Source organism: Bos javanicus, chromosome 25 (assembly GCF_032452875.1).
Source record: "Bos javanicus breed banteng chromosome 25, ARS-OSU_banteng_1.0, whole genome shotgun sequence".
Taxonomy (NCBI): Eukaryota; Metazoa; Chordata; class Mammalia; order Artiodactyla; family Bovidae; genus Bos; species Bos javanicus.
The window spans coordinates 32,715,722-32,845,852 of NC_083892.1; the positions used below are offsets into that span (position 1 = coordinate 32,715,722).

Genomic DNA, 130,131 nt, shown 5'->3' on the forward strand with positions numbered 1-130,131 from the left:
AGCACACTCCAGGGGAGTGTGTGCAAGCCTTCCGTGCCCACCCTGAGTGAGTGTGACAGAACAGTGGAGGGTGGGCAGACTAAGACCCGAGTTCAAATCCTGGTGAAAGGGACCCCATCTCTGCTGAGAATGGGGAGAAGGGGATATGGGATGCAGGGGTGAGGGAGGAACAGCTTGCTGGGAGAGGATGGGCTGTTGTTCAGTCGCTCAGTCGTGTCCGACTCTTTGGGACGCCATGGACGGCAGCACGCCAGGCTTCCTTGTCCTTCACCGCCTCTCAGGATTTGCTCAAACTCATGCCCATTGAGTCGATGATGCCAAAGCCTGCGGTGCTTGGCCAGGGAGACACGGGGTTCCGGGAGCTCAGAGGTTATAGGGCTGGTTCAAGGTCACAGAGCAAGTGGTCTTAGACCCCGGAAATTTGACTGCAGGTTCAGGTGGGCAGGTCACTTTGTGGCCCAGACTCTCAGATTCCAAGAGGGAGAGATGGTGGCCAAGGCCATCGGCGCCAGGAGCACTCTGAGAGCCACGGGTTGACGTTTGGCAGGGGGTGTTATCTTGGAAGCTTGGGGTCCATTTCTTTCCTCTGCTCTGGAAGAGTTGCTCGGCAGGTCCCCTCTAGACACTGCTGCTCCCCCGTCACCCCGAGGTCACCAACCCTGGGTGTGACCAGCCTTGCCAGTCCTTGCTCTGGTCATTTCCACTTACACAGCTGGGATCCTCCTGCATAGAAGGGTGCACGGCTCAGCGATGGGAAAGAACTGTCCCACACAATACAGGTGAACCTTCCAGGCACAATGTGGGGATTGAGAAGCGGACAAAATGCCCCTCCTGCAGGATGCCATTGACCCCAAGCTCCAAACCTGCCCAGGCCAGTCAGTGGGGTTGGAAGCCAGGGTGACCTCCAGGGGCAGGGGCGGGGGCCGGCAGTGAGCGGAGTTGAGCCAGAGGTGGCAAGTGATTCGCTCTGTTGATAAGGACGCCAGTTCCACAAGTGCGCTCACTTCCTAAAATTAGCCCGGCCCTAGGCATGTAGAGTTTCGTGCACAGCCCTTCTCTGTGGGTGCCTTTTACCGCAACAGAAAGTTGGAAGCAAGAATAGACTGAGTGGGGTCCCATGATAATGGCAGTCCTCCCTTAAACCCACAGCACATGGGACTTGGCTTACAGCTGAGTGATGGTCCTTTAATCATTCACTAAATGCCCCCTCCCTGAGGGATGCTCAACTTGTCTCTGGTCTTCCCCGTCTCACGTGGTGCTGCCTTGCGGTCCCCGCACCGAGGTCAGACTCTCAATGCTGCTCACCTGGGAAGGGCAAAGGAAGTGGCAGGGGGGCTGGCTGCAAGCGGTACCCTCTCCCGGGCGCCAGTCCAGGTCATGGCCCGCCACTGACTTCCTTTCTTCTCAGAAGTCTTTCCACTCTTGCATAACCGCCCAGCCAGACTGCCCTGTCCTGCAGACACCAGGCACGACCCAGCGGCCTGAGCCGTCAGCTGCCACCTCTCCACTTCCCTTCTGCGGTCTCCCCAAACCCTGAACCTCGCCTTGTGCCTCACCATACCCAGGGCAGAGAGGAGGGTACGAAGTGCTAAGAACTCATGTTTACCTTGTAGGACTTCCCTAAGCAGGCTGTCAGGATAAGATAGGATTTATTTTAATGCATGGGTGAAACAAGGGACCAAATGATTAATTTTTTTAAAATGAGCAAAACTAGAAAGAAAAAAAAGATAAAACATACAAAATGAGCAAAATTAGACATCATTAATAAAAGTTTGGTTTTTTTGGGGGGGGATACAAACAAGTATTTTAGAACTTTCAAATTGTGATATTATAGAACACTGCAGAAAAAAATGAAATTGAACTAAACAAGATTTTAGCTAGCATTATGCAGATTCATGGGGTTGCAGAGAGTCGGACACGACTGAGCGACTGAACTGAACTGATGCAGCAGATCTTGTTATACATCCCCCAGGCATTAGAATACCAGAGCGCAAAGAATCCCCAGAACGGATAGATAGTTAGGGAGTTTGGGATGGACACGTACACACGGCTATATTTAGAATGGATAATCAACAAGGACCTACTGGAGAGCACAGGAAACTCTCCTCAGCCTGGATGGGAGGGGAGTCTAGGGGAGAACGGATACTTGTGTATGTATGGCTGAAGCCCTCTGCTGTCCACCTGAAACTATCACAACATTAATGTTAACCAGCTATACTCCCTCTGATATAAAAGGTTTTTTAAGTTAAAAAAATTAAGTGATTATTGATAGGTACGTAAAAAAAATAATAATACCAGAGTCCCTAGAATCTCCCCCACCCACTTCCCATCAAGGGCGAACAAAGAACTTAGCCGGGGTTAGGAGTGCCTTACATTTATGATCTCCTCTCATCTCATCTGCACAGTGAGACTTTTGGGAAGACACTGTGATTCCCCCACTTGATAGATGGGAAGACAGGTGCAGAGAGGTTAAACGGGCTGTCACCTCTGCAGAGCAAAAGGCTGGGTCTTGAACCTAGGCAGTCTGGACCCACGCTCTTAACCATCGGTCCTGTGAATGAATGAATGATATTGGGTGGTTCACGAGGGAGGAGCCAGACTTCGACCTCCCTGAAGAGGGAGGTTCTCACGACAGGCCTGACGGGAGGGGAGGCAGGGCTTCCAGGTCTGGCCCAAAGACCTTGGCCTCGCTCCGGATGCTGCCTTCCCCGGATGGACGGGGCTGGGCAGTCCTCAACCAGGAAATCCCCAAGGCTGGGCCACGGGCACGGGTTTAGCCTGAGAGCCTGAGGCCCAGGCAGTGCCCTCTGGGGTCTCCTGTTGGGCTTCCCAAGATGCGAGCACAGCAGCCCTTACCACGCGACAGTTTTCAGAGGCCAAGTTAAGACTCCTGCCAGGCCTGTGACGAAGGCCTCCCGGGTCAGCCCACAGGCCCAGGTCTCACCTGGTGCCAGGAGGTGCAGGAGGAGTCCCGGAGCCGCTGGTTGAGGGCTTCCCTGGCCTTGAGGGTGGCTGCATGGGGTAGAGGCTTTGAAGGGCAAGCAGGTGCCTCAACGTGGACATGCACGCCACTAACCACCCGTTCCCAAGGGACCTCGAGTCTTCCTTTCTCAGCAGATCAGACCAGGGACGGGCTCTGGCTGGGTTGGGGTGGGCCTTGTGGCATCATCAGAAGAGAACCAGGAGCCTGTACTCAGCAGTGGAGCTAGGACACAGCTGGTCCACACATCCTGCGAATTCCTTCTCCCCTGGGCCTGATGACACGGTCCTTGGCCTAGGGACACAGGAGTGAGCACCCCGGACACCACAAGACTCAGCCTGAGCCTTTGGTCTGCAGGAGGCCATGCACACACCAACTGCTAGCTGTGGGCACAGTGGCCTGGAGCCCAACCCACACTGACCTATGCATACAGGTTTGGGTGCCCTTGGTAAGCTCCAAGCCTTTTTTTCATCTGTACCTACTGTAGAATATTTAGGGAGGTCCAAGGCAGTTTCTTGCTGTTTAAGCTGGGCCTGGAATGAGGGAAATGTCCGGTGAATGAGAGCCGGCACTGCAGGCTGCTGGGGCAAACGGTGCCGGGCTCAGACCCAGGGCAGGCAGCCTGTGTTCTCTGCTGGAGCTGTCACTGGTGAGCTGGGTGGCTGCGTGTGGGGCAGCCCCCAGTCTAGCCCTAGGAGAGCTCAGCCTTGGCTACGCCCAGGGCCGTGGGGGCTTTCCCAGGCCAGGTTGGGGAGGATGGTAGACAGGAGCCTGAGTTCCAGGGGTGGGGCCGGGGATGTCCCTTCTGTACTGTAGCGTCTGGCGGACGTCCTGATACCAAGTGGGTGCTTAGCCAAAATCAAAGGGACTCTACCATCTGGTCCCACTCCAAAGCCAGGTCTTCCCTGGTGGCTCGGATGGTAAAGAATCCCCCTGCAATGCAGGAGACATGGGTTCAATCTCTGGGTTGGGAAGATCCCCTGGTGGAGGGAACGGCTTACCCATGGCCAGAATTCCAGGCTTGAGAATTCCATGGGTGGAGGAGCCTGGCGGGCTGCAGTCTACAGGGTCACAAGGAGTCAGACACGACGGAGCGACTTTCACTCACTTCACTACCATCTGGTCCTGCTCCAGAGCCGGGAGCCCTGGGGCCTGCCTGCGCCCTGCCTGCTCCCACCCCACTTCCTCACTGGGGCCAGATGCGTCATGTGGCCAGTCATTTGAAGCTCTTCAACCATCAAGGCTAAATCCAGCTGCGTGCTACCGCCACAGGGGGTTTTGCGGTGAGCTCTTCTGAACTTGAAGCTAATTTCAGTAATGAGAAAAATCCCACCTCCTAAATCAGGAGGGGTTGCCATTGTCTCCCCGACTCCGCCCAGAGACTGTGTGAAGGCAGCTGGGAGCATGGCATCAGTCCAGGCCTTGGCCATGGACTCGGCACCTCTGCCCCATCTGAGGGGGTACGGGGCAGTGCAGACACACAAGCCCGGGGTGAGGTGCTGGTCTCTTGCAGACAGCGGGTGTCTGGCGGTGGCCCGGCTTGCATCAGGCACCGGGGGCAGCGAAGCCACTCCCCTCGATGGAAAGCTCCTCTCTTGCTGGCCAACACTTGCTATGGCTTTTTGACCTGCGCCACAGGGTGGGTGCCTGCTCTGACGTAGCCTTTCTGCAAACCTGCACCTGCTGACTTTCATTAAGGATTTTTCCTTGAGGTTCTAGACTGGTCGTTATAAAGGAGAGGACAGTTTGTCTAAATCACAGATGATGCAAATCTATAGATTCTTTTGGGATTTATCTGAAATCTTCCCTAGAGCCTTGGAGGTGGCTGTCTCTCTTGCTGCCTCTGGCTGGGGTTGAGTGGGGACAGTTCTCACTCGGTCCCCCCAGGCACTGACCAGCACATGGTCTTCGTTAAGGATCACAATCGCTTTCCAGGTGAGGAACAATGGGCATCAGCAGGCACCTGAGATCCTGCGGGAAGCCAATGCTACAGAAGGCCCACCAGCCACCTACTCTGGCTTGAGAAACCTGGCAGGAAACACTGTTACACATAACGGGTGTTGTATCATAGCATGTTTTCAGTGTTACCTTTCCTGACAACTTCCTCAAAATAAAACCACAAGGGAAGCGGGGTTGAAGGGTGGGATGGGGCAGGAGGGAGCTGACACGCAAAATCTTTGATCGGAGTTCGGAGCTGGGAAGACAAGCAGCTTTGCTGTTTTTCACTCAGTTCACAGGGATTTGAAGCCAGGGCGCTGCAGCAGCCAGGCTTACCCCGTGATGTGTCAACCGGCCACCATAACCTGAGGGACTTGGGACTTCAACAACCTGCTTTCATTATCTGCCCTTTCAGCCAAAGCTGGCAGTCACGAGGTGAAGTTAGCCACCCCTCAATACACGCGGGAGTAAAAGAACCCAAACTGCAGGGGCTGGAGAGCAGCTCCATGGGGGTGTCTGGTTAGACCTGCACAGCCCCACCTGTGCTCATCCAACTGGACTCAGGGCTGGGCAGAACCGGGACCCAAGCAGAACAAGGGGCCAGAGGTCACCTCAGTTCCCCACACCCTGTCCCCTTGTCTGTATCACAGGGAAACAGGCATCCGTGGAGAACACTTCTTTCAAAATACACACACTTGGCTTCTTCCACTTAGGAAGGAAGGTGTCCAGAGGTGCGCTGTGGTGTGTGACAATTACGGTTCACTAATGGTTAAACCAACCACAGCTTGAGCTTATTCAGAATGGGGCTTGAGGTCTGGACACTGGAAGGTCTGGTCTCTCAATCTTCCTTTCCAATGGACCGTTTTGGTCCCTGGTGGGGAGAAAAACAAAACAAAACAAAACGGTAGAAATGTTGCTGGAAGCATGCTCAGAGAGATGACCTACTTCCAAGTAGGACTGGCTGCCTGCTGTAGTAGACAGCTCTGTCCTGGGCACACTGGGCACTCTGCAGTCCATGCCGGGCACACCGGAGCCCAGTCCACGCTGCAATCTCAGACCTAAGATTGTGGCCATGGCTGGATTCTTGGTCTACCTCTTCTCTCAAGTCCCAAGGTGACCTGGGCACACGATACGAATGCACTTCAGGTATCACAGACGATTTAGACCAATGAAACAAGAAAACGTCTTAGGATGTGCTAACTGCTCAACAGGGAAAGCTTACGTGCACTGCACAGTCCGAGTGGTGGGTAAATGTGAAGATTTCTCTTGGAGGTGCCAGTGGCCCCGCCTGCAGAGGCTCTGCTGCCCGCCCCAGGGCAGAAGCTGACCCAGAAACAGAGCTCAGCTCTCCCTGCCACCCAAGGCCCAGAGCTGGGCAAGAGGCTGTAAGCAGTTGGCCTGATTTCACCATCAGGGTCTAACTGATAACGATCCTGCAATGGTACATGCTTCTTTGGTTTTACTGTTGGAAATTTACTCAAGATCACAGCTATCCAGAAGCATGGCTTGGAGCTGGTCACAAAGCCTATGTCCCTGGTCATTCTGCTATATTTCCTGATAAAATAATGTTGAACCATCAGCCATCACAGGATCAGGATATTGTTTCAGAAACACAGGGTGCATTAGAATTACTGATGGGACCTATGTGAACTGTAGCTCGTGTTTCAGTCTGGTCCTCCAGGAAAGACCTTGGTGGGAGAGTTTTACACCCCTCACCCTCTGAAGAATCACGCTCTTTTGTCAACTGTCTCATTTATGAAGGCAAAACATATTCGCTAACACGTGCAGCGGAAAGCTTGCTCCTTAGACAGTTCCTGGGCTCCACATGAGCAAGGCAGGGTGACCCCAGACATTTTAAAACAAGCCTGTGGTGCTGAAACTAGGGCTCATCTGACCACTGCAGTTAAGAAGGCAATTTGCTAAGGCAGTCACCTTGCCAGGAGAGGCTGTACTGACAGACCCCCAACTGTGGGTAAGCAGAGTAAACAGGGGTGTGTGAAAACCTCTGGGAGACACAGTGAGTTAATAAAATGACTTCTTCCACCTCCATGCTCTTCTGCTCACAGACACAGCTTCAACTGCGATTCAATATTTCTTAAAGGAACCTATAAGCTGTTCAGAGGCAGGATGGGACCAGACCGTGTCTTTATACCTAAGTTAGCAGGAGGATGCCACACTGATTCTGAGCTGTAGTCCACAACGCAGAGACTCGTACGCTCATTTTTAGCTGTAAAAAACCTAAAAAATCCCCAAACATACGTGTATGCATAGATACAGAATTTTCATACTGGAGATATATATACTTATACTGAGCAGGAAAGTCCATCTCCTTCCAAGTCTGTGCTCCTGCAAAATTTCGGTTGAACGGTTATGTGTCCAAGTGTAACTCCTTTTAAAAAGCAGCCTTTGGAGGACTATGAACTCCCAGGGACTGGGACGGGAAGTGTGGGTGCTGGCAGCCAGACGGGGCACACCCGAAAGGAACCCCAGGGCCTACTAGAGCAGCTGACTCCCCCAGGTGGTCGGCTGCCAAGTTTGTCAACAAATTGGTTTGGCTTTCCCTGAGGTCACACAGATAAGGGTCACGGAGAGGCAGAAGGTGATGTGGAGAAACAGAAAGGACCTGGAGCCAGAGTTTCATGTGGGAGGGGCTCACACACGGGCTCCATCCTGGGGGGGATTGACCTCAAACATCGCATGCAGTTGGCAGGTCACGGACAAACAGGTGGGGGCTCCAGCCCCAGCACAGACCAGAGGCACAGCGGTCTCAGACTCAGCCCCGCAGGGGTGTCCTGACGAGGCACGGAGCCTCTGGACAGTGGCGACCTGACCTCACCTCATAATCCGCCTACCGCCGAGCCGCCCCAGGTTTCCCGACAGTCATGAAAACACCTTAGAAAGAAATGATTAGTGTGTGAAAGGCATGGATGGATTTTATTTATTACCCTATATCTACAATTTAATTTGAGGTAAAATATAAGCAACACATAAAAATGCCTATTTCTGCTACCATGTAATATAATTCTCCATTGTGAATATTGTGATAAAGCTAATGAAAACTCTATGCCATCACATACTCTAGCTCTTCGTATAGCTGGTATTTTACATCTCTTACTGTTGGTGAAATCTCAACACATGTAAGATTCTCCTACAGATGGCGCAGAATGTCAGAGGGTGCCTGGTCAGCTGACGGATCCCTCGCTGCCCACACTGGGGCCTCAGTGTCACCGGTTCAACCGCAGAGTAAAGAAGGCAACGAAACCCCCCTCCCCAAGTTCTGAGCCGAGCTGGGGTGGTGTTCCACAGAATTCCACACCACGACTGGGCTCACAGCAGTGAGGCTCTAACGTCACTCAGCTCGCCCCAACACTCAGACCTGACCTCAAACTTCTGGTTCGCCATGCATTTTATTTGGATGAAAAGTAAATGTGGATGGAAGAGGGTCTCTGTATTCCATCTATAAGCCACACGCTGAGATTACCGACCTCTTACTGGCTGTTAGCTGGTCCTGATGGTTGTGTTTTCATGATGATAAAAAACATATGAACCATGATAGAGAGCTTAGGAAAAGGTTTAGTCAAATATACAGATACTAACTGTTCACTCAGTCATTAAGGAGAGCCGTGAACAAAAGGGTCATTTAAATGATTTTCTCCAATAGAAAAACTAAAGAGCTGAACTATATCACAGGGGTTTTCTTCACTGCCGAAGCTGAGATGTTCCAGTAGGAGATATCTTCGCTTGATTGGAAAACAAACACCGTCGCTGAAGGCTCTGCTGAACATGTAAAACATCTGATGAGCTCCACCCCTGTCATTTCCCTGTCGTTTTCCAGCACTGCTGTAAAATCCTTATAATACATTCCCAAGGAAACCAGCCATTCCAAATCTACAGTCACTCTGCTCTTTAATTCAATTCACAGAACTGCTGAAAAAGTAGACATTTCTATCTAAAAGTAGAAAAAAAGGTTTGTATAGAAGGTATTTCTGTTATACAAGTATATTACACAGCCTGGGGCAGTAACAGGTCCAAAAAGCTCTTCTCACCCACTGATACTTTAAGCTAAAACAGGAGAGAAAACAGACAAGCAAGAAAACAGGTTAATCTGATTATAGGAATTTATGATTTTCACTAATACCACAACTTAATTACCATTTCAGTCTAGGGACTGGAGGTACATGGCCCATTCCATGACCAAAAAAGTCTCCGTATAAAAAAACCATAGGGTCAGCTACAGGTGGGAGATAACTGTACCCTCTAACTATCATGAAAACAGTCAATGCTGGGGCTGAGTGAGGTTCAGCCCGACATGAACACCAAGTCTCACTAACTCCTGGTCTAGGAACGCCCCTCCTGGAAAGGTTTAAGATGTTTAGAATGACTGGATCAGGCCAAATCATACCAAGATACACCATGGATTGTGTGGCTCAGCCAGACTGCAAATACTGTTACAGTGACTAGGGGAGAGTCAGGCTGGTGACACCGACTCACAGGGCATCCAACGGCAAGGCCAAGAATTAACCTACAGATCAGAAACAAAACACTTTCCATGGGAGGCAAAGCGCTTTAACATCTCTGCCTGATAGACATGCGTTGATCCAAGGAAACTCTCCGTGCTCGAGCCCGCTAGCTCAGACCACCCAGGATGCTTACACGTGGTCCTCACGTGCCCCGAAGGTGGGCCACCGTTTACGGCTGAAGCAGGGAAAGCACTTCAGCTTACGGATATGCAGGGAGGCTCTCCCAGACACTACATGGTGTCCTGGACACAGAAGCTGATTTACCCTGGGAGGGAAGAGTTCTACCACGTAGGGTCTGGTTCTTGCTTGATTTGGGAGTTTCCATCAGTCTCCTTTATTTCTATCAAGAAAAACAAAAGGGAACCGATTAACTATGCTACGAAGGCAGATCTGCTGGATTATACAGCTACTCATACCAAACTATTCATTACAACTCGATAGGATACTAAAAATGGTAGCAACTAGAGACTCTTCTCTAGCAGCCAACTTCTAAATTTTGTTACTTAGATTTTCAAAGTCACAAACGCCTTATTAATTATGCATGTAAAGGCCCCACACCAGCTGGATCTAGGTTACACAGCCATCATTCAACAATTTCAGAATTCATTAAGAGTCATTTGGGAAGATGGAAGAAAAGAACCTGTAAGTCATCTCTAAATACAATGCTTCTGGGCATAAACGACAAACCCACTTGACCCAGAAACCAAGGAACAAAATCACCACGTGGTTCCAGGTAAAGAGCTTCTAAACCACAGTTAATTCTTTGTCTTTGGCACTTCAGTTTTTGACAACCAGGCTACCCTTTTTACCTTCGGTTGCAGGAACCTCCAACTGGGTTGGCTCAGCTGATTCTGAAGAGAAACACACGAAGACTTTATTAAAACACTGATCAAAAGTCGACTTCGGTTACGTAAAAAGCCTAGAGGGAGGAAGCTCTCTAGACATACACAAAGCTCCCATCTAGGATCAAACAACAGCTACAAATTTGGGGAATTAAAAACACGGTTACTCAACTGGACTGTCAAAAATCTGCTTTCCTGAAACCTGCTATCTTACACAATCAATAACAATCTTAACACAGATCCAGCAGGAAAGCAGGAGGTTCTCTATGTCTTTTCCCCTCCCTTCTGCGGGATCCCTTTAATGAGTCTTTCATTGCTTTCAGTGAAGCACACAGCAGGCCTCAACAAACACTTGCTTCTAAGGAATCTTTAAAACTACAACACATGCATTTTCAGCCAACAGTCTGGCTTACAGCAACCATTAGAAATGAAGGGCACAAGGCACCAAGTTAAAAGACAACCTTCTCGTCACACAACCACACTCAACACCACTGGTCTCAGTGCCTGAGCTTGAGCTTGACATGGGAAGGCGGAGCCAACGGCATGCGGTCCAGTTCTCAGTGAGGACCTACATGTGAGCCCACCTAGGCTTTCAGACTAAGGAGTCAAAGGAACCGAGTCTGCATGTGCTCGAGTGTGTGCATACATGTGGACATGTGTGCTGTGGAATTAACGTTCCTTAGAGTTAGGTACACATTAGCACGGGAGGCCACACAATCGATGTGATCTGGTTTACTGTGTAAGCAGGAATATTTCCATGTTTCACCCTGCTTAATTTACCTTGGATCACTGGGCCTTCTGACTCATTCTGATCAACCAACTCTGAAAAGAAAGCAGATTCATTTAAGTAATAATGATACACTGCTGCATTTGAAAAGCATTTTTGCATACATTCTCTACTCTGATGCTCTGACTCTGCTATAAGAGACGCTGTTTTCCTTATGAGAAGGAGGGAACAAAGATGAAAAGTTGCGGTAGGTCCCATTCAAGTAACTAACTCATAGTAATTACCATAAAATTCTGTAAATTATTACACAGAAGGAAAAGAACAACACTGAACACTTTACACATACAGTAAAGGGGTAAGGAGCCGTAAGATACAATGTCTTTTGAAATTAAAAGTTACATAGAAGAGAGATGAATTGCAATCAAAAAAGTTTTCCAAACAACAAGACAAAACAAAACCCCCACACCTTATCATGGGGTTGGTCATTTAAAGATCTCTGGTATTAATTAAAGCTGAATGCCGAAGATGACTGAAAAATCTACAAAGCAAGATTTCCTTTCATTCATTATTGACATCCCCAAATACTGACACACTTGGCCAAGATAGAGAGTATAATACAACAGAATCTACTGAAAAAGAACTAGTGGGCTTGGGGGAACAAGCAAATAAATACATTTTAGGATAAAATGAAAGTCAAAACTGGGAGGCAGAAGAGACGAGACCAAATCCGTGACGCTACGGGCAAGGCAGCCAAAGAGCATCGACAGCGTGAAGCCCAGCGGGGCAGCGGGGACAGGCACAACAGCCGCGTGACTCAGCTCAGGCGGGGAGCCAACGCCTCCCAGGGCTCAGCTGCGCAGCGGTCCCTGAAAACTCCCGGACACTTTCCCAACAAGTGTAGAACAGAGCGCTCAATGCAGATGGATGTTAAAGAGCTGAGAGGGTACCGGCTGGAAAAATGACGGAAATGCTAATGGTGTATCAATTAAGGAAAACTGTCACTTTGGAAAATTTTTAACAAGAAAGGTAATAGAAGAACATAAACCATATTAGCATAATTGTTTCACACAAAAAAAACCAACAACAACACACACACACACAAAACCTGTTTAAAATGACAGGAATATCAGGGACTGGAAGAAGACTTACACTTGTTTGTGCAAGATTATCTGAGAGCCCAGTGACTGCCAGACACAACGCCTCAATATTAACAGAAGCCGCTAAATCATGTTAGAAGACTTGCTTTTTCTAGCCCGGTAATCAGAAAATAATAGTAATGGTAAAAACAGGAATAAATATAGATTGTGCTTACTGAACACACACTATAGATCAGGAGTCGACAAACCTCATCACAAAGAGGCAATGAGTAAATATTTTAGGCTTTGCAGGTTGCTCTGCTGTAATTTCCGAATCTGACATAAGCGAATGGGTGCAGCAGCGCTGTGTTACCACTTTCTATTCACACAGTGAGGAGCCCGCCAGTCACTGCGTCAGAGGCTTACACACAACGTGTCCTTTAAATGCTCTAAAACTGCCCAAATGGGTGCACGTATCATTACTATTTGATTACATGAGTAAGTAAACAGATTTTCAAAAGTAAGCAACTTGCCCAATATCACGTCCACAAGTGACCGGTGCTTTATACTGAGGGCTAAAACAACGACTGAATGATTACTGCTGGATTACGTCTGTAAGTGTACACGCAGACCTGCATAAGCCCACCCATCCCCGTTTCTCAAATCCCAGAAGAGAAAAAAAAAAAAAGACATCCAGAAATACTCACGGTTATTAATCACAAGTCCTGGAAATGGTCTGAAGAGAGAAACAGATGGTACAAGTGTTTTTTTTACTCTATGAGAATTTACATGTATATTTTTATTCAACTAACATTTAGCCCATGTTACTTATGTGCTAAAAACACAAAAGCTGTCCACTATCATTTAATCTTCTACTTTTAAACCTACAGACAGATAAGTAACAATTAGGGCACATTATTAGAAAATGCTACACCAAAGATAGCGGGGGCGGGGGTGGGGGGGGGGCGAATAGGAACAACGTAAAGGGAAAGAGAGTAATTTTAGTAAAATGAGAAAAGGCTTTGGGAAAGTAACATATTAGCTATTTCTGAGTGTCGGTCCTAAGCAGACAGTGGGAGTTGGACAATGAATGGGTATATTTAACCACAGCTAAGTTCTGGGGAGGTGGAAGAGTGAAGGGGAAGGAGAGGGAGGGACGAACAGGCAGAGTAGCATGGAGACATACACACGACCACGTGTGAGCTAGACAACAAGTGGGAATTTGATGACTCAGGGAACTCAGGGGCTCTGGGACAACCTAGAGGGGTGGGATGGGGGGGCACGTGGGAGGGGACACAGGTATACCTATGGCAGATTCATGTTGACGTATGGCAGAAACCAACACCATACTGTAAAGCAACTATTCTTCAACTAAAAACGAATACATTGAAACAAAAACCAACAACCACGACTGTTTTCCACACACACACACACACAAATAAATAATGGGAAATCAGAGTAATTTTAGTGAAATGAGAAGAAGCTTTGGGAGGATAAGACATTAACTATTTCTGAGTGTTGGTCCTAAGCAGACAGTAGGAACTTGAAGTTTGGGGGAGGTGGAAGAGAAGCGTGAAGGGCCCTGGGCACTTCTACCTGGGTGACGGCAAAGGGGACGTGTGTAGCACTTACTGTGACAAGCACATCAATGACTGGAATCCTCACAGTGCTGTGAGTGTGCAATGTGGCAACCATGCCTACTCTGTGGGTAAGCAGCTCACACTCTCAAAGGGAACAACTACCATCTCACTGCACAGACAAGGAGACAGAAGCGGCTTAGCACTGGATCCTTGTCTGACCTGAAGCCTGGGATGAGAGGCCGCAGGCAGGGGCTGGCAACATTTTCCTGTACAGGGCCAAACATAAATACTTCCAGACCACACTGTCTCTGTCCCAGCTACTTAATTTTATCACTGCAATATGAAGGCAGCCACAGACAATGTGTAAACAAGCAGGAGTGACTGGGTTTTAACAACACATAAAAATAAAAACGTGGCGGGCTGGAGCTGGCCCACAGGTCACGGTGTGCTAACAACACCTTGCCTTAAAAACCAGAGAATGAAGAGTCAGCACAAGGACGGAAGAATCTCACAGTAACTAAAGGACTGTATTAGTTCATGTCATCGCACAGTAAACTTACTACAGAGGATCACATTTTGGAAGATGACTTGGCCTCAGTGATCTGCAGGTTCATTCTTATGACCAAGCAAGTCACTCTCACGTACCTAATGACTGTGAATTTAATGAACTCAGCAGAATCTAAGATCCTTCTCATGGAGCTGATTTCCAGATAGCTGGGGGCTTTGAATGACACTCCGGGGGGCATGCCATCAACCACCACACAGCCAGGGTTAATTGTGATTTTCCTGTAAGGAACCTTCACGGGGAAACCCATCCCAATGGCTTCACCTATAGTGAGACAAATGGCATAAAAGCAGAGAGTCCACCTTAGTGAGGGTTTACAGACGCACAGATGACAACTACTTGAGCATAATTCAGTTTTAAGATCTAACTGAGTCAAAGTTTTCCTGGCTTATTGCAAGCTGTACTATGCAAATGCCTGCATCCATGCTCAGTCATGTCTGACTCTTTGCAACCCTATGGACTGTAAGAGTCACCAGGCTCCTCTGTTCACGGGATTTCCCAGACAAGAATATTGAAGTGGGCGGCCATTTCCACCTCCAGGGGATTTTCCCAACCCAGAGATGGAACCTGCGTTTCCTGATTGGCAGGCAGATGCTGAGACACCTGGAAAGCCATACACAAACGTAAAACTTACCAAATTTTCGACTGAAGAGGTCATTAACTTGCTCTCTTAGCTGTCGAGCTTTTTCAACTTTTGATAGTCTTTCATTATCATCGTCTAAAAAGGTTAAGAGAAAGCTGTAACTTAACAATGCCATTTTAATACCAGATACATTTTTAGGTGCTTTATGTAATTTTATGTTTGGGGAATGTTTTTTTAAAAAATCGATCAAGATTGAAATGATTTAACCAAACAATTTAATAATAGCATTAAACTGAAAATGCAACATCATTCCAGTTATAAAGAGTTTTGCTTGCCGTTTCACACAAATTTTTTAAACACACTAGGCATCTGAGTAGCGTACAGGTTTTAGCTCATGTTGAATCTAGTAATTGCCAAGCACTGTTTATAGATATAAACAGACATGGTGATGTATTTGGTTAATAATTTCTGCAGGGGTTAGGGGAACAACAGACAATGTACAGTATATTCAATCTCCATGAAGCCCTAACAAGCTATAATTAAGGCAGAGAGATCATACCTGGAATTGTCACCTGAATGATGTTAAGGTCTTCAACACCTGATGCAGTAGTATTAACACTGGGTGATGAATTGATTTTTCCTGAAAATGGAAACCTCAGATTAAAACATATACAAAATGTAATTAAATCTTCCCTAATGCTACAATACAGACTTTAAGACCACATTTTAAGGCAACTTTGCTCCTCATGACGTGTTTTCTTGTTCTGTGACGCTGGGCTTCCTGAAAGGCGTTTTTCATTTTTTGTCTTCCTCATGCTGTTTTGTGGCGCATCAGACATGTAGAGATCCTTAAGTTATTAAAAACTTAAAAATCGTAAACTAGACACACCCCAACTTTGAATGCACTTTCCAGGTTTTATTTCAACAGCTACTCTCGCAATAATTTTTAAAACTACTGCTGCAAAGTAAGTGTCTGAGAAAGTGTTTTCTGTAGCAAAATGCTTACTTGGAGGGCTCTTAGATGAGGAGGTGCTCTCCTTAATTGCAGTCTCAAACATTTCTGGCCTAAAAACAAGAGAAAAAGCACGTGTGTTAGTATTCCAATAGGAAAACATTAAAAATTAAACAAGTAAGATACTGAAAAAGCTAGGAACTTTCTATACATACACATTCTTAGCAGGAGCAGAAATAACATGGATATCTAAAGGAACACACACAAAAAGACGAACTATAATTGTGATTTTAACATCCACCAAGCCCTCTTTAGTTTAAATAGCTTCTTTCTATGGTTTCAATATATCCTGGAAAGATGCAACGCTAGGCTTAAGAAGCAAACACAAGAGTCCTGCATGCAGGTAGCATGGAAATATAAAGACAGGCTGTGAAAAGTCAAGCACCAAGACTCTGTCTCTCTTGGGTCTTCCCTGGAGGTACTGGTTAAGACTTCAATAACAGGCTTCCAATAAAGGAACGTAGGTTTGACCCATGGCTGAGGAACTAAGATCCCACATGCCTCATGGCAAGGCCAAAAAGTAAAAGTTAAACAGTCTGTCTCTCTGAGGAAGCAGAGGCAGGGTCTTAGCCTCTAGAGACCTGGCTCAAAGTACAGAGGGTGGCCATTAATAAATAAAAAAACCCTAAAATTCCTTTCAACTAATTTTGAACAATTGCTGGACACTGACACATATTTTATTAACTCCAGTTACTTTCATCTCCTTCAGCTGTGCTGGCATAATTCACAGATCCCAAGCAAACAGAAGAGAGATTTAAACTATTCTGTAAACTGGAGAAATAAAAAGGCTTTAGAACACTGAACCTCCACTTAAGATTCCAGCCGTATCAACCAGTAAAAATATGACTATAAGGAGACTTGCAAAATCAAGTTGTTATCCCTCTGGTAACTCACAGCCCTCCTTCCCTCTTTTGACCACTTACAAAAATTTTTAAATATATATAGAAGTATAAAGCGGAGAAGGCAATGGCACCCCACTCCAGTACTCTTGCCTGGAAATCCCCATGGATGGAGGAGCCTGGTGGGCTGCAGTCCATGGGGTCGCTAAGTCAGACACGACTGAGCAACTTCACTTTCACTTTTCACTTCCATGCATTGGAGAAAGAAATGGCAACCCACTCCAGTGTTCTTGCCTGGAGAATCCCAGGGACGGGGGAGCCTGGTGGGCTCCGTCTATGGGGTCACACACAGTCAGACACGACTGAAGTGACTTAGCAGCAGCAGCAGAAGAAGTATAAAGAGCTTCTCTGAGTCTAGGGCCCCAAAGCTGAATCCACATACCATCTCCCAGAGTCAAACTGTACCAACTCAGGGGGCAAGCTCGTTTCATCTTATTTCCTTACTTTTTAATGATGAACTTAATTTTGGCTTTGTTTCTGAGTATCTTCTCCAGCCTTGGAATGCCAAAAGTAGACGGTCGTCGGAATGGCACACCCTCGGGTAAGCCTTCCACATAAAAGTCTTCTGGGAAAGACTCAAATAATGCGAACGGCACTTTCACAGCTTGTTTAAGGCCAAGAGCTTCACCTAAAAAAGCAAAACACACTTATCGTTTCTCATATACATAATTTTTTGAAAAATTAAACCTTAAAAAAAAAAGCATTCAAACTACATTTTGCAGCTACTCAAACTATTCTTTAAAAAAAATCACATGAATTTTAATTTTAGGAAAATGTCAATTTCTTGAAGAAATGTGGGAAAAACGATCAAATTCATGCCTACAAACCCACACACATCTGATGATAATATTTAAATGTTGAACATTTTTACATTGATCACATTTTTCTGTTTTATAAAAAAGCTACCTCATATTTTAATAACAATAATACTTCAAAATAAACTTACCACATTTTTCATTGAAAAGATTTTCAACTTTCTGTTTTAGGTCTGTGATTTTGGCATTCCAGGCCTCTGCATGAAAAAAAAAAACGCAGAAAAAAATTTTAGTAATAGTTACTAGTATACATCCAAGGTTAGGAACTTCTTCATCTTCTTTTATTGTGCATCTTTACTCAGCGGAAAATAAAAAATACATAGGTTTTCAACACAGTCATGTCTTGGTAACTATTCTAATCCTAATGCATTATTTAACTGTTTTATAACATTACTGGGATTCCCTGGTAACGATAAAGGAACTGGGGTTCCCTGGACAGACGATAAAGAGTCTGTCTGCAATGTTGGAGACCTGGGAAGGTCCATGGATGGAGGAGCCTGGTGGGCTACCGTCCATGGGGTTGCAAATAGTCGGACACAACTGAGCAACTAATTTAACTTATTATATTACTAATATGTCAGCTACAAATTAACAAAATAAACAAAGAACAAAATACACCCTCCCCAAACAATTATAGTATCTACTCTGTGCCAGATACAGCTCTACCCTTTAGATGATCTGTATTTATCATCTTACAAATCACCCTATGGAACCGGAAATAATGTTATCTCCATCTACAGACAAGGAAACGGCACAGAGAGGGTAAGCAGCTTGCTCAAGGTCATGGAATCATAAATACTAGTGCCAGATTTGAACTCAATCTGGCTCTGTAGTCTTCACCTCTAACTGTTAATATATACTAATTCACCAAATTAAAAAGCAGTGCAACTAGTAAAATACAGTATTTTACTAATTCCTTTTATTTGAAGTAATGAAATCAAGAAAAATGAAGTATATATTTACCAAAGGAAAACTCTCTCCCTCGAGGCTTGAAGGGAACATTAGAACCATTCGTCTGGGTAGGGGTTCGAACGGCTGAGGTTTGAGGATTGCTATTATTAGGGCCTAAAGAAGGATAAAAAATAAACAAACAAACAAAAAATAGTCAGCACACACAATCAATCACCTGCTAGTGAATTCTGTACAACCTGCTCTTGAAGGCCAACTTGTGCTGGAAAAGTTGAGTCCAATGAGGACATAAGCTGTCTGCAAAGCAAAAGGCCACTTCCGTGAGTTCTACAGACCTCTGTCCGTTTTTCTATTTCCGTCCCTACAACGAGGCATTTTCCCCCAGAACACATCTAGCTTTCTGGCTGATATGAGGAACTTTCAGTTCACTTCATGATTCATCACACCATTTTTAAGCCACTGGTCACTTATGTTTGCCTTTAGGTTTTTCTTTCAGCCTCTGAACACAAACACAACTTGAGATACAAGCATATCCTCTACACTATGAAGCTCTCCTTTGGATTCTCTAGCTATTTTTTACATATCTTTTCTTTGAATTCTAAGAAATACACAGAAACAATGCTATGGGTTCTGAGTTGTTTTCCACTAAAAGCCTGACTATGGCCTCAGAATTCAATAAAATATGAAGACTCAACATTCTAATCTTTAATTACTTCAAGCCACTGAATAAAAACCAAAACTTTCTTAAATGGCACAGTGATAAAAGCAAGGTATTTCTGGAGAAGCTGGATCTCTTCTCCCCATCACCCTGAAGGCAGGTCAAAGAGCTTTTCATTAACCCACCACTGCCCTTGTACATGAATACTCAGAGTGGCATTACTCATAAACAGCCAAAAAGTGGTACAACCCAGATGTCCATCAGGTGATGAATAAATAAACAAAATGCAGTCCACATCCACACAATGGAACATTACTCAGCAGTAAAAAGGAACGGACACTCATTAGGAAGGGTATTATCTAGAAGCAGAAAGTAACACGTAGTGGCGAGGCTGAGGAGAAATCTCATCTTCTACTTGAAACTGTTGATTAAAAACATTTAGAACTCTAGACTTACCACAGGTTAGCCTTCCACACCTAAAACAAGTTTTGTGAAGGCCCATTTTCCTAAAAATGTCAACACTAGAGTGAAGAAGCAACAGCTGTAATCAGTGAACTGGACAGTAGACAGAAACGGGCCACAGAGCAACCTCACCTTCCACAGTGACCTCAATTTCAGGAACTTTCGAATTACTCCCGGGGCTTCGTGGTCTTTTCGGGGACTGCAAAGCTGTAAAGTGAGCAGATACCATTTCTTTTGGATATTGTAAAAAATCCATAAGGAATACTCTATAAAAGCAGAGTACTGAAATTCAGTTTGGCTCTTTTCAAAGAAACCTGAAGAGTCAAACTGATGGTATAATACTCCATATGAGTCTCAACAAAGCTGTGGACACATGAGTGAAGGATGACTGCAATATGAAACTGCCAATGAAATGTTTACTTTTGGGGGGGTGGGGCAGGCATTAAATGAAAGATCTTAAAAAGCTCAAAAACAAATCAAAAGCCACCTGCCCCCCCCGCAAATTTCTGCCACACCGAAGTATAATAAAGGTATACATAATCTCTTACCTTTAGTGTTTATTTTACTAGCCATTCCAGGAGGCAAGTAGGAAATAACTAGTTCAGGTCTAGAGAGAAAACCAAGAAACGTTAGTGGCCAGTATAATACTGGTCTTCATAGCTAGTAAAACTTGTGATGACCAATTTTTTTTTAAATGAAAGTGACCACAAAATAACTCGTAAGGCAAAAATAATCTCTATCATTGTGGACCAAAAAAAATCACTTTTCCTTCCCATAACTAGCTGCTAAAAGATTTTAGGAAGAGTAAATGACTTCATGATAGCTCAGTTGGTAAAGAATCTGCCTGCAACGCAGGAGACCCCAGTTTGATTCCTGGGTTGGGAAGATCCCCTGGAGAAGGGAAAGGTGACCCACTCCAGTATTCTTGGGCTTCCCTTGTGGCTCAGCTGGTAAGGAATCCACCTGCAATGCAGGAGATCTGGGTTCAATCCCTGGGTTGGGAAGATCCCCTGGAGAAGGGAAAGGCTACCCACTCCAGTATTCTGGCCTGGAGAATTCCACAGACTGTACAGTCCATGGGGTGGCAAAAGGTCGGAGCGACTGAGCGACTTTCACTTTCATGAAAATGAGAACTAACAGGAGTTTAGTTTCTTCAGCTCCTGAAATTCTGGAGACATATAAACGAGAAACTTAATTGTTGAAATTCAGTTGCCCATAAGTTTAACCAGGAATAAACAGAGCACATTAAAAATCAGCACTTTCTTTCTTTCTTCAAGTATGTATGGATAAGATACTTATAGCATCTCTCAGCAAATGTCAGCACCACCACTGTGGGGCAAGTACAACTCTCCTTGTACTGATGAAGAAAATCAAGGGGAAAAATAAAAATCAAGTGCAGGTTAAAGAACAGCAGCAACGGACAAGGTGAGGCCCCAGGCTCATGCTACACCTTCTGTCATGGACCTCAAAGGCTTAGCCGTAACCCCAAGTTAAGAAGATTTTCAACAGAAATACAACTTAATTGCCTAAATTCCAGAAAGGATTGCAATGGCAAAGAGAACTTACTTTTTAACAACAAACTTGATTTTATTACTTCCACGGACAATCCTTTCCAGTCTTGGAATTCCAAACCAGGTAGGGCTTCGAAAGGGAATTCCTTCTGGCAAGCCTTCTACATAGAGGAACTCGGGGTTTGATTCAAACACCGGGTATGGTACTTTTACTGCTTCTGTGAGTCCAAGAGCTTGAGCTGAAAGTGTAAGAGAACAGAACTTACAAAAGGTAAAACTTTATAGACAATCTTTTACTTCTGTCTGACAGCAGTTTCTTTTTATGCTTTTATTATGTGTATTTTTAAACTGTGATACAATGAACATATAACAGTATGTTAGCTTCCAGTGTATGGCATAATGACTTGCTATTTGCATATATTCTCCAAGTGATCAGCACAGGAAGTGTAGCTGACATCTGTGCATGCTCAAATACACTGGGCCAAAGTCCCCAACACTCTAGCAACTTCCACTTAACATTGTAGGTATCTTACTTAGTACACTGGGGAAACTGAAGAACAAGCCTAAAAAATAAAAGGAACATCTTAACACTTCAAAGGACAGGACAATTAACTATCCCACAGGACAAACAAAATTATCTCTGTGCTCTGGGAGGAAATGAACTACAGCCATATGGCAAGTACCTAGCCCTTGAACCCAGCATCTTGTTTAAAAGATAAGAGGGAATCCTTGGTGGTGCAGAGGCTGGGACTGTGCGCTTTCACTGCTGAGGGCCTGGGTCTGATCTGGTCAAGGAACTAGGACCCCACATGCCGAAGGTAAGAGGTGCGCAAGAAGATGCACTTGAGCAGACTGGTCAAGGGTACTCAAGGTTCCTGATCCAGGACACAAACGCTAATATCAGATATTAAAACCATGGCGGCAATGTCCCGGGAGTACTGGCATCACTCTACTCCTTCCTTCCTTCTCCATGAGACATACCCAATCAACTGAAACACTTGCTGAGCCTTGTCAGAATCCTCAAGACAGCATTCCAGGAAACCATTGTCAACAAATCTACGTTGAAACAGATGATCAAACCCATGTGTCACATGGTGTCAGCCAGGTTACAAGTACAGACAGTGGGACTGAGGTCCCTCCCGAGACCTCCCACACTCTCCCGCTCTGATACACAAGAAATCGGGAGTCCAGGGGACAGAAGGTAACTTGCTCAGTTGAAGCAGCCATGTCAGAGCAGAAAGAAAGTCAAACCTAGTTTCTGAGATCTTCCCTCTTTAGGTCCTGAACTGCTAAAATGTTCATTCCGAACACTGCCTTTCCTTAACATTTTAAAACTAAGACTATGTTTTACTTACCAAATTTCAAATTAAAAATCTCTTCCACTTGCTTCCGTAGCTTGGTAATTCTGACATTCCAATCTTCTTTGACTAGAAAGCAAAAATCAATCTGATTAACCATGTCCCTTATGGGTGCTAACACAATCAGACTGGATGCTATTCTCTCCAGTGATGCCATTTTTTAAAACCTGAGATACAATCAGCATATTACACTGTAACAGTGTCAGCTGTATATCCAGGGACACTCTTCATACAACTTTGCTTAAGAGCAAAAACTTTTGTTCATAAGGAAAAGAGTGATTTCCTGCACTTGTCAAGAAGTTCAGGAAGACAGAATTCCAACTTAAGTGCACAATGTAGATAAAGAAGAACTTATTCAGAAGCATTTAGAATGAATAGTTTTTAAACACTCCTCCTTGGAGGTACATCGAAGAACCCTCTCAGGAGTAGGAGGACCACCTGTGTAAGGACCCAGGCCTCCAGTACCAGGTTCAACTAGAGGAGCTTCAATTGTATTCGCTTTTCTAAACAGGCATTCCTTTTTTATTGAACACATATATGCCTACAGATTTACACAAAGGAAAACTTCACTCATCACAGCAAGAAATGAATGACAGTGTGATTAGAGAGGTGTCACTGAGCACTATTCACATCTGTAATCTGGTTTATTTCCTTACCCTTTATTTGTAAGACAACCATATCCCTTTAAATACAACATAAAAATAAAGAAAAATAAGCTATTAGAAAAGATAGGTAGGGTTATCACTTGGACAGATTATCGGAGCTTGTTTGGTGGAGGTGAGGATGCAGAGGATAGAGGTGATCTTGGGGACCGTGGAGGATGCTTGGAGGTGTTGGATGAGGAAGGAGGGTGAGAGAGAGTAATTTAGAGAAAAGGGCAGAGAGCGCATGAATAGTCCCACAGCCATGTCTGTGGGTGAGGTGGCAGGAAACGTTCTGAGGCTCAAGGTTGGGAGCCTCAGAAACTCCTTCTTTTCCTTTACTTTTACCAAGAAAGTACTTTAAAACCTTTTCTTTAAAAGAAAACCTAGCATCTCAAGGGTTTAATATGGTAACTCAGCCATTCAACTAGACAAAGTCAGTCTGGTATAAAGCAAATCGGAATACTCCTACCCAATCGGCAGTCTCCCTTCTCTAGGGTCAAGGGCATCTGCCAACTTGGCGCTCCCCTTCTGCCTCACCCTGCACTTCCTTCTCTGGTATTTCTATGCCAATACAAACAGATTTCTGCACCATTCCACCCAAGCACCAACTACCTTCTCTTTCTTCCCCTGCAAAGCTCAATTACCTGGCTAGTGCCACAGCTTTCGCACACGAGACCTCTCTCTTTCCCCAGACTGAGAACCAAGTGCCCTTAGGTGCCCTTCAGCATACAGCTGTCACCTATGAGTCAGGCAGGCGTCTCTGATGGCAACGACTGACACAACACTTCTGTCAGTTACTCAAGGACCTGAATTAGCCTGGCAAGACTAACACCCAGGGCACTGGCAGACCAAATACCGTTTTGTAGGAATGAAGAAGGACAAGCTTTGATTCTTTCCAAGGTCTACGAATGGCCGAAGGCCAAGTTCTGTTAATGACTGAGAGAATGGAGTGTCTTCAGATACAAGGCCTGTAACTGTCTATGCCAGAGAACAGCAGATCAAGTACTGCTGAAACTATCACTTAATCCTCAGAGTAACTTCTATGGTGCCTACAGATTGTTCCAATGATACAAGTTGAACATCCTCAGTTCACAGTCACTACGAGAAACGCTCCTAATAAAATCAGTCATCACAATGATCACAAGCTTGAACTTGAGGTCTGTCTTGAGAAATGAAGACTCACACGCAGACTTCCTTCACATTCAGACTAATGATGCCACAGCTCTACCTTTGGGAATGTTTTTGTTTGAATTACGTTGCTCAGTAAAGTCTCTGTCACATCCAGTCTCCAATCTGCCACCAATATCTTGTTTCTTTGCCTAAGCCAAATGCATTCTGAAGAACTTGCTGGACTGATGAAGCTGCATTCAACCTGAGAAATTAAGCATTACCTCTTCTCCCTGGCAGAATTCTGGGCACAGGATGGTCTGTTTCCCTAGTATAGTTTTTTTTCAAATACGTCTCATGCCGTGATGAACACAAAAAGATTATACCATCTGTTGAGCATACTGATGACTTTCACCAGCTGCACCCAGGTACCTAAAACTCAAGAATCAGTACTCTAGTACAGACAAATAACCCACTTTGGACAGCAGTTCACCTTAGCATTAGGAGAATGATTAACTGCAAAGACAAAAGAAAGAAAAAAAAGGAATGGGAAAAGATTTAACAACAAAAATTCAGAAGAACCCATTATTGGTTCTTAGCAACAGAAGTTCCTAAGGGTACAGAACCTAATATGCAGACCTACACGTTATGGTCATTTTATCTGACATTATGGAATGGAAAATAAAAACATCAGAAAGAAAGAAAAGCACAGTTATATACCTCAGATAAAGAAAATAAAACCATTCTGCTAACTGAGACTGAGACTTTTCAAGCTCTTTTCTGTTGGGCAGGGTCAGCACAGCTGCTGCAATCACAGTATCTGTCATTTTAAAACCAAGGGCCTCGTGAAAAGATGAAGGTCTAAATCTCGTGGTCTGGCCCGTCAGCCACGTGTGGGCAGCTGTGCACTTGAAATGTGGCCACCTGAACTGGGAGGTGCTGGAAGCACACAATACACACCGGAGATTCAAACAAAGGGTGTAAATAAATGAAACGAAAAAGGTCAACTAACGCACCAGGTACAAACTTTACATGACATACATGGCTTGCATTTGTGACACGCTGTATTTCTACTGAACACCACAGGTCTAAATTCAAAGCTCAAGTTTGTTCCAAACTGGTATGTTCATCTTGATAAAACAAGGAGTGCCTGTGTTGATCTTCCAAGAAACATTTTTTTGAGTGGAAAGGAGAAAAGAGCAATTCTATGGCATTAAAAGTTTAATGAAAGCTTAGAAACTATCTGATATACCAGCTTTTAAAAAGGATCTCACAACTTTCTTACCTGGTGTATTCGTTCTGGGCTGAGTAACTTCAGTAGTGCTGTGCGTCAGAAGCTCTGGTCTATAAAAATACAATTGGTATCAGGATGAGAGCATTTAAGACCGCCTTTACTTCCCATATGGTTCATTCTACCTTCAACTGCAGTGAATAAAAAATCATCTTGGTGACTAGATTATTTTGAAAATAGCAATTTACAAAGATTCAGGTGGGACCACCTATTCATCCTCAAAGGCATTTTAGGCTAACTTGTGGCAAAACAGCTGTGTCTGGCCCCATCCCAGTTCAACCTCGGGTTTCATCCTTCAGGTGAACTAGAGTAAAATACAGGTAGATGTATTCGGCTTTGTCACCCCGAAGCTTGTCCCAACAAACAGACACAAAAATGCACAACCCCAATTAGCAAGCAAATTCTACCTCAAGGACAATTCTTCTGTATTAAATGGGCCTTCTGATCCCATACTCTGCCCTCAAATTACCCATTCTGCTATCTTCCAAACTCAAGCCAGATTGACCCTTTTAAGATCCAGTTCAAATTGTTTTAAGAGGAATCAGCTTTAAAACCTCTTCAACCCTTCACTGACTGTACAGGACATAGAGCTAGGCTTCCTCCCCAGGGCCGTCTCAGTGTATCATGCCCTCAAGGGCACCACTCCCTTCCACACACACTGTGTGGTTATCTGAATATTCAAGGCCATCTGCCACCTCCCTTCCCTGACCTACTTATGCTATGTCCTTCATTTGAACCCCCTTTCTTGCATCCTCTGTGCACAACTGAACCATCTGCATGCTACCCTGGCCCTCTTTCCCAAAGCTGGCGCTTTTCTGTATTGATCAATGCAGTAAGCCTCCCAAGGACTGAGTTTCTGTTGGATCCAATTTTGTATATCTGGTACCTGGTACTACAGAGACACCTGCTTGAAAACTGAATCTAAATGTAATACCTCAGTTTTAAATATGGGGAGTAAAGTCCAATTGGGAGGGGGGAAAGCCCATTTTTATGAAATTAACTTTTCTTAAAGACAACATTAAATGTTTCTGCCAATTATAATCCTACCTTTTAATAACAAATTTAATTCGATTGCCCACTTGAATAATCTTTTCCAGCCTTGGGATCCCATACCACGAGGGACTTCTAAAAGGAATGTTTTCTGGCAGTCCTTCCACGTAGAGGTCATTAGGGTGTGCTTCAAATTTCTGGTAAGGTACAGCCTTAGCTTCGGTGCTCCCTAAGGCTTCAGCTTTATGAAAGAAAAGCAATTCAGAAGACTGGAGACTAAATTTTCGTTGAAATTATATTAAAAAAAATCCATAATAAAGGACATGTCAATTTTTAAACAAGCATCTTTAAAATGACTTTAACAATCACTAAATACAAAAACAGGAATATAGGAATGCATCTTACTATTCTGTTTCTGAATAGGCGCAGCACTGAAACTTTAAAATGTAAAAATGTAATTACTAATTCAACTTTAAACCACATCCAAACAGAGGTGTAACAAGAAAAGAATCAATTTACAAAATATCGGCATTTGTAGGTGTCCCTTGTATCCTGTGTGTTACATTTAATTATTTTATAATCTGACGGTTGAAAAAAAGAGTGCCTTCTTGAAGAATCTGTATTTCTTTGACTCTCACTTTGACTTTCCTCTCAAATTCAAACGCCTTCTGCCTTAATTCCTTCCTTCATTTCATCAGTACCAAATCTGAACGGTTCTACTATATTATAGGATCCCGACAACATAAGTAAGGAGTGTGTATTTGAAAAACCAAATACAATGTAATTTAGATCAGAGCTGTTTAAAGAAATATTACCTCTGAAAACAAGGTAAAGGCTTTCACACTCACACCTGGGAGTAATATGTATTACAGTTACTCCGCTAAATGTAACAATAAAGGACACAAACTTAATTCTAACAAAACTTCCTGTAAAATAAAAAAGAACCCAATTGTTGGAGCTAAGAAACAGCACAAGTTACAGAAAGGGGGAAGGTCAAGTGCACTAGCGTTCATCTCATCATGAACAAGGTCTGCTCTGTATTAAGTAACCTGTCCTGTCTCCAGAGTCATTCTGCTTAACTTTGCTTAATTTTTTCCTGAGCACTTAATGCTTTCTAATATACTACATATTTACTTGCTGCTTCGCTATGCGTATCACCCTAATCTATAAACGAATCCTTGGGGACGGGGGGAAGCACTCACTATCTTCTGTGGGGCTGAGTTCTCAGCACCAGACACACAGAGGTTCACAGGTGCTGATCTGCAGCATAACTTTCAAGACTTGGGTTTGATATGATCAACAATCTTAAGTTTTCCTCTTTCCTTGTCAGGAGCCTTGAAGAAAGCAACAATTCTGCTGGTGTCTCTCTCTCTCTAAAGTTTAAGTAAAGGCCAGGAGCAGAATTTTGTTGTTTGTAATGTAATAATGTATAAACTCTTATTTATTTTTTAAATTTTTAATTGTAATAATTAATTACAATGCTGCGTTGGTTTCTGCCCTACAGCAACTCAACTCAGCCTTAAGTATAAATATATCCACTCCCTTTGAAGCCTCCTTCCTCCCCTGCCATCTCACACAATCTCTTATCTATTTTCTTAGCTCTGCTACGATGCCAAAGTATTTCCTACTGGCCAATTTTTCTTTCTGTGACTATACTATCACAGCCACAGCTTTCTTCTTCCATGAAGGAAAAGTCAGCTTACTAGCAAGCACCAATGATCTACTAGGATTGGCTGTTTCTTACAGACCAGGTTCGATTTCTAGAACTAAACGTCCTAGAGGCTAAAGTTTAAGCCTGTTCCTGTAGATGCCCGTTATCTATGCCAACTAGTTATGAATTAGGACAATACCATGGTGGCATCTCTAATGATAACGTTCGCAATCTTTCACTAAATGACTTGGAAATATAGTGATTTTTAAAGCGTAGATTCTTCATTGTTCCTTAGCTGATTTCTGACCAGAAGCACACAGAGGTAAATTTTCATTAAGCTACCCAAGTATTCATGCTGGGCAATCAAGGATAATGAGGGGGGAAAACTTAAATCCTGTCTTTTCCTCAAGGCATTAAGAGTCTCAGGGAGCTAAACCATGTAAGTAAAACTGAAGTACACGGATTCTGAAAACAGCAAACAATTAAACGGACTAAGTTTGTAGCTGCCAAGTGAACTGCACCTAAAAGCTGGTTTCCTGGGTCTGTAGAAGCCAGAGCCATACACCACTCTCGGAAACCAGGGGAGGAGCAAGAATCTGCACCCAGGAGACTTCAACTTTTTGTGGTAAAACTCACACGGTTTCTTTCACAAAACTGAGAAAAGCCCTGTGTCCTCGTGATTCTCTGTGGCACTTCTGGGCTTCCTTTGATCTTTGCAGTGTTATAATTCAGTGAGGCCCCAAGTACACTGTATGACTAAAAGGTTCAGTAATTTCTCAGTAGTTTTTAATGACATTGGTCCACTCAATATTTGTTGATCATCTGCTCAGGCACCAAGCACTGTTCTACAAACAGCCAAGACACATGAGATGTGGGCTGTTGTACAAATTGTATTACAGTGGAAGGAAAAAGGCAGCCATTAGTCCTTTAAGAGAAATTAAAGCATGATGACACAGGGTGTGCTTCGTGGTTTACGTCAGATGAGCACCTGTGAAGACCTCTCCAAAGACACGTACACCGAGAGAAAGGGCAGGCACCACACGTCTGCGGGAAGAGCGTTCCAGAAACAAGGGTGCTGACAGGGCAGCGGCCCAAGGAGGGCGTGCCCTGACAAACGTAAAGGACAAGCAGGCGGTCCTTACAGCTGCCACCCAGGTGAGCGAGCAGGAAGGCGGGCCGGCCGGGATCAGGGCTGCGGGACTCACTCACAGCACAGAGGGAAGCCACAGAGCACAGTGACAAGCTCCACTGTAAGTTCTCAGTGAGACTAAAAGCCGCTGCTTTGGGGTGCGGCTTTGACTACAGGGAGACAGCAGTGAGGCACAGAAAGACACCGGTCTGCACTATGTTGTCCCTGTCGAGTCAGCAGGGGGCCTTGTGGAAATGAGGAAATCACTCATGACTGCAGGCCGTTGGCCTGGACGCCCGGGGGAGGGTGGTGGCGCTGGGAGGACGGGGAAAGGGACGGCTGCAGGGGGAGTCAAGGACTCGACTTGGGATGCATGGAGTCGGAGGAGCTGCCAACCAGCTGGGTGAATACACAGGTCCAGTGTTAAGAGTTTTCAGGGCTAGAAACTTGAATGTGAAAGTCACTATTCAATACAGACGATACACCATTTTTAAGGTAGACAGAGTGAGACTAACTGCGGAGAAAGCACAGCCAGAGGGCTCAGGACTGAGCTGAGGAGTAGCGTCCAAAATGTAAAGACTGAACTTAAGGCAAGAGCTGAGGAAGGAATGAAGAGGACAGCCAGTGAGGTGGAAAGAAATGCAGTGTCAGTAACATTTGAAACTTGCCATAAGAATAGTTGAAAATGCTTAAGTAAGAAAGTAACAAAAGCCGTCACAATGATAAACCAAAGCAAAGGACTGTAACTGTTTGGGGATAGGAAGCACAGCAAGCACTGCAGACACTGCCCGCCCTCCAGGACAGGGCGCCTCTGGTGGCCCTCCACACTCCACTGCGGCACACTGCTACAAGGACGCCCTGTCTGCGAACCGCTCCGTGCCGAAAAGCCTGTCCGTAGTATCAGTACTTTAGTCCAGAGGACATGGGGGTTCACCACAATGTTCTCTCCCCTTCCACACAGGTTTAAAACTTTTCACAATATATGTTCAAAAAGCAAACAATAAAAGAGAGCTGGAGATGAGCCATCCATGGTATCTACTTTCTTAAAATTCAAAATTTGGAAAAATTATTCTGTTAATACTTTAGCTAGGGAGGAAATTAGACTTACCAAATTTTTTACAGAAAAGCTGATCTACCATCTTTCGTAACTTAGTGATTCTGGCATACCACTCTTCCTTGACTGTAAGAGTAACATACACAAATTCTTTAGTTTGATGACATTAATAAAACTACTAAATATCATGAAATAAATTATTAAGTAGGCAGTATTGTTTTCCTGTTCTAAAATTATTTCTAAGATTTCATAATGTGTTTATTAAAACAGTGCTGACACTGAATGAAAAGTGTAAAAACTCACAAAACAATGACAAAATGAAAATTTATAATTTAATAGTAATATTACATGGTACTATACCATGTCATCCTTAAAGCTAGAAAGAGAATCCATTTCACTAAAGAACAGCTAGCAGGCAGTTTTGTTACATTTGGGGCTATGATAATGCTGGCAATCCTTTTATTATACCAACTGTAAGTGATAAAATTGTCATTTTATGTCCCCACCCAAAGTCCTCCACTACAGAGCAAAAGCAACTGAGAGAGCAAATCATGACTCTATTTCCTTCAAAACACATTTAACCAACAAGTGATGATGCTCATGGCTTTCTGTGCTAAGACTTTACGTTGTGGGTATCAGGATTGATCATCATTCAACTGATTATCTAGACTAGCATAATAAACGTTGAACACATTACACCAGATAAATTTTTCATCTCAATGGAGAACAGACATCGTCCTTTTATAGTCTACCCAAAAATGTGATGTTTACATTTATTTCTAATGAGTTATTGAGAAGAAAAGATTATTCTCGAGAATCTACAACAATATTCCTTGTATATCATGTTCTGATTTAGCATACAATTTGACATAAGACTGAAGACCTACCTCCTGAAGCTGGTTTATCAAGCTGTAAGTCTTCACGTGTTGAATTCAAAAGTTCATGCCTGAAAGGTGAGAAAAATTACTAAATATTTACCCCATCAATATTCAGCAAAAGTAGTAACTGCTAGCACTTATATAGTAATTGAGTTTTCAAGGCCAGTTTTCAAAAGATAGCCTGGACTCCTGAGCATAATTAAATCCTAAGATATTTAAGACAACTTGGTAACTGCAAGTTGTTTCATAATGGTCTTCATGGAACATATGTCCTCAAACACACACACAAAAAACAGTTAACTTGGCAAATCAAAGGTATTTTACAAAAGCAGAACACCAAAAGAATCAAACTACAAAATTTTAAATGAGATTCTTCAATTTCACTTTACATTCAGGATAACTTACTTTAACTTATCTATAATCTAGTTATAAAAATCCTAAATAAATTTCAAAACTAACTGAACTAAATATATTTCAGAATACACATGCTTTAAAAATTTTCCAAATACATAAACACTCCAACAAATTTGCACAATCTGACTTACGTATCACTATTTTATTGTGATATCCTCAAGTAACAGAGCAGGGGCAGGAGAGTGGGATCACAGAGAAGCATGACAATGTATTAACTGTAATCTCAGAAATGCTGGAAACTAATACAGGATTAAGGTAAGGGAGGAGCTGTGAAATAAAACACTTGCTGAAGTATAGAATCACCCCTTTCAATAAACAAATAGTATATGTGTATCAAGACTAACCACATTTAACATTTGGGGAAAGGGTTACTAAGTATTTTCCAAACGTGGAAGATGGCTTCCAATAAATGAGGATATCAAAAGGACTTGAACAGAATGTGCAAGGCATGAGTACCTTGTGATGAACTTGCACAAAGATTTAAATACCAAATATATAGTTTTATATGCTTTAATATTAACAACAAGCAAAATCTACAAACTAATCAGCATATTTTCCTTAGTTATTAAAAAAAATTGAAACTTCTAACAAATTAAAAAGAAGCACTGTAAGAAAATGACAGTATAAGAGTTCTGAAAACTATATGCTTCTTAATATCTCAGTGTGTGTGTGTGTGTGTGTGTGTGTGTGTGTGTGTGTGTGAGAGAGAGAGAGAGAGAGAGAGGCAGGGAGGAAGGTTGTTTACAATTCCTGCCTAGGACTAGTGTCAGGGTTTTACAATAAGCCCTTTTTGTTTACCATTCAGTTTCATGAGAGACTATGAAATATTTACTTCCTCCTTCTCATTGCCACAGTCCCTCATCTGTTTAAAAAAAGGAAAAAAAAGGCATGGACAGTCAGGTAAAGTGCTGGGCTCTACTGGACACGTGGCGCTGGACTGCCGTTGTCATCATTCAGCCTTCAGAGCGTGTTCCCCACGCCCAGGAGCCTCCAGTTTAATAAGCACTGGAATCACCGGGGGCCCGCAGCACAGACAGGCTGGATCCAGAAGGTCTAGGTAGGATCTGAGATTCGGTGTCCGCAAAGCTCTCGGGTGATGCCAATGCTGGTCTGCGTGGCTGCCTACCACGTGGTCCCGTGTGAGCAGAGTTACACTTGGCAGCACTTGATTAATCATGGAAAATGGAGGCCAAAATCTTTAAACTATCATTTGTTTGAAAGTAGAGTATCTGTTAATAACAAGCTTCTCTGTAGAGGACGACTCGCCTATTAACTGAGGGGTCTCGAGTCTTTTTCATCCTTCATTAAATTCTGTTGTTCCCTTACGTAATAGCAACGCAGAAGAACGTCTGCTTGGTTGTATTCTTTGGTCAAGGTGTTTGTTAATGTCTCCATTTTCCCAACCAGAATAAAGAATATCAACATTTCTGCAAATGACTATCCTGCTGCTGTTCTGACCTTACTATTTATAGCCCAAAGTCAGGAAAAAACTAAATCAGTTATAATATGCACATAACTCAAAAAGATACCCATATTAGAACTTAAGAATCAAAGTCACGTATATAAGTGAACCTCTCCCCACCCCCACTGAAAAGTGAGGACTACAGAATAAACCCATCATGGTGTTCTCATTCCCAGGCCTGCGCCTGACTGAGGAATTTGACACAAACTGAACCAAAGGGAAGTCGGGTTTTCCTGCTCTCACAGGCAGCTAGCGCCTCTCCTCAGTAGATGCGTCTGGCTGCAATTCCTGGAACTGCTGCATCCAGACTCAGAACTAGTCTAAGGAAGCTAGCAGCATAAGGAGGAAGAATCTGGAGAGATGCAGGACAGCCTCACTGTTCTAATCCTCCTATCTCCCAGCTAGGTGAGATAAGAAGCTTACTGACAATATCAGTCCAACCGGAAGGAGGGTTTCTGTTATTTACTGCTGGAGACATCCCAACTGCTACCCAACCTCTTTCATGCTGGAATCTCTGATTTCATACATGTTTGTCTGGCTACAGAACTGAAGGTTCAACTCATTTTCACACAGAACTTGGAAAGAATGACTTAACAGTGCTATATCTGTTACCGCTCAAACCAAGGATATGACATCAGTGTAATTTTCATTCCTTATTGTGACATGGTTTTGTTCTCTGGAACCTAGAACCTTCTGCCTTTATCCTTAGGGCACTGAAACTTTATGAAATGTGACTAGGCATATATCTTTGTTTTCTTCTCATTTATCCTGCTCCACACGTTTTTTTAGGCTTGGAAAATAAATGCTATGCGTTTTTGACACTTTCCTTCTCTTTTCACATTAAGTCAGATGTCACATGCGTTTGAGCAAACTCCAGATCGATAGTGGACAGGGAAACCTGGCAAGCTGTAGTCCACGGGGTCACAAAAAGTTGGACATGACTTAGCGATGCAACAACAAACAGATGTCACTAGATAAGGACTCACTAGTCTTTCTCATGTCTCATGTAAATAATCATCTTTATAAATTATAATACTAACAAATCTTCTAGACTTTTCATTGAAAATTTTAGTTCAGCAATTATATTTAATAATTTCCAAAGACAATTAGTCTCCAGTTGTTCCCATTTACAAATGCATCTAATACTTGCTTCATGTAGCTAAGAGAAAGTTTCCATACATCTACATTTGCTGAATATATTGATAAATATCCTGATAGCTTTTTAAAACTTTTATTGTAATCTTAATAAAATTTTAGTTGGTAGAAAATATGGAAATGTGTTATGTGGTTGCCATTTTTAAATGGAAGCAGATACACTTCCAAATGATACACGTACTTTTGGACAGGTGTTCATATTCCAAAAGCCAACTATGTCAAAACTCACACAGACACACTGAAAAGCAGAAAATAAAACAACAACTTACTTTAAATATAGCCCCTAGTGGCTAGCAGACTTCCCTGGTGGCTCAGACGGTAAAAGTGTCTACCTACAATGCAGGAGACCTGGGTTCGATCCCTGGGTAGGGAAGATCCGCTGGAGAAGGAAATGGCAACCCACTCCAGTATTCTTGCCTGGAAAATCCCATGGACAGAGGAGCTTGGCGGGCTACAGCCCACGGGGTCGCAAAGAGTCAGACACGACTGAGCAACTTCACTTCACTTCAGTGGCTAGTGAGTATTTGTCAACAATATAAAAAGATGCAATAATCAAGGTCAAAGAAAAAGTTTAAGAGTCTTACTTCTTAATCACAAAACGAATCCTTTCCTTTGCAAGTAATATCCTCTCAAGGCGAGGGATTCCATAAGTTGATGGCCTTCTAAAGGGGATTCCTTCTGGAAGTCCTTCTACATAAAGATCTTCCACGTGGGACTGGAAAAGAGGGTACGGGATCGTCACAGGACCTTTGGCTTTTATAGCTTGAGCTTTAAGGGTAAAAAGAGAAAGGAAAAAATTATGAAGTGACAAGGATTCAGCACAGATGGCAGAAAAGCCTAATAATCGAATACACCGATATTACTCTGTAGTTTTTATAACTATTTTAAAATTCCATTTATTATCATGGCATCAAAAGAAAAATAGCACAAAAGAACCGAAAGGAAAAGAACACCAAAGATGTCAGTACTTTACTTAACCCAAACTGCAAGGATATATTAACAATATATTATTTTGAAATAATATAGATAGAGGCAGACCTTCCTTTGAAATTTTAACCACAAATGAATCCAGAAAAATATACCAGTTAATATCAGCTAGTACAAACAGCATATAATGAAGAAGCAATATTTTTTATTTTTTTTATTTATTTTTTTTTCTCGACTGCTCAGCCTCTGTTCTCCCCAATGACTAAGTCATTCCTACCCAAGGACTGGACAAGGATTGTCCAGATTGTTTTCCAGAGCCCTGTCACGGGCTGGCACTGTACCAGCCTCCAGAGATACCCTGGTGAACAGATTAACACTGAGCTCCTACCCTCACATCAAGTACATTCTAACCTCATCTTTCACCAAGTGCATATGGGACAGCCACACCAGGTTATCTGCCATTCTCTGAACAAGTTCAACACTTTTAGTCTTACTGTATATTTCTGAGCTCTTGTTCTGCAGGGTACAATTAGATGGTATGAATACAAAGACAAAAAACACAGTCTTGTCTTCCAGGAGCTCACCATTACACCTTTACTCTTCCCCTTTCTCTACCCAACAAATTCCAGAGAATCTTTGGGCCTGCTTTTCGCCATCACCGCTACACCACTTCTACCCTCCCACAACACTGCCCACACATCTCTTCTATAGCCTCACTCTTTGAAGGGTGGGTAAGTTTCCAGCATCACCTGGAAACTTATAAGATTTGTTAGAAATGAAGAAAGGAAGAAACCATCCCAGACCTACCGAATCGGAACAAAAGCCGTGGATGAATCCTAAACCTGTTTGAGAAACACTGCGCTATAGACCCTTAAGCCCTCCTCAATCTTCTCCACGGAAGTGGTCGTCCAGCCCAAAAGTGATAACTGCTTGCAAAGTGAAGTCGCTCAGTCGTGTCCAACTCCTTGAGACCCCATGGACTGTAGCCCACCAGGCTCCTCCGTCCATGGGATTCTCCAGGCAAGAACACTGGAGTGGCTTGCCATTTCCTTCTCCAGGGGATCTTCCCGACCCAGGGATCGAACCCAGGTTTCCAGCATTGCAGGCAGACACTTTAACCTCTGAGCCACCAGGGAAGCCCAAACTGAGCTTAATTCTCCGTTGGACAGTTTGCCCCCAATATTTTTTAAATATGCTTTTGTAAAAAGGATTTTTTAGTAAGATAACTGAAGCAGAACATTTCTCCGAAATGTAGAAATTATAAGGTTTATGTATCCAAGAGGGCTTCCCTGCTGGTGGTAAAGTGTCTGCCTGCAAAGCAGGAGACCTGGGCTCAACCCCTGGGTCAGGAAGCTCCCCTGGAGAAGGAAACAGCAACCCACTCCAGTACTCTTCTCTGGAAAACTCCATGGATGAAGGAGCCTGGTAGGCTACAGTCCATGGGATGGCAGAGTTGGACATGACTGAGCAACTTCACTGGTTCACTTTCAACTTCACTATGTATCCAAGAGCAAAATAATACAACAGGTGCAAAAAGCCAAAAGGATGGGAAGTGTTACACATCAAATAGAAGGAACAGACGCTGATACTTTTATTAAACTACACAGTCAGTCTGTCTAAATAATGGACATGTAAATGCAGTTGGGTGTTACAAAGTACATACAATGTTCTTAGGTGTGACAATACAACAGATTAAGAGAACACCTTCCTCTCACTGAACTCAGCACTGTTCAGTGACAAGTTTTGAGAGGTGACATGACACGACGGCTTGGACACCAGAGTTTTAAAATGCTTTGCATCAAAGTCTACAACAAATATATAAAAACAAACTCAAATATGCAAGTTGAAAGTTAAAAGGAAGTATGAGTTGACAATTAAATAAAGGAAACTCTTGTAAAGCTTTGCTATAATCTAGAAACAAAATTTCTAAGATTTGGATAGCCACCATCCACGGCCTTCTCAGAGACAGATTAAAAAAGGCAGGCACCACACTGGTAGAATGGGACTTGCTCATGTTAGATGAACAGTCCAATGATAAAAAGCTCGAGAACAAAATGTCACAAGAATTATTGAGTTTAAGACTTACCATACTTTCTTTCAAACAACTCTTCAACTTGTTTACGCAGATCAGTAATTCGAGCATTCCATTTCTCTGAAAATTTAGAGAAAAAGTTAAAACTCAATAATAAATCCCTGTTTGGGGCACTAATATGCTCTTAACATGACCCAACATCTCAAGACCTATTTTCTACATAATATATCCTAATTTGAAACAGTCTATATAATTTTACTGCTTTCGTAAGAACTGGTTTTTTTTTTTTTATGGTACTTATAATTGGTTCAATAAGAGATTGGAGTTAGGGTGTTTAAAGTTTATTTTCAAAACCCTTCTTACTGAGTACTTCTTTTTAAAATCATAAATTCTCTAAAGCAGGTGGGCAGAAAAGACCCATACAATTAAACACTACAAAGTGAGGCAAAAATGAGAGAGAGAGTCACCAAGACTGTGCAGGAAACCTTCCAACACGTGTCGGAGTTGTATGGAAATACGAGTTTGTGCATAGTTGTAACTCCTAATAGCATGCTAAAAACACATGCACACTTAGTATGGGTGTGGTGCGCTGCATGCACGCTCAGCCGTGTCCGACTCTTTGTGACCCATGGACTACAGCCCCCCAGGCTCCTCTGTCCATAGAATTTTCCACAAAAGAACACTGGAGTGGGTAGCCATTTCCTTCTCCAAGAGATCTTCCCCACCCAGGGGCTGAATCCGTATCCCTGGCGTCTCCTGCATTGGCAGGTGGATTCTTTACCACTAGCGCCACCTAGGAAGCCCAGTAATTATGACTAAAGACAAGTTAAAATATATTAAAGTGCTATTTTTTAAAATGTGTACAGCTAACTGTTCTATCTATTCAAAATAAGGATCACAAACCCAATTTGCCACTAATATTTCACTTAGTCCCTTCAAATGGATACACTGTCTCCATTGGGATTTGATTAGATTAGAGGCTAGTAGTTACACAAAGCAAGGAAAACTAATATCAAAATTCTATCTGGGGCTTCCCCTAGTGGCCCATTCGTTGAGAATCCACCTGCCAATGCAGGGGATGTGGCTTTGATCCCTGATCCAGAAACTAAGATCCCATATGCTGCAGGGCAACTGACCCCGTGAGCCACAACTACTGAAGCCCAGACCCCTAGAGTCTGTGCAAGGCAACAAGAGAAGCCCGTGCACTGCAACCAAGCCCACCACAGCCAGAAAATAGAATCAATCTTAAAAAATTATATCTGAAATTAAAAAGTGGTCTAAATCTCAGACAGATAACTGAATTACTAAGTCAGTAACAATGATTTTTAAGCCTGCCATTCTTTTTCTTTTTTTGGTGGCTGTACCATGACTTGCGGGCTCTTAGTTCCCCTGACCAAGGACTATAAACCTGGGCCCAGGCAGTGAAAGTGGTCCTAACTACTGGATCACCAGTGAATTTCCTCAAGCTTACTAGTTCTAATTAACAACGGAGGATACCACACTTAACCGGGATCTTACCGAAGTTGAACTCCCTCACTTTCCGTTTGCCGGCATTCGCAGGTTCTGTGACGGGTGGCTGGGGAGGTTCACTGCTCTTTGGTCTCTTGGCAGGTGGAGGATAGTCATCATCTTGAAAAAGAAAACCATCATCACTGGAGGGACAGGCAAAATGAACGACAGCCACTGCCTGTAAAGATCTCAACACTTGAAAGACGTGGGGGGTTTAAGTATGATTGGAACGTCAGTTGTTAATTTCTGTATTGCCATTTCAGCATCATTTTTTCTCAGTTACATTTCCAGCTTTCCTACTCTTCTGGGAGCTGATCAAGTGAATCATCCTCATTTTCCTTTGTCTTCTTTTTTCAATTTGCTTGAAATTAGTTTGAATTAAGTCATTAGAAATTTCCTTTTCTCCTAACTCCTTTCAGAGGGCTGTCAAGAATTATAGTGTATTTTAAGTCTTTCATGAAAAAGGTTTCAATGGAGACAGCTAAGGAAACCATACAAATATATAAGGAAGGGGGAAGAATATGTAGCTTGAATGGAAAAATATTTAAACTTATACAATATTCAAGCACATAAAGGAGGTTAGATAACTAACTGTACAGATAACTTTCAATAAACAAAACTAAAAGAAATAAGATTACATTATTTGTGAAACAAGCATTGTTGATTCATCCGATACAATACCTATGTATGGAGATCATATACTTAAGCACAGAATATAGACCACCCAAGAAATCTGTAGTAAGCTTTCTTTGTAGCTATCACTACAACTCAACTCTGCTATGATGCTGCAGTATATTTGATGCTAGAATTAAGGACATTGGATCAAGTAAGAAAAGCTGTCACTGTCATATTCTTCTGATCCCTGGAAAATACCAGTTGGCACACGACTAAGATTTCTATTCAAACACCATCTGTAAATTATTGAAAATATCATTTTAAGAAATCTACACTTAAACTTGGAATGAAGAAGAAAATAATTATTGAGTTAAAGGAAACAGCAGTAACAAAGAGATACCATAAGATACAATAAATTACCCTTTTCAGGGTAATTTTCATTCTCATTTTATAGCTAACAAACAGGATCAGAGAATGTTACAGACTTAACTATGTTATGAGATCATGAATATAATTCTTTAAGCTATTAACTAATAGATAAGCTCTCAAAGAATAACATGAAATCCAAATTTAGCATCATACGCCATGTTGCCTGGCACAGCAATGGGTGACTTTTATATACTCTGTATATTAATCAAGGGAATCTACGCATAAGCCTAAAATACTTAAATGTCATTCCTCTCATAGCATCAGAGGACAAGGCACACTGATTCTCCTGTTCACTGACTGTGGGTTCTTCCTTTACAGGCTAATAGGGACTGGTGCCACAAACCCTGTGGATACCAAAATCCACGGATGCTGACGTCACTATAAAACTAGCATATTACTCACATATAACCTATGCACATCCTCCCTTATACTTCATATCATCTCTACATTACTTATAATACCTAAGACAATGTCAGTGCTGGACAGATAGCTCCCTGGCACGTGGCTAATTCAAATTTTGCTTTGTAGAACTTGCTGAAAAATTGTTCCCCAATACTCTTCATCCATGGTTGGTTAAAGCTTGGAGATATGGAGGGCCAAAGAAAATGTCAACAGATTTCTAAAAACCTGAAATCATTTACTGACCATTCAAACCAACAGGAGAAAAAGGTGTTGAGTCACTGGGGCCAGATAAAGTCATATTAGGACTTATTTACATGCCAGTAAATCTGGAAAAGGAAATGGCAACCCACTCCAGTACTCTTTCCTGAAAAATCTCAAGGATGGAGGAGCCTGTAGGCTACAGTCCATGGGGTCACAGAGAGTTGGACACAACTGAGCAACTAAGCACAGCACACGCACTGGCAAATCTTAAAGTGCTACTCTAACGGATACTACTTCAGACAACAGTTACCATATAACAACAGACGACACTATAAAAACTTTCAGTGTTCAATTCCACTGTAGAAAAGCACGTGCAAAACCAGAAAAAAAATCTGTGGAAAAGAACAATTTTGAAATAACGAACTACCAGTAAAATAAAAACTTGACTATGAAGAATTCTGGGCTCATAAGTTAGTACAAGGATTAAAAATAGTCAAAACATTCCATAATAGGTTTGAACCTAATTATTTAATGCCCTACGTAGATGTATTTTGGAAGACATATTAGGTATCTCTAATGTTTGGTTTCTGAAAACAGACAGACAAAATCCTTCTTTTCCAATTTCCAAAGAGATTTTTAGAAGCCAAAGAATATTTTTAGGCTAGTTTGCAAAGGATAAAGTGAAATATACTTATCTGACCTATGAATATTGTCCAAGCATTTTAACTGTTCAGTGTATTTCTTTATGAACGTTAAGCAATGATATTTAAAACAAAACGATTTTCCTTACAGGCTAATATAGCCTAAATATTTCTATAAATTGAAATTTTAAATGATTATTAAATTAGATAAAACGAAAACTGAAAGAATATAAAAAAGAAAATATAGCTTATGATGGTAACAAAATTCATCCCAACTGTAATCTGAGAAGTTTGACACTGAGGTGAAGGGGAAAGGGCAAGAGAGCTTTGCTTTTCTTTAGTGTCCAACAACCACATTTCTTGAATCAGATTAACTTACTTTAATACAAAAGGATTTAATAGTCTAAATATATTTTATAAAAATAACCTCCTTGACCATAACTAGAAAAAAGACAAATCTAGTATTTTTTAACAAGTTAACAAATGATTTAACAAAGACTGTAAAACATTAAAAAGCATTTATCACATTTCTCTCGAGACAATAATGAAGTCAATCTATTAAATGTGAACAGATGAAGTTATTTGTGATAATAAAATACCACAACATAAATTCTATTAAAAGACTAACCCATTTCATATACTTACTACATAATTATAAAGGGTGTTTTAATTTATATGAAATATGGAATTACGTCAAGAAGAGCTATGAACTCAAACACACCTTTTTTTTTTCTCCACTACTGCAGCAAAAAACTGATTCTGGGAAAGTATGAGGAAACGTTACTCTTGACCTCACAATCCATTTCACAAAGGATTAAAATTATTTCTTTGTCGCAGAAATCAGTCTGCCTCTAACAATCAGTTCAGCAGGGAGCACTGTTTTCTAATTATCATGGCGCTTCCACATTATAAACAATCACTTCTTTAAAAAAAAAAAAAAACCACGCATCTCTGGATGCTTCAAATTGAAGCCCAAACTAAAAATGTTTATATCTTCAAAACTAGAAGCTTATAAAATGTATTTCAAGGTATTATAGCATGCAAAAGCTGCAAATGAGTGAGGAATATGGCCTAGCTATGCTGCAATGCTAAAAACAAGCCTCCCACCCCATGAAAAAAGGGCAGAGATAGTCCCCAATTCAAAATTTCTATCAAGAAAAACCTGGTTTTCCTTTTTGCCACATACTACTTACAGATATGCCCATAGAGAACACAGAAATCAGAGCTCAAATGTATTACTGAATTTATCTAATTCTTGATGAATGCATTAATATATAAAAACTTTTTTCTGATACTTATTTTCAACATGATCAAATTGGTAATTTTATCAAATAATCTGACACCTATTCAAACTAAAAGAAATGAAATAAAAATAAATCAGGTACTCTTTCTCTTGAAATTATTTGGAGGTATTAATTACCCTCCACATTTCAAATTAATAAATGGCATTTTTCACCCATGGATCCAGGTCCTAACACCTCCAAAAGTCTAATTTTTATGTAATAATTGGATGTCAACTAAGTGATTTGTTAGCAACTATAAAATTAAAAATAAAATATTCAAATGATAACATACCCAATTATATAGATTCTACAAACTCTCAAGTAACATTTATAAGAATAATTAAACAACAACCAACCAAGACAATTGCTCTGTCTTCAAAATACCCTGAATTCAATCACTCCTTGTTCCTACTGTCACCACGCAATTCTAAAGTATCTCCCTCTGAGTAACTATAATCACTTTGCTTCCATTATGATCTGCTCTCTCAGTCTTTACAGTGGCCCTGTTTCTTCAAAAAGAAAGAATTTATTACTTCCCTGTTCAAAACCCTCCAATGGACTTGCCTATCTTGTTCATTCCAAAATCTTTAACACTTATTCCAGCCGCCAGTACATACAAGGTGTCTGATATTTGTGGACTGATAAATGAACGTTTGAATAGCACAATCCTGAAAGTTATGTGCGACAGTCAAAAATTTCTAAATTTCACACACAAAAAAGGATACCATGAGAGGATGAAATCCAATTACTGAAACCCTAAAGCAGTGTTATCCAAAGAGCAGTCCATGTATATATATGTGGTGTTATGAACTGCATTCCTATGTGTAAATATTTATGTAATTAATTTATTTACCGAAGAAAACTTTAAATTTCAAACAGTTTTACTTAAGAAGACATGAAATTTAAAAAATTGTAAAAAAAGAAGACACGAAACCCTTTTAATCTATTTAAAAGCAATCTGAAGACAAATAATAATAATCAGGGGGCTTTGCCTCAGCCAAATAAACACGTGTGAATGGCTCAAGTTGCGGAAAATGTTTGAAAATGAACTGCATATAAGGAAATCTCTTTTAAAGCACAATACTTTCCATCTTCAGCTCATTCATGACAGCCAGACTTCAAATAATTCTGAGGCAAGATTTTCTCTGCCTTTATCAAAAACATGCCTAAGCCAAAGACCTGACAACAGTCTGATTTTAACCAAAAATGAAGTCATGGTGTTTATGAAATCAAGGCATGCACAGCCATATAACTAAGAGACATTTCCCAAACCGAGGTCACAGAGCTTCCACACGTGCACCACTGACTTCAATAACAAACGGATCACCACAAATGGAAGGGAAGCCTAGCATGCTGCGGTTCATGGGGCTGCGAAGAGTGCAACACGACTGAGAGACTGAGCAACAGCAAATGGAAGAGCAGATCTCAGCTCAGGGGACTGTTTCTTGCAGGATAACGTGTCTGCATCAGTCTCAATCAGACCCTTAATAACAGTCACATAGTGGCAAATAAAGATATCAAGGCTAATGTGGAAAACCTTACAAAACTCACTTGAAGACTAAGTTTCTTTTTTCTTTTCTATAAACTTTTTGGGAAATGCAGGAATATACAATGGGAGAAAACGAAAGTCACCACCACGCAAGCAGGATTGTCTTATTTCAAGAACAAGGATTTTCCTAAAGAAAACTAACATAGTCCTCTAGGTACACTTCTCCTTTTAAAGGTGCCTTGTTCAGGAAAGGAGGCTCCTCCCCACCACCCTGCTACTAAGAGTATTACACTAGAGGTCTTTCTTCAGATCTCAAAGTTACCATTTCAATGCGTGATATATTTTTCTAATATTAGAATGTATCAAAATTTAATTTTCTAACCGTGGATATTTTTCTAGTTTCTACCATCTGTACTTGTCTTTCTAGGAAAAAAAAAAAATACAATATACTTATCAAAAAGATGTGGATGTCAGTTCTCATTTGACCTTCCTTGTTAATATCAAAGACTTAAAATTTACCTTCCATAATGTATGGATAACAATTAATTAGCAATTTAATTAGAGTTGGTATATAGTTTGTTTGTGAGCACACATCCCATGGAAAATGTTACTAGGAAAAGTAATTACTTTACACAGACCTGGTATTTCTCTGGTCTTCTGAACATAAAGCAGCAGCCTCAATAGCAAAATTCTACTAGTTGGAAAATATGGATGATAAATCAACACTCTGGAACTATGTCTTAGTTGAAAAGAAATGGGATTTATCATTCCCTTCAAAGAATGAAAACTGAAAAGACTGACACACGTTTCAGGTTTGTAAGCTATTGATGTCTTAATTATTTTGACATCCCTTTAAAGGTTTACACTATGAAAACCAAGTGTTTATTTTCTAAGCAATTCTAATATAGCCTTTATGGGTTTTAAGGTTTAAGATGAATCAATGTGGTTACTAGTCCTATTTTAAAGGTTTATGCTAATAATTTTATAAAATATTTATTTGGCTGTGCCAGATCTTAGTGCAGCATGTGGGATCTAGTTCCCTGATCTGGGATTCAACTCAGGTCTACCGCATTGGGAATGCTCAGTCTTAGCCACTGGACCAACAGAGGAGTCCCTATGCTCATAATTTTAATCATCATCTACTTTTCTTATCTCTATAGGAAGGAAAAGGTTCTGAGTATTTATAATATCTAGATTTTAACTTATAATTTTAATTTATAATATCTAGATATTATATAATCTAGATTTTCTTCTCATAATTGAGCTTCTAATTTAAAGTCAATTATTGAGGACTTCCCTGGCAGTCCAGGGGTTAAGACTTCACACTTCCTCTGCAGGGGGTCGGGGGGCACTGATTCAATCCCTGATTGGGGAACTAAGATCCGACAAGCTGCCTGGTGTGGCCAATGAATAAATGAATGAATGACTAAATGAATAAATTAAATTATTAAATGCTAGACTAGAAACAATTCAAAACAATTTTAGGTTAGTAAAATTATGCTAATGATAAAATGTGTATATTAAATTAACTGAGATGTTAACATGCAAAATAGGAGAAAATTTCTGATACTGGGCGAAAGCTACCGATCAGCTTATAATTTAGAAGCAATGAAGACAAACGTTTTCACTAGTCTGAAATAGCCAAACACCATAGTAACCAGTGAACACCAGGAGAGGACAGGCTATTATAAACAAAGAAGAAAAGGAGACAGAGATGGCAAACCAAGACAGGTTATGCAGCAGTTAAACAAAATAGTGAAGTACCAGGATGTAAAGTTACGGGAAAAACACTATGGGAAATGTGGTATGTGTGTATTTCACTTGCTCATTATAAAGCTGTACACTGAAAACACCTGTAAATGCATGTGGACACATCTAGCTTATTTTTAGATCTCACAATAAAGTGACATCTACCGCTGAGTACAGGGACACTGGAGCAGGGCGGGGGTTAACAACATTTTTGCTTTAGAAAAGAATCACTTTGAGGAGAAAAAAATTTACAGGAGTCATGTGAGATAAAAAAGAAAAAAATCAGTACACTTAATAACTATGAAATATAAGGCATGCTCCTGTTAATAATTAGCTGAATCTTTAAATAATGCAGGATACACTGGCTCATCTGAATTCATGCACTATCTCCGAAGAAGAAACTAGGTCTGAAGCAACTTTATATACATTAGTTTAGAATATTTTTACAGCTGCTGCTTCAAAAGTTTTGAAGGACACATTATATGTTAGCATTTTAAGGGGAAAACTCGCTTTAGAAATTGAACTATTGATACTTTCTCCTCCACCTCACTAAGGTTGACAACCGGGGTCCCAGGACTAAGTAAGTCTCCTATGTCACAGCTCAGTAATAGGTTATAAATCTATTTCTGTGTGCAGCCGGTCTGGTCATAGTTTTCTCTTTTTAAAAATTCTGTTTCCCAATGGTAGAAAGTACCAGTATATAGCCTGGTCCACCACTCATCTTCACAGCTTAGTTTTGCTGTCTAAAACTCCCAGAGCATTGGGTGTGCTGTGGGATGTGGTTACTTCAGTCACACATACACATATATGCTTCCATTTTTTTTTTTTCCCACAAGTTTCCTTTAAAAATGAATGAAATGCATACTTGGCAATGTGAATGTGACAAATAATTTTTATGACCAGAAGTACACTTTTGGAATCAAGGCTTTTAGATAACTAACCTTCAATAGTCACCTCAACTTCGGGGTCCTCACTTGTTTCTGAAGGGACATGTTGAGTAGAATCTTGAAAAAAATAAAATTCTAAAATGACATTCATTATAAAGCACTTTCTATTATGTTCCAACATTTTACGGATTTGATATTCCAAAAGCAGCCTACCATAAAATTTTACTGTCATTTGAATTCACCTCATACTTGTTAAATGAAAATCTCTGACCCTTTTAAACAGGGAGAAGAGAAAACAAAAAGTAGAAAAACTCTGGAAAACTATTAGACAATACCAAGTTACCTGCATTAAAGGACTCAAACTTTCTAGAGGAGTAAGATTATAATGAAGTTAAAATTGTTTTCCTGCTGTAACTAGAAGGTGCTAGGATATATACAAAGGCTTTATTATGTTAAAAAAAAAAAACAAACTATTTCTCCTCTTCTTTCAGAAATACCAGGAGTGGCTTATATTGTTAAATAAAACCACAAAGTTTTTGCGGTGGGAACCCTCATATCAAAACAGTGACTACTGTGACAAATACAGACAGGACTGTATCATCTAACTAACTTTGCATGTAACATACTTTATAAAATTAAATATTTGTGTTACTACAGAAAACAAATGTACATCAGAATGTTAGTGCTGGAAGCTCAGCTAGAGAGTATCTTTATCAACTCTCCTTTCATTTTGCAAAGGTTGAGAGATTAATTGATTTGCCAAAGATTATGTTCACTTGTTAGTAAAGGAATAAAGACTAGAACCTAACTTCAACTCTATTAACACTGCAATGACAATAAAAATTTCCTCAAAAATAAAGTGATTCAAAGCCTAATATCTAAATCACATTGCCCAATGAACACCAGTATGATTCATCTTGTAAACAGGTTTTATTTCCTTGTTGTAAATACTGCCTATCTAAAACAGGATTTTGTTACAGAGGAAATATCTAATTACCTCCACACAGTAAAAGAAAACAAACCAAAAAAAAATTCACCAACACCATCATCTATTAAAAAAATTCAACAAGAAATTTAAAATATTATTTTAAATGAGCATCTCAGTATTTCTGCAAGAAATGTATTCCATTGAAGTGAAGTGAAGTCGCTTAGTCGTGTCCGACTCTTTGCGACCCCATGGACTGTAGCCTACCAGGCTTCTCCGTCCATGGGATTTTCCAGGCAAGAGTATCGGAGTGGGGTGCCTTTTCCTTCTCCAGGGGATCTTCCCGACCCAGGGATCAAACCCAGGTCTCCCGCATTGCGGGCAGATGCTTTACCCTCTGAGCCACCCGGGAAGCCCATTAGAACACTCCAATTCTAAATCTGAATTTAGAAAGATCAGTCAACTTTCCAGCGACCTTTGGAACTCCCGCCACTCAAAGAGGGTAAAATATCAAATTATGGATTAAAAAAAAAAGGCAAATATAAAGAATAAAAAGGTACAGAATAGACTCCTTTTTTAGTCTTAAAAAAATAAGGCTTGACATGACCAGCTTATATGAGAAACAACAATTCTAAAATAAGATCTAGTTGCCTTACCACTTGCTTTCCTTGGGAGAAACCTATAAAAATTCTTTTGGAACTATCTAAACAGTTTACAAATTAGGAAGCCATTCTGCATGATAACGGTTTAACTCAAGATTCCAATAACTTAAAAAGCTGTGGCTGAATATTCTTTCAATCCTGCAATCAAAGGAAGATGGCGGGTTGACACAGCGGTCCACGGGGTGGCTGTAAGTATAAAAATGAGCAGCCAGACCATTGCTCTTTTAGTAATCTTATGGAGCCGACATTACCCTGATATGAACAGAGCCAGTAATAATTTAAATTTTAAATATTAAAACCATTCTTTCCAAATATGGCATAAGATGACCACGAAAAAATGGGCAACATTTTGCATCATGAAGAATTTTACTTACCACTTAAATTTTAGTCCCCACATATTTTATTATTCAATACAGTAAAAGAGGTTTAACATCTTTAGGGCTAAAAAAAAAAACACCTGTTGGCTAAGAAGGCATACCATAACAATCATTTTATTTCCAAATAAGGTTTTAAGGATAGTATTCCCTGTAGTACAGAACAATATAATATAAACACAGCAAAGTAAAAATTCCCAAATCTAACCTTCTGCTGGTACTTCCATTTCTGTTCCTTCATTGCCCTCTGAAGAATGATGGCTTCCTAAAAAGAAGATAAACCCATATAATAAACCAATAAAGACTGATGCTGGGAGAAGAGAAACTAGGCAACAATGCAAATAAAAACACAAATACAAGCTGATTCTTTTAACTTCTTAGCAGTTAATTCAAACAATATTATCTAATTCAGAAAAACTTGTTAACACTTCTGTATGAAAACTCAAAAGAATTATTTTAAAATGCAAACATATAGAGTAAACCTAAGTAGATGTGGGGATTTAATATTAGATACTAGAACTACACAATATAACTACTGAGAGATATTCGAATTTGAGAACTAGAATAGTTTGTTTCAGAGCGCCAAGCTCATCTGCCATTGATGCACACACAAAAACACACATCAGAGTCAGTTCTGTCTTTGCTCGTAAGACTCTATCAAGTCTAGAAACAAGTTCAGGTTTGGCTGCGAAACGTTTCTTGCTTTCCATTTGTACTACGGTGGAAGCTATGGAAACTAAATCCCCATTATTTAATCAAAGTTGCACTTAAAGGAAATGCAGAAGTTAAAACTTAAGATACTACCTTTAGTCTCAAAAGCATTTTAATTCAGGTAATATAATCTGCCTGCTTCTACACACTGGAACATAAAGCAATGTATCAGGTTAGGCATTCAACAGTGAACAGGCTCATCCTACTGGAGAAACTTTACTCATAAACAGGAAAGAAGTCATCCAAAACCCAAGAGAGCCAATTAGGTTAAGTGCCCAAACTGCCCCAGACTATTGATCCTCCGTCCTTAAATGTCTGAGGTACTAACATCGAGAAGACTGAAAATCACTGCCTTCGTGTAGAAATAAAAATGTATTACCTACAGGGAAGAATAAAGCAAGGGAGCAGGAGGAAACATCAGGTCTATTTTGTCATCCACTGATAACTAATTTAAGAAACTATACTAAAGGCAACCCCCACCCCCAGACACAGGTTTTATACACTTTTATCTTGAGTTTTAAAGAGCATTGACTATAGTTAAAAAAAAAAAAAAGACTGTCATTCAGTACCTAGCACCTTCAAATTTAAAGTACCATGTTAAGACCAAATATTTGGGGTTTTCCATGTCTAATCTTATGGAGCTCTAATTATCTTGGGATTCTTTTCCATTTATTTTATGTTCTGAAAACTCACCTGAGCTCAAAACAATGGGTAAATCTATAAATCTGTAGCCAAGAATTATTCTTTACTTAACTCCTTAAATTATGCTTTCTCAACACACGGCTCCCCTCTCCCCATTAAACATTAACATTTGAATTTATGGAGCGCTGGATTCTTTGACTGTAATGCCAAAGAAAACAAAAGTGTGAGGTCAAAACAAGGAGAGGTAATGGAGAAAGGACCAGTACTTAAAAAGGGAAGGCTGGCTAAGAATAACTCAGGTGATGTTCTTCAGGTCATAACACGGTAAGTAAAGGGTGATTCTGTGTGTACTTTTTGTTCTCTCAAAATGTAAATCAAGCAATTACATTTATATTAAAAGTACAGCTAAAGAAAAGACATCTTGGGACTTTCCTGGCGGTCCAGTGGTTAACACTGTGCTCCCAATGCAGGGGGCGTGTGTTCAATCCCTGGTGGGGGGACTAGGACCCCACATGCTGCATAGAGCAGCCAAAGAAGGAAAAAGAATGAAATCTAATGCACTCAAGCCGGAATAAGCAGAGGTAAAGTAAAGCCATCACAAATAGCCTATGTTCATCAAGGGAGGGAACACTACACAGAAATTCCCCAAAAGACATTCAATCAATAAAATTAGGGATTTACAAATGATATCTTACAATCTTTCTAAACATTAAGTATCAACATGACCTTACTGATATTTACATTACTAACTATACAATATAAGCCTTATTTCTGACTATTCTGATATAAGGTATAAATGTGTACTTTACCTTAAATATGAAAGTGTGTCATGTACCCATTTCGAGATTCATTACTAGATTCACAAAAGGGAAAATTGGTTTTCAAAAATTGTTGCTTGTGAAGTTCATTTATGTTTCAAAAAAAAAAAAAAAAGGCCAATACATTTCCTTTTCCATTTAGAAAAGTAATAATACAGATATAAATACAAAAACACAGTCTGTCCAGTATAAAGAAACATTACATAAGAACATCATGTGGGAAAATGGAAGTGAAAAAGTTATACCTTGCAAAGACTTCGAAAGGGGGAGTTTGTCATCAACATCATCAGTTTCAGAAGGGCCTGCTTTGGGACACAAAGATAACACTTCAAAACGAATCCCAAAAATAGATTTTGGGTCACTTCAGCAAACAAATTTGGGTGAGAGATATGGAATACTACAGCCTTTTCATGGGTTAAAAAAAAGGAAAAAAAAAAAAAAGACTGACGAATGGTGTCAATTTATGGTCTTAGTGAATGGAAAAAGTGTATTCAGATAAAGCCATATACAGACAGTCAAAAGAAATTCTGAAAATGACTAGACACGAACTGAATGGGAATGATACGTCTAAATGGTGGATATGGGCCATGTTCGTGGCAGCAAGCTGGCACTTTCGCTTCATATAGGCAACAAGCACAGATACATCTCACAAGCTGCATTTGATTCTTCCTTGACAAATATTTGTCTTAATGCTTTGCCATACTAAAGAAAAATGCAGAGTCAAATTGTTGTACCTTCCTTAGAATCTCTAAAATCATGCAATTAACCTATCAATAAGCTTGAAACTCCATTGAAATAGAAATATGACAATTATTCATTCAAAAATCCTTTCTCTACAGATCCATAAAAATTTTTAATAACATGGTTTTCCACAATAATTAATATACAATATATTTCGTCTTAATTAAACCTTCACAGAAAGCTATAGATATTGACAACACACTTGCATGTATTATGCTTTCAGTGACAGTAATAGATTTAAAAGAGAACATTGTGTTCTCAACGGCTACTTAACATAAACATGTTCATATCTGAAATGAACACAAACCGCTTCACTTTCTCTGAATATTTTTTGGAAAACATCCTAAGACTTTTAAAAGGCTTTGCAAATGCATGAGGAATTTCATGAAGAGGCACAAAAGTATACATTATAAGTAAAGGATGTAGCATAGAAAATAATTTCACAGAAAACAGAAAAATTATTTATATTTGGAGTCTCAATGAAGAGCAAAATGTTCAATGAGAGACCTGACTTCGAATGCCAGATTCACTGCTTCCTAGTCATGTAACCCAGACTTAAAATATACAGAAAAAATGTACTGTATGATAGCAAAATGTATTGACTTCATAATACTGCTTTAGCTGCTCTTCCACAAGTCTAGCTATATATCAATATTGTTCTGCTCTAAACTATTTTAATAAGGTCCTCTTTAAGCCAAAGTATATTTCTTAGGATTCCCATGGTATAGGATTTCTATTTTAAATAATGTGCTTATTATTGATTTCTAATTAATTACAATATTTTCTGGCAATTTCTTAAGGCTATCCATGAACAACTGTAAAGTTTATTTTTGTAAAAGTTCCATATTTTGTAAATAAACATTTACTGGGTATGGAATTCTGGATATACATGAATTGGCTTATGTTCATCAACTGCAGAGTTCAAATCCTCTACTCTATAAGCATTCATCATTGGTTAAAATCTCCCATATGACTGCATTCACAAATTTATCAACTACATCAAATTGAATCAATTTTTTACTTTGACTTTTGAGGCTACATTTTTAGGTAATAAAAGTTAATGATTATCCTGTCAACTTAGTACTTTATTAGTATATTGACTATACAGTCTTACTCTTTATACTTGTTAATTTTTTCTTTTTTGGCCTCAAATTATTATTAGTAAACTTGGTTTCTTTTGGTTACTATTTGCCCAGCTACCTTCATATATCACTATACTATCAAATTATGTTGTTTAATTTTAGACATGTTTTAATAGCACATGACTTGGACTTTGTCATTAAATGAGTCGCACATGCGCCCTCACCACTTGAGGAGTGTCTACCCGTTTTTGCAGACAAATCACGCTTTCCCAGTGCTCACATCTGAGCCATCTTAGAGGAAGACTGACAGGTACACAGAGATGTGTCCAGGTCTATTTTGGAATTCGAAAAGTTTCGCAGAAAACATGAATGGTTTTAAAGTACAAGAAAGAACAAATGAACTGTAGTATAATCATATATGTAACTACTGCAATGCCAGTATTACATCAGTACTTGGGACTTCCCTGGTAGTCCAGTGGGAATCTGCCCGCCAGTGCAGGGGACCTGGGTTCGATCCCTGGTCTGGGAAGATCCCACATGGCGCGGGGCAACTAAGCCTGTGTGCCACGACTACTGAGCCCTTGTGCCTAGAGCCGGTGGTCCGCAACAAGAGAAACCACAGCAGTGAGAAGCCCGCACCCTGCAGACCGAGCAGCCTGTGCTCGCTGTAACTAGAGAAAGCCTGTGTGCAGCAGTCAAGACCTACTGCTGCCAAAAATAAATAAAGGAAATAAGCCAGTCATAAAAAAGGACAAATACTAAAAAAACAAAACAAAAAAACAAAAAAACCTGTACCTGACAAAAATAGGTAGATCTCATAAACCTGTACTGATACAGGAGAACATACATAAAACACATACAGAGCATGATACCGTTTGTGCCAAAGTTAAAAACTGAGAAAATACATAAATGTTATGTGCCTGGATACACATACAAAGACATTCTGTGGAGCTGTATACTCATTTAAAGTATAAAATCATTATCAGGAGGGGCAAACCTCAATTTCAGTGAAGTGGTTAACTCAGAGAAAAAAACGGGACTAGGAAAGGCCTAAAGAAGGGCATCAGTAACACAGTCAGCATGTTACCTCATGTGAGATTCTGTAAACCTGGGAACATGTACATCATGTTTGTGGGTTTTAAACATTTTTAAAAAGCATTTTAGAATACAGTAGGCCATCTGAATCTGCACTCAGTATCTGCAGATTCAACCAACCACAGATCAAAAATATTTGGAACAGAGAAACTCCAGAAAGTTCCAGAATGCAAAATGTGAACTTCAAGCACGCTGGCAGTTACTAAGATAGCATTTACATTGTGTTAGATATTTCAGTAATATAGAGATGATTTAAATAAAGAATACGGGAGGATGTTTGTAGGTGACATGCAAATACTACACCATTTTATATAAGGGACTTGATCATCTGTGGATTTTGATATTGGAGGGGGTTGGGGGGTGACTCTGGAACCCATTCTCGTGGGTACTGACTGTACAACACAGCAGTTCAAATAAACCATCTGTAAGTACAATCAACAGCATGTCTCACAAATTACATTTTACAGAAGAGGCCTGATATATGCTGATGGATTCTATTTACATAAACTACAAAAACAGACAAAACTAACTTAGGTTGTTACCATTCCGGACACTGGTAACAGGGCTGGAAAGGGGGCTGCCAGGAAAGGAGCCAAGGGAAAAGGCGCCTCCAGCATGCTGACCCCTAATGGGCCTTGAGAACGCATGAGGCCGGAGACAGACAGAGGCAGGTGAAGGTTTCAGTGCTTTTGTGGTGGATAGAACAAGGAGGGAGAAATGCCAGTAAGAATACAGCAGACCTGAACAATCATTTGTTAAGCAACCTTAACAAATCTAAAATAACTGAAATCATACAAAGAATGTTCTCCAACTGTAATGGAAATATAACTAAAAATCAGTAACAGAAAGCTATCTGACAACTGCACAAGTATCTGAAGAGACTACACGTTCCATGTAAACCAAAGGACAATGAGGAAATGACAAGGAAAATTAGAAAATGTTTTTGAACTGAATGAAAAGAACTATTAATACTAATATGTCTAAGTTTATAGGGTGCAGTTAAACTAATGCTGAAGAGGTAACTTTACAGCATTAAGTACTTACATTGGAAATTATCTCAATGATTTACGTTCCCATGTTAAGAAACATAAAACTAAATTAAAGCAACAAAAAAAGACACATAAGAGCAAAAAAAAGAAAAAAAATTACTGAAATGTTGCAAAAGCTAGATGTTTGAGTAAAAAAGAAACAAAAAACAGAAACAGTTCCAGAGCCAGAACCAAGTAAATAGTAACAATGAAAAACATTAAACACTTAGATATAAATCTTATAAAATATGTATAAGATATGTATGGTGAAAACTAAGCACTGATGAATCACAGAAGAGCCAAACAGATAACATCCACATATCATGCTCATGCATCGGAAGACTCAATATTAAGATATTCAACCAAATTTAGTCGATAGATTCAGCATAATCTCCACCAAAATGCCCAAGGGCTTCTATAAACTGTAGTCCTCAAGACAATGCAATTTTGGGAAAGGGTAGAAACAGAAATATCTATGTAACAGGATACGCTTGAGAAAACTGACAATGTAACAGAATATTCTGAGATGTAAAAGTATTACAACAAAAAAACAATAGTCTTTTCAACAAAAGGTGCTGGAAAAACTGGATATCTGTATGTGTAAGTTTGAACTTGGAATTCCACACACTATATAAAAATTAGGTCTAAACCAATCATAGACTTAAATGTAGAACTATAAAAGTGCTTATAAAACACAGAAGAAAATCTCTGTAAACTAAAGATTTTTTTTTTGGATATGGTACTTAAGCACAATTCATACAAGGGAAAAATTCCCCAGTAAGTTGGGCATCATCAAATTAACCTATTTGCAAATCCCATCACAAAGGACTTTTATTCAGAATATACAAAGAACTGCAAAAAATACCAAAACTGCATGGACTGTATCTCTCAGGCTAGATGAAAATCAATAGTCTGGCTCCCACCTTCTTCAACTGCACTTGATCTTTTCAGCAATCTTTTCTTCTACAAATATCAGATTTCCACTCCCATTACTCAAGCATTACCTTAAGTCACTCACACTCCCTATTTTCAAGGGGGAAAAAAATCTTATATAATCCTGTCTAGTAACAGCAAAGCTAAAAAGACAATGCCACAGATACAGAATTTTATTTTTAAAATTAAATATAATGTGCTAAAAAAGATTTTATTAAACAGTGTTTATTAAGTATGTTAGCAAGGTACCAAAAACTGCTCAACGGCTAAATATTTTCCAAAATTTTAACTTTTCGATTAAAAACCTTTAGATTTATCTAAACCTTTTAGCCATGTGATTACTACCATCATGGCAATAAAACAATCAAAACTGACATAAAAATTATGAAATTCACTAGGAGACAACTTAATATATGTACATAGATTTAATATATATGTATACATGATTACAAAGTAGAATAAATTTATCCCTAGCTTTTACAATACTCCAGAACTGATAAAAACTTATTATTTTAAATGAACTAAACCTATTAGAGAAATGTAAATTAAAATCGAAAAGAGGTATCACAAGACACCCAATAAAGTGGCTAAAAATAATGCGGACCATACCAGTGTTAACAAGGACATGGAGCGACAAGAACTACTGCCCCCTGATGGAAATGCCCAACAGTAAAAGCGCAGTGGGACACAGCTTAAATACCCACCACAGGTCTCAGCTATTCCAGTGCCAGGAAAGCTACTCCAGAGAAATGAACGCTATTTCCAAACAAATGTTCATAGCAACTGTATTTTTAACAGCCCCGAACTAGAAACAACCAAATGTCCATCAATAGACAGAAGGATAAACTGTGGTACAGATGAACAATGGAGTAACATTCAGCAACAAGATGGAATTAGCTATCGACATATGCAACAATGTGGATGAATTTCAAAACAATCACACGGAATTTGAAAGTCACAGCTCCCCACCCCAAGAAAACAGTACATACTTTATGATGATTCCATTTATATAAATTTCTTAAAGCTGCAAACTAAAATAAAATGATAGAAAACAAATCAGCCATTGGCTGGGGAGAGCTGTGAATTACAAAGAGGCTCAAGGAAATTTGAGGGTTATGGACACTTCATTATCTTGAGTGCAGTGAAGACTAACGTTTTTGGGTTATGGGTATACATAAAACTAATCAGATCTTATACTTTAAATGTTTAATGTACTTTATGCATCTATGACAATCAAACTTACCATAAACTAGAGATGTTCTTCTAAACTAAAATCCATCAATGCAGAAAAGCAAACTGCATTGTGAAATTATGAGCTTTAATTCCTTCTTGATTATCACTCAAGAAGAGATACAGAATAAAAGGGTAAATACCTAAAACTTAATAATATCTGATCTTTTACAGATTTTTAAAATAATAAAAATAATGTGAAGTTATTTTTGTTCCACAAACAGATATTAAAGGTTTAGAAGACTTTTTATGCCTTGCAAATAACTCTGAAAAGTGAAACTGAATTCTATCTTAAGCCACAACTTTTACTTGTCCTTTTTAAGAATATTAATGATTATTCAACATTGCCCGTGTAGATGGACTTTGAGTGCCCCATTTTGAAATCAATTTTATTCCAGTGAGAAATTACAAGTACACCTGCTAGTCAAGGACCAAAGGACCAATCAATAAAATAATATCTAAGAAATTCAGGCAATTAACAAATTTTAATTATAACCAACAATAATTTCTGGAAAGAAAAACTTTATTAAATAGTACTACCTTGAATGTTATATTGATAGTAATCAGGATCTTCAGATTCTTCCTTCACTGTCACAGCTGCCATTTCCAGAGAAATGCCTATAAAAGCAAATTAAATTATATAATTATACTTTGAGGCATTCAGATTGTATAGGGAAGTCCCCTGTGCTCTGCTATTAATGCAAAATAATGCATTCAATTCATATTTTAAAGGTTTGCAAAAGACAAAAGCTTGCAAGGTATCACGGGGACAAAAATAATCTAAAACCCAACTAAGACAAAGTTTTAACCACCCTACTAACATTCTGGGATTATTATTTAATGCTAAATCTATCTTCCAACAAGTTATCTTTGCAATTAAAGAAAATTAGTCACAGTGCTTTCACTCATAGTCAAAAATGTTTTTATAAATCAATGAAAATCACCTGTAAACATCAATTCTAATGACCCAATATTCCAGAGTAAAGATGGCATACTTTTTAATGATTTTAATAAAGAGACACTGAATTTTTTTTCCCTCCTAACATGTCTCTTTATTAATAAGGGTAACAAATCATACCTTTTAGCCTAACACTTTGCCCACAATGAGGATAAATAATTTGAAGTAGACCTTTGTGGCCAGATATAAATGAGTGTATATTGTACAATTCCATGTAGAGGGAAGTCAAAATTAGAGAAAAGAAGTCTATGTTGTTAAAACTCAAGTAATGCCAATTATACCTCAAGAAAGCTGAAGAAAATTAAAATGCATAAGCCTTAGGTTAAAAAAACACACTCAAGCAAACAGCTGACTTTCAGAAGAGTAATGAGAGGGGAGGAGGAGAGACCCTTCTTGGGGTGTCATTAATATTCTGTATCCCAGTGCGTGTTAGGTCACAGGCATTTTTATTCACTGGCCATATATACACTTATATTTGGCATATATTATACTTCAATTTTATTAAAAGTTTTAAGATTCTTAACAAATTCTTTAGTGAGTTCTTAATAAAAGGTATTTTCCCCACATATTCAAAAACAAAGTGTAAGGCAGAAAAAAATAAACCTATTAAAAAAAAAAACCCTTTATAAATAAACCAATATGTGTACTATTAATCTACAATTAAGATGGTTGAAAAATTCAAAAAATATCATTTTTCTCAAGTCATCAAGTCTATTTTTAGATCCAAACTATTCAGGAGACAAATACATAAATTAAGGGGAGAAGATTTACAAAATGGTGATTTCAGTACAACAAACTAAAAACTAAACCGAGATTTCCTGTGACGTGAAAGAGGGAAAGAAAAAAACTTCTGTGAAACAAACTGTGTAACAAACTCAAATACTTATTCCCAATAAGGAGAATTCAACGCTGCCTTTCTTGCAGACCCCTCTAAAAATAACATACATAAAAATTCTCATTCATTCAGTATCTCCTCTCTCTCTCTCTCTCTCTCACACACACACACACTCACACTTCTTCTAACCCCAACAATTCATTTCAAACACCATTAGATTGCTCTGACCAAGATATGCAGCTGCATCAGGAGTTTCAAAGGCCCAAAGCAGGGTGGCAGAAGGAGACTATTTATTTCTTTGAGGGGCAGTCTCTCAGGCCAGGGAGACTGAGGAAAATGGGGGACAGGCAGTAGTGGTGATAGCCCAGCCAAAGTGTCAAAGGGTCAGTAAGACAAAGAGGTTAGCAATGAAACCTGTGTGAAATGAAATATGCAAACACACTGAACAAGGTTTCCACGGCTCTCAGAAAATTCTCCAGGAAAGGAAGGAAACAAAAAAAAACCTTGGGGTGTCCAAGAGAGGAACTGAAAATATGGGCATGAAAAATCATAGATGGGAATGGATAAACATACGTATGTAAATATAAATACACATGAACAGATACTCCAGCTCTGCCTACTTTGAAGCAATGATATCCCACCTGTGGCAACAACATCTAACACCAACAGATGATTTCTTAGCAAAAGAAAAGAAGGGAGTGAGGGGAAAAGAAGACAGACAAGAAAACACTAGCATTGCAATAAAACAAAAAAGAGAGGCAATAACAAGCGTTGGTCAAGCGATGGAAACCCAAACCCTCACACACTGCTGCTAAGAACATAAAATAACAGTCACTTAAGGAAAACAATTCGTCGGTAGCTTAAAAAGTGAAGCAAAGAACCACAATTCACTCCTCTGAATCTACTAAAAAAAGGTAATGAAGACACATCTCCGCACAGACACACATACAGATTTTAATTCAAAACAATCAAAACTGGCCAAGAACTCAAATGTCCAATAAACGGTAAATGGATAAAGAAGTAGTATATCCCATACAGGGGAACAATGTCCAAGTATGAACTGTTTATATACGCGACACGGTTTTAGAAGATGTGCCTCAAATCATCAACAAGCAGCAGCAGCAGTAATATTAACAAATAATGTCACCTTTTGGAATAAATCTGTTCTACTTCACATCAAAGCAGTAAGTAATGAGTCCAAAAACAAACTTCTAAATTAAGGGAAAGTCTTCTTTACTTACATTTCACAACTGATTCTAAATGCACTGGTACATACCAGAATCCTCTGAGGGTTCTGTTTTTACTTTGACGGGGCCACAGCTGAAAGGAAAAGAAACCCCGATGAAGCTCTACACGATGAGGGCCACTTACACACAGCACTCAAATACCTGGATGTCACAGGATAACCTCACTCGCCTGACCCAGTCACTGCAGAAGTGACTCACTTTAAAATTCACATATTTATTTCCTGCATCAATGACTTGTTAACTGAATTTAGAAATCTAATTCCAATGAACATTTTGGGAGGGAAAGGTAAAATAAAACAACATGGTCTTACTAGAAGGCCTTCCTATTCACAATGTGGTCACCAGACTAATCACACTAGCTTCATTCAGGTTAACCACTGCCATTCATAACTACTAAGTCAAAAAGTGCATTTTCACAGGCCCTCCAAAGGATTCAAATGCAGGCCTTTTTAATATTCTAATACATCAATAACCTAAACACTAAAACTTGCTGAAGTGTGGAGGTTCATTAGTACTAATGAAATATGCTTTACCTTCCACTTGGAGATATCATTGACCTTTCAGCATCTGTAACCATCACACGACCACCTAGGTACAAAAAAAATGTTAAGATTTAGATTTCTCCAACACTAATATGAAATATGACTATGCTTCCAAAGGTCCTAACTATAGAATGAACAGGGGAAAGGGAGTTCACAGCTCAGGGTCATTCATATGAGTATTGCTGTTAGTTTGAAAGAGTGTCCTTCATTCTCCCCTCTAAGGAAGATATTCAGGGATGATAATCATCTAACAGCTTTTAGCCCCTCAACCCTCCACAAACCTCCCATTAATGAGAAAGCTCCTATTTTCATCAGTGAAACAAGTACACCAATATACTATTACTGAATAAGACAATACTGATGTATACAGGAAGTCAGATTTCTGTTAGGAGTAGATCTGGGGACTTCCCAGGTGATTCGACTACAATGGGCACAGGTTGAATCCCTGGTTGGGGAACCAAGATCCAGCATGAGTACATCTGCCTCAGAAGAACTGGACAACAATGACTGCTAACGGGGACAAGGTCCTTCTTAAGGTGATGAGACAGGGTGATAGCTGTGCATCTTGTAGACACACTGCAACCCACTGACTTATATACCACCAAACGGTGAATTCTATGTTTGCAAAAATTAAAGGAAAAAAGAACAAGACTGACTCCATCAAATGCTGACAAAGATGCAGAACAACTACAGTTCACACACTGCTGGTGGGAACATAAACCAAAACCAGCACGCTGAAAGCCACTTCGGCAGTGTCTTAAAAAGGTAAATAACTAGTTACTGTTACAATCTCGCCACTCCCTTTGTCTACCCAGGAGACATGAAAACAACGTCCACATAAAAACTTGCACTCAAATATCATAGTGGCTTTCTTTATAAAAGCCAAGAAATGGAAACCCACACGTGCATGGGCAAGTAAATCAGTAAACAAATTGGGAGTATCTGTACCGTGGATACTAGTCAGTAATAAAAATGTATCTGTTGATACATGAAACGCGGAAAAATCGCAAAGCAAGAAGCCAGACGAACAAAAAAGAGCACGTACTCTAAGATTCCATTTCCATAAAAAAACATAAGAAATCTCTGCTGACAACAACATGAGTGACAGTCTGGGGACAAGGCAGAGAGGAGGAGAGGAATTACGACGGGATGCAAGGAAGCAGGGGTGAGAGAGGTTTCATTATCCTGGTTGCAACGACAGTTTCCACGGCATATACATGTGTCGAAGCTTAGCAAACTGCACATTTTAAATATGTGTGGTTTACTGTATGTCAATCATATCTCAATAAGCCTGTTAAAAGTTTTTACACTGGAAAATGCAATCCCATTATAATTGCAACTTTTCAATTACTTTGAAAGTCGATATGGCAAAAGAGCCGAGCCATACAAAGCCACCCACCTGGACAACTCATTATTATAAATAAATACTCTACAGAAATATTGTTTAACTAACCACTAGGCCTCAATGTTTCAGAACATGTTTCTAGAATCACAGACTTCATAAAATACAAATGGCAAACTACGGCTAATCTGCAATACATCAGGGCAAAAAAATACTGATCAAGAAAAAATGAATGTTAACTTAAACATGAAAACCAAGTCTATACTTTCTCAATCTCAAAAAGGACACATACAAAAACCTACAGATAACTCAACGGTGAAAGCTCGAATGGCTTCCACCTAGTATGGAGAACAAGGTGATGTTTGCTACAGCCACGTCCTACTCAATACTGCACTGAACATCCTTGCCAGAGCAACAAGACTAAGAAATACAAAACATTCAGACTGCGAAGTCAACTGTCTTGATTTACATACAACATGATTCGCTCTGTAGAAAGTCCAGAAATAAACAGGGTCAACTAACCAAACTGCCAGAAAGCCGTTCCATATACCGCATGGACTGTACACTTGAGATGGGTGAACTTTATTTATGGCACGTCAATGACACCCCAATAAAACTTCTAAAAAATTAATCTTTTCATCGTAGTGAGAATAACAGAGGCTATCGACCAGAAAACAATATATGCTTGGGTATCCATATTATCTTGTCCTTTCACGTTTACATCACTTAGAAGTTGCCAATGACAGTGATTATTTTCTTTGACAAGTCTCAAAGGGGTGCTAGTCTTTTAAATACCCCTTTTCCCTTCAAAAGGAATGTCTGGACTTCCCAGAAGGAAGTCCTGTTGAAAACCTGTTCATTTTTCAACGGCCCATCTTAATTCCCTCTTCCTCGTAAACTCCTTCCTGGGCTTCCTCCCTAGAACCTCCACTAACCGTTCCTCCAGTGTGTACGCCGTGCTCCTCCTGTGGTGACTCCACCTTAGACCACCAGCACTGGAAGCCTTTAATGTTCACACATGGCTGTGCATCCCCTCCCCTCCCAATCCTGTGTTCCATCTCTCTGTGCCCGCTCAGTGGACTATGTAAATTAAGTCCCTCATAATTCTGGGGCATGAGGACAGATCCTTACACCCTGCAAACACAAAGCCTTGAATACATCATAAAGCAAGCGGCTGAGCTGAAAACAATAAGTCTCTGGTTTTTCAGCTCAACAGATTTTTCACTGGTTTATATAAACATTGTACCACTCCACTCCAAAATGTCTTACATCATATTCTCAAAGAAAATAAAGGAGACATTCTTACAATGTATTGAATTTTTGACACAACAGGTTTAGTAATTGGTCCTGTTATAATGTAAGCAAAGCAATCACTTACCTAGGTGCTTCTTTGGCTCTAGGAAAGGTCTGCAGTAAAACAGAACGAAATATTACATGTAAACACAAAAAGTTATCAAAAAGCATAAATTTAAATGGTTTCTATAGTAAACAATAATAAAAACATATTAACTTAAGGTGAAGAATTATTCAACTTTATTTGAAAAAGCTATTGAGGACAAGGGAGAAAGTACTTCACCTTTTAATGATAAATGAAATCCCTGCTTTGTTCTCCAAAATCCACTTCAGGGTTGCAAGATCATAGTTTTCAGGGTGTTTGAAGGCTACTCCTTCTGGAAGCCCCTGCACCACCACGGCCGACTGATCTCGGAGCATCTTTTCATATGGAACAGGGACCACTGTTGACTTGCCTAAAGCTTTCCCTGAGGTTAAGAGATAGGGAAAAGGCAGAGAGACAGTAATCATTAAATGGTAAAATTTGAAAAACTTAACCATGATCAGTTATCATGGTTCAATAAATGGCATTAGTAGGTTTTGGGGGGTTTTTTTCGCCATGTTGCTTGCAGAATCTCAGTTTCCCAATCAGGGATTGAATCCAGGCCACGTCAGTGAAAAACCCAAAACCCTAACCACTAGGCCACCAGGGATCTCCCCTGCATTCATGCTTTTCAGTTCAGTTCAGTTCAGTCGCTCAGTCATGTCCAATTCTTTGCAACCCCATGAATCGCAGCACGCCAGGCCTCCCTGTCCATCACCAACTCCCGGAGTTCACTCAAACTCACGTCCATCGAGTCGGTGATGCCATCCAGCCATCTCATCCTCTGTCGACCCCTTCTCCTCCTGCCCCCAATCCCTCCCAGCATCAGAGTCTTTTCCAGTGAGTCAACTCTTCGCATGACATGGCCAAAGTACTGGAGTTTCAGCGTTAGCATCATTCCTTCCAAAGAAATCCCAGGGCTGATCTCCTTCAGAATGGTCTGATTGGATCTCCTTGCAGTCCAAGGGACTCTCAAGTCTTCTCCAACACCACAGTTCAAAAGCATCAATTCTTCGGCGCTCAGCTTTCTTCACAGTCCAACTCTTACATCCATACATGACTACTGGAAAAACCATAGCCTTGACTAGACGGACCTTTGTTGACAAAGTAATATCTCTGCTTTTGAATATGCTATCTAGGTTGGTCATAACTTTCCTTCCAAGGAGTAAGCGTCTTTTAATTTCATGGCTGCAATCACCAATATTTGATTTCAAAACTATTTTCAAATACTAGAGGACCCTATTCCTATGTTAGCAGTGGTCTAAACCTGAAAACGAATTCAAAAAGCCAAAATGGAAAACATATATTGATAAAATACACACATAAAATTCACACAAAAGGAAAGGAGCAATGGCCCACTGTGGTATAATACAATCTTTTCATATACAATTCAGCCTTAGAACGTGGAACCCTGACAAATCCTACTGTTACCATAAAACGCCAAGCAATTTAGGACTAATATTCTCATTGAAAACTTAGATAAACCCTACATTCACAAACGAACGTATCCCCTCGGCTGTCTGTGGGTATCAGACTGGGGACCCACACATGCTGGAAAGTCCAGTCCCCAGAGTTGAGTCTTATCTACAAGTTCACAGCGTAACCTTTATCCTCTCCCTCTTTCCTCTTTCCCTAAAAAGAGCTGTTTATTGCATAACTAGACTAACAAAAGCTGCTTTTTTCCCAGGGACTTGTTGAGATCAGCACACTTGTCAAAAATAAACAGGACTCTTCAGGTCACTATGCTGTGTCACTGCAGGTTCTCTGGTGGGGGATGCGGATAGTGGTGAAGTTAAGCATCTGTAGAAGAGGCAAGGGGCAGACAGGGAATCTCTGCACCCTCCTCTTTAATTTTGCTGTGAACCTAAAACTACATTAAAAAACAAAAAAGAAACCAACTCTAATGGCTAAAGAAAGGTCATTCATAATGTTAACCCAATATCTGGGAATCAACTCATTCAATTGTGAAAGCGTGTTTCGTGATTGTTAAGTCAGTTGCTTAATCTGCCCTTTAGAAAAGTCAACTATATAACATATTTTTTTAGACAATTCAAGTGTATAACCCTACCATAGCAAAAGCAGAAATAGTCCTCAACTGTTTTTCTGAGTGTTTCTATCTCCACAGCATCGACACTCATCCGATTTGCCTGGGCTGTAGATTTCATTTTATGCATCTCTGCAGCCTTTTCTTCTTCTTCAACACCTGTAAAATATTAATGCTATAAAAGGTCCATATCCATTATCTTAATATTTGGTTTTTGCTAAGAATATTTTTTCCAAATGCTAACACTTATGATTTGACAGAAAGGAAAGAGAGGAGGAGGAACTTTAAAAATAAGAACCTAAAAGACAAATGACTTGAATGCAGATTATAAGAAACAGAGATCATCTCTGAAACAAGAGCAGCTATAGGTGACAATTCTACCAAGTAAAAATTAGGTACTAGTAATTTTAAAATGAAAAGATACCTTAGAGTAACTACACATTTAATACGGGAAGATTATCACCACAAAATCTTTCTTGTTGCCAAGTCTAACACAAAAGGCTCTATAGACACTTGACGTGTGGCTACTTAGCACTTGAAATGTACACAGTGCAAATTAAGATGTGTTGTAAATTTACAATATAGCCTGGATTTCAAAGATTTAGTACCAAAAATTGTATGCAAAATACCCCATTAATAATTTTTTTGAAGAAGGAAATGGCAACCCACTCCAGTATTCTTGTCTGGGAAATCCCGTGGAGAGAGGAGCCTGGCAAGAGATTTAGCCTAGCACCTAAATCACCACCCATCCTTCAAGGTACTAGACATTTTTACATTCACCTATTCATTTTAAAATCCTCTAGGAGATAACAAAGTTCATCTTCCTAATGACTTATAGGGTTTCTACAGTGCATAACAAGATTTGTATTAAACAAATTAGTGGTGGGGGAGAAAATCGAATAAAACAGAATTGCTTAGTATGCTTTCTGAAGGACTGAGTGTCTGTTATACAAGAAAATATCATATGATAGTGATAATGACCTTTAATTGAGATTTTTTTTTTTAGAGATTTCATTTGTAAGGGGTCTAATTCTCAGAATGCCACCATCAAAATTGAAGCTCACAGAGAATGTAAAAACAGAAAGCAAATAGGTCTAAGAATATTCTGGCATAAATTATTTTTATTTAATGAAAAATGTAAACCTTTAATGTATCTCTCGGATGACCTAGTGCTGCTCATAGAAGGTGATGGCACTGAAGTTTGATGTGCTGTGCCCCTGGTTCTGGATGTCCCTTGTTAAAACCAGGAAATAAGATGGAAAAATATATCTGGGTGGAAATGTCACTCTGTTGATTTGTGAGCTATAAATATTCACCTTTTAAAAATAATTTAAAAGTATAAACAAATGATTAATATGTAAGTTGATACAGAGGCAAAAAAGCAAAAAAAACAAAAAAACAAAAAAAACCCATGAGCCATCCTGTATTTTGGTTGTTGCTTTAATAAAGAATTTGGACAGGTGAACAAAAAAATAATTTTTATACTGATTATATATGTTGAATGATAATGTTTCAGATGTCAGGTTAAAATATATCCACTAAAACAAATGATGCATTTTCTCCTTACTTTTTATTAGAAAAATTTTAATTTTTCTAATAAATCTAAGTGATTCACATTATTTTATTTCCATAGGATACTGCCTTTCAAAACCCTGGAAAAGAGCTTAGAACTCTCTTCTAAGAATTTCTAAACTGACTCATAAACCCACTGATTTGGTTTCGGAAGACAATTGATCTTATCTGCAGAACAGTTTATAGGAAACGAGTATTAGGTACTTAAGCATTATATACCAAAAGATTATTCTCTGTGGCATCAATGTTTTGGTAATAAAAAAAGTATGAATACTAACAGGCAGGGACTATAATTTGCAACTGAGGACAATTCCCCTAATGCTTAGTTCTAACCACTGAAGAAGCCCATTAGCAAAGCATATAGGGAACAGGGATGTACACACAGCTGCCAGTGGGATTACAGTATTCATGGGACAGATGGCAACTGACACACACATAATCAAAGCAACATTATCAGTACAAATTCAAATACACAAACATAATCAAAGTCTTAAAAACTCTCAAAATGGTAAGAAATAATGAGGGAAAAAATTTAAACAGATTACTACCATGAAGCTTAAAAGATAATGGGTGCGGGGGAGGCAGGTACAGTGGAGGGGAGAGATGTTTTTTAAAAAACGTAATTGAGAATTGAAATTAATGACTTAAGAATGAACTTTTATTCAACCATTATCTGCCTTAATGTGTCACGAATTGGATCTGACTTGATAATGGAAATCTAAGTTTGGATCTTAAAGATAAAAGCTATGGACAGTGCTAGGTTAAACACAGATATGAACACTGTCATTCTGCGGGAGGGTCTAGGTTTTAACACCCTACAGTAAATTTCTCTAATGCGTTTGTTCCAATATCAAATAAACACATTACCGGATGAGCTTCTGACTGGAGGATCACAAATCTCACTGCGAACAGAGGATAACATGACTCCATTGAGGGGTCAGGAAGACCTGTGGAACTTTCTTCATGCTTACTCAAACTTAATGCAGAGGAAAACTTTTTTTTTCCGCAATACATCAAACATCTATCAGAGACAAGACTTTCTTATCTGAATTAAGAAATTTTAATCACTGATATTTCTCTATCTTCTAAGGTGTTTCACTAAGCCAGAGTCAAGCAAGGAGCACAGTACAATAAACAGTGCCTATTTTTCTTAAGCTCTTCAGTACTTCCCCTTATGTTACCATGTCAGTGATTGCCTCTGAGCATTCTGAAATATCACCACGGACTTCAGAAAAGTCTTTTTTGGGTATAAATCTCAATCAGCTTTAGAAGCGAAAACAATGAGTTCTCCATAAACATTTATGGAATATAGAAGATAAAAATACAATACTTACAGTATTTTACAAAATCTTTCTGAAAGTCCTTTCTAGTGTTGACAAAAGCACGTCCTCTCTCGGTTCCAACAACAAACACGTCTGTCTCATACACTGCGATGCACGCTACTTCCGCCTTGGACTTGGCCAGTTCTTTACACTAAAATACACAAATAGTAAATCTTATGTTACACACAGACGTTTAAAAGCACTCTTTCAGCTGGATGAATAAAAAAATCTTATCACATGACCAGCCTTAATGCCTCATCTGGAATAAGGTAAAGTTTCTAGTTTCTGGCCTTAAGTTATCAAATCTAGAAGAGAGTTCCCATTTTTTTTAAAGAGACCACTATTTCTAAATTGTTTACAACCTTGATTTTTAAGGATTCACAGAATTTTTATGAAAAAAGGGCAGAAATCCTTTTTAACGTGTTATAGGTCAAAAACCCAAGGGACAGACTCAGATGTGCACACAGGCTTGCTGGCAAGCACTCCCAGTGACAACCACCTTGTGAGGTGAAGGGCAGCAGGGTTCTGCAGAGCAAGAACGCACAGCTGCTGCAGAGGGCGCTGCAGGCACTCGGGAGCTGGGTCCGGCCTCCCTCAAGGGAAGGGGAGAGCCTGGGCAAGGGAGGCTCTGACACAGAGAAGCCAGCAGTCCTGCAGGGGAGAGGGGCCCAGGAGCCACTCTACAGCTTCCATCACAAATGCCCCCTCCACAAGTATCTCCACTGGAACCCACTCAGAAAGGTACACTTCTACTGAGCACATTCCTAAGAGACTAAATATTCTTTAAAATCTTCACAAAAGAGTATACAGCCTTCCATTTCGTGGATAAACAATAATTCATTTAGTGCAACCTTTATAGAAAATGCTGCTGACTCCAATTATCATTCTGAAACACAACACTGAAAAAATCATCTGGGAACAAAATAGTTATGTGTATCTTGACTGACTTTTTTTTTTTTTTAATTTTATTTTTAAACTTTACATAATTGTATTAGTTTTGCCAAATATCAAAATGAATCCATCACAGGTATACATGTGCTCCCCATCCTGAACCCTCCTCCCTCCTCCCTCCCCATACCATCCCTCTGGGTCGTCCCATTGACTGACTTTCTTAAAAGACAGTCAGAGACATGAAACCACAGTCCAAAAATTCTCAAAGTAAAAACTTTTAAGGTCCTCAAAACATACTGAAAATTGCTTTCTAAGAAGGGTCATCAGTTGACACTCCCATCTGTACTTCTAGAAGGGCTAACTCTCAGTATCCTAGCAAACATTACTGTGCAACTTTCCCAGAACCATTTTTAAAAGTATAAACCATTATTATACTTTAGTATAATCAATAATCCAGGGAACTCCCTGGCATGCCAGTGGTTAGGATGCGGTACTCTCACTGCTAAGGCTCAGGTTCAATTCCTGGCTGGGGACTTATCCCACAAGCCACAAGGCCTGGCAAAAAAAACAAACACAAAACAAAAAACCCCCACTAATCCAATGATTAGCATACAAATCAAAGGGTATTGAAGAATATGGACCTTGAGACAGTTTTCTGTGAATCAGCTTACCTTTCATGCTATGTTAGTGTTTATTGATGCATAAGGGTGCCTCACTAATACTAGGCATAGAAAAGCTTATGGAACTAAATACATATTTACATACATTTTCTCCTGGTTTTTTCATCTTAACATGACTATCTTTAAATTTTTACTCATCTAGAATTTAACTTAACACACGATAAAGACTTTCTTCCCCCAAATAGCCTATGTTCTCAGTATCACTTGTTGAAAACTAAAGCTTCCTCTGGCTGTTTTTGATTTGTACCATTACCACCCTCTAATTTCTTAAATGGGAACTACTTGCATAATATCGCTTTAAAATGGTATCTGGAATAAATCATTTATACCTACTTTCATGATCAGAAAGCTTCTGAGCTGTGATAAAGCCACAGCAGAGAAACTGTGACCTTGAGGTGAGCCAACAATCTTCTCAGCATGACGAACACTGCTGTACTGAGGTTGTATTATATTACATTTCTGTGAGATGGACCCTGGCTGCTCACCTGTAAGGAACTATTATTTACATACCTTGTGATAAATGAGGGTGCATTCTTGCTTCACTATCCATTCTTAGTTGGACAACCCTATCACCAAACGCAGCGTTTATGAAACAGCAAAGCAAGATTCACATACTGTCTAAGGATTTAGATCAAAGAAACCTATAGGCCAAAGGAAGAGGGATGAAGCCAACCTATAACCTACCATACTTCACAGTACACAACTGGGAACAGGACAGACTTTCACTCCTGCTGGTGAGGAGGAAATAAACACTGCCAAAGGTGAGGAAACTGTGAAGACAGCCTGAGGAAGAGACTGGGTCCTACGCAACATTATGTCATCCTACGTAAAGATTAGTATTAAAGAAAATGACTTAATATCAACAGAGTAGATTTAATCTCTAAATTATTTAACATGACAGCCACAAATGTTGACTGATTTTAAGACCAAAAGCGAGAAATAAGTGACATTCAGAGAGAAATAGTATATATGGTCACTAATCACTCTAAAATTGCTTTCTTGAAGGAGATAATTTTTTTAATTCTTATGTAGTAGAAAGAAGGGGGAAAATGCCCTAATGGAAAAATAGGAGATTCCACTAGTATTCTGCTATATATATAATATAAATTATATATATATATATATAATATATATATAAAATATTATATATATATAATACTTAAAGACAGTAAATACACTACCTCCTCCTGCTTAGAATATATAATTTCACTGTGTCAGAAAATACCTAAGTCTAATAGTTTTTAAATCTATGAACTCATACATATTCATAAAAACATGATAAGCAAACTATAGTACTATGATAGTAATATAGGAATGCAACAAAATAATTATTTTGCAATTATGTGTAAATAAGTTTTTTTTTTAATAAAGTTACACTACATATTTGGTAAAGGCCACCGAATTCAGAAAATTGTGAATGCAAAGCACAATATAATAAAGAATAGATGTAAAATAGTGAATATGCTCTTAAGGCCCCAAATTGTGGTAATGTTCTTTACACCAATACAGTAAGACACCAGCAACACACTACAATATACAAACTCACTCAGACTAACTTCAAATATCACACTCAAATTCAAAGTTAAGGCTTGCAAAACAAGGGATTGCCTAAGATATTAGGAGGTAGAAAATTGAAATTAAATGTAAAAAATTACACATTCAGGTAAGTTAACAACATTGTGAAACATGGTATGCAGTAATATTTGATTTGAAAAGCTTAAATCCCATTAACTATTATTCAAGCAAAAAAATCTGTATATACTAAAAAAAAAAAGACAAAGTGTATGTTTTCCAAAAACCAATCAATCAAATTTTCACAAGCCCAATGTTACCCAACTGGAAACTTTACACAAGTGTAGAGCCATCTCACCATGGACTCAAGAGCAGACATGAGGAACGTCACCACCATCCTGCTCTCTGAGGACTCCTCGTCTTCGACAGGCAGGGTAGACACTGCTACTTGGGCCATGATCCCTGGGAAAGAGAAGCATTAAGGAGTGAGTGCTAGAAACTCAGTGTCCTGCTCAACGTATGTTTAGAGCTGGAGGGGTCCTCCATGAGTTGCCTAAGAACGAATGAGAACGAGAAGTCGTGTCCGACTCTTTGGGACCCCATGGACTGTAGCCTACCAGGCTCCTCCATCCATGGGATTTTCCAGGCAAGATCCAGAGGATCTTCCTGATCCCGGGATTGAACCTGGGTCTCTCTCATTGTATGCAGATGCTTTACCATCTGAGCCATAGTTTTCTTGCAATAGAGAAAAAGTAGGAGACTCAAAAACCAAGTATTCTAAGGACTTGCCTGGTGGTCTAGCAGCTAAGACCCCATCTTCCAATGCAGGGGGTGTGGGTTTCACCCCTTCTTGGGGAATTAAGATTCTGCATGCCACAAAATGCAGCCAAAAACTATAATAAAATTTATTTAAAAAAAAATATCTGTATAAGATACAGAACCTATCCCCTAATTTTTCATCTAGTTTTATTTCCATAAAATTAGGTCAGCATCACCTTCCAAAATAAATTTAGATGTCACCCAGAACTAGTTTCCCAGTGACAGAAAGAGGTAGTGCACTTCACAATCCAGGCAGTTTATCACAGTTCAACACACATCACCTCCCTTTCTCCTGAGGGCCCTGATTACAGAAAAGTGGATGAAGCAGACAGGGTGGGGCACGGGATTTCTTTCTTTTGGGCTTCTCTGGTGGCTCAGAGGTTAAAGCGTCTGCCTGCAACGCGGGAGACCTGGGTTCGATCCCTGGGTCGGGAAGATCCCCTGGAGAAGGAAATGGCAACACACTCCAGTATTCTTGCCTGGAGAATCCCATGGGCAGAGGAGCCTGGTGGGCTACAGTCCAAGGGGTCGCAAGGAGTCGGATGCGACTTCATTTTCACTTTTCACTAAGAAGGAAACAGGCTGCAGGACAAATAACGTCTACGATTCCTTTATAACACTTTCTCTCTAGAAAACTTTAGTATCAGCAGAGAGGCTCAGCTGAATTTCAAGCACTATAAAAACCCAACACATAAACCATTCAATAGGAAGTGTTAGCAAGGATGTGGAAAAACAGGAACCCCTGTGCTATCAGGAGTGTAAAATGTGCATCCATTGTGGAAAACAGTTTGGTATTCCTCTAAAAAATTACCCGGAATTACCATGATGCAGCAATTCCACTTCTGGGTATATACTCAAGAGAACTGAAAGCAGGGATGTGAACAGGTATTTGCACACTCATGTTCACAGCAGCATTATTCACAAGAGCCAAAAGGTGGAACCCCAAGGTCCACCATCAGATGAATGAACAAAATATCATACATCCATATAATGGAATGTAATTCAGCCTTAAAAGGTATGAAGTTCTGATATATGCTGTAATCGAGATGAGCCTTAAAAATATTATTATTCTAAGTGAAATAATCCAGACACAAAAGGACAAATGTGTGATCCACTCAAAAGAGATTACCTACCAGACTAAGAGACAGGAAGTAGAATGCTAGTTCCCAGGGACTAGAAAAAGGGAGCACTGAGAAGTTATTATTCAATACATACAGAGTTTAAGTTTGGGACAACGAAAAAGTTCTGGAGATAGATAGTAATGGTGGTCCCACAACACTGAGAATGTAACTAATGCCAGGGGAATTTTAAACCATTAAAATGGTAAATTTTAATATTAATATATATAATAAAAATTTTAAAAGGCAAACATACATCATATAAAGACATTCTAAGAAGCCAAAATCTAAAGCAAATTTTTAAAAATTCTAATAGTAATCGCCAGTCCAGATTTGATGCAGGATACAGGATGCTTGGTGCACTGGGATGACCCAGAGGGATGGTATGGGGAGGGAGGTGGGAGGGGGGTTCAGGATTGGGAATACATGTACACCCATGGCAAATTCATGTTGATGTATGGCAAAACCAATACAATACTGTAAAGTAATTAGCCTCTAATTAAAATAAATAAATTTTTAAAATAAGTACATAAAAATAAACAACAAAAAAATTCTAATACTAAAAGAATTGTTTTCCTATAAATAGCATGCAAATTAGATGCCTATTAAAAAACTATCCCTTTTCAATTCAGTTAATTCTAGGTTTTAGCAAGAGACCAAATAATGAAATGAAATTAATATGAGAGGATAACTGAAAAATTAAGGACCAACAGTAATTCTGTAAAACAAATCAGATCAGATCAGATCAGTCACTCAGTCGTGTCCGACTCTTTGCGACCCCATGAATCATAGCACGCCAGGCCTCCCTGTCCATCACCAACTCCTGGAGTTCACTCAGACTCATGTCCATCGAGTCAGTGATGCCATCCAGCCATCTCATCCTCTGTCGTCCCCTTCTCCTCCTGCCCCCAATCCCTCCCAGCATCAGAGTCTTTTCCAATGAGTCAACTCTTCGCATGAGGTGGCCAAAGTACTGGAGTTTCAGCTTTAGCATCATTCCTTCCAAAGAAATCCCTAATACATATATATAAATTAATTTACTAAAGACACCTGGGTATTTCTTAACTATTGTTGTTATTCAGTTGCTAAGTTGTGTCTGACTCTGTGTGACCCCATGGACTGTAGCCCACCCAGCTCCTCTTTCCGTGGAAGTTTCCAGGCAAGAATACTGGAGTTGGTTGCCATTTCCTTCTCCAGAGGATCTTCCTGACCCAGGGATCAAACACGAGTCTCTCGTGCCTCCTGTATTGGCAGGTGGATTCTTTACCACTGTGCCACCTGGGAAGCCCAAAGTTATATTTAAATTTACTTAAATCAAAATGGACAAGGCATACTGTTTTTCTATAATAACTTTCATTTAGAATATATTAATACTATCATTTCTGAAAGTTCATAGCATTTCTGAATAATCTCACTTTTCCTTTAATTCTCTAGCAAGAGAAAAAAGATGTGTTCTCATGTTGCAATAATTTCTCAAGGTCATATAGTCACCCTCAGAGCCAGAATATAACATTAGAACAATTTCCTGCCTATTGCTGCTTCCTCCTCTCACCTTCAATTGTCACAGATATGCTATGATATCCATCACATTCAAAGTGTGTTAAGAACTGGGAGGATCGCCATCCTAACAGCCTGTGGGGAAGTCACAGGAGACAAGAGCTCCCGCTTCATTAACAGAACTTCTCGGGACCATCTCAGTACTCTTTGATGGGAAGAACCCTGGAGGCAGCGGAGTCCAGTTGGGCTCCATGGGGAAGGCCGATTCTGTCTGGGGCTTTCTGCTCTCTAGAAATGGCTGCATCTGGGTCACTTCCCTGAGAGCCCTTGGTCAACACGGATCGTGGAACTGCGTCCGCTCCTCCGCCCTTTGCGAGAAAGAAACTGTCATCGCACCGCCGCATTAACTGCGACCGCGCGAGGATACACCAGGCCGGGTGGTGACAGGAGCTTCCAGAGCATGAGGCCTGATGGGCGGGCCCTCCCAGAGCCAGGAGCAGGAAAGCCAGGCTGGGGCGCCCCAGACCACCAAGCAGCTCCGAGACCCCGGTGGGCTGCCCTCCGCCGCCTCCTCTCTGATCAAAGACACCCACTCACTCACCTCCCAGGAAGGGTCTTTTCACCTCTCACCCTACATAGTCAGTTTAAAATAAGAGCAAGATAGACAAAAAAGAAATAAACATTTATTAAATATAGCTATCATGTTTTATTAGTCATCTTTTAAATATTCACAACCACCCTGGGAGAAAGGAAGAGTAAGAGCAAATCGGAAGTATCCAGGGAGCCTAGGAAAAAAAGAACGTTGAAGGGTAGAGCACCTCACAAAAAGGAAATAGGCACTCTCTTTCTGGTTTAAACAGGGGTGTGTGCGTGTGTGTGTGTTAAACAGGGAGGCTGTGTTTGCATGTCTCTCTTGTGTGTCTGTGTCTGTGTGTCTAGAAATGAGCAACAACAAAAAATCCCCAGGATATGATCTGTCATATCAAAACTCAGAAGTCTCCCAAATAAAGAGACTATGAAACAAAAAAATTTCAAGTAACTAAAATGGGACAGTGAATTCTCTGGAACAAAAAGGGAAATGACCAAAACGACTGTGTCCTCCTGTAAGAGTAAATACAAAAATGGCGGATGGCTTTTAATCTTTTTAAACACAAAGAAAGAAAAAATGCACTCAAACAATTCAGAATGTGAGCAGTGTGCAGAGTTCAGATTTCCTTTTATTCAGTACGTTTATCATTCACTGGGCATCTGGACTAAGGACTGTCATCCTTTGATTGTGGCAAATTCTCTGCTATTATTTCCTCGGGGCTTCCCTGGTGGCTCAGATGGTAAAGATCTCCTGCAATGCAGGAAACCCAGGTTCAATCCCAGGGTTGGGAAGATCTCCTGGAGAAGGAAATGGCAACCCACTCCAGGATTCTTGTCTGGAGAATCCCATGGACAGAGGAGCCTGGCAGACTACAGTTCATGGGGTTGGAGTCGGATATAATTGAATGACTAACACACACACACACACATTATTTCCTCAGGTACTGGTTCTGTCCCATTTTCTATCTCCTGTCCCACACTGAAGCTCAGATTAAATGAATCTTAATCCTTAAATCTCTTACTCTCTTCTGTATGTTTCTCATGTATCCTCCCTGAACTGACTCTGGTCTTCTGACTTATCTTCCATTTCACTCATCTTTGTCTTCACTTGTACTTATTCTGTTAAAACTACCCACCAGGTTTTTTGCTTGTAATTTTCATTTATATACTTTCTATTTGCTGCTATGTCACATTTAAAATTTTCTTCACCCCAAAGATTTTCAAGCTTGACATATTTCTTTAAACATAGTAGTGGGAGTTGTTTCATAGTCTAGGATAATTCAAAATCTCAAGTCTTTGCAGTTGTATTTCTGATGTTTCTCACAGTTCTACCTTCCAATGTATGGTTCTTGTTCCCATGTATACCTGTCTTCTACTGTATGCTGGTTGTTTTACATCAAAACCTTGTTTTAAACATGAGACCTGGTGTCTGGGAACAGTTCCTGCCTGGGAGATCACCATAAGCCAAGAATTCACCTTCCTCGGATCCCCTATATGTTAACCCAGACCACAAACAGGGATACAAGCTGCCTTATTTCTTAATCAGTCTTATTCAATCAGGGGTCGCCAGTTATTGAGGGGAATGGTGACTCTGACCCCTGAATTTTCTGCAGATTCTGTGCTTTGGTTTCAGCCTCTTCATCCCACAAGGTTCTCAAAACTCAAGTACATATGGTGACACTGGCAGATGCCCTCAGAGCAAAAGAGATTTCCACTTCTACTATTAGTTCCCTTAAAAAAGAATTTTTGGGGGCCACTGTGCAGCTATGGGACCTTAAGTTTCCCGACCAGGGATCACACCCTTGCCGCCTGAAGTGGAAGTGAGGCATCCTAACCACTGGGTCCCCCAGGGAAGTCCCCCATCTTCCCGTTAATATTAGCTTTCTCATAACAGCTCTTCAAAATTCCTACCAACTTTTTGGTAGTTTTACAAAAGTTTTGCTTTATAATTCTAGAGCATTCTTAGTAGTCCCACCAACTCTGGGAACCACATCTAATTTACAATAGTCTTTATCTTCAAGAACAATTTATGAATTAGCCAGAACTATTATTAAACTGCAAGGTTACCCAATTCAAAGCACCACAAGTAAACAAAGGAAATTTTCTTGTTTTATTCAGCCTAAAGGTGGCACTGACTCCATACAAAGCCAGTCAAGGAACACAAGGGACATCATTAGACTTCTATTCGCTCCCCGCAGACCTTACTTCTCCTTAAGAAGATGGGTTTTTTCCTAAGACGAAGATGACAGCCATGCGTATATCTTTAAAGTTTGACCATACACCTATTCTGTGATCCCTGTACCTTCTTGCTACCCTCTGCACAGAAGGTCTGGGGATTTGCATCCCAAGCCCACTTAAGTGGCTAGTCAGAACAAGATTACCTGGGATACACTGTGATTGGCAGTCCAGCCAGAACTGCGTGGAACAGGAAGGGAAGGGAAGCAGTTATTTAAAGGCAAAGCAGGACACTGTCATCAAGAAAGGGGTTGATAAAAGTGCTCACAGACACAAAAATCATGGCTACCAGGGTCCATTCCACCTCCTTTCCCGTTTTTTCAGTTTCTTTACTTCTTCAACTCCAAATGTTTTTAACTTCATCTTTTGTTTCCCTGATCTGATTTTAATTCTCCTTTATGAGTTTCAAAACTGAACTTAACTGGCCTGTTGCTGTTTCGTCTTTTTATCTTTTAACCTGTCAGCTATTGTTTAAAAGAAGCAACGCCTTCTTTTATGTTTCTGAAAACGGACTCCAGCCATTCTGTAACGTCTTCTTGGGTTTCTTGTTGGATCTCTTTCAGGGATTAGGTTTGTCTGTGTCCTTACTGCACTGATCTCTTCTACCTGAAAATAAGCCAATAATTAATTCCATGTAAGTGCTTGGGTTTTTTATGGTTTGTTTTTGCTGTAACCAGTGTGCCTGCTACTTATTTATTTATGGCCACTTGCTCCGCACAGCCTGCAGTATCTCAGTTCCCCAACCAGGCAGGGATGGAAGCCACAGCCCTTGCAATGGAAGCATGGGGTCTTAACCACTGGGCCACCAGCGAAGGCCACTGGGCCACTTCCCCCATGAAAGTATTTTCATTGGACCACACTTCCAATTTTAATTTATTGATCTGTGCCATTAATGCTGAGCAGCAGAATAATAAAGAGATTTTATAGTGAGTCAAACAGAGCTCTATAACATTTTGACATAGGCCATCATCACTCTAATGAAAAAATCGAGACTCTAAGATTTCTGATTGTGTTGATTTCTAAATATTACTAAAATTTCAAATTAAGCAATAACTGCTTCAAATTAAGGTTCAGGTCAGATTGTTAAATCAGTGGGGGGAGAGGGGTCATAACTCTGATCTTGTTTTTTTTTTTTATTACATTTATGTCTTATTTCTTTTTTGTGATGTTATAGTTATTTTCAACAAGCATTTTTCCATTTCAATCTTAAAGCTTACAATCTTAGATCAAGAAGAAAATTCAAGATATTTTAGTGCAACCTCTTTGTTCCATTATATTAGAAATGAGAAACCCAACCCAACAAGATTAGCTGTCTGGATAAAGTCATAGAGACAGCTAATTTTATAACCAGGGACTAGAATTGTATCTCCAAATTCTAACTTTTATGCATAAAAATAACCCAAGAAAGGCAGGTTAAAAGGTGATTAGAACTGTACTACTAGGCAATCTTCCTAAGGCAGCAAATTAACTGGCACTTAGAAGCAAATTGAAGCAAAAGTGTAATATCCTTTTTGTCCAAAAGGCAAATACTAGAGAAGAAGGCGATGGCACCCCACTCCAGTACTCTTGCTTGGAAAATCCCACGGAGGAGGAGCCTGGTAGGCTGCAGTCCCTGGGGTCGCTAAGAGTCGGACACGACTGAGGTGACTTAGCAGCAGCAGCAGAGGGACACTGAAGGGTACATGTGAACATACAACAGCACTTTCTGAAAAAACAAAGAATATTGTTCAAAGAAATAAATACGAATGATTTGCAGACCGATTGTCTAGATGAACGCGTAACTTTACGTCACAAAACTCTGCTGATAGGCACTGTCAGGCACACACATCACCATTAACAGTGACAAACAGCCATGAGTCGTTTAAGCAATGCTTTATTTTAGTAAAATCCAAAAACCAAGATCCATGGTCAACTAGGAAGAAATGGATTTGAACTCAGCCAGGCACCAGGTTCAATATTTTCTTCTCAAAAATTTCATTTTCAGTTTTCTATAGTCAGTTTAAATTCTCTATTATTTTTACTTATCATAAGCAACTAAGAGCCACACTGTACATTTAGTTAAGTATGATGAAATGAACTTTACGACTACAAAAATCAATAAGTTTCCCAACTCAGTGTTTTATTTCTAGAGCCATAATTACTAAACCGCAGATACCTGGATCAATTAAAACTGAGAAAACATTAAAAATCAATTAACATACTTACCCCTAGGATATTGGCCATGGAAGGCTACAGACAGTATTTAGGACAGATAATATGGTATTCAAGTCTGCAATTAAACAGGCTTAAGAGTTTAAAAACAAAGAGGGGGGGAATACTTTAATTAATCAGGAAAATCTTCCACTGAAACTTAATTTTCGACCTGCACTCCAACAAAATGCAGCATGGCTTTCCTGTGCCGTGGTTGCTTCCACTGGACCAGTGTTTAAGATGAGCTATCTCTTCCGTGGTTTTTTCTGGTTGTTGTTTGGTAGCTTCAGCTGGTAAAGAATCTGCCTGCAATGCAGACACCCCAGTTTGTTCCTGGGTCAGGAAGATTCCCCTGGAGAAGGGATAAGCTACCCACTCCAGTATTCTTGGGCTTCCCTGGTGGCTCAGAATCTGCCTGCAGTGCGTTCGACCCCTAGCTTGGGAAGATCCCCTGGAGGAGGCACAGCAACCCACTCCAGTATTCTTGCCTGGAGAATTCCATGGACAGAGAAGCCTGGCGGGCTACAATCCACAGGGTCACAAAGTGTCAGACACAACTGAGTGACTAACACACAGACACACATCTTTTTAGTTGTCTCCATTATTTGAGATCTAGTTTCAGGGTTTTTTTTGTTTATAAGGTTAGCTAAAACTCTAATTTACCAATTCATTTAATTTTACTAAGAGCCACAAAAGCCAAATTTCAACAAAATTGTGACTGAAGGCATCATTACAATCTTAACTACACTCATCTTCAGCGAGAAGTATAAAATAACTTTCAGTATCACTTAATTCTAAGAACAGTAAAATGGAATTTCAAACTTTTATAAAATGCTGATTTTATAAAAGTTTTTTTTTTAATGAAGAGAACTAAGAAAAGGCTAAAATTCATCATCTAAGATACTATTTTGTCTTAAGATGGTGCCTAAAATAAAAGGCAAGGACCTAATAGCTGAATCAGCTGATTTTATCCTAAATAAGATTCAGTTCCATTAAAATTAGTATAGGTTATCATGTAATATTACATATTGGCAATCTATTAGGCTGCCTAAAAATTTCTACCTCTGAAACTTGTATTTAATAGCTCTGTGTTCTAGCTACAATATCCTAAAAGCTAAAGTTTTTTTTAGGAGAGAAAACTTACTCATCCCTAAAACGTCAGTATACATTTAGTGAAATCACTTTGGGTTGTGAACAAAGATTTTATAAATATCTTAAATTTTTTTCAGCATAGTACCATTTGTTCTGGTCTTCCCAGGTGGCTCAGCAGTAAAGAATCAACCTGGCAACGCAGGAGACGCAGGTCGATCCCTGGGTCCAGAAGATCCCTGGAGGAGGAAATGGCAACCCACTCCAAATATTCTTGCCTGAGAAACCCCATGGACAGAGGAGCTTGGCGGGCTACAGTCCATGGGGTCACCAAGAGTCGGACGTGACTGAGCATGCACGAACCATTTGTTCTAATTATGTCCACGGAGCAGTTTCTAAAGAAAATGTGTTTATAGTTATTCATTGACTCCATTAGTTTAACTTCTGAAAGATCTCAAGAAGGTAACTTAGTATCTTGACATGTTTATTGTGACAGCTGCCAGACACATTTTACAAAGCAGACCTTTTCTAACATAAGACTAGTTGATACTTCGAAAATAAATTGCCCACAATCACAGAATTATTATATTACTAGACTCTCATCCATATCTGTTCTTAATTCCCAAGTTCTTTTAAACTACACTATACACTGTAACCCAATTTTTAACATTTTTCAAATTCCACTACCCACAATATTTAAATTTCATTGTTTTCAAGGACTTAGGTTAACTCCTCTACATGAGGTTTTTAGGTTCAAGCACTAAATGTCATCCCTAAAAGAGTTTAAAATTCTCAGCCTAAATTTTTAAAATTCCCAGCATTCCACAATGCTAAAAAGACAAGAGATATTTTCATTATCCCTAAGTACTGCCTCACAAAACACTTACTAGGCAAAGGAAAATATAGCATACATCATCCACCATCTTAACCAAGTGTTCAAAGTAACTCCAGTCACGGGACAAATAAACATCATGCCCAGCCAACAAAACACAAGAACACTGTGATGTTCCTGTCCAAAAGGCACTGGACAAAGCAGAGCTGAGAGTCATTTTATGAAATGACTGCTCTGTAACCTTCAAAAAGGTCAAGGGCATGAACATCAAAGACAGAGGAACAGCTCTACAGTGAAGTATATTATAGAGATGGGACAACTGGATGCAAAGTGTGATACTGGGGATTCCCTAGTGGTTCAGTGGTTAGGACTCTGAGCTTTTACTGCCGAGGCCACAGTTCAATCCCTGGACAGAGAGCTCAGTGTGCTGCTGGACTAGGCCCTTTGCTACATACAATGAGTGGTGTTTGCCAAAACATGAATGGGCTTGCAGGATGAAGGGTATGTGGGAAATTTTTGTTTGTTTGCTCTTCTTATAATTATTTTGTTTAAAGTGTTTCAAAATAATTTTTAAAATATTTCATGTATATTAATTAAAACACAGCCACTAATTAAAATTCCTCCTACTTTTGCCTGACTTCAAAGGGGTTCTAACTTTTTTGCTTTTGCAGTCACAAGTGGAGTATTAAAACTGGGAAAGTGAAGGATGTTACACTGTGATTACTGATTAGAATTTTCCCCATCAGCTAAATAAAATTGGATTTTTTTTTTTTTTTGGCTTCTTGCATTTTAAGGAAGGAGCGATTAGAATTTCATGTCAGAAGTATAAACACACACACAACTTTATCTAAAAACTGTCAGAAGAAACTTCTACAGACTATGTATCAATCAAATGGTGTATCAGGGTCTTTCAGTTTCAACAGTACTGTGTTTGGGTTTGAGACAAGGTCCTCCATCCAGTTCTGCAGTCAGCACTCATGACACACTGGTTAATTCAAGATGGACCAAGGCTGATTTTTAAGTCAAGGCTTTTAAGTTTTTATAGTAGGCTACGCTTACATTTTAAGATGTGTTAAGTTGCTTTGGTTGTGTCCGACTCTGCGACCCTATGGACTGTAGCCTGCCAGGCTCCTCTATCCATGGGATTTTCCAGGTAAGAATACTGGAGTGGGTTGCCATTTCCTCCTCCAGGGGATCTTCCTGACCCACGGATGGAACTCAAATCTCTTGTCTCCTTCATCGGCAGGCAGGTTCTTTACCACTAGTGCAAATTATTAATTTCTGCGGAAATAAAGTTTGTAATTTTATCAGTAAACATCAAGCAATCTCTCAAGACAAAACAAAATACATTGCAAAGGTTAGGATTTGAAATGATCTCCAAGTGTTTACTTTCATACTTAAAACATTATACCCTCTCCACCCTATTTCCAAAAAACTGTTGAGACAGCTAACAAAAATAGTCAAATTTTTTTCTTTTTTAAAAAGCCAGAGGGGATTTCTCAAATGGTCCAGTGGTTAAGAACCCACCTTTCTATGCAGGGGACATGGGTTCAAGCCCTGGTCAGAGAACTAAGATCCCACATACTGGAGCAATTAAGCCCACACACTGCAACTAAGACCCTTTGCAGCCAAATGAATACATAAATATTTAAAAACAGAAAAGCCAGGGAACTTCCCAGGTGGTCCAGTTGTTAAAGGCTCCAAGCAGGTCTGAGTTTGATCCCTGCTCAGGGAACTAAGATCCTACAGGCCTCATGATGGAGTCAAATAAGTAAAATAATAAAAACTAGGAAAAAAAAAAAAAACAGGTGAAGGAAAGAATGATAAAATAATTAAAAGAAGTCAGGGAAAGTGGATCTTTCCCAATAGTGGATTACAAGTTCAATACTGAGTTTCACAGTATCCAGAACACTGTCTTTGCAAAACAAACACACACCTTATTAACTATTCAGGAAAATCCACAACTTTTCTTAGCACTAGTTTGAAATTTTTCACACATGTATAAAGTATACTTTTATACTGATAGTCCAGAGTTTTTTAAAAGGAGCAGCTTTCTCTACCAATATACAAAGAATGTACTCCTTTTACTTTACGTCAAGTTTAAAAAACATTTGGTTTACTTGTTAAACTGGCTCACTTGTTTTTTTCTAACTTTGTATGAATTGGAGGAGGAAATGAAAATCAAGTAACTGGCGTAAAAGCTCCATCTTTTCTCTTTTTAATGTATTGTCCACAGAAAGCAGGCAACAGAGCCAAGCAATTATGAACGGCAGCTTTGGAATGAGGCCAAAATTCTGAATTAAAGGCCTAGCTCCAATATTAGATATGGCTGGCTGTGGGATTCTTTAATCCCAAATCTCCTAGTCTGGAAATGACAATAAATACGTGAACTTAACTCACAAGGTTCCTATCAGAATCTGTCAAGTACCTGACAGAGTGCTAAACATAAGCATTCAATAAACTGAATAAGCACTTAATTTTAAATTTAATTAAATCACTTATTCCTAAAATACACATATATGGGGACTTGTCCAGACTCTGCGCTTCCACTGCAGTGGCAGGCCTGGGTTTGATTCCTAGTGGGGAAACTAAGATTCCACACAGCAAACTAAGATCTGTGCAGCAAAGCCAAATAAAACAAATCAGTCAAATCCCTAGAGACAGAAAGTAAAACGGTGAGTGCAGGGGCTGCAAGGAAGAGGGAATGGGTTAATGGGCAACTTCAGTTTAGGAAGATGAAAAAGTCCTGGAGCTGGACTTTATGATGGCTGCTCAACCCGGTGACTGCACAAACTGCACTTAACACTGCTTTGTCGTATGTCTATTTTACCACCATTTTTTTTAAAAATCACTATCAGGAACTATCTGAAAGAACGAGGTTTTCATGGTGGAAATAGCCGACACAAATTCTTCACAAAGGGACAAACTCATTTCTTAGCAGTTTTCTCTGCTATTGAAAGATCTGTTCAGATCCATCTAAATTCTGCCCCAAGGAAATCGATAAAAAGAAAAGGCAACGATCCAGCAATCCCACTAAGCATACACACAAAAAGCTTGAAAACAGGGAAGACTCAAAATGCTTGTACAGCAATGTTCATGTTGCAACACTGTAATGCCCAAAAGGTAGAAACAATCTGAATGTCCATCAACAGATGAACAGAAAACAAAATGTGGAGTATCACGCAATGCGGCACTGTTCAGCCACTTTAAAAAAGCAATGACGTTCTGATACACACAACACAGAGGAAGCCTGAAAATATTACTCCAAGTAAAACAGCCAGACCCAAAAGGACAGGACTGCATGATTCCACTTACATGACAATCTACAAGAAGCAAATTCACAGAGAATAAAAGTAAATGAAGAGATTTCCAGGAACTCCGGGGAAGAAGGCCTTCTATCTGGGGCAATGAGAAAGATTTTAGAAACAGTGGTGATGGTTATAGAATGCTGTGACTGTAATTAAAGGCACTGAATTTAAAAGGCTTAAAAATGCTTTAAATGGAAAAAAAGAAAAAGAACAGGAGAAAAGTGGGAAGCTAACAATTTCCCTGAACCCCTTTAGGCACTTTTCAAACTAATCCCAGCACTAGGGTCAATCTCTTTGCACTTTCCTTCCTTATAAAGTGGGCATTTTACATGCTGTCACCCTCCCCTTTGTCAAATTAGCATTTCAATAAAGTAATCTAAGTGGTTTCAAGACTGAGGCCAAGAATACTTTTTAATTTTAGTGCAGTTCCACTATCTCATTTTCTTTAAGTATATTTTGGTCTGAAAATTCAATTGAGACAAAACTCTGTTCACATTTACGTTATAGTCAATACTAAGAGCTTTTTCTAAATATATCAAATTCTTAATAATGAACAAGATATAAGCAGTTTTCTCAGGTATCATTTAACTGTCAGTTTCTAGTGAAAACACGAAGGTGAGTGAGACCTGACCACAATTAAGACAGGTAAACTTTTCTTACCTTCTTTAATTGCCCACTAACAACAAAGAAATTCCAATTGCCCTTCAACACATTTATGAGTTTCTGTCTCAAATATAACAGCCCAGGGCAGGGGTGGGGTGGGGGGAAGGTACTGCTTTGAAAACTTGTATGATAGCTGAAGAAAATTGGTGGAGGGATTCTGTGTTGGGTAAGCAGTTCTAAAGGCTATTTTCCAATTTTAAGTTTACTAATTACAAGGCAGACATTAATCTCCATTATGGAAATTCACATTATAGATAGCTGTCTACTAACCAGGGCTCACTTTAACCAGATGCCCCAAATAGGACCAAACACTTGCCTACGCTCTGACCCTACAATCACACCAGAATACAACCACATACAGGTTTCCCTGGTGCCGCAGATGAGAAAAGATCTGCCTGCAGTGCAGGAGACCGGGGTTCAATCCCTGGGTCGGGAAGAGGCCCTGGAGACGGAAATGGCAACCCACTCCACAATTCTCACCTACGAACTCCCATGCACAATCACAGACAGTACTTTAAGCTGGGGAACGGGTGATGTATTTCCTTTGCCATCCTACAAAGACAAAAACACTTTGTCAGAGGGGAAATCCCTGAAGAACAATTCTTGCCCTCACAGAATTTACATTCTCCAGAGTCTATGGAGATTAACCTTGTAATCAGTATAACAAGGACTGGTATCACATGCAGTTTTTATTTCCTTTGGAAATTCAATTTCTATAAAGTATTAAACATAGTATTTAATTTTAATTCATTCAATCTTCAGAACAACCCTAAAAGAGAAACAGTTTCTATTATCATCATCCTTTTGATACATAGGGAACATAGGGAAACTGGGATACAAAGATGTGAAAGGGAATTAATTGTTCAAGGTAACACAGATGGGAGTAATTTCAGAACCTATGTCGATAGGTACCCACTAAGCCATACTGTCTCACTCGGCCGTAAATTCATTTTGCCTCTGAAGTTACACTTTTTAAATAAGCGAATTCTTTTAAAGTCCTCCATAATTTTTCAATTTACAACCAAGAAACATGAGTCAATCTGCCATCAACTCTGACAATCCCTATGCAACTTTTTCTTACTTTCCCACTAGGTCAAAGTGGGAAAAAGCAGAGGAGTAGCGACAGAAACAGGCATGGAGTATGAAGGCGAGGACTGCAGAAACAAAGAGGAAAAAAAAGAAAAAACAAAAATGGGAAAACTGCATCTGGGAGCATTCCTGTAAAGGAAAGCCAAGAAAGAAGAAAATGCTAAAGGAAGAAAAAGAAAGAACAGAAAAAGAATATTAAGATGCATTCAGTACTTCTGATTTATACACCTAATTTTTTCCAGTATTATATACACACATTCTCTCAAATACTAATTCTTAGTTTTACTACCCCCACACAAGTAGCCTCAGCTACACATTGGTTAATCGAGCATTGTTCTTCATATTGGGGTTTCCCCTGTGGCTCAGCTGGTAAAGAATCCGCCTGCAATGCGGGAGACCTAGGTTCGATCCCTGGGTTGGGGAAGGCTACCCACTCCAGTATTCTGGCCTGGAGAATTCCATGGACTGTAGAGTCCATGGGGTCACAAAGTGACCGACACAACTGAACGACTTTCACTTCACATTCTTCACACTGCCATACTGCCACTTAAGCTCACTGATTACAAGGAAACCCAACTCTACAATTATAATGAACAACTGATTAATTACATTTCCTACCTTCTTTTAGTAACAATGAATAAGCTTCTCAAATAAATGGAGACAACTTTTGAAGAAAAAAGGTACCAATGTAAGGACCTTTAGTAAACTGCTATTAAAAATTTCTTGGTAATTATCTTTCAGGTGTGTGCGTGTGTATTCAGCTCTGTCTGCCTCTTTGCGACCCCATGACTGTAGCCCACCAGGCTCCTCTGTCCACGGGCTTTTCCTGGCAAGAATACTGGAGTAGGTTGCCATTTCCTTCTCCAGAGAATCTTCCCGACCTAGGGGCTGAATCAAGTTTTTGTCTCTAGCATTAGCAGGTGAATTCTTTACCTCCAGACCACCTGGGAAGCCCTTATCTTTCAGGTAGATTACCTCTAATACATTTCAGCAAAGGTGAAATATTAATACTATTCTCAAAGAGAATTAAATCACCAACAATTCTTCAAAAAAATGCTTTCCCTTAGACATACATAAAAATCACTTGATGAGCATCTGTTTAAGCCACTAAGACAATTTCATGTTAGTTACACCACAGCAGATTTGTGAAGAGACTGCAATATTTGAAAAATTCATATTTTCAAAGAAGAATGAAACATGATAGAATTTAATTAGGTGGAATGCAAGGTAAATAGCTGGTCACCAGTAATAACAAAAAAAGGTGAAGTGTTTGGAACTTTTTCAGTGTTTTGATTTACTTGAGCAGAGACTTTGTCTTTTATATTTTATGTTTTGGAACACACCATCGATCTAAGGATCATCCAAATAAAATGATAGGACATTACTAGAAACTAATCCCACTCCCCTTATCTAACTTAAGATTACTTTCCCAAAACAGAAATCCATTATACTAAAATTTAAAATCATTGTCACAAAGACTTGTGCCCCAAGACAATGAAAGCCAAAGCCTATGCTTCAATGACAAAGTCTTTTAGTCACTTTCTTAGAAGTTAGTCAAATCATTGGTACATGGAACTGGGGGTGGGGGGAAGAATTGGGGAGTTCCAGCTGCTCTGCCTGCCAAGTTAAACAAAAATTCTTAACTCCCTGTTTGCCAAGTAATCTATAGTAAGCAGTCTGAATTACTTTGGTTCTTTAAGACCTCGTTTTAAAGTAAGGAAAAGCATGCACCTAGAATAAACTCCCCTCACAACTTAATTTCATACTAGAGTGAATAGTTCTCACAGCGTTCCTCCTCAGAGCAGCAGCCTTAGCATCAACAGCGAACTAGACAGAAATGCAAATTCTCCGGCCCATCCCAGACTTGCAGCATCAGAACGTCTGGGGTGGGGCCCAGCAATTGTGTTTTAACAAGCCCCGCAGGGGATGCTTGGATTCTGAGAACCAATGGCCTAAGGGCTAAGAGTCATAAAAGTTCAAGGTTTTCTGGCTTGGTGACCAACAGGTAATCACCCAGCTTCTCTAGACTTCTCTTTTAAACAGTGGAATTAGGGGGGTGTTATGAATATTAAATAAGAAAACCACGTTAAGTTTCTAAGAGCGATGCCTGACATATAAAAACATTACTCAAGCACTAACTGCCGCTACCAATATGAGCTTTGACGGTTGTAAACTGGAAGGGAGATAAAGACAAAGACAGAAAAGGTTTAATCCCTAACTCTCCAGGAGTTTAAACCTAGTGACCAGGCCAAGGCACGTGTACACAAAGCAGAACCAACCAAACTCCAAGAGGAAATAAAGAGGGGCAAACGGGCTGACCGTAAGAAGAAGCAACAAATTCTGACCCAACATTATAAGAGAAGGCTTTAAAGAAGTGACTGCATATGAGCAATAAGAGTTCCACCGCCTCAAAGGAACAAAAAGTCATTCCAGCCTACAGGTGTGAGCCAAGATCACAAGAAGCAAGCGAAACGAAAAGTGCACGGTAGCAGATTGCAGTGGCTGGAAAACGGACCAGGAAAAAATATGCTGTAGGACATAGAATCGGTCACCCCAAATCCCGGGGCTTAGCTGGGGGTGGGGGTAGGATTTGGAGGCGTGGGTAAGACCCGGCCTCCGCCCGGCACTCTAATGCACACGCTCGTCTGCAAACTAAGTTCCCCTTTTGTTTTCTGAGCACCCAGAGACCACTTTTACGCACAGCGGCCCAACAAGCCATTGTCTGCAGCAAAGTTGAACGCAAGAAGCTGAGAAGCGTGCCCGGAGGCCCGCATTCCGAGGAGTGGGCGCCACTCCAACTAGACCCTACGTCTGAACATTCTCAGACACCAACAAGCGCAAAACCATGAACACTTTAAAAAAAAAAAAAACCGTTTTATTAAAAGGCAAAATTTGGATAAGCACAAAGTCGGGAGTAACGAGGGCAGGGGGGTTTGCTTTGGGGGTTTGTTTGTTTTTTGTCTTCTTCTCTGAATCCCCTCTGGATACTGGCCGAATCCCGATGGCTTATTTTCCCAAGCTTGCAGGCTGAGGTTTTCCTTCCGGTCATTGTGCTTATTTCCCCCAAAGAGCAAGGCCCCGCTGGGGCAGGCGCGCCGGCCCGGCCCCGGGACAAAGCCCACTCCCGGGCTCCACCTGGGCGCGGGCAGGGGCGGGGAGGGGCGGCGCTCCGCGGCCCGCCCGCCGGCCGCAGTTACCAGGCAGCGCGGAACCGCCCACCCCCGCCGCCCGCCGGCCAATCCGGCGCGTCTGCTGCCCGGGCGCACGAGCCCCGGAGACACCAGTCCGAGCGCGACCCCACGGCTGGGGCCTGGCACCGAGCGCGCACCCGCACCTCCCGAGCCGGCCAATCAGCGGGCCGGGCATGCGCAGCCCGCAGGCTCGCTCGATCGCTCGCGCGCGGGGCCCTCACGCGTGAGGCGCCCCCCCCGCCGCCACACGCCGCGCCGGTGCGCGCGCCCCTCCCCCATGCACCCAGGCGCGCGCGTCAACTGTCGTCCCCCGCGACCGCGTCTGCTCCTGCCCCACCCCCAACGCCGGCGGCCCGGGGCTGGTGGGGGGGCGGGATGGGCGCCCCCCAACACGGCCGCCGACGGTCCCCACAACCCCCCCCCCCGCTGTCCGTGCAGTCCCCCCCGCGGAGGGAGGGGGCGAGTCTCAAAAGCCCACTCGAGATGGCAACCGGGGCGGGGTGGCGGGGAGCAGGGATGAGGCGACGGGGACTCACCCGAGTGCAGCCGCCTCCAGGCAGCGCCGGGGCCGGGGGGCGCCGAAGGGAAGAGAATGTGGGCCGCGCGCGCGCGAGCTGTGGCCGCGGCGGAGCAGCCTGGGGTTGAGACGGACCGATGAGCGGGCAGGAGGTGAGAGGGCGAGGGGGCCCGAGCGTCTCGGCCGAGCTCCTGTCACCGCCGCATGGCCGCCCTTGGCAGGGCCTCGCTCAGCGCCTAGATCCTCTCACAGGGGAACCGAGGGATAGGCCGGGGTAACCGCTGCAGGCGGGCGGCCACGGCTAGAGAGCGCGTGCGGGGAAGCGGGGGGGCGATCGGTGGCCCCTTTTCTCTGCTCTCCGAGCTTCTCTCTCTCTCACCCTCCTCCTCCTCTTTTTTTTTTTTTTTTTTGTTCCTAGAAGGCGCGCTGCGCGTGCGCACCCGCAGCACCGCCCAGCGGGAGTTGTAGTCTCTGATTCGTCCCCATCAACGCGACGGCGGGGGGCGCTGGACTACGACTCCCAGGAAGCCTCGCGCCGACCAGCCCGGAGCCAGAGGACGCGGCGAGCTCGGCGCCCGGCCCTCTCGGGCAAGGACTGTCAATGGAGGCGCGGGTGGTGGGAGCGAGGAACATGGCTGCACCTGGGGCCTGCGCGGCTGCCCGAGTGGGGGAGGGGAGCGGGGACGCAGGGATGAAAATCCAGGCCGAGTCGGCTCCCTTGCCAGGCTTCAGCCGGGCGCAGCCACGGTGCCATCGCTCGCGCTCACTCTTGCATCCGAGATTCCCTGCAAGTTGAGAGGCTGGAATACAGCAAAAGCCGGGGAGCCCCAGGCCGGCCTGCCGCCTTCCCTGCTTCGCCAAGGGACTTCCTCCGCCCTGCACCACCCTCCGGGACACAAAGAACTCCTGTTAGTTTTTAAAGCTTGCCTCGAGAGACTCTTGCCGCAACTTCGGACTGGGCGAGGGAAGGGCACCATTCTGTTTTTATTTACCCCTCCACCTCCAGGCTTTGCTCACTTTTCACTCGACATGTAGAAGGAAACTTAAGACGGAAAAGCCATGGAGGGCGAGCAGAAAACGTGATTTGCAGCCCGTTTTGTTCTGTCAACCGCTAAGCAATTTTCCTCAAACCCCACCCCCCGGTATTTTTTTTTTTTTTTTTTTGCATCTCAACTTTCATTAGCTTGCGAATTTCGAAAATGGTGAGATATTACTGTTCACCCCAAGTTAGAAGTTTAAAAAACTCGAGGCCAGAGATTTTAGATGTTTATGTAAAAACACAAAATCGGGTGATTATGTGATGTTTCTCCCTGCCGGAGATTCGGGCCACGCCAGCCATCCTCCCCCCTCCCCCTCCTCCTCGGTAGGTGGCGACCACGGCGCTTTTTCCAGCCTTTGTCGCTCGCAAGAAAACTTTCCGAGCAGCTAGTCTTTTGATGTAGGGCCAAGACCTTTCCTTTGAATTTGGGTTCGCAGATTAGCCTTCCCCATATTCTTCCGTAGACCGCACCCATAAAGCCTCATCCAGAATGTCCATGTTGGATTTCTTTTAAAATAGATGGAGAATTTAAAGATCCCTGCGAAGCAATCCAATTCCAGAAGACGTCTATATTTTCCCGATTTCCCCTGCAATCTTTTACTGTCATTTTGTCCTCGATTAATTCAATTAGGACTCTTTCTTTGTCAAGTTTCTGCACAGCATTTAGTTTTTCATAAGAACAATTTTCTTTTTGCATTCATACTTCATTAACATTTTGGAATATTTAAATTCCATCTTCCCAATATCAAGTACAACTGACGTACTCAGGGATAAACATTAACTCTTGAGAAGCCTACAATTCAGCTGGTAATAGCAACCACCACAGGAGCTGCAAACTCAGCTGCTGTGAGCATCAGTTGAGGATGTTTTATGGAGAGATAGGAACCCTGCGGGCTTACCTGGTGGCTCAGACGGTATAGAATCCGCCTGCAATGCAAGGGGGTCCAGGGTTTAATCCCTGGGTTGGAAAGATCTCTGGAGAAGGGAATGGCTAAAGCGTCTGCCTGCAATGCGGGAGACCTGGGTTCAATCCCTGGGTGGGGAAGATCCCCTGGAGAAGGAAATGGCAACCCACTCCAGTATTCTTGCCTGGGAAATCCCATGGAAAGAGAAGCCTGGTAGGGTACAGTCCATGGGGTCGCAAAGAGTTGGACACGGCTAAGCAACTTCACTTCACTTCACTTCACTTCACCCACTCCTGTATTCCTGCCTGGAGAATTCCATGGACAGAAAAGCCTGGTGAGCTTCAGTTCATGGGATTGCAAGGAGTCCAACACGACTGAGGGACTAACGCAACTTTTTTTTTTTTGTCCTGAACGGATTATTGGGGATACTGAGAAATTGAGGACAGTGATGGGAGGATGCACTGGGTGTGGTGGAGTAATGGAGGAGCACTGGAAGGGTGTTAGGAAGTAAGACAAGAGTTCATTTAGTCACGATTACCCTTGTCATTGGAGAAGGCAATGGCAACCCACTCCAGTACTCTTGCCTGGAAAATCCCATGGGCGGAGGAGCCTGGTAGGCTGCAGTCCATGGAGTCGCTAAGAGTAGAAAACCACTGACTGAGTTCACCTTCACTTTTCACTTTCATGCATTGGAGAAGGAAATGGCAACCCCCTCCAGTGTTCTTGCCTGGAGAATCCCAGGGATGGGGGAGCCTGGTGGGCTGCCGTCTCTGGGGTCGCACAGAGTCGGACACGACTGAAGCGACTTCGCAGCAGCAGCAGCAGCAGCAGCAGCAGCAGCACCCTTGCCATTGAAAACTTATGTGGGAGATAGTCCCCTTTTTATGCAGTTAACAGTTCTGTGTGAAATTTTGCTGCTGCTTCATGAACAACTCCAGCTTCCTTGAGGCTTGAGGTTGAACTGTCAAATCCTAAAGCTGGTCTTAAAACTTTAGGTGGCTTTGAATTGCCTCTGGACAGAAAGCTGGCCCTTTGGGGACAATGAACAATGTATAGAAGTCAACCTTTTTTCCTGTGTACTGCTATTAGCAGGTTTAACCCTCAAATTCATACTTACAGTCGTAAAGATCACACATGTTCAGTCTTAAGACCTGGCTCATCCTGGGTGTTAGTGGCGCACTTGCTGTTGGTTAACCGGTTTTTCCCTCACCTCATTGGCACAGTGAAGTTGCTCAGTCGTGTCCAGCTCTTAGCGACCCCATGGACTGCAGCCTACCAGGCTCCTCCGTCCATGGGATTTTTCCAGGCAAGAGTACTGGAGTGGGGTGCCATTGCCTTCTCCGTCATTGGTACAGGTGCTATGTTAATGGTGATCAGAATTACATGCCACTTGAGATACCAACTCAGCACAGCCAGCTGTTTTCCAACACAGTATTACACTGCTGTTTTAGGGGTTGAGCAACAAATGAAAAATACCAAAAAAAAAAAAATTTATTTGTATATTTCAGAATGATTTCTTATGGAATCCTCCTTTGTTCAAATCATGTTGGGGGCCAGAGTGAGGTACTCCGCCCATGGCAAAGGTCATGAGGAAGGAGGCTCGACATATGCAAAGGCGGGATCGAGCCTCAGGAGTCCCCCTGGAAATCCTCGAGCGTCTACCCCCATAACCAGAGCCTGCCTACTTTACTACTTTGTGCTCTTACCTACATCTCTGACTTTACGGGGGGCTGTCCCCCACCACCTCTTTCGGAGAAGGAGTTAATCTAGAGCTCCAGTTAATAATAATTCCTGGGCGTGATAAGAGTGTTTTAACCTACAAACTCCTCTGAAGGTTCTCTAGCCTGCCTGACAGGCTCGTCGGGCCACATGTGATTGCTCACAGACTCCCAACCGTGAGAGGCACGAGATGCTTTAAACCCTCTAAAAACAGGTTCTTTAGAGAAGTTAGAAAACTATAAGTATAGTGGGCTGATTAGAAATTGTGTTGGTGAAGGGTTTTTCATTTGTTGAGCCAACGTTTGTTGCTAAGTCTCCATATCCCCTGCCCTTACACACATTAATGAATATATAGAATTAACCTTTGATATTAATCACGTTAGACCTTAGGCTAAGTAAATTCTTTCCTTAACTAAAACCCACTACACCCTCACCCTGTAGGAATGTAACTTTATTTGGGTGGCGTCTGTTTTGAGAATAATCAGCCCTGGAGAAATAAGTGTCCTGATTGACTGACCGCTGTCACAAGGAGAGGGTCGTAAATTGTCAGCAGGCCCCCCTGGCCAGAAGATGATGTAACACCCTTAAGACCTCTGTATACATTTGTATGAAGCACCCGACTTTGATAAAAGTCAGGACTGCTGACCCCGCGTGACTTTTGCATAACATCTCAGTGTATAAAAGTAGACCATGGAAAATAAAGAATTGGGATCAGTTTCTCGAAATACTGGTCTCCCCATGTCGCTCTCTCTCTCACTCTGGTTGAGTCTCCATCTGGAGCGCGGAACCCACCATGCTTACTAATTATGCCTGGGCTTCTAAGATCCGACCGGGGAGGCCTCAGTGTCTCCTCTCCTTCGGGAGAACGGAAGGACGCCTGCGGCCTACGTAAGTGGTGCAAACTTCTTGTCTTGAAGTTTTATTGGTCTCCCGCGTAAACCAAGCTACTCAGCCTCTTTTCTCCACTGAATTTTCCTACTGAGCTATCCTCATCCTATTACTCTTTATATCTTTGATAAAATATTTAAATAAATAGGTCGCCGACGCCGTCCCCGCTTCGAATACCCTGGATCAGCACTCAACTTTTGTTTAGAATCACATTCAACATAACACGATTGTGTACCAAGACTGAGATTGCAGTCTGACGGCACCATGCGGCATGTTGGATCTTAGTTCCCCGACCAGAGATCAAACCTGTACCAGTGTAAGCTCAGAGTCCTAACCACTGAACTGCCAGGGAATTACCAGCTGGCAGAATCTTGCAGGTTATTTCAAATTATTTCATATACATCTCTTTTTAATGCTTAACCTAGCATATGCAGTCCTGCAGGTGAGTGTCCAAAAACAGGACACTCCATTCTATTGCATACAGTAGCCCCTCCTTATCTATGAGGATAGTACTGAATTCTCTATATACTATGTTTTTTTCCTGTATGTACATACCTATAATAAAGTTCTTTGTTTTGGGGGCATTTTTTGGCCATGCATGAGGATCTTATTTCCCCAACCAGTGGTTGAACCCAAGTTCCCTGCAGTGGAAGCACAGGATCTTAACCATTGGATCACCAGGTTAGTCCCTTATAACAAAGTTTAATTTATAAATCATGCAGGGTGAGAGATTAATGGGCTTTCCAGGTGGCGCAGTGGTAAAGAATCCACCTACCAATGCAGGAGATGCAGGTTCGATCCCTGGGTTGGAAAGATACCCTGGAGAAGGAAGTGGCAACCCATTCCAGTATTCTTGCCTGGAAAATTCCATGGACAGAGGAGCCTGGTGGGCTACAGTCCAGGGGGTCGCAGAGAGTCAGACACAATTGAGCGAACATACACAAGAGATTAATAATAACTAAGAACAATATAACAATATGTATTGCAATAAAAGTTACATGAATGTGGTGTCTCTCTCTTTCTCGAAATATCTTATTACGCTATACTCACCCTTCTTATGATGAGGTGAGCTTCCAGGTATCACCAGAGTTAATCTGTTCTTCCGCGTTTTACGCCTTGGTGCCTCCTTTGCACTTTTATGAATAAAGGTTCCATTGGACATCTTCTTCCGGAAGAGCCCGGTTTCATCACAGTTGAAGACTCTCTTAGGATAACATCCTTTCTCCTTAATCAACTTCTTCAACTCCGCTGGAAACAGGGCAGCAGCTGCTTCCTCAGGAGGCACAGCCTGTCCAGTAATTTTTATATTTTTCAGTCCAAACCTATTCCTGAATCTGTATAGCCATCCCTTACTGGCAGTAAAGGGCTTGGTGTCACTCGTTTCAGGGGCTCCCTGGCTGAAGTCCTCATAGAGGGTCAGTGCTTTCTGACGCAACACGTTGCTGTCAATAGGAACACGCTTTCTGTTCATGTCTTCCACCCACAAATCTAATGCCTCTTCCATCTTAACTATGCACTCATCACGGACTGTGGCTGTAACTTTTGCAGTTCGGGGCGCTACAGCAAAACTAGCACGAATTTCTTTTTCCTTCTTCATAATTTCACGGATAGAAGATTCGTTCTTACCGTAGATCTTAGCAACCTCAGCATAAGATTTTTTTTCTTTCCTTACTAAGTCGAGAACTTTCACTTTTTCAATCAAAGGAAGCACTTTACGGCTTCTCTTTGGCATATCTGAACCACCAGCATCACTACTCTTGCGCTTTGGAGCCATTATTAAGTAAAATAAGGGTTAACTTGAGCACAAGCTCTGCTGATACCTCGGCAGTAGATCTGATAACCCAGGCAGCTACCAAGAGACTACCGAGCAGGATACGCTGGACAAAGAGATGATTCATGACCCAGGGCAGATCGGAGCGGGCGGGCGTGAAAGTTAAAACTTATGAATTGTTTATTTCTGGAATTTTCCATCTGCAGCCAGCCCTCCATATCCGCGGGTTCTGCATCTGCGGATTCAACAAACCGTGGATGGAAAATATTCCAAAACAAACAAACAAAAAAATGCCAGAAACTTTCAAAAAAGCAAAACTTGCCTTTGCTGGGTGGGCGCCCAGCAATGATTTACATAGCATTTACATCGTATTTACAATGATTTACATAGCATTTATATTGTATTAGGTATTATAAATCCAGAGATCATTAAAAGTACAAGGGAGGGTGTGTGTACACTGTATGTGAATCCTACAGCCATTTTATATAAGGGACTTAAGCTTCTGCAGATTTTGGCACCTGGGGGTTCGGGGAAGGTGGGGGGGTCCCTGGAACCAATCACCCTTCTAGACCAAGGGATGGCTGTAATGTTTTCCAAATGCCTGTAACTGAAACCGTGGAAAGTGAAACCGCAGATAAGGGCGGGGTGGGGTTGGGGGGTGGCTGCTGTCTGTGGGAGACAAAAGCCAAGTCAGAGGAGATTCAGAGATTCAGCCAGGCTAGAGATAGATCTAAACCAAGTGTGAGCTCTTCCACCAACTTAAATGCATCTTCACACACTCTCCAAGCACACACAGCCTTGTTAACTGCTTTTAAATAGTAAGTCACATGGAAATGTTGGAATGCCTTCACTAGTTCTGAAAAATCATCACCATCTTGGATTTTTAATACTGGTGTCAGGAATCTGCTTTCTCCATTATCACAGGACCCATCCCCCTATCAGCCACCTTTATGACAGAAATGCGCCTCCACCACTTGGTCAAGGTCACTGTGATTGAGTTTTTGTTTGATTTTTTCTTTTTTTTTTTTTTTTGGTTTGTTTGCACAGCTTGCAGGATTTTAGCTCTCACACCAGAGACAGAACCCAAGCCCTGTCAGTGAAAGCTCCAAGTCCTAACCACTGGACTGCCAGGAAATTTCCTAGTGCTCCTTTTAAAAAGATGTTTGGTTGGAATCCAAACTGAATAATTAATCTTTTTGTGCCCCTCTCCTATATTTTATATTACCCCAAACCATAACTCTAGCAAAAGCTGAGACACTCTTGACATACCCACTTTTCAAAGTAGATCCATCTTTCGATGAACACTAAACAAAGGTCTTTTTCCCTATAATTCTGTTTGATGCGGGACCAATAAATTTCAGGTCCAGTTTCTTGGGTGCTCTTTATGGTATCAGTTCAGTTTAGTCGCTCAGTCGTATCCGACTCTTTGCGACCCCATGGACTGAGCATACCAGGCTTCACTGTCCATCACCAACTCCCGGAGCTTGCAGAAACTCATGTCTATCGAGTCAGTGATGCCATCCAACCATCTAGTACTTATAGAGAGAGAATGGGATGAAAAATATATATCTTGATTAAAATAATAGTTTGATCTTTTAGATCTGGGTTTCGTTAGGAATTGCATGCCTTGTCCAGATCACATGGGAAGGGCCAAAATGACATCTTTAGCTTCTGCCTGGGTATCTGCCCTTTAACAGATAAATCCTTTGTTATTACAAGGATGATTTTTTTAAGGACTGTTTATAAAACACTATTTGTGAACAGCTTTTTGTTTGGACCATTTGAATATTACAACTGTGGAAACAGTATCTTTAACAGAACTCTTCCAAAGGTGGAAAAAATAAGTAAACCCAAGTTATAATTTATTGATAATAATTAATAATGTAGATGTGACCTAAATAGACCTTCTTCTAGCTCTTGCTATGCCTTTTTGTGCAAACATCTGACCTGTGCTGTAACACCAATTGAAATAAACAGTTTTATGTGTTGGTTTGGTGGCTAGGTGGTAAAGAATCTGCCGGCAACACGGGAGACCTGGGTTTGATCCCTGGGTTGAGAAGATACCCTGGAGAAGGGAACAGCAACCTACTCCAGTATTCTGGCCTGGAGAATTCCATGGAGAGAGGAACTTGGCAGGTTACAGTCCATGGGGTCGCAGAGTCGGACACGACTAAATGCCTTCCCCTTTCACTTGCTTAGCTGGATTTAGATGACTGTTGGGTTTCCCTGGTGGCTCAGATGGTAAAGAATCTGCCTATAATGCAGAAGACTTAAGTTCCAGAAGACCCCCCTGGAGGAGGATCCAGAATTCTTGCCTGGAGAATCCCATGGACAGAGGCGCCTGCCAGACTACAGTCTATGGGGTCACACAGAGTTGTTCACAACTGAAGCGACTTAGCACACATGCATGCAGATGAGTGTTATCTTCTAGTTATAATGTGACTTTTGCTGTAATTGTTGTATAACTTTTTTTTTTAACTTCTTTTTTAAAACATAAAATCACTATAGTATTTTCCCTGCCCCCCTCAAGGATTTGGGGGAATCAGGCAATATGTAAATGAAAATACTTTATAAAATCTTAGTTAAGTGTTCTATAAATATTAAGTGGTATAATTTAGCATTTAAAGCAGTATTGTAAAATATCTTAAGAACAAAATGTCCATGTTTCTTTTATAACTACTTAAGGATTTTTTTTTTTGATAGAAATGTGTTTGTTTAATTGAAATTTAAATTACACTGGTGATCCTGTATTTATTCTAGCCATCCTGCTGCTGCTGCTTCTGCTAAGTCGTTTCAGTCGAGTTCGATTCTGTGCAGCCCCATAGATGGCAGCCCACCAGGCGCCCCCATCCCTGGGACTCTCCAGGCAAGAACACTGGAGTGGGTTGCCATTTCCTTCTCCAATGCATGAAAGTGAAAAGAGAAAGTGAAGTCGCTCAGTCGTGTCTGACTGTTAGCGACCCCATGGACTGTAGCCCACCAGGCTCCTCCATCCACGGGATTTTCCAGGCCAGAGTACTGGAGTGGGGTGCCATTGCCTTCTCCTACTTAAGGATTTTTTAAATGCTTTTTATTCTAAGATTTAGGAAAATACATTCACAGATACTTACATTTATCACTGGATATGATGAACATGAATTTGAGCAAAATCTGAGAGATAGCAAAAGACAGGGAAGCCTGGCATGCTGCAGTCCATGGGGTTACAAAGGGTTGGACACAACTGAGTGACTGAACAACAATAACACTTATTCGATTCAGTGAACCTATAATCATATCTGACACATCAGGTGATGCAACTAATAAAATAACTGGTATTATAAGCAGCACTTCCTTTTAGAATATTATCTCTGCCAGGAAGATTGTACCCGGAAACCTTTGAGTAAAAAATCCAATCAAATAAATTATTTCTAAATGAAATGTATAATTGATAGCCTTGCAACATATCATTTGTAAAATCAGTGTTGGACTCAAAACTGAGGGAAAAAAACAGCCCCATTCTTTCCCTTTGCTATTTTGTTTCAAATATCAGCTTCAGGTCTGGGTGCTTGATTCTTATCTTTGCATTTACCAGGCCTCTTTTTCTGGTGAATCAAAGCAATCATTTTAACCCCCTCCTGAACCTGTGTTTATTATAATTAAGGCAAATACAATGGTTAAGTTTTCGTCTAAGAATAAAGGGAGTTCTGAGGAAGGAAATAGCAACCTACTCCAGTATCCTTGCCTGGAAAATCCTATGGACAAAGTAGACTAGTGGGCTTCAGTCCATGGGGTCGCAAGAGTCAGACACGACTTAACGACTTAAACCACCACCAAAGGGAGTTCTCCCCTGATGGACTAGTGGCTAAGACTCCCAACTCGGGGGCCCCAAGTTCGATCCTTGATCAGGGAACCAAGATCCCACAAACCACAACTGAGAGTTTCCATGCCATGACCAAAGATCCCCGATGCAGCTGCCAAGACTGAAGACTCCATGTGCTGCAGTAAGACCCCACACAGCCAAATAAATAAAATAAAAACAAAAAAATATTAAAAGAAATTAAGAATAAAAGGAAATTTATTAGCGGGGAAAGAAGAAGCCAAAAATGATACTGTTCAAATGTGAAGTTAGCCCATCATCAATGGGTCAAGTACTCCTTTAAACTGTTTCCCCAGCAGTGGAATGGCACACCAGCCATTGTCTCTCTTTCCCCAGAATCTAAGGAGAGAGGTTAGCCAGGCTTTGGGTTGTACTTGGGGTTTTTGGAAAGACTGATGTTGAAGCTGAAACTCCAATACTTTGGCCACCTGCTGCGAAGAGCTGACTCATTTGAAAAGACCCTGATGCTGGGAAAGATTGAAGGCAGGAGAAGGGGACAACAGGATGAGATGGTTGGATGGCATCACTGACTCAATGGACAGCAGTTGGTGATGGACAGGGAGGCCTAGCGTGCTGTGGTTCATGGGTTTGCAAAAAGTCGGACACGACTGAGTGGCTGAACTGAACTGGGGTTTTTGACTTCGATTTTTTCCAGCAGACTGTGCAGTTCAATCCCAAATGAACTCAGACTGATCCCAAAGTGCGCAACAGCAAAGAGGCTGAGCACTGATTAAATTCTGGAAAGACTGAGACAAGGGTTCTGTCCTTCAGAAATGTATAATAAGGGGAAATACTTACTGAGCATTCCCTCCATGCCACATGCTGTGCTCAGCACTTGCGATTACCTCACTACACTGACAACTACCCCCTGTGGTAGGTGCTTAGAACTTCCTCATATGCTAAAAAAGGCTCAGAAAGGTTAAATTACTTGGCTAATGATATACAGATGGCAAAATCCAGATTCTGAGCTAAATCAGAAGGTCTCCAAGTCTGGATTCTTCACTACTGATGTCTTTGCAGGCTAGAGTCATCTCAGCTGGGCTGATGTGACAAATAAATCAAATACAAGGTACACTCAGATAAACACAGTGAGACAGTATGAGATGGCTGCTGATAAAGCGAGCAACTTTATTTCATTCTTGGCTGCTCTTGTAGGCCATGTGGGAGCTTAGTTCCCTGACCGGGGATCGAACCCTGGGCCACTGCAGTGGAAGCCCAAGAGTCTTAAATCACTGGACTGTCAGGGAAGCCCTGAAAGCAGGCAATTTTAAATGGAAGAGGTAGCGTTTGCAATGAATATTAAAACATGAGTGGAGAGGGAAATGGCAACCGACTCCAGTATTCTTACCTGGAAAAGTCCATGCACAGAGGAGCCTGGTGGGCTGCAGTCCATGGAGTTATATGACCGAGCACGCACGCATGAGTGTGGAGGGAGATGGGTTGGTAGCAATAAACTGGTAGAACTGAAAAAAAAAAAGATGACTACTTTCCTGGCAGTCCAGTGGCTCCACCCTGCCAATGTAGGGAGTAGGGGCTTCAATCTCCGGTCAGGGAACTAAGATCCCACATGAAAAGACTAAGAGTTCCCGTGCTGCAACGAAAGATTCTGCATGCCACAACAAAGACCTGGTACAGCCAAATAAATCAATACTTAAAAAAAACAATAATTAAAATAAACACATATATCTCAAAAAAAAAGAATTAAAAAAAATAATTTTTTTTTAATTAAGGAGAAACTCTCTTAGATTTCTGTGAAATAAAATCCATGTTTTATGGCAAGACAAGAGAAATGTAAACAGAAAAACTCTCGTCTGCCTTCCTCCTTCTCTGACTTCCTCTCTCTGCCCATTGTGCATCTGTGTTGTATCTGTATTTTGCATCAGTCACACCTCCCGCATCAACATGCTCAACCACAAAAAGCAACCTTCTCAGCATCAACAAGACAACTCCTTAAAAGATATCATTCCTGAGGGATGGGTGGGAGTTTGGCTTAGTAGATGCAAACTATTACATCAATATATAGGATGGCTAAACACCAAGGTCCAACTGTGTAGCACAGGGAACTATATTCAATACCCCGTGAGAAACCAGAATGGAAAAGAACATGAAAAAGGATGTACAGAAACGTATAATGGAATCACTCTGCTGTACAGCAGAAATTAACACATTACAAATCAACTATACTTTAATAAAATCAATTTTAAAGATCATACGTCATTTGATGTACATTAATGAAATGTCCCAGAAAACTTACACAACTGTGCCTTGACTTCTAACAGGCAGACAGATCTCAGAGTTTTCTGAGATGCTCTTCCTGGGTTATAATCCTCAAATTTGGCTCGAATAAGTTTTCCATTTCTTTCTTAGATTGACTGCTTAATTTTTCATTGACACTTCCCATACCTCTAATCAGAGGCATCCTGGGGGGTGGGGCAGGCAGGGAGACCTATAGTCGTATATTTGTCGTTGTTATTCAGTTGCTAAGTCATGTCCAACTCTTTTGCGACCCCATGGACTGTAGCCTGCCAGATTCCTCTGTCCGTGGGATATCCCAGGCAAGAATACTGGAGAGGGTTGCCATTTCCTCCTCCAGGGGACCTTCCTGACCCAGGGATCAAACCCACGTCTCCTGTGTCTCCTGCACTGCAGGTGGATTCTTTACCCTCTGAGCCATCCAGGAAGCCCATATGGAATACTGTTCATCCTTTAAAAAGGAGAATCTGCAGTATGCAAGAACATAGATGAAGCTTCAGGACATTACACTAAGTGAAATAAGCCAGTCACAGAAAGACAAACACAGCTCTTTCACTAATGTGAGATATCTGAAACAATGAGACTCGTAGACTCAAAGAGTAGAATGGTGGTTGTCAGGGGTTGAGGAAAAGGAGAAATGGGCAGATGTTAATCAACAGGGATAAAGTTCATTAAGCAAGGTGAACAGGTTCTAGAATTCTGCTGTAAATTACTATACCTATAGTCAACTATAATATACACTGGAAACTTTAACAGCACAGCTCTCACGTCACATATTCTTACCACAATAAAAAATTTAAATGATTTTTTTAATGTGAAAGAAAAAAATCCATGGACCTAAAATGTTGATCCACATTGTGTATCGTGTTTACTCTCCAGATAGCACCACTATACATATGCAGTGTGAAAATGCCCATTTCCTCCACATTTGCCCAAACTCAGTGAAAAGGGAAGGTTTTTCAGTGGTTCTAAAGTGCACATTGTGAACAAAGTTGGGCACTTTTCATATTTTTATTATCCATTTGCATTTATGTTTTTGCAAACGAATCATTTGCATTTTCACAATTGGGTCCTTTGGTCTCTTTTTTTTTCCCCTTTATTTCTTGCATGAGTGCTGTTTGTTTATTTTTAATTGAGGTATGGTTGATTTACCACCCTGTGTTAGTTTCAGGTATATAGCAAAGTGGTTCAAATATAGTCATGTTTTATATATATATATATATATATATATATATATATATAAAATGTCTATTCTTTTTCAAATTCTTTTCCCTTATAGGTTTTACAAAATATAGAGCTCCCTGTGCCATAGGGAACTGTTCCCTGTCCTTGTTAATTATCTATTTTATACACAATATTATATATATATATATTCATTCCAAACTCCTAATTTATCCCTCCCCCTTCCTTAACTGCTTTTCTAAATGAAAGCAAATTTTGTGTTTAAGGGATTACAAATATTTCCCCAGTTTGTCTTTGTGATATTTTTTTGTGTGTTGCTGTTGTACTGAGAAGTTTCATTTTTACGTGGTCCGAGTTATCCATTTCCCCCCCAGGTCTTTGGTGTTAACCAATGGTAAGAAAATCCTCGCCCACACCAAGAGAGAAGAGAGAGAAAGAGGGGTGAGGGGAGGGAGAGAGCTGCCTGTATACACAAACACCCACATGTTCTCCCCACAGCAAGATTTCTGTATTTCTATCTCTCATCTTCACCCTCCTTTGCTTGGCCTGCCTGGGGTTTTCCAGTTCACCGCCCCATTTAAGGCTCTTCCTCTGGGTCCCCGCGGATCCAGGTGGGGCGCGTGGACCGTCCTCGCCTGGGACCGCCTCCTGGGCTCCCAGACCCCGAAGGCTTCTTTACTTCCCTCGCAGCCCCGGGCCATCGTTTTCCAGGCGCGCGGCCGAGGTAGACCTGCTGTTCCCCTCCGCTGGCACCACCGGCTGACCGGCTTCATCGGTGGCCCGCAGCGCGCTGATTCCGAGCATCCGTGCCAATCCCGGAAGCACGTGGCCGAAGGAACTGTTTCCTAGGGTACTTCGGTCCTGAATGCGGAGGCGGAAGAAAGGGCTGAGGGTACCGCTGAACCGTGCCGCAGTCTCTCCGGCCGCGGCCAGTCAGCGGGGAAATCCCCAGCCAGGCAGGGATTTCCCTTTCCCTACAGTTTGCAGGCAGAACATAAACAGCTTAGAACAAAAGCGCCTTTGGTCCATCGCACGTTTCTGCTTCTCATTATAAACGGTGACTAGGTGAATATGTATTTTGGTTTTTCTAGTTCAGTCTGCGCGAGTTTGTTTAGCATGGGTTCGCCTCCTTAATCCTCAGCCGAGTCCTGTTCAGACAAACAGCATCATTACCTAACAGTGAGAAAGATTTCCCTTTGACATGTCCTTTCAGTCTTTATAAGTAGCTGAAGAGTAAGTTTCAGTTTAATATGGATTTCAGTTTTGTTTTATTGTAGTAAAATGGATATATATAACATAAAATCTACCATTGAAATCATTTTAAGTGTATAATTCAGTGGTATTACATGCATTCCTCATGTTGTGTAACCATCACCCTATTTCCAGAACTTTTGTCATCGTCCCAAAAAGCTATCCATTAAGCAATAACCCCCACACTTCTCTTTCTCCCTGCTCCTAGTAAACTCTATTCTACTTTCTGTCTCTTTGCTTATTGTATTTTCCTATATATTTATTTTTACTTATTTATTTGGTGGCACTGGGTCTTGGTTGCCGCTTGCGGGATCGAGTTCCCCATCCAGGGATCAAACCTGAGCCCCCTGCGTTGGGAATACGGTATCATAGCCGCCGGACCACCAGAAGAGTCAGTGGACTTGCCTACTTGGGATACCTCTTCAGAGTGGAATCATACAACATTTGTCCTTCTGTGACTGGCTTCAATCAACATATTTTTAAGATTACATGTTGTTATATGCATCAAAAATTCAACCTTTTATGGCTGAATAATATTCCATTGTATGTATATGCTATGTTTGCTTATCTATTCATTGGCTAGATCATTGCCGTCTATTGTAATGCTCAAAATTTTCCAAGCCAGGCTTCAACAATACATGAACCGTGAACTTACAGATGTTCAAGCTGGATTTAGAAAAGGCAGAGGAACCAGAGATCAAATTGCCAACATCCGCTGGATCATGGAAAAAGCAAGAGAGTTCCAGAAAAACATCTATTTCTGCTTTATTGACTATGCCAAAGCCTTAGACTGTGTGGATCACAATAAACTGTAGAAAATTCTGAAAGAGATGGAAATACCAGACCACCTGATCTGCCTTTTGAGAAATCTATATGCAGGTCAGGAAGCAACAGTTAGAACTGGACGTGGAACAACAGACTGGTTCCAAATAGGAAAAGGAGTACGTCAAGGCTGTATATTGTCACCCTGCTTATTTAACTTTTATACAGAGTACATCATGAGAAACGCTGGACTGGAAGAAGCACAAGCTGGAATCAAGATTGCCCGGAGAAATATCAATAACCTCAGATATGCAGATGACACCACCCTTATGGCAGAAAGTGAAGAAGAACTAAAGAGCCTCTTGGTGAAAGTAAAAGAGGAGAGTTAAAAAGTTGGCTTAAAGCTCAACATTCAGAAAATGAAGATCATGGCATCCGGTCCCATCACTTCCTGGGAAATAGATGGGGAAACAGTGGAAACAGTGGCAGACTTTATTTTTCTGGGCTCCAAAATCACTGCAGATGGTGATTGCAGCCATGAAATTAAAAGACGCTTACTCCTTGGAAGAAAAATTATGACCAACCTAGATAGCATATTCAAAAGCAGAGACATTACTTTGCCAGCAAAGGTTCATCTAGTCAAGGCTATGGTCTTTCCAGTAGTCATGTACGGATGTGAGGGTTGGACTATAAAGAAAGCTGAATGCTGAAGAATTGATGCTTTTGAACTGTGGTGTTGGAGAAGACTCTTGAGAGTCCCTTGGACTGCAAGGAGATCCAAATAGTCCATCCTAAAGGAGATCAGTCCTGAGTGTTCATTGGAAGGACTGATGTTGAAGATGTAACTCCAAAACTTTGGCCACCTGATAGGAAGAGCTAACTCATTTGAAAAGACCCTGATGCTGGGAAAGATTGAAGGTGGAAGGAGAAGGGGATGGCAGAGGATGAGATGGTTGAATGGCATCACCAACTCAATGGACATGGGTAAGCTTCAGGAGTTGGTGATAGATAGGGAGGACTGGCGTGCTGCAGTCCATGGGGTTGCAAAGAGTTGGACACGGCTGAGAGACTGAAGTGAACTGAACTGAACTGATTGGCTATGGGCTGCAGTCCATGGGGTTACATGACTGAGCATGCGTGCATGAGGGTGGAGGGAGATGGGTTGGTAGCAATAAACTGGTAGAACTAAAAAAAATAATAATGCTGCTATGGACATTCATGTGCAAGTATCTGTTTGAGTCCTTGTTTTCATTGTTTTTTAGATATAGACCTACAAGAGGAATTGTCCAGTCATATGGTAATTCTGTGTTTATGAGGAATCATCAAACTGTTTTCCACAGGGACTGCCCCGTTTTACATTCCCACTTAACAGTAATTGGAGGGTTCCAATTTCTCCACATCCACGCTACCACTTGCAATTTTCTTTTTTTATTAGTGTGTGTCTGTGCTTGCCAGCTTTTAATATGAGTTATACTAGTGGGTGTGGGGGCTTCTCAGGTGGCACAGTGGTAAAGAATCTGCCAAGCAGGAGACATGGGTTCAATCCCTGGGTTGGGAAGATCCCCTGGAGGAGGAAATGGCAACCCTCTCCAGTATTCTTGCCTGGGAAATCCTATGGACGGAGGAGCCTGGCAGGGTCCAGTCCGGTCCGTGGGATCACAAACAGTTGGACACGACTTAGCAACTAAACAATGACAAACAAATACACTAAGTCACCACCACCACCGGTGATCATAAAGTGGTATCTCATTGTGCTTGTTTAGACTTGTATTTCCCTAATGATGAATGAAGTTGTGCATCTTTTTAAGTGCTTTTTGGCCATTTTTAAATCACTGGAGAAATTGAGTCCTTGGTGGAGTTTTTAAAAATTATTTATTTATTTTTAGCTGTGCTGGGTCTTCACTGCTGCTTGGGGCTTTCTCTGGTTGTGGTGAATGGGGGCTATTCTTCATTGCAACACCCAGGCTTCTCATTGTGTGGCTCCTCTTGTTGCAGAGCCCGGGCTCTAGACTCTCGGGCTTCAGTAGTTGCAGCACATGGGCTCAGCCGTGGTGTAGGGCTTGGTTGCTCCATGGCCTGTGGGATCTTCCCGGACCAGGGATTAAACCTGTGTCCCCTGCATTGGCAGGCAGATTCTTATCCACCATACCAACAGGGAAGTCCAGGCCATTTTTCAATTAGGCTGTCTGTTTTGTCCTTGAGGTGTAGTAGTAGTTCTTTATATATTCTGGATATCAGTCTCTCATCAGATTTATTTATTGCAAATATTTTCTCCTATTCTGTGCGTTGTCTCTTCACTCTTTTTTTTTTTTAAGTTTTTATTGGGATATAGTTGATTTACAATGTCGTGTTAGTTTCAAGTGCACAGCAGAGTGAATCAGTTACACATATATTAACTCCTTTTTAGATTCTTTTCTCGTACAGGTCATTACACTGTATTGAGCAGAGTTCCTTGTGCTGTACAGCAAGTTTTTAATAGTTATCTATTTTATATTGGTTTGGTCAAAAGTTCGTTCAAGGTCCATAACATCTTACTGGAAAACCAAAACGAACTTTCTGGCCAGCACAATATGTAGTAGTATGTATATTCCACTCCCAACCTCCCAACTTTGATTCCTTTGCCCTCTTCAGTAATGAAATAACATGTACTTTGATGCACAAAATTTTAATTTTGATGAAGTCTAATTCACCTGCTTATTTACTCGCCAGTGCTTTGGGTATCATCTTTAAGAAACCATTGCTAAATCTCAGGCCATGAAGATATTCCCCTGTGTTTTCTTGGAACAGTTGCATAGTTTTAGCTCTTACATTTAGGTCTGATCCATTTCGAGTTAATTTTTGTATGTGGTTCAGGGTCGAGGTCTAATTTCATTCTTATGCATATGAATATTTAGTTTCCAGTTTCCCAGCACCATTTGTCAAAAAGACTGTCCTTTCCCTATGGAATGGCCTTGGGCTTATTTCTAGGCTTTCTCCGCTGTTCTGTTCCACTGGTCTAAATGTCTGTCCTGCCATTATCACTGCTATGATTACTGTAGCTTTGTAATAAATTTTGAAACTGCGAAGTGTGCATCCTTCAACTTTTCTTTGTTGACCAGTTTCTGATTTCAAGAGAAAAGCCGAAACCGTAAGTAAATAAAAATCATAAAAAATAAGTAAATGGAATCATGACGTGTACATACTGTTTTGTATTCTTTTCCTCCCTCAATATTGTGAGATTCATCCACGTTGTTCTAAGTAGCAATTCTTTGTTTCATCATAGCTTGATGATAGGTGTTTTTTGCTTGTTTGTTTTGCTTTTCTGGCCATGCCTCATGGCACTTGGGATCTTAGTTCCCTGACCTGGGATCGAACTGGTGCCCCCTGCAGTGGGAGCTCGGAGTCTTAACCCCTGCACCACCAGGGAAGTCCAAATAGGTTTAATTCTTGTAAAAACATAGAGCAAAATATTGGTACTAATTTCTAAATTGCATTTTTCTGGGTGGGACCATGTATTAATAGTAAAACAGCACAGTTTTTTCTGTTTCACCAATGAATTGGAAAGCAAGAGAAAACAAGTAACACTCAGCCCCAAATTAAAGGTTAACTTTGTTTTCAAGTAAAGTGAAATGATCTCTGAGCTATTTCCTGACATATTGCAGACAGACATAGGAAATGAAAGATATTTTTTTCTTTAGAACTCAGACTAAGAAAGTCCACTCTCTCAAAACCAAGTTTTAGCAAATGAAACGGACAAAAACTTATTCATAACAAATATCTGCACATTTACTATATTTCAATGTTGTTCAAGGCCCCAGAAAAGCCCTTAAATGTATGAACTGATAGGAAAAGTCATATTTGGCCCTTTTCATGTGTGATGTCCACATATTCCAAATTCAGATTCTAGCAAAAATGCAAACAGTGCCGGCATAAACCTAGTTAATAAACCAACCAGATTTTTTTCTAATACAATACAAAACACAGCTGTGACTATAAGCCTACTAAAGAACTGCAAATCCATTAGCCCAAGCAATCCCTCAGATCCATAGCTGGCTGCATTTGAGAGGGAGTGTGCAAAGGTTCTCTGGTTTAGGTTCCTCCAGGGTGGGGGGTGGGAGAGTCCGGAAGGAACGGGGCACGTGCTGTATATATAGGTACATGCTGGCGCAGAAAGCAAAGGGGGAAAGGTAGCTTGTACTCATTCATTCATTCACTCACTCACTCGTTCAGTGTTACTATCCAGTATACATTTCCACTCTTCGTGAACTTTTCTCCTCTATGACCTTCATTTTTTTAAAATGCCTATTTATTCATTTTTGGCTGCATCAGGTCTTAATTGTGGCATACAGGATCTTTGATGTTCCATTGTGGCGTGTGGGCTTAGTTGGCCTGAGGCACGTGGGATCTAAGTTTCCTGACTAGGAATTGAACTGGTGTCCCCTGCGTTGGAAGGCAGATTGTTAACCACTGGACCACCAGGTAAGTCCCTCTATGAACTTCATTTATTGTCCCACCCTCTGCGCTTCCCTGGTGTCTCAAAATCCGCCTGTGATGCAGGAGACCTGGGTTCAATCCCTGGGTTGGTAAGATTCCCTGGAGAAGGGCATGGCAACCCACTCCAGTATTCTTGCCTGAGAAATCCCTATGAACAGTGGAACCTGGTGGGCTATAGTCCATATGGTCGCACAGAGTCAGACATGACTGAGCGACTAAGCACAGCTGGGTTTAAGACAACAATGCCTCAGCACACAGGAGGCCTTTGGTGTTTGTTGACTGACTGAATGAAGGTAAAGCTCAGGCTCTGAAACCTTAGACTTAACTCCACCACATCTTGCCTCTGAGATATTCAGCATCCTTGCCTAAACTCTCTGAGCTACATGTCCTTATCTGCATGTTGGGGAGAACACCATCTATTTCTTAGGGAGACTGTGAGAACTTATTTAGGTCTGCCATATTGCCTGTATCTTTGCGACCCCATGGACTGTTGCCCACCAGGCTCCTCTGTCCATGGAAGTTTCCAGGCAAGAATACTGGAGTGGGTTGCCATTTCCTACTCCAGGGAAACTTTCTAACCCAGGGATTGAAACCGAGTCTCTTGTGTCCCCTGCAGTGGCAGGCAGATTCTTTACCACTGTGCCACCTGGGAAGTCCACCATATTGACTAACAGGCATTCAAGAGAATATGCTTGAATGCTTTGGAGGATGCAGGGAGAAATATGGGCCTGTCCTCTGGGAGTCTACAGACTGGTGGGAGCACAGAGTCATAAAGAGATCATCACACAGTATGACTAATGCACTGTCAGGAGGCCCAGAAGAGGTAGGGAAGGGACTCTTGAGTCAGGCTTTGAAGGACGCATGGAAGTTTCTAGCAAAGAAGATGGAGGGTGGAGGATATTAAAGGCAATGTGAAAGTGTTAGTTGCTTAGTTGTGTCCAACTCTTTGCAACCCCCTGGACTGTAGCCCGCCAGGCTTCTCTGTCCCCAGGATTCTCTAGGCAAGAATTCTGGAGTGGGTTGCCATGTCCTTCTCCAGGGGATCTCCCCGACCCAGGGATTGAACCCAGGTTTCCCAAATTGCAGGCGGATTCTTTACCACTGAGCCACCTGGGAAGACAAAGAGAAGAGCATGTCAAAGGTACCGAAGTGTCAAGGTGCACAGCTCGCAGAGGGGTCGGCAAACAGTCAGTGCCAGCCGGGACTTGGGGCCAGGAACAGACCAGGCTGCAGAGGGACTCACAGCTGATGACAATGGGCCTTCTGTGCCGCCTAAGAAGTGTGTGCTGGACATGCTCGTCAGGATGCCTGTCATTCCAGCTGCTATTTCCAGGCAAAATTGTGCCACCCACTCAGGAAAGCCGGACTAAGCCGCTTTAAACGAACAACAAAACCTTCATTCAAGTATTTTATTTACATGGAATAAAATAATTCCTTTTTGTGTGTTTAGTTAAAGGAGTTTTGACAAATGTGTTTACCCTTGCAACCCCCTGCCACCATCAACATACAGCACCTTTCTATCACCCTCAAAAAATCCCCTCCCGTCCCTCTGCATGCGTTGATCCTCTCCCCCAAACTCCAGGCCCGGCCTCACCTGATCTGCTTTCTGTCACTAATGTGCCTTTTCCAGAATTTCATAGAGATTTATATTTATTTTTATCGCGACAGTGGGATCTAGTTCCCTGACCAGGGCTCGAACCTCGGGACCCTTGCATTGGGAGCACGGAGTCTTAGCCACTGGACCGCTAGGGAAGTCCCTGCTATGCAGTTTTTGTGTCAGACTTATTCCCTTCACTCAGTCGTTTTGGAGATGAATTCACACTACTGTAGGTATTAGTAATCCGTTCCTCTTTACTGCTGGATACTAATCCTTTGTACAAATGTACCACTCACTGTTCATCCATGATGAACCTTTGGATGGTCTCCAGTTTGGGGTTATTATGGACAAAGCTGGATGTTCCTGTGTAATCCTTTGTGTGGACATATTTTCACTTTTCTTGGATTAATAGCTGGAGGTAGAACTGTTGGGTGTTAAGGAAAATGTGTGTTTAACTTTTAAGAAGCTGCAGAACTGTGAGAGAAGAGGAAGGAAGTGGGGGGTGGGAGGGAGAGGGGCAGAGAGATAAGAGAGAGGAGAAAGGGACTTTTCTGGTGGCCCAGGGGTTAAGACTCGGCAGGGCACGTGGGTTCGATCCCTGGTCGGGGAACAAAAAAGAAAAAAAGAGGGAGAAAGAGTGAGCTTCTCTCAGGCCAGTAGGGGAGTTAAGTCAGAATGCAAGGGGATCATTTGAGGGAGGGAGACTCCTGCAGGGCGGCCCCACAGCACTCACTCACGCACGCTCATCTGTGTCCCAGCCGCACCATCGTGGCCGCAGTGTCCCAAGGAAGCCAGGCCTCCTCCCAGTCCATAAAACCACACGGAATATTACATGGAACCCTAGGCGCCCCCATGGAAAAGCCCCGGGCAGGTGCAGCCAGGAGTCCCTGGAAGCCGGGGGCAAGTGCAGATTGGGGACGGAGCCCGTCTTGAGCACCGGGATCAAAGCCTCGGGAAGCAGAGGGAGGTGGGCTGCCTGGAGAGGCAGCGCCCACTCGGCCTTGGCGAGGCCCTGGGCTTGAGGCTGGAGGCCGGGAGGCCCGAGGAGGCACCTCTCCCATGAGCTCACTTGGCAGGCCCGGTGGAGCCGCCCGTTCCAGCCCACTGGAGCGCTGGCGGCCAGCACAGGTGGCCAGTCCCTACAGGCCCTCTGGGAGGGAAGAACTATCTGGATGGATTCACAGCAGCAAAGGGAGAGGGGAAGAGGAACAGCACAGAGCCCTGTGAAGGCCCCTTCCCACCCACAGGCCTGACATCCCTCCTATGGACGCTGGAAGCCACAGGCTAGGGGCCCCGAACGGGGTCCCTGGCAGCGCGGGACACCCAGTTGGACGGCCTCTGTGGGGCTTAATCTGGCCCCGTCACCAACAGACCAGCCAGCCATGGCTTCCACCCCTGAGCAAACTAGCCAGAACCTTTCCTAAAGGAAGAACACGTGGCTTTCAGCGTGAAGACAGTAAGAAGTGTTCCCCATGGGGCTTCCTGTCGCCATCCGCAGGGCACCTGCTCTCCGGTTTCTCTTGGATCTAGTCTGCCTTGACCCTGGGCCAAGTTGGCCTGGGAGATGCAAATCACATTGGGAGGCCTAGGAAGCCAGCCTCAAAGCCAAACCTGCAGAACCAGAAGGAGCCCTCTGCGCAATTCCCAGGCCAGAGTTCTGAGCCCCAAGGCCTCTGCACACCTGGCCCTGGGTGTGCTCTTGGAGGTGGCTGCTGTTGCCTCTGGCAACTGGTTGCCTGTCAACTTTCAGCTCCAGGTTGTGTCCCAAGAACCTTCTCTGCAGGTCCCTTCTTGTGTAACTTGAAAGACCTTGACCCTTCCCAGCTCCCACAAGCACACCTTTATTTTCTGCTCACTCAGACGAAACACCTGTGGCAGCAGGTTTGCACAACAGCCCTTCGATGGCCCCCACAGACGGACTCTGTCCCAAGCTCAGGGCTGTGGGAAGCATGTGGTCTGCAGTCTGTGTGTAAATCTATTTTACATACTTACAAAGTTCAAGTTTTCTGATTGTCTGCCCTCTGGCTGTGAACTGGATGGGACACAATTATAGTTCAAAACATTTGCCTGAAAAAAAATTAAAAACAAAACCAAACAAACATTTGCTTGCACAAAAAAGACAAATACTGTATGATTCCACTTGTATGCAGTACTTAGAGTAGTCGCATTCACAGAGACAGAAAATAGAATGGTGGTTGCCAGGGGCTGAGAAGTGGGCAGGGGGGAAGAGGGGTTGTTGGATGGGTTTCAGTTTTGCAAGATGGAAAGAGCTCTGGAGCTGGGTTGCACAAGACCATGAATATACTTAACACTACTGAACTGTACACTTAAAAATGGTTATGAGGGCATGTCTCATGTTATGTTCACTTGACCACAATTGAAACAGTTTGTAGGGGGTAAGGAAGAGAAGGATTGGGAGTTTGGGATTAGCAGGTACAAGCTATTATATATAGGATGGATAAACCACAAGGTCCTATTGTATAGCACAGGGAACTGTATTCAACATCCTGTAATAAAGCATAATAGAAAAGAATATGAAAAAATATATCTACATATAACTGAATCACTTTGCTGTACAGCAGAAATTAATGCAACGTTGGAAACCAACAATAAAAGTTTTTTAAATTTACTTTATCTGCAGAAGATTGTGACTTTTATGGCTTTGTAAGTCTCACAGAGGATGACTTTATGTGTGGGGATAGTTGTCAAAAATAAGCACTTTGTAGGCACAGAGTATGAAGAAGTTAGGATGCTGGGGGGAGAGGGAGTGAAACTGGTGAAGGGAATTAAGAGTTATGAGCCTCCAGTTATAAAGTGAATCCGCCACAGGGATGGAAAATAGCATAAGGGATATAGTCAATAATATTGTAATAACCTTGTTATTACAAAGGGGCAGACGTTGTCTGCAGACTATTTCCAGACTTATCGTGGTGATCACTTTGTGCTGTATGCAAATGCTGAATTACTGTGAAGTACACCTGAAACTGGGCTTCCCAGGGGCTCACCTGCCAGTGCAGGAGACATGCGAGATGCAGGTTCGATCGCTGGGTTAGGAAGACCCCCTGGAAAAGGAAATGGCAACCCACTCTAGTATTCTTGCCTGGAGAATTCCCATGGACCAGAGGAGCCTGGCGGGCTACAGTCCATGTGGTCTCAAAGACCTGGATTGAGCAACTGAGGACATACACACATCTAAAACATTAGAGTGCATCAACTATATTTGAAGTAAGAAATGAAAGAAGAAGTAGTGAGGCTGGGCCAAGGATGTGGTTAGGATGATACAAGGCGCCTCAGACACGCACTGAGGCTGCATCCCAGTGGATGTGTGGCCTGTAACAGAGAAGTACCTGGACCCCAGCAGCCTCAGTTTTGCTTTTGGCCACAAGTTGCTGCCTTTCCTTGGTTTCCAAGGCTGCAAGACACTGTTGATTCTGAAGAGGGGATGTTCAATGCACATTTATTGTCTACCAGGACATTTCAGGACCACATTTTACAAGAAGGCCTTTTTTCATTTGCTGTTAATCCTGGGAAGTTATATGAAGCTTTTTGTTTTATTACAGAATAGTGTTGTTGTTTTTTTTTAATTTAGGACTTATTTTGAAAAATAATGAGTTCTATTCAAATGTATGCAGATACCTTCCAGAGAAAGGTAATATAGCAAATTAATCTTGATCAGATAGTATGGACAACATTTCTGGAGTTTTTTTTTTTTTTTTGGTCATGCTGTGCAGCATGTAGGATCTTAGTTCCCTGACTACGTATGGAACCTGGACCCCCTGCATTGGAAGTGTGGAGTCTTAACCACTCACTGGACTGCCAGGGAATTTCCTGGAATATTTATATTTGATGACTCTATTAATTAATGCCTCTGACTTAAAACTAACCAAAAACTGCTAATATTTTCACTAAAGGGACTTACTAAACCCGGTCACAATAAATGAAGTACTTAAAATTAGTTAAAAGCTCTGAATCTATGCATCATTTTGAAGAAGAGATGAGGAATAGAGGAAGGTGTTGAAATAATGTATCGTGGTAGTCATCTAGTGCCTTTGGTTATTTGGACATTAATTTCAGAAGTGTCCCTATAATTATATTAAATTAAAGATCTCTAAAATTACAGGCCATAGATTTGCACTTTCAATGTTGAATAATTCTATAAAGGTGCTAGTTAAAATGCTGCTCTAAGACTAGAATGAAAGGATGTCCATTTAACTCAGTGAGGTCAGGCCGGCTTTAGCCCCCAAGGGATCTGTTAGGTTGAATCTGAAGCAGCTGTTTAAGAGATTCATTTAAGCAAAAGCTTTGGTTTCTTGGCTGGCAGTGTCCCCAGCAAGGAAACCACGTGACCACTCGGGGTAAGGCCAAGTCCCGTCAAGGACATTCAGAGGTTTATGAAGTGGCTACTTCAAGTCCACACCCCACCCCAAAAGGACTGTGTCCATTGCCCCGGGCTGGGGTGAGGGCTCCCTGGTGACTCTGATGTGCAGCCAGGGAGGAAAACCAGCCAAGAATTGATTGACAGGAGGGTGATGACTTTGGTTTTACTTCCATTGTCTGTCCTGGATGGGAGTCCCACAGATTAAAGAAAGCCAGTGGGTAAAAATATTTTAGTGACCTGGTAAATGGCTGCTCTAAGTCCAGCTAACATGTATAGCACATGAAGCATTTAAAGTGTTTTCAAGGATGTTCTCTGCTTCGGAGGCTTCCCTGGTGACCCTGCAGCAAAGAATCTGCTTGCAATGCAGGCGACACGGGTTTGATCCCTGGGTCAGGCAGATCCCCGGGGAAGGAAATGGCAACCCACTCCAGTAATCTTGCCTGGGAGATCTCATGGACAGAGGAGCTTAGCGGGCTACAGTCCATGGGGTCACAAAGATTCCGACACCACTTAGTGACTAAACAACAACAACTCCGCTTGGCTCTCTACAATCCTGTGAATAGATATCGTTGTCATTATGTTTGTGGTTGAATAAAGCTGGTTTAGAGAGATCAGGTGAGGGGCCCAGCTGGCAAGGGGCGGAGCCCGGGCTCAGACTGGCTTCATCCATCTGTCCCTTTGTTCTGAGACTGAAACAATTCTCTTCTGTAAGGGCCCATCCATTCTACCTTTTGTTCTCTGCTGCAATTCAGCCAGCTTGGTTCTTTTTCTTATTCTTTCTCTTACGTGTAAATTGAGATCAGTGTAATTGCCGAGAAACTAGGAATTAAGAGGGCAGCCATCCTGAGAGAGAAAAGTAAGGGACACAGTTGGTCGGTCTTGAAGCATGAAACACTTCCAGATGCCAAAATCACTTACCGCCCGCTTCACGTTGTTTGGCAGGGCTAAAATTAAATACTGCTTTGCAGTAGCTGTGGTGGGAATTGAAATTTTGCATCTTTTGTTAGACACTTTGGAAATGACCTTGAAAGAGAGGAGAACCTCAATTTGTGTTCCTTGGGAAAAAATACTGTCAAGAGAAGAGCAGCGACACTTGAAAACAGTTTCCATTTTTTAAATCAAAGGACTCGTAAATCACGGATTTTATTTCAAGACAGGCAAGATTCAAGCACAGAAAAGCGAGCACTTCGTTGGTAAAAATGTTTTTAAAAATTTCAAGCGAGATTATTTTCTGCAACTACTTGAAGAACTGCTGCCACCTCATGGAAAATTTTGATAAACTTCCAGTTCAGTGGAGAATCCACGTTTGCTGTCTTCCAGGATCTTCTAGTCACCGCTACTGGGACCAAAACCTCTGGAAATCTTTGATCTGCAAACTGAAACTTTTATTTATTTTTTTGTTATTTTTTATTTCTTCTTATTATTTTTAAAGAGTTTTTTTGATGTGGACCATTTTTAAAGTCTTCGTTGAATTTGTTATAATATTGTTTCTGTTTTATGTTTTGGTCTTTTTTGGCCACGAGGTGTCTGCGGAGGGACCCCACCCCTCACCCCCTCACCCCCACCCCAACAGGGATGGACCTGTAATCCCTGCATTAGAAGGCAAAGCCGTAACCCCTGGATCTCCAAGACTGTTCCTGAAGCTTTTATATCCTTGGAGGTCACTTCAAGAATGGTTAGCATGTCATAGAATCAAAGGGATTAGCTATTAAGTAACAATACTTATTTTCAAAACATTTTAAATGAAAGAAAGTTTAAAAATTTAAATAGTTACTTTTAAAATAAAGAAGCATGATTTCAATTGCAATTGAAATGAGCAGAGAGGACCTAATGATGAACTGTGTTCCCTTAAGCCCTTCATCTTTAATATTTTAAGAACATTTCTGGAACAAGGAGGCCAATGCTAGCTAAACATGGCCAACCCCTTCACACCTGCCTGGCCTCGTACACACATGAAATGACCTTCCCACCACTGGGTTCAGGTGGATTCTTTTTTCAAAGCTCCACTAAGAGATGCTCCTTCCTGGAAACATCCTTCAGCCCATCTGGGCAGAGTGGGTCATGTTTCCCTCTTTGTTTCTGCAGGAAACTGTGCCCACTCTTAGGGTCATTATTTACTCTTACCGTATTTACTGTTATAGCGTCTTATTATTCTTCCTTTTACTGTAATAGTTTTGTGGAGAGAATGAATAGTGTGAGAGCTGGGAGTTCCCACTCCGAGTTCAAATGCTGGCTTTGCCTATTACTAGCTTTATAGCCTTGAGCAAGTTTTCTCTGACGCAAAGGGGAGATAATAATAGTCTTACCTCAAAGGGTTATTATAAGCTTTCAATGAGCTAGTATCTATTGGGTGCTTAGAGTAGGGCCTGGCACAGAGGCAACCCTCTGGAAGTGTGACCTCTCATTGCTACTGTCCACATTTTTTTTTTTTATTTATTTTTTAATCGGAGGGAAATCACTTTACAATGTTTGTGTTGGTTTCTGCCATACAACAACACCGATCAGCCATAATCATACATATATCTCCTTCCTCTTGAACCTCCCTCCCCTCCCCTCATCTCCCCGCTCTAGGTCATCACAGACCACCAGGCTGGGCTCCCTGTGTTATATAGCAACTTCTCACCACTGTCCAGATTTGTTTTTTGAATTTTGGCTGCACCGTGCTGCATGTGGGATCTTAGTTCCCCAACAAGGGATCAAACCCAGGCGGCTGCATTGGAAGCACAGCATCTCAACCCCTGGATCACCAGGGACGACCGTACTGTCCACGTGGTAATAGCCCATGAGCAGGTCTGTCTCTCCCTAGGACGGGCCTTTTTCACCTGATTCCTCCATTTAGAACAAAGTGAGTCAATCAGTTGTGTTTAGTGAATGCAGGCATACACAAACCGAGATGCTTAAAAGCTCATTTTCCACGCAAATACTGTCCCAATAGTGATCTCTGACAGAGCGTGTGTGTGTGCTGGGACCAGAGCTCTCTCGCCCCTGCCCTGGCATGTTCCAGCTCCACTCTCCAAGTCCAGTTCTAACATGTACATGTTACACCAGGCTCCAGGCCGCCTTGGGCACCAAAGTAGTCAACAGAAAACATGTAGCCCAGAACTGAATCTGTGCCCACGATGGTAACGCATCTAGGTCAGAAGCCCAACGTGGGAACTGAAGTTTCCTTTCCAGATCCTGAGCTACAGACACCCCTGGCTGCCCCCAATATGTCCATTTTCCCCTCTTAGTTTTTTTTTCTCTTTTTTAAAAAAATGTTGTATATGAATCACTGGTGGCTCAGACAGTAAAGACACTGCCTGCAATGCAGGAGTCCTGCGTTCGATCCCTGAGTCAAGGAAGATCCCCTGGAGAAGGGAATGGCTACCCACTCCAGTATTCTTGCCTGGAAAGTTCCATGGAGCCTGTCGGGCTACAGTCCATAGGGTCACAAAGAGTCGTACACGACTGAGCAACTAACATTCTTTCACTTTATAAGTTCAATGAAACAGTAGTATATATACGTAAATACAAATATATATATTTAATATATAAATATAAATGTTTGGATGTCTATCATTGAGTCTTTATTCAAATTCAGTTAAAAAGATCTTTATTGAGTTTGTCACCATACTGTTTGTGTTTTACGTTTTGGTTTTTTGACCACGAGGCGTATGGGATCCCAGCTCCCCAACCGTGGCTCAAACTCACATCTGCTGCATTGGAAGGCGACGTCTTAACCACTGGACCACCAGGGAAGTCCCTCTTAGTTATTGCATTAACCTCCTTGGGCCGTCAGGATAAAGTACCATAAACTGAAAATAAAAACGTCAGAAATGTATTGTCTCATAGTTTTGGAGGCTAGAAGTCCAAGATCAAGGTACCAGCAGGGGTGGTTCCTTCTAAGGGTGGGAGGGAACACCTCTTCTAGGTCTCTCTTCCTTGGCTTCCAGTGGTTTATCAGTGGTCTTTAGAATTCCTTTGCTTTCACGTGGCATTCTCCCTGTATCTCTTCATATTGTCTTCCCTAGTGCTTGTCAGTTTCTGTGTCCAAATTCCCCCCTTTATTTGTGCATTTAGGGTCTTCTTTGCTGTGAGAGGGCTTTCTAGTTGTGGTGAGCAGGGGCTACTCTTCATTGCCCTGCACAAGCTTCTCATTGGAGTGGCTTCTCTTATTACAGAGCACAGGCTCTAGGCTCAAGAGTTTCAGTAGCTGCATGCCGAGGGCTGTAGAGCGCAGGCTCAGTAGTTGTGGTGCAAAGGCTTAATTGCCCCGAGAGGCATGGCCGAGGGAAGCTGGGGCCAGGGGATGCACAGCAGGAGCCTTGTCCTGTGACCTAGCAGGGCTGGTGGAATGTAGCACTGGCCCCGGGTTCCCAAGTGATCCTGGCTTTCAGGAGCAGGGCTCAGTTACCTCTCCGGCTCTGGGGGTGGGGTGGGGCTTGACTTGCAGCTGGATCCCACCGTACCTGCAGCTGAGAAGGGCTGCGGCACACAGGATCCAGGTGTCCAGACCAAATCACAGACAAAATCATGCCACTGATCTATGGCTTTCCAGTGAGTCTTCAATTTCTGGAGCCTTCACGCTCCCCACCCTGTGGCACCGAGGGGTGGGGGTGTGGGCCACAGGGGTTCTGTCCTGGCCCCGCCTCCCCCAGTGCTTCCTCCTGGCTCCAATTTCCTCTCTGTGGCAGCCAGGGGCTTCCTGTCCTCTCTGGCTGTCTGAACAACTTCCTCATCTTGCAGCAGGTGTCTGGATTGCTTCTGAGAAACGCAGACAGGCTGGGAGCAAGCGGAGAGCCTCTGGGATTGTTCAGAGCTGTTCATCAACAGCTCAGCTTGATGGGGGCTTGCTAGGCTCAGCCATGGGTAGCGGGGGAGCTGAACTGAGCCTGTCTGAACTGAGCTCTGCTTCTTCCTCCATCTCCCCCAGCTCAAAGACCACCTTCTCCTTGCAGATTAACAGAGTCTGGCTGCCAAGGTAAGGTTGCCAGAAAAATACAGGAATTTGAATTTCAGATCAACAACAAATAATTATTTTTAGTATAAGTTCTATCTCAAATATTGCACAAGATATACATAGACTAAAGGATGATTGGGTGTTGATCTGAAAGTCACATTTAACGGAGAACCCCAAATTTTCATTTGCTAAATCTTAGGATGAGATGCCTCTGGCTTTCAGTGTTCAAATCAGATTTCTCAGAAAGAGAACAAAAGAAAAGAAAAAAAAACATCTGGTGGAGAGAGTAGTGTCTGACAACAGCTGCCACTGCTCAGGGTCTGAGGGTGGAGAGACCTCTTCTCGGTGCGGGGGCACCCCCGAGATACAGAGAGAGGCCCAGACTGGGAGTGGGCGCCCAGGTTCAATCATGACTCAGCCACCAACTTCCTGTGGGTCACCCTGGGCAGGGGGTGGCCCTGCCTGACTCCCAACATGCTGTCTGTGGCCTCAAGCACCCATTTATTCATCCCAGTGGGCCCAAGAAACCCTTACGTGTGTCAGACTCAGGCTTGGGAGAGAAGCGTGACTCCTGGACCTTTGAGCAGCTGGCCAGCAGTTGGTATGTGTAGGACAGAGAAACGAAAAAGGATCCTGGGACTTCCATGGTGGTCCAGGAGTTAAGACTTTGTGCTTCCAATGCAGGGAGTGAGAGTTCGATCCCTTTTTGGGAGACTAAGATCCCACATGCTGTAAAGTGTGGCCAAAAATTTTTTTAAAAAAATGAAAAAGGATCCCCATGATCCAAGGAGATAGAATTTCCTCTTCCCTCCTCCAGATAGAGAGTTATTCAGCTCCCACTGGGCCCTGAACCATTCTTTTACTGGTGCCCGTGGCCACTCAGTGATCTACAGGGGCTGCCTCTTGGCAGCATCACCTACTGTGGCATTTAGAGTACTTAGCACTGGCACCGCCATCACCAGCAAAAAGCCCTCTCGCCAGGTACTTTTTCTTTACAATGAGGGAGTTTCAAGATGCTCTGGAGGGACTTGCAGGATTGGGTTGGATCAACACAAGCTTGAGTCTCCCAGACACCCACCTATAGTGTCTATGGGCTTCTGATCACCTGGGTTTGGGCCAGGGAATCTTTGATGGCAAGCTGAGGATGGTATGGTCAATATTACATGTTTTTCCCAGGATGGATGGATGGTAGGAAAAATGGTCTTTTGTGTGTCTGTCGCTCAGTCATATACAACTCTTTGCGATCCCATGGACTGTAACCCACCAGGCTCCTCTGTCCATGGGATTCTTCATGCGAGAATACTGGAATGGGTCGTCATTTCCTCCTCTAGGGGATCTTCTCAACCCAGGGATCGAACCCGCGTCTCTTATGTCTCTTGCATCGGCAGGCGGGTTCTTTACCACTAGCGCCACCTGGGAAGCCCAGATGATGGGGTGCATAGGGCCAGATCCAGAAGGGTCCAGAGCGCAGGGACTTCTGTCCCAGTGGAGTTGGAGGTGTGCTAACCTCCTGGCATGTGGAGGCGTTCTGGTTCATCCACTTGGAAGCTCTCTGAACCTGTACCGTAGAGATTTTTATGATGACTCCATTACGTAAGCAAGACTGATGAAATCATTGGCTACTGGTGGATAGTCAAATCCAGTCTAAAGTCTGTTCACCTGCCAACCAGCCCCCTTCCTTAGGGGCGGTCCAAAAGTCACCTCATTAACATAACATATGTTTCAAGGGCTTGTTATGAACTACAAAAGACATTTTGTTGTTTCATCAGGAAATCCCAAGGGTTTTAGGAGCTGATACTGGGAAAACAGATTAAAGCCAAAATATATATTTCTTCTCATATAGCAATATCCCACTGGTTGCATGATAATTCTATGTTTAACTTTTTGAGAAACCCACAGAACCTTCACCATTTCACATTCCCACCAGCAATGAAGATTCCAATTTCTCCACATCCTCATCAGCCCGTGCTATTTTCTGTTTTATTTTTTATAATAGTCTTCTTTGGCTCACAGATCAAGAATCTACTTGAAATGCAGGAGACCTGGGTTCAATCCCTGGGTCGGGAAGATTCCCTAGAGAAGGGAATGGCAACCCACTCTGGTATTCTTGCCTGGAAAATTCCATGGACAGAGAAGCCTGGAGAGCTAAAGTCCATGGGGTTCGTCACGACTGAGTGACGAACACAGCTAGAAGGTGGTACCTCATTGTGGTTTTAATTTGCATTTCCCTAATGATTAATGTGAAGAAGGCTGAGCGCCGAAGAATTGATGCTTTTGAACTGTGGTGTTGGAGAGGACTCTTGAGAGTCCCTAGGACTGCAAGGAGATCCAACCAGTCCATTCTAAAGGAAATCAGTCCTGGGTGTTCTTTGGAAGGAATGATGCTAAAGCTGAAACTCCAGTAGTTTGGCCACCTCATGTGAAGAGTTGACTCATTGGAAAAGACTCTGATGCTAGGAGGGATTGGGGGCAGGAAGAGAAGGGGACGACAAAGGAGGAGATGGCTGGATGACATCACCGACTCAATGGACCTGAGTTTGAGTGAACTCCGGGAGTTGGTGATGGACAGGGAGGCCTGGCGTGCTGCGATTCATGAGGTCGCAAAGAGTCCGGACACGACTGAGCGACTGAACTGAACTGAACTGAATGAGTAATGATGTTGAGCAGCTTTTGATGACTTGATGGGCCATTTGCATTCTTCTTTGGAGAAATAGACACCTAAGTCTTCTGCCCATTTTTCAGTTGGGTCGTATGTATTTTCTTTTGAGTTGTTGGAGTTCTTTAGATTCTCCACACAGCAACCAGAGTGAGTTTTTAAAAAGCATCAATTGGATGGTATTGCTCCCCTGACGAAATAAAACTATTTGGTGGCAGCCAGGGCACTGTGGATGAAGTCTTGCCCCACCAGCCCCATCTCACGCTCTCTCCCCTTCACCCATCGTTCACCCCACCTCCACAGAAAGCAGCCTGCGTCCTCCCCACTCGCCTCCCCAGGGCCCCATGCCCTGCTCCCTCTCTCTTGAGGCTTTTGCCTGCCTTCTGCTCTTTGCTTGGCTGACTCCTACTGACCTTTAAGGGCTCAGTTTCATCCTTGACTCTTCCCTGGCCAACTTCAGCCTTGGTTCCTTATATCTTGTTCATTTCCTTCACAGCTCTGGTCTTGTAGTTACATGTTGGCTGTTGTTTTTTTTTAATCCGAGGATGAGATGGTTAGATGACATCACTGTCTCAATGGACATGAATCTGTGCAAACTCTGGGAGAGAGTGGAGGACAGAGGAACCTGGCATGCTACAGTCCATGGGGTTGGAAAGAGTCAGACACGACTTAATGACTGAACAACAATTTATTTATTGATTTGGCTGTGCCAGGCCTTAGCTGTGGCACATAGGATATTTTAGTCGCTGAGTGGGGCAAGCTCTTGGAGAAGGAAAGAGTGTCAGAGACCTCCCTCCCCCTCAAAATGAGGCTTCAACAACCTATCAAATGGGAGAAACGAGTTGCAAATCATACAGTTGATAAGGGGTTAATGTGGTACTAGTGGTAAAGAATCCTCCACCTGCCAATGCAAGAGACATAAGAGATTCCGATTTGATCGCAGGGTTGGGAAGATCCCCTGGAGGAGGAAATGGCAACCCACTCCAGGATTCTTCCCTGGAAAATTCCATGGACAGAGGAGCCTGGCAGGCTACACTCTATAAGGTTGCAAAGAATCAGACACGACTGAGTGACTTAACACATACAACACACATCCAAGATGTATAAAGAACTCAAAAGTTAATAGCAAAAGTAAACAATCTGATTAAAAAATGGGCAGAGGGGGAATTCCTGGTGGTCCAGAGGTTAGAACTCCATGCTGAGGGTCCAGGTTCAGTCTCTGGTTGGGAAATTAAAAACCTATAAGCCACGAGGGTGCAGGCCAAAAAAACAAAAACGACAGAGGAAGTAAGACAGAGAAAGACAAACATCATATGATATCACTTAAATATAGAATCTAATAAAAATGATACCAATGAACTTCTTTTCTAAAACGGAAACAGAGTCACAGATCTCAAAATCTTTAGAAAATTGGCATTAACATATATATACTACCGGGGACTTGCCTGGCAGTCCAGTGGTCAAGATTTTGCCTTCCAATGCAGGGGGCATGAGTTCAATCCCTGGTCATGGAACTAAGATCCCACATGCCTCATGGTGTCACCCCCCCACCCCCCCAAAAAAGAAGAGTGCATTTCAGGGAATCCCTTGGCAGGCCAATGGTTAGGACTCCTCACTCTCACTGTGGGGCTTCCCTGGTGGCTCAGATAGTAAAGAATCTGCCTGCAATGCGGAAGACCCAGGTTCAGTCCCTGGGTTGGGAAGACACTGGAGAAGGAAATGGCAGGCTACAATCCATGGGGTCGCAATGAGTCAGACATGACTGTGCAACTATCATTTCACTTCACTTCACTCTCACTGTGGAGGGCTTGGGTTCAAGCCTTGGTCGGGGAGATGATTCCACAAGCTGTGCAGTACTGCGAAAAAGACTCCCAAAACACAAAAAACAAGACACATATACACAGTACTGTATAGAAAATAGATAACTAACAAGGACCTGCTGGATAGCACAGGGAACTCTAGCCTCATTTTGAGGGGGAGGGAGGTCTCTGACACTCTTTCCTTCTCCAAGAGTTTGCCCTGCTCCGCAACTAAAAGATCCTATGTGCCACAGCTAAGGCCTGGCACAGCCAAATAAATAAATTGTTGTTCAGTCATTAAGTCATGTCTGACTCTTTCCAACCCCATGGACTGTAGCATGCCAGGTTCCTATCTATATCAATGTTCTGCTATCATGCTATCAATATTCTGTAATAACCTATATGAGAAAATATATAAATATAGATGCACACACAATGGATTATCAGCCACAAAAAGAATGAAATCCTCCTATTTTCTACAACGTGGATGGACTTAGACGGTATTGCTATTGTTCAGTTGGCAAGTCGCGTCTGACTCTTTGTGACCCTATGGACTGCAGCACGCCAGACTCTTCTGTCCTTCACTATCTCCTGCAGTTTGCATAAATTCATGTCCATTGAGTCAGTGATGCTATCTAATCATCTCAATCTCCGCTACTGGACACAAAGTCAGACACGACTAAAGCGACTGAGCGCACATGTGCATTTAGGAGATGTTAGGAGCTACTGTTTCAGGCCGTGTGTTCAATAAACTTTTTTTTTCACCCCCAGGGGACAATAGAACATTGTGTGGTGTCTTCTGAGAGCGCCTGCTGGGCCGGGACTGCCTGGGGAGGCTGCACAAGAAGAGGATCTTCCTGCTGGACCACAGAGTGGGGCAGACCCTTGTCAAGCAAAGCAAAGGGGGCGGGCCAGCCAGGCTGAAAGCTGGGGCAGAGGCGTGGAGGTATGTGAGCCTCTAGAATGTTCTGAGAACAGCGAGGACATGGTTTGGCTGGAGCCCAAGGCACACTGGGACATACAGAAGGAGCTGTAGGGGGCTGGGCCCCAGATGCCAGAGCGAGGCCGAAGGATTTCCTCCCGGGGCAGCGCGGGAGGGAGTGTTCAGAGCTGTGGTTGAGGAAGGTTCCTCTCTGCGGCACTTTCTCAGATGCCAATCCCAACATCTGTGAGCCAAGGACTCGGCTATAATTGGGGATTGTGACAACACGTCTAATTAACAGTTTTAAAAATATGTGTATGAGCCTGCGTGTGAAGTGTAGACGTGTGAGTGTGTGTGTTGTGTTTTCTCTAGTCCTTCCAGCTGTGCCTCCTGCTCATGTCCCTTTCCTGTGGACTGAGAAGAGTGTCTTAGCAACTTTCCTGGGCAAGCCTTGAACTGGCTGGTACCCACTTCCCCCCACCCCTTTTTAAATGTACTTCTGTTCTTCATCAAACAAGGAAGAATTGCCCACTGCTTTTCTGTCCGGAGTTGGGGAGGGTCAGCTCCATGTAGGACCCACCCTGGGGCAGTGCTTGGTGGCCTGAATTCTCTGAGTCAGCCAGGCTTAGTTTTGAATCCTGGGTCAGTGCTCAATTTTTCCTAGTTGTGTAACCCCAGATAATAGCCCTTGATCTTCTGTGAACCTCAAATTCTTCATCTGGAAGAGGAAGAAGGAATATTTACTTTGCAGGGCTGCGAGGATTAGCATTGCACACAAAAGGTCTTACCTAATGGCTCTGACATTGTAGATGGTTAGCACAGAGTGGTTATTTTATTATTATCTGCAAGAGTGTAAGCCAGGTGGAATGTTTTTGGTACCTCTTGTAGCACCGAGTGTTTATCCTGGCTCCCATTTCCTGCATCTTAAGTGGGTGTTTCAGGGACACGGATGTTGAAACAGCGGGCTTCTGGAGTCCAAACACTTGACCAGAATTCAAGCAAGCAGGCTTTCATGGTGGAAAAATGGGCAGAGGCACCTGTCATGGTTCCCCCGAGACAGACTTGGGGGAGGGTGGTGGCGGCAAGCTTACTGGATTCACTAGGAAGGAGGATTTAGAGTTACAAAAAAGGAATTTCCTTGTGGGCCAGTGGTTAGGACTCCATGCTGAGGGCGCAGGTTCGATCCCTGGTGGGGGAACTGAGATCCTGCAAGCAGTGAGGTGCAGCCAAAAACAAATTAAGAGAAGAATCATAATGCATGTTTTTTGTTTTCCTTTTTTTTTTAAAGGAGATGAAATGTAAAACTTATGAAGTAGAGAGTATCTGATTTAGACTAGGTGGTCTGGAGAGGCCCCAAAGGAGGGGACATTTCAGTGATAGGTAAAACGGGAAGGCACAGCTACGTGAGTTGGGTAAGGAAGAGAGAGGCTGCTTTGTGATAGAAAGGTGGTGCTGGGGAGATAAGATCAAGGGGGCACAGAGGACAAATCAGCCTAAGAGAGTCTTGGGGATGCTGGGGTCTGCTTTAATCCACATCTCAACTACTACCTACCTTTCCACTCCTGCATCCTCCAACCTCGATTACCCAGAAACATCAGCCTCTAGCCCCGCTCCTTCCCTGTTTTCATGCTTCAGTTTCCTCATTGAGAAATCCTGAAGACCATTTCCCCCAAAGAGCACTGACCTCTTATCGAGCCACTAACACAAGGCTTCAAAGAGGTGCTGTGGTCCATCTTTTCTTTCTTCTTCTCTGCTGGGGCCAGGTGGGAGGGAGGAGACCCTCTACTTTGGAGGTCAGTAGACAACCCTCAATAAAACTTGGACTTTTTTTTTTTTTTTTTTAATGTATTTTGGCTGCTCGGTAATTGCAGCAGGCAGGCTCTTAGTTCCCTGACCAGGGATCAAACCCAGGCCCCCTGCATTGGGAACCTGGAGTTTTATCCACTGGACCACCAGGGAAGTCCCCTGGCTCCTTATTTAAAGAAGTATCTGGAAGGGCTGTTGTGAAGCCCCTGCCAGCAGAGCTCGGGCTCACCTTCCTCTTTTCAGTAGAAGGGGGGCAGCCAGGCAGGTGAGGGAAGCTCCCTGCAGGGGAGCAGGTATATCGAACTGCTGCCCTTCCCCCCTCCAGCCTCACCCTGGCTTTGTCCCTGCTCCGATGATGATTGCTTTATTACTGTTTTCAGTCTGATATAATTCCGGCATTTTCCATAATCTTGATCTTTTCATTGATACCAGATTTCTATACAAAGATTTGTATATAACATGATTATGTACCCACCAGAATACATTCCCCAGCAATTAGAACGTTTAAGATGCAGCTCCTAACGTTGCTTCTGCACATTCCTCATTTATTACTTTTGAAAGTGTTTTGTGATTTTTTTTTTTTTTTTGGTGCATGTGTTTACACATTCAATAACAATTCTCATTTAGAGTTGCAAAACACGAAGCCAATTTTGAACCCAGACAGATGGCAGCTAAATGAAGTTTAATTAAAGAATGAGCGCTTTGAATCAAATCACTTTAAAAAAGTACTGTACACTGAGATTCTGGGGAGGTTGCATAAACAGCATCTGGGCTCTCTTGCGGAAAGCAGGGCCTGCTGGCAGATCTGGGGGGGAGGGGAGGGGCGGGGTGGGCACACTGTGGACCAAGCAAGCAGGCGGGGTAGAGGGTGGAGGGGAGGCGGCCAGAGGCCCCTAAGCACATCCTCGGTACTCAGCCCGGACACACCTCCCAAAGCCCCGAGCCCCTGGGACGGGAAGGAAAACGCATACAGATCACCTCTTGGTTCAAAAGCTTTGACTTGGGAAGGGGGATCCCCTTTATTTCTGCAATGAAGCCTGGCACCAAGGCACGAAGGTTCGTTGCACCAACCCACCTATTTGCATGCGTCCGAAAGATGACAAAGGCGGAGAGTCCGGCCTTTCGGGGTTCCAGCGCCCTTCCCCGGGGCTCCCCGCCTCTCCGCGCAGCCGCCGGCTGCACCGTCTGGAGCACGCAGAGCCCCGCCCGCCCCGGGCAGGAGCCACTTCCGGCTCTGGCCGCAGATCTGAGCGCGGGGGCGGGGCGGCCCGGACCGGTCTAGACAACCGGGAGGCGCCAGCCCGGCGGCTGGGGCGCCAGGTGGGCCCGAGCCTCGGGCCGGCCGGGCTGCAGGGACGCAGGCTAGTGGCCAGGCTGGAGGCGCCCTCACTGCCCGATGGCTGCCGTGGAGAAGAAAAGGGCACAGATCGGTGGGGTGGGAGGCAGAAGAGGGGGACAGACAGGGAGGGCCGGGAAGTTGGCACTGAATGCTGCAGGGGAGGGAACGCAGTGGGGGCTTTTTAATGCCGAGAGAGACAGGATTAGATGGAGGAAGGCTGAGTGCCAGGAGAGAGGGTCTGACTGCAAGGTGGCAGTTACTATGCGGTCCTTGATCTCCTAAGCAGTTGATGCCTTGAGGGCGGTGGGTGGTCAATGGTAGGGGGTCACTCCTCCCCTGATCTTGGAGATTAAAGGCAGACTGGGCTCAAAGCCAGGGAACTGAAGATGGAGTGGAGGGCGCCGGCGGGTCCTGGGGCCACTGGAATGTGGCAGAGAGAGGAAAAGTCTGGGTGGGGGCATGCCAAGCTTGTGGTTCCTGCTTCTTGTGTCCTTCCAGGAGGAAGAGAGTCTGGAAGGCTGGGAC

The 130,131-nt window shown here is 42.1% G+C and overlaps 1 protein-coding gene and 1 long non-coding RNA gene across 11 annotated transcripts; one reads left to right on the forward strand and one right to left on the reverse strand.

Annotated features, from left to right (window-relative positions):
* Positions 1-7,825: 7,825 nt before the first annotated feature.
* GTF2I (general transcription factor IIi) lies at positions 7,826-90,178 on the reverse strand. 10 transcript variants are annotated; one of them, XM_061401855.1, is made up of 35 exons: positions 90,091-90,178; positions 85,755-85,826; positions 71,294-71,397; positions 67,865-68,003; positions 64,983-65,117; positions 63,116-63,299; positions 62,918-62,946; positions 60,189-60,243; positions 59,685-59,728; positions 57,156-57,233; positions 50,752-50,811; positions 48,544-48,600; positions 38,688-38,798; positions 37,224-37,289; positions 34,795-34,978; positions 31,189-31,247; positions 30,356-30,427; positions 26,525-26,708; positions 25,472-25,530; positions 22,433-22,504; positions 21,133-21,316; positions 20,115-20,173; positions 19,699-19,773; positions 18,501-18,602; positions 17,669-17,734; positions 17,167-17,350; positions 15,818-15,876; positions 15,371-15,451; positions 14,863-14,946; positions 14,309-14,492; positions 12,791-12,819; positions 11,061-11,102; positions 10,248-10,289; positions 9,703-9,778; positions 7,826-8,980 (listed from the first exon to the last, which is right to left on the reverse strand). In XM_061401855.1, exons 3-34 carry the CDS (start codon positions 71,390-71,392, stop codon positions 9,720-9,722), a joined length of 2,937 nt encoding a protein of 978 aa, XP_061257839.1. In that variant the 5' UTR covers positions 71,393-71,397; positions 85,755-85,826; positions 90,091-90,178; the 3' UTR covers positions 7,826-8,980; positions 9,703-9,719. The 10 variants fall into 10 exon arrangements, 9 of the variants coding, with proteins under 9 accessions (XP_061257839.1, XP_061257835.1, XP_061257834.1 ...); XM_061401851.1 differs by lacking the exon at positions 85,755-85,826 and adding an exon at positions 46,429-46,491 and having other exon boundaries at positions 50,752-50,808; positions 90,091-90,174; XM_061401850.1 differs by lacking the exon at positions 85,755-85,826 and adding an exon at positions 46,429-46,491 and having other exon boundaries at positions 7,826-8,695; positions 90,091-90,174.
* Positions 90,179-104,082: 13,904 nt separating this feature from the next.
* On the forward strand, positions 104,083-111,774 carry LOC133238586 (uncharacterized). Its single transcript, XR_009733574.1, has 3 exons — positions 104,083-104,749; positions 110,006-110,155; positions 111,257-111,774. It is a non-coding gene; the product is annotated as an uncharacterized LOC133238586 (long non-coding RNA).
* The last annotated feature ends 18,357 nt before the right edge of the window (positions 111,775-130,131 follow it).

Excerpts from the sequence above, each read along its gene's own strand:
- GTF2I (XM_061401850.1), bottom strand. The coding sequence starts at position 71,392 with ATGGCCCAAGTAGCAGTGTCTACCCTGCCTGTCGAAGACGAGGAGTCC. Across the intron at positions 59,729-60,188 it reads ATGATATCTCCAAGTGGAAG|CTGTGGCCCCGTCAAAGTAA; the intron begins GTAAAGCATATT and ends TTTTCCTTTCAG. Across the intron at positions 48,601-50,751 it reads CCTTTCGAAGTCTTTGCAAG|GAAGCCATCATTCTTCAGAG; the intron begins GTATAACTTTTT and ends TCTTCTTTTTAG.